General features: G+C 41.2%; 1 protein-coding gene and 2 long non-coding RNA genes across 4 annotated transcripts in view; 1 reads left to right on the forward strand and 2 right to left on the reverse strand.

The window, feature by feature from the left end:
* The first annotated feature begins 2,207 nt into the window (after positions 1 to 2,207).
* Positions 2,208 to 109,907, forward strand: NR5A2 (nuclear receptor subfamily 5 group A member 2). Of its 2 annotated transcripts, XM_080406797.1 has the most exons (8): positions 2,208 to 12,162; positions 21,780 to 21,917; positions 24,143 to 24,261; positions 25,545 to 25,686; positions 28,435 to 29,081; positions 64,091 to 64,210; positions 77,261 to 77,408; positions 104,718 to 109,907. In XM_080406797.1, exons 1-8 carry the CDS (start codon positions 12,099 to 12,101, stop codon positions 104,963 to 104,965), a joined length of 1,626 nt encoding a protein of 541 aa, XP_080262923.1. In that variant the 5' UTR covers positions 2,208 to 12,098; the 3' UTR covers positions 104,966 to 109,907. The 2 variants fall into 2 exon arrangements, with proteins under 2 accessions (XP_080262923.1, XP_080262922.1); XM_080406796.1 differs by lacking the exon at positions 2,208 to 12,162 and having other exon boundaries at positions 21,514 to 21,917.
* Positions 69,803 to 80,874, reverse strand: LOC308071417. The gene is made up of 3 exons (XR_013931190.1): positions 80,776 to 80,874; positions 75,736 to 75,825; positions 69,803 to 69,889 (listed from the first exon to the last, which is right to left on the reverse strand). It is a non-coding gene; the product is annotated as an uncharacterized lncRNA (long non-coding RNA).
* Positions 109,908 to 143,777: 33,870 nt separating the features above from the next.
* LOC308071416 overlaps positions 143,778 to 144,179 on the reverse strand; it is a 13,289-nt gene continuing 12,887 nt past the window's right edge. The window contains exon 2 of the long non-coding RNA XR_013931189.1: positions 143,778 to 144,179. This exon is cut by the window's right edge and continues 11,154 nt beyond it. This is a non-coding gene — a long non-coding RNA (uncharacterized lncRNA).

Raw genomic sequence — 144,179 nt, forward strand, 5'->3', positions numbered from 1 at the left:
AACAGCCAGGCCTGGAGACTGACCGAGCCTGCAAGGCATGTCGCTGGACACAATTATTAGTCCTCTTCACAATTATTTGTATCGTGATCGCATGTAGAAGCATCAATCAAGCCTGCAGTGTGAAGCGCATCCACCCTGGCAAAACCAAACATGATAAAGCTGGCTTTTCTGACCAAGCATTTTGAAAGTATGAATAGCATTTCAACCAGTTTCTCCCTTTTAAACTGAAATATATCTAAAAACCTTTTGTCTCAGCCTATTCACTAGAAAACTTTACTCATACCCAAGACCTAGCAACTGTAATTCCAAGAGGACCAGTTTGATTATTCTTAATCAGGATATTTTACTACATATAATAAAATACAGAACCAATACCAGAAGAACAGAAGTCATTACAGACTAAATTTATAATGTGCCTCAGATTTTCTTTCAGACTTCTGTGTTTTTTCATTGGTAAAAATTGAACACCATTTTCTTCCATTTATCTCACTGATACAATATTTTGCATTTCTGTGATACCTGTTATCTCTTATTTCAATAAGCTTTATGAACCTTCAACTAGACCTTCAGCAAGTGTGAATCACCATAGCTCAATGCTGACTAACAAACCTCTTTTGAATCACACTACTTGAAGAGTGATTACTGCTGTTGCACAGCCCTGTAGACAGAGAGGGGACACGTAACAATAACATGACATTAAAACACAGTAGATCTCAGGTGTAATGCTACTAGTATTTTATGAGATAAAAACACCTTGTGGAATCATGATTTTAAACGCTGCTTAAAGCTCACCGAAAGCATTCTAACCACTTTGTGAATGTTATACACTGCTACGCAAGCCTCATCTGGGGTGTTTTCCAGTAAAAACAGATCATGTCACAATTAAAAAAAAGCACTGTTGACACTTACTAAATTAACTCCAGTGCATGTTATATATACTACATAATAAAAACAGATCAACAGACTACTCTGCCTTCTCATTGTACTCATCCTGGTAGGGCAGCCCCTCGTGACAGTTTGAATTATAAAATAGTTTGCTTCAAGACAAATAGCAGCATGATAAAGGGATTTTTATGCATTCATCTGGACATTTTTTGTATTCCATATTACAGGTCATCTCTAATAGCTTCATATGTTGCACTTCCCGCACTAGAATGAGATGCACTCCACTTTAGCACAGATGTACAGGAAACTCTGCTACAAAATAGTTCCTCTCTGTTATCAGAGCTGAATCCTTTTTGTACAGAAACCGTTTATAATAATGAAAACAGCATTGCCTCACACTATTGTTTTTCTTGAACATCAGTAAAGATTTCATTTAATTTGTCTGATAATGACGAAGGAGAAATAAAGTAACACAAAGACAAAAAAAAACGTCCACAGAAGGTTATGAATAAGAAACGTAAGAGTTCAGAGAATATAATGTAACTGCCTGTAAAAACACATGTGACCTGTTGGGAGTGAGGCTGCTTCCTTAAGGTGCTGGAGGGGTCTCTCTGCTCAGTCATCTGGGAAGCACAAGGTGGAGTTGTGCCCTGCTGATATTCAGATTTCTAAGGGAAGAAGGAAAGGGCTATGTGTTCTCCCACCCACCACCACTGTTTCACCCTAAGAAGATACCTGCCGATTTCCAGCTAGCAACACTTCATCCCATTTAATATGGGGAAATAACAAGTCACTTTGAAATCCAGCAGAAACTGTAAGTCAGCCAACTCAGCAATATCAGCCTCTCCAAAATGCCGTTCTGATCCTGAAGACGTGCTGTATTTCAGTGAATTTCCCCTTCTATTATTATGACTGTCCTGTTTAAACACAGTTTTAGGATGGATACAACTAAAGCTGTTGATGTGGCTAAGGTGCTTGGTGAACACTGATAAATCAATACAATTCTGCACTCAGATGTACTTCCATTGGGTTAGCCGGGGTGACAATTCACCTGGTTTCTACCAAAATGTCAATAGAAACACATCTGCCAATAACGCAGCCCTGAGTTAACATCACACCATTGTAAAACTGGTGCAAGTTTCTGTGAAAACCATTAGGCCATAATAAAACCCTTACTATTTCATGAAACCTAGTTCCTTACTAGGGAATCTGTGTACCCACTTAAGAAGCAGATGGATGGCCCTAGAAATACGACACTTGCTGTGAAGAAATGTAGACTGTATTAGTGGTACCTTACCTAAAAGCATGTTCACACTGGGGGGGGGGGGGTGTACCAAGTAGGCTTCATCTCCAAGTTATGTACTTTATTAAGGCTTCTCCTCTTGTCTGGCATGCTTGAAACATGATAAACTGTTCAGAAAACTACAAGTAGCAAACTCTCCTTTACAACACTTGGGTAACCTGGTAGGACAATAGGGCCTTTGTGCCTTGTAGTGACTCTGGGACTGAATCATATCATCACAGTAATTCAAAATTCACTAAACAGCTTCTCAGAACAATGGTATAAAAGCAACAGAGGCTTAAGGAGAAGTACAAAGTACTATACATTTCAGACAGCTTTTGACATTGTGGGTAATGATATCAAATAAGATAAAGTGAGGATCACTTCATTCACTATCCAGAAACTTTGGTCTGTCTGCTTTAAAGATGGTTCTTTTTAACTTCCACAGGCAGAAAGCTGCAGGCTTACAGGTCCTGTCTGTGAAACTCTGCCAGGTCTCAGCGTTACCCTGTGCACAGAGACGTCTTGCATGGAAAGCTCAGGTTTCTTGGAGGTTTCATTTTAACATGTTTAACTTGTATTTTCTAGTCAGCTTATCTTAAAGATGGTTTGGCAAAATCAAAAACATAGCTGTGGAAATTCTGGGATGCTTAGATTTTGGGCAAGTTTATCAAAATAATATACTTAAGTGGGTTCATAGCTGGTTTTATAGCAATCAAGGCATAGAAACTGCTTCAGAGATAAAATATGATACCTTTTTGTAAAGATTGTATAGAACTCAGCCCAACAGACCACTTCCAGATACAATAAATGCGTATTCACTTTTGAAGTTATCAACAGTTACCTCCCACATGAGGCAGTTAAGACATATTGACATGGCTGTCTGAGATGAATCCTTTCTCAACAAATGAACTTTTGCAATAGGATCAGGATTAGCTTCAAATCCCATCAGAATCTATTATAAAGCCCCAGAGCTAAAGCTTTTTAGCATTTGCTGTAGTGTTTGGTGTTGGGTTTTTTGTTGGTTTTTTTTAAAAAGAACAGGGCTTTTTTATATGGCAAAATCACTGAGGCTGTAGCTTCACCAACAGTTCTGCTCTAATAAAGCTCCCTGCAAGAAAGGTTTTCCCTGCGCAGCTGCTTTCAGCATAGACCAGATCAGGAATGGGGTCCCAACAGCCCCCAGAGTCCAGTGTAGTCAGAGGGACTCAGAAACTGAAACAACATTGTTGATTGCAACTTTCCAGGTGAACAAAACCATGGGGATCCAAAGACCATGCTGCAATTGAGGCAAATGCTATCAAAGGACATAGAGAACACAGTGCAATATCAAGGGTTAAAAGCAATTCTTATTCATCGGGAGACTTCAGCACAAGAGTACATCCTTATGCTACTAGTGTTGCACATATAGACTATTTACTGTACCCCTTCTTTAAATAAAAGAACAATTTCTAGTAACAGCAGCAGTGCAACATCTTCAACATCTACATTTCAGAAAGTTTGCGGTGCAGGTGCCAAATTTCAGACATATATGGGAAGCATCAGCCAGAGGAAAGCTGTCCAAAACTGGAGACAGTGAAGGACCAGGCAAAAAGGGAAAAATGAGATCCAAAGTCAAAAGGGAGGGGAAATAAAACCAGTCAGCAACAGAATGAAGAAGCAAGAGATAAAAACATTTGTGTTTGAAGTAACAAAGCGTGCTTTCATTCACGTTGTGGAAACATTTTAAGCTACCACAATTTCACTTGAATTCTGCTAGTTTCTTGAGACTACTGATACTATAGGAGAAATGATATAGAAATCCTTGATGTCCTGCCAAAATCCTAGAGTCTGTTGCAAAATTACAGAACATTTTACAAACTTTTGAAACTTCAAACCAATAAAGTCTCAGCACTTGTTCCTTCCCAACATTTTATACAACTACTGTGTCAGAGACTTGACTAAAACAGTTCTCACCAGAATGTTAGGAAAATATTCTAGTTCATTATTTCTTTTTATTAAAAAAATGATAAATCTCGTTGGAATCTCCACCAACTGAAATCCGTGTCTCTATATTTGCCTGAACATGGATCTTGAGTCAGAAAAAAGTTCCACTCCATTCTATCCCTCTTCTGTCATTTGTCTCAGTGTGCTTTGAGTAAATAATTGATCCAGTACATTTATTTATTTTAAGCTCAATGGATGCTTGCTCCAAGGCTGAAAATCATCACAAAATGGTGTATATTTTATAGTGTGTGAAACTCTGATGCCTTAACAAGAGAATTCTATACAGCTTCCTGAGATAAAAGGTGAGGATCCAAGGCAGGCAAGATACTTCTCTTACAGCCAAATAGGAACACCTGGCATCCTACCCTCACTATCAGATTCAGAACTTGCCATGCTGTTAATATGAAATGAAAAATCAATAGTTATTGTTCTGTCATTACTTCCCATCAACTGATGCATGAGTGTCAAACATTACAGCGAGTTAATAGTAACACAAGGCAAAGGGATCATTTTCCAGAAACATGCTAGAGCCACACATTATGCATGTCCTGGCATTAACCTCTCACCTGGGCAAGCTCTCTGTCTCCTCTCAACACACTAGCAAGCAGCTGAGAAGGGCTGTGCATCCACACAGCAACCACCTAAGCTGGAGCTGGAGCGAGGCTTCTGCAAGCAAGATCTCGTGAAGGTCAGCAGTGCCCTGTCCAAGCACCACTAAAGGGTGCCCTTTGTTGTGAACTACAGAGCAAAATTGCTTCCCGCTTTATAAAAGAAAAAAGTCCAAAATTATATATCCATAGGGAGAATCCTAAAATTATCAGACTGCTATTTGAAAAGCCTTCACATCCTAACTGAGAAGCACACGCAAGTCCCCAGCAAGGCCCTGTGCTTCATTACAAAAGTAGTTATGGCCCATTCTTAGGAAGGGATGAGGAAAGCTCCTACAAAAGCTGTCAGGGAGCAGTGAGGGCCAGCTGCACCCTGAGGGGAAGAAAACTAAGAGCTAAGGGCAGCAACAACACAGACCAGGCAGGGAGCTCACCGGCACAGCACAGTCCCACGGCACGGCAGCCGATCAAGCAGAGTGGTGGCAAGTCCTACCAATGCTCCCATGGTCCTTGGGTGGAAGCAATAAAATCCGCCAGGTCTGAGGCCAAGCCAGGAAGCCCAAAGGATCGCTCTGGTGCAGGTTCCCATCCAGCACAGCTCAAGGAAGGGGCTGGGTCACACAGCTGGAGCTTAAATGAGCCGGTGGCCTGGTGGGCAGGCAGCCAGGGAGTGGCCCTGGTGAGGCCTATTAGTGCCCTGGCAAAAGTTTCTCTTTCTTTACCATCCTACTATTGCTCTATTCAGTACCTCTTGCTCTGTATACACATGTATATTTCTAATACAGAATTCTCCAGCAGTCGTGATCAGGTCCCTGTCTCGGCTGTACACGCTGTTGTCTGGGCCACTGAAAAGTGTTTCAGTCTGAAGGGAAGGCAGGCAGGAGTGACCAGGGGACAGCAAGAGCAACGGCTGTAGGAGGAGAATAACATCAGTTCACAGTTATAACAATACAGAAATAAGGGTATCTGAAATCTGTTTATATTTCCTGGTGTGGTAGAAGTACCCAAAAGCCCTAGTTCCAGGCAAAAAAATTTGTCTAGGCACTATACAAATGGAGTGGCTGGACAGGAGCTGGAGACTTGTGTGCCACCATTAGCAGCGGAATTTAAAGCTGTTCCCTGAAAGTCAGGATCCCTCAGAAATCCCAGGTGCTACTGCTCTCCCCAGAAATATAAGCACTCTAGTTCCAGGGTCATCTGCATTTTTCACTGTGGTCTAAGCATATAAAATAAAGTAAGTGTACTGTCTACAAACTGTAGACACATTGTATAAAAGGATATAAAAATATTAATTAATATGTTATACTGATCTATTATTCATGTAACTGCACTAGGGAGACTATGTTCTTGAAGGAATAAAGTATTTCTCAGATCTTGTTTACTTGTTCTATTTTTTAAGAACTGCAACATTTAGCAAGAGTGATTCCTAGATGACTTGGAAGACAATGAAAAAACTCTTTCTTCAGTGTTATATATGCTTATGAAATCTACGCATTGGACAGAATAGATATGGGGTTTTATTAGAAGCTTACATCTAAAGTAATTACTGCTATTCAGATTCCAGCATATGCCTCCAGAAAACAACCATCTTAAATTTTAAATTGCCAAGAGAAAGTCTAGTGTTCTGTTTAATTATTAGTGCCATAAACCAGAGCAATATTTACCTGCCTATAACAGAGCTTAGGAAAATCCATTTATCTCTCCTGCCAGGTGCTACGTTTCTCACAGTTATTAATAAAATGATCTGAAATCCTTATTTGTGAATGGCCTTTATTCCACTTTTCTCTCCTGTCCAGTGTCCTTCCCAATGAAAGTCGGCTTTGAAATTGGAACAGACTGTGCACTTGCTCAGTGGGAATACAGAAAGAAGTGGAAGCTCTTCCCTACACCAGCTCTGACCCCTCGCTTGAGCCCTAAGTTTTGACTCCTCCTCCCCCTGGCTGCAGGGTGGTCCATCCAGACATCCTGCCATTCCTGGTTCAATAAATGAGTTTCAGTGAGGAGACCTGCTTTCCTTACACACGAAATGCCACTCTGACCTGCTTTCTCTTGCCAGTCTTTCACCTTCCCTTAGCATTCAGCTCACTCTTATTCCATGGTCTCAAGCAAAACCAGTCCGTGTGCTTCCTCCAGGAGTAGAAATTAGTCAGGAACTCATCAGAGCACTCAGGGTCTTTCAGGATTTACCTTCCTGAAGTAAGTCTTGGTATTTCCATCCTGCCTTAAGCTAAGGTGTTGGGGGGGAGGGGGGTGGGGTGGGGAGGGCGGGGGTGGTAACAGTGTCATCCTTTGCACGTATATACATATCTTGAAAAAACAGATAATCTAGCTACCAAATTCAAAAGGTTTTTAGTTCCACTTAAGATCCACTTTAAGACTCTTTCTCCTCTCTTTCTCCTCCCTTCTGAAGTAATATATTTCTGACATTTTATTAATAGTGCTCTAAGAAGAAACTGTTTTCTGCTCCTGAGTGCTATGTGAGATGATGGATGAGTTCACAACACCTGTTACTGCTACATAGGTGGAAGTAATTTCCCCCTGCCTGTTTCACAGAAATCTGTTCTTTTCTCACAAAGTCAAACACTCTGCTCCTATTTCTAGTAAATATCTCCTGGATAAGCTTTGAAAAGGTTCAGTGAGTAACTAATCGATATAATTTCTCTTTGTACACCAATAAGTTAGATTATTGAAGAAAAGGATTTGTGCAAGAAATTAAAATTGAAGCTACTTACATAAATAGACAGGAAGATAAAACTTGCCTAGATAGCTCTTCACACACCAAGAAAAAGTTTTATTTCTCCAGTGCAGAGACCTAGCACTAAATCTGTATCCCACCAGAACTCATCCCACTCCTTCAGTTAAAGCCAAGAGAACTTCTGTGATCCACGACTGTATGCTTCATTCTGCACAGAACAGTTTTCCTCCTAAATAGTCCTGAAGGTTTCCTGATTGCTCATTTAACCTAAGAAAGTTCTTACAAATGTCTGCATTTACCTCCTTTTCTAGATATGGATTTATTAGCAGAAATATTCACTAAAATGTTTGTAATTATTAGGGAAAAGCCACAAGAAGTAATTTTGTAATTCCTACAATTCATTATTCATCTCCAAATACAGTTTCTATTAAATTGTGGTCATCCAAACAGAGAACAGAAACACATGAGAGGTTAAAATACACTGATTAACGTAGTCAGGGAAAACACTTCACATTTTGAACACCCACAAAGAACTTACCTTGTTTCTGCTCACCAGAGTTGCATTTGAATATGCTGAAAATCACAAGTAAGGAGTAGCATATGCTGAAATGTATTTTAATGCCATTATATTCTATTACTGAGGTGATAAAAATAACATGTAACATATGTATATGTAAGTAAACAAAAATAACAAGGCGTTTAATAGTGCAGTCATACCATAAGACCAAACAGGAACTGAGAATCAACTGATAGAATTAACTTAATAAATTAGAACTCTACATTTCAGTGCTGTAATTACTTCACTGAAAAACCCAAAAGGTGAAGATCACCAGATATATCAGATTTTCTTAATTTCTTTTACAGAACTACTACTGGGGAAAAGGCTTAAAACTGTATTTTTAATGTCTTGGTTTTGCACATGTAAAATAATATAAAATTCATGAAGGTGGAGAAAATGCACTGAAGCATCCAAAAGAATTTTAAATGTTTGTGATAGATCAGGAAGAATATTGGAATGACTGTAACGAAGGATAGTTTTAAAAGAGCGATTTCCAGATCAAAGAACAGATTTTGCAAATCTCTTTCCACCTAAGCAAACCTCCAGCTGAAACCAACTGGACTACTCTCAGGACGAGACAGCTCATGCCAAGGTCAATGCCACGTCTGCCCTGGACTTTCAGTAGAATGAGGATCGTGTCCCTCATTTGATGCATGCTGTGCTTGAACACTTACCCTTTCTGAGATGTATTGATAATAAAGATGACAATACCTTGAGAAGAGCAACATCCAAAATGTTAAAAGAAAATTACAAAATCCTGACTGACCTCACTAAATTTACACCAACGTATACAAGTCATGGATTAAAACTCTTTGAAAAGGTCACTGTTCATTCATCAGTCCATTTCCGAAGCTTATTTCTTTGCATCCTTTAAGTGCCCAAAAGAAACACAACTTGTGAAAATGGCCACGAGAGGAGAAACTCCTTCTGACTCCATTTTTGTGATAAATGGTTGCAAAATAATTTGATGTGCAACAGTCAAAAGAGGGATTGTTGCCAAGCTTTTGAAATCAGGTACACTTTCTTTGAGGGACATTTTTCTGGGGGACAAACAAGGGACAATTTCATCATACAAGTGGGAAAAAAAACACCTAAGTTTTTTTAGATTAATTATCTTCCTGAAAGACCTCTGACAGAAGGGCATGTGTGAAATAACAAAATTACCTTTCAAAACCCTTGTCTTACCCTCTTGGGATGAAAAGAGGAAAAGAAAGTGAGGGAGGGGGCCTGAAAAACACCGAGATACAAAATGAGTTTATGATGCTTCAGCCACGGTTAGGAAAAGCTGCTTGGAGTAAGGTCAGTGGCTACTTTACTGGGGACTTCCATGTGCAAAGCTACAGTTCAAAATTCCTGGCCAGGCAAAGTATTCAGCCATGAACTCAGGGACGTAGCTTCAGTGGTACAACTCATATACCTCTTTATGCACACCCTTATGTACTTTCTTCAGCTGGGGCCCAAACATATCTCTGCTAAACATATCAAGCAGCTGGATCACAGGCTGATACAGGTTGTCCTGGAGTTTCCCTATGAGTTTCTTTTCCCCCACTAGACTAGGTATAAAGAAAGGCAAAGAAAATCTGTCTGGTTATGCACCTGGCATACATTCCTCTATCCGTGGAGACAAAGTATCAGAAAGGAAAAGAACATTTTTCAGTCACCCTGACATTTGATACTGATGCAAAAAAAGGAAAGGAATGACAGTGGTTGAAGCCAAAAGCATGAAGTTTCTTTATATTTCCTATGATTTAATATCTCTCTCCCCCACATAAGGCAGATTCCTTTACAGAGAGACTTGCATATGGGCCAGCAGTGCTCCAGCAACATCTCTGATGACAAAGTGGAAAGTTTCTAAGCACAGTATCATTTGCAGTATTTCTCATTTATTTTATCCCCAGTCCCCAAAGACATGCTTTTACTGATGAAATAAATGATTTTCATTTTTTATGAATTGAATTGAAAATCTATTTGATGACCAAATGAATTAGAATAGACAGAGAATCAAATTGTTTAGGTTTGTATGAATTTTGTTGTAAAAGCTGACTTCCAGCTTTCACTCAGTCTAAACTGATAAAAAATACCAGTGACCCTGAAAAAACACTCATAGTATCTGTTTAATGAGACTTTTAAATTAGCTTTTTTCCTGTAATAAATAGGAAGATACACTCACATAGCATGTTTTGCTTTTAAAGCATTTCATACACGTTGCAAGCCAGTAATATTAATAGAATTGCTGTGAGGCACCTTGGTAGAGTTTGCTAACTTTACAAGTATAATTACAAGTATAAAAAAGCGGAAGAGAAACTTAACTTCTAGAAGATTTTGGTGCATAAATCTATATGATTTTACTCACTGTGTGTACCATAGATAGAGTATTTATGACTGTGACTTATTAATTGGGTGAACAATTGTCTGATTTATACTCTCCAGCATGGTAAATAAAGCAAACAAAAGGCACGTGCAGTTGTTTAATACGAATTTGGAAAATCAGGCCTTCCCTCTACAGCCTGCATCCTTGCTACGAGGGGCTCTAGAGGGGGGCAGTACTGCACAGACCAAGCGATAATTCAGGCCTCCTGGCTGTAAGGCCCAATTGCTGCATGGTTCACCACATCAACCCCATTTTCAGAGCAGCATTCTAGCTCTCATCTGGGCCAGGAGAAGCCTGAAAAGCAGTTCAGTTTGAGCAGGAACTAACCTGTCTGCCACTTTATCATCAAAGTCTAACCACCATGACAAAGTATATAAAAGAGCATATGCTGCTTTACAGCCCTCTGCAAATTTAAAGAGAAAAAAGCTCCCACTGACTTAAAGAGGCTTCAGATCTAGCCCACAGTGGAATAACTTCACTCTGTTTTTCAAGATACTTGAAATATCAAATATCATCTGATTATTCAAGCTCAGTGAGTCTGATCTCCCAAAGTGTATGCAGGCTTGATCTATCAGGCTACAGGTGCAGAGGCTGCCAGTGGCACCGCAGGGCACGGAGAAGCCACACTGCACTCAGGCTGCTGTACATGCAGCACTGCATCACCCAGGGAGCTGGCGTGCCCCTGCCTTCCCTCTGGTGGGTGTGAAAGCAGAGCCTCACCCACTCACAGCTGAGCTGAAAAATCACCCAGTCATCTACACACCCACCTTTACAATGATTATTTACAACAAAACAGTTGACAGCCATCTGACATGCTGTGGATGGGCATTATACCCCGCAGACTTAGAGGTGAGCGCAATACTGTCTATGTATCATAATCCTGGGTATCAGTGTTTAAATATGTTGTAAAGCTCTTTACTGAGAAAGTAGTGTACGCTTTCAACTAAATGGCTACAGCCTGGAGCTAGTCTCCAACCTGAAGACTGGGGCAATAAAAATGGTTTTGTCTGACAAACCATCGCCCAGGATTTGCTGGTGCTGTTACTCAGAGTGTAGAATCCCAAGAGCACTCAGAAGCCTCCTTTAAGGAATTAATGCTTGCTTGTTTTGCCATCCGAAGAGTGTTTACAGAAGCCAAAACAACCATGCTTGCTGTCCACTGTGCAAAGAGGTGATGACATCAAGAAGACAGGTCACAAGTCTGAGTTTATAGTCATTACACTTAACATTGGTATGGCTTTTCATCCACTCACTATGATCTTATGACCCCACAACTTTACAACCTTCCACTCTCTGGGCTTCATAGCACCTCTCCACTCTTAGGTTAATCATTTCTCTGCCATTATCTGCCAAGAGTTCTTATCTCTTTTGCTGTCACTTTATAACAGGGTCCTCTTATCAAGCTGTACAAAATCACGTGACAGTGCCAAACCTATCACAAGTTCCAATTCTTCTGATTAGAGACTATCATGAAATGGGATACATGGTTTACAGCAGGTCACTAATGCTGGAAAAAGTACAGAGTCCACTCAAAGACATGCTTGTTACTTTCTGAATTCTTGGATATTTTTTTTTGTTGTTCATCACGCCGACTTTCACTAAAGGTTATTATAGCCTGGGTCTCAAGGACAGAAAAGTTTACAGGCTACACCTCTTCTGTACTCAATGCGGTATACCTTGCACCCAAGGGTACTATATATTTATACCTAATAATGTCTTCTGGTTCCCACACAGCCATCATACAGGAATCTATAAAACATGGACTTACATCAGTTGGTAAGTAACAGTTTTCTAACTGTTTTGAAGACTCTGCATAAATATGTTAGACCTGGGGCTCTCCAAACTGAAAAAAATCATTCCAATCGGGCAAACCAACAAAACTGATTAATTTGCACGTGTATTTAGGCAAAAGAAGAACTTTACAATACAGCATAAAAATGTAAGAAAGCAGCTGACAATTCAGTGACTAACGATTTTCTCCAGAGATAATGTGATTATCAAATATGTAATCAGATAATTAATAGTATCTTTATCTATTACAACTGCTAATAACTTTGAAATTGTGCGTGTATAAACATTTGCAAAAATTAGATTTAAATTGCTTCTGGCCTGACTATTCTTGTTGAAGAAAACCTCAGGAATGTTTTTGGGTCTTTTCTGTAATACACATGTCGAATGCAGGTTATTTTCTATAGCTAAAAATGCAGATATATCATCAGATATATCATCATCAGCGAGGGTGGGCTGGATAACAAAAGTCTATTAAGACTCCAGAGCAGCAAAGCAGCGAATAGTTTCAGTAGCATATGGAAATAGCACCCTCTCCCCATCAGAAAGCCTGCAGGTGCGGGTCACTCTGGCTTGCAGGCACAAGGGGCATTGCACAGGCAGCTGCCCCAGGCTGCCAGGGCTGCGGTGTCGGTGGCTGAGCCATGCAGGGGAGGTGCTTCTCCCCACCACCTCCCCACCCTTCCCTCACACCTCCTACCTCGAGTCATTCTGTCTCTCCCCAGACACCGGGAGGGAGGTGCCTTTCCTTTGGCGGGCGATAGCATCCCCTGCCCTGTCATCCCGTGCCCAGGCTGGGGCAGGGGCTGAGTGGGACTGGAGAAGGTTTGCCAAGGGAAACCTTCATGGAGTGGAAGGCTCTTCACAAGCCAGCACAGCAGGTTCCATGACCCAGGGTTTTTCAAGGCTGCGTCTCAGCACAGCAGTTTATGGCAAGGATGAAAGAAGGGAGCTTTGGCCTGCATGTGGGAACCAGGGCTTGGTCTCCTCCTTTTGCCCCCAGTGTGCATCATCAGATGGCAGGTGAGGTGCTCACCCCGATGCTGGGTGGGATACGGGCACCTCACCACCAAGGGAGGCTTTGGGACAATGCCACCGCACCAGCTGCAGGAAACAGCCCCAAACACAGCTGAAACCTGGTCTTGATCTCCTGGGTGGAGCTGCTGCTTCTCGTAAGGGGAGGGTGCCAGTGGGAGGGGGTCCTGCCTCAGGCCTAGCTGTGTCCCAGGCAGATGGCCCCCAAGGGCTCCCTTCTCAGTCTCTTCACCTGCTCTACACCTCCTGCACAAGAACCATGCCCCATGCTGTAGCGAGGTTTGCTGGCTGCAAATGGGTGGCTGGAGGACTAATGTCCCATGGATCGCACCACCAGGCCCACAACCACCTGCCTGCTGGCCAGCTGTGCCTGATGGCAGCCCCACTCCAGGATGGGACTCTGGTGCTTCTCCTCAGAGGGAGCCATGTGGTCCCTCTGGCAGTGTTGTCAGGGTATCCCATCCACAACAACAGGAAGACACAGGGCCCTCCTGAGCTGTTGGGCATGGCTGTGACCAGGGTTAGACCATCAGGCCAGAAGGTCTGATCTCAGCAAAGCCACAGAGAAGTCAAAGCCAGAGACCCTCTGGTGTTTCTCTACAGGTGTGAGGTGCTGCTCTGCACAGCTGTGCCCCCAGAAACACATGGAAAATGGTGGGGGGCAAGTCCAGCTTCCCCTCAGGCCTTGCTCCAACTTTTGCTCTTTCTGCCTGCTAGGGAGGGAAAGGTGCTGGAATAGCCTCTGGGCCTCTCTCCTCAGCCTTCAGCATGGGATAGTAACCTAATGATACCTCACATGTATCTGAGGAGCTCAGATAAGGTTTTTCAGGGTGAAAGGGTACAGCCCAAGGGGAAAGGAAAATAAGACACTCTTATCTGTTATATTTAGACCAACTAAGTGCCATTTTCATAGTTCCCAAAAGACTAGCAGGCCTGAGCTCCCTAAATCATGTGGATCTGAGAAACAAATTGGTGGGAGATGTAAGTCAGCAGAGCGCTCTTGTCACCGTACCTCCGAAATGCACTTATACGTGTGCTGTATCATGGCTATACCAGGACAGATTCACAAAGCATGGCCCAGAAAAAAGCAGGTCTAAAACCTGTGAAATTCTCCAAAACCCTGTGCGCACTGGGTCGGGGGGAGGGTTCTGCCCTTGTGTGACACTGCACAGTCAGAGCCCATGGTGGCATCTCTGAAAATCCCATCTAACTTGGCACCGTAAACCGATCACCGCATACCTGTAAGGGTTAAATGAAACCAGCACCACCCAGTGGGCCTCTGCTTGGAGCTGGGGGAACCAGATAAGAAGGAGCTGGATTGTGTTCTTAGTTGCACTTGGAGAGTAGGTCTTTGGAAGAAAAAGCTGTCCTACCAGAGTGCGAGTGCAACCCGCAGCAGGGCCAAGAGCTCTTCAGAGTAAATCGCATCCGTGGTCTTTCACTTTTGCCCAGTCTCTCCCAGTGCCTCCTTTGCTTTTTCCTCTCTAAGCAGAGGCAGAGCGGGTGGGCTCATGAGGGCCTGCTACGCAGCCCTCACCCTCCAGACGCCCAGGCCAGAGGCACTTGCTGCTGCCCCTGTCGCAGGGGCTGAGACGGCCCTTGTCAGGGAGCACCTGCTTTGCAAAGGTGCACCCGGCGCAGTCACCCATCTGGGGATGGAGAAGTTAAGCTTTGGTCTAAATCAGTGACGTGTCACAGCAAGAATGGCCTAGCTTTCTGGCAGCAAGGAGGGCCTGGTCCAGCTCCCATGAACGCTGGGGACACTCCACGGAGTCACATAGCAGTGTCTGTCCCTTGCGGAGCAAACACAACCAGCCTGGAGCTGGGGTGTGAGCCGGCACTACCTGTTGTTGGCAATTGCTTTTAGGTTTACAGTCATATAGCCAAAGAGGCAGCTGGTATTCACAAAACCTTAATAGTACATCCTATCTCCTAGACGAAGAAAATTGTATGGATTTAGGAAAATTTTTATGGAAGTGCCATGATTTTTTTCTTCTGCCATGTTCCAGGGCAATACAAAGCTACTTGACTAGTTTCATGTTTACTCTAATCAGCCTTTTGTCTTAGCGTCATCAGGGACACCATGCAATTTTTATAAGCATTAGCTGTAATTATTTAACAGAAATAACTGTTTCACTAACTTGAAAAAATGGTTATATGAGAGGAAAAATAATCTACTTGCAGTCTCTTACTGTAAAATTTTTCAGCTCATATAATACTTACTGCCATCTTAATTTTAAAGCATGTCCTCAGGCATTTTACAGTATTATAATTAGTGCTATTGAGTTTGGCAAGGTTTGTTTTTCTGTATTATTATTATTATTATTAATAGAGTGGATATATAATGAAATTTCATACAATTAACACAGACAGAAAATATTATCTTTAGCAGTTTGGATTAGGATTTTGCCCAGCAATGATGCAGGCAAAGCTCCCACAGGAGTGAACAGTTTAGGCTGTGTGGGCACTGCAAGACCTGAGCTGTAGGTGATTTCTTTTTTTTTTTTTTTTTAACAGTGAAATTCTGGTGCCATTCTTTAATCAATTTTCTTCCCATTAAATACTTTTCCCATCACTATACTGCAAATGAGCTATTTACAAAAGGGGCAGTATTTACATTTGCACCCGATTTTTTCCAGTTAGTCTGATTTTATATGCCCAAATACATGAGGCAAAGTAACAATGATGATGCCTGTGGTCTCCAGAGGGAAATCACCATTGCTGGCAAAACTCCTCCAGCCACTCGTCCGTGTGGGTAATTTAGAGGTCAGCTCTCAAACTTGTCTTTATATAAGGTGAAAGGGAAGAATTATTTGCAGCAGGAGTTGTGTTTGGCTGCATTGTGGGGAAAACGGTTACAGAGTCTCATGCCAGATTACTATATAATGCCTAGTGTTTACTCATATATTACACAAGTACCTTATCTATATTACATAGATATGCAAACATATATGAATATATATTAATACACTCTTATATACAATGAACAGAAATGAATACATAAAAAATCCTTATTAAGATTTATCAGTTTAAACTATGCTAGTTTATCTTCTCGTGGTTTGTTTTATGCTTATGTGTGGAGAAGGAGAGAGAGATGAGCTTAAATTTTTTTCATTATAAAGATGAGCTATCAAATTATTTTTTAAATAAAGTTTTCCAAGCTTCAAAACATAATTGGGGGGGGGGGGGGGGGGGGGGAGGGGGGGGGAAGGATAAGCAGACCTAAAACATCGGGGTTTTTTTTCCACCAACAGATCAAGGTCAGTTGTCTCAGCAAAAAAAAAATTCATTTTTAAGCCTGTCTGTGCAAGATAGAAATCAATTATCTCTTACGATACCGCGGCCGGCGCTCAGCCCTGACAGGAGCTTTGCTTGATATACAAATACGTTTGGTGTTCTGTTTCCAGACCGGGCTCCGGCTTTTGAACCAGGCGCTGGCTCCGTCGGGGCAGCGCAGGCAGGACCCTCAGCAGGCCCGTCAGTGACCGACAGCGCGGGGAGGGCCGGGGTCGGGCGGGGGTCGGGTCCGCCCGCCGCCTCCCCGGGGCCCGGCCGCGGCCAGGCAGCGGCCCCGCTGCGGGGCGGGGGCGGGCGGGGCGGGGCCCTGCTTTCGGACCCCCCGCTCCGTTACCGAGGGAAGCCGCCGACCCCGCGGCAGGCAGGAGCGATCGGAGCGGGCACGTTTTGCCGTCGCACCGTTAGCGGCAACAGGTCGGCGCGGTGCGGGACTAGAAGGCGTTTCCCTGCGGGACTCGTGTAATTTACACTAAAACAAATATTAAATAAACCAAGGCAAATCCACCCAGCAGAGCTCCTGCTGGCAACACGCATCTGCCAGTGTCCCAACGGCGGCGGCTGCCGCCTGGGACGGCGCGGTCCGGGGCCGATGTTCCCGCCTTCCGCAGGGGGCCCCGCACCTACCGCGGCCCGGCCCCGCACGCCTCCGGCCGGCGCCGCCGAGCCCCCGGGAAGCCGCCCGGAGCGCCCCGGCCGCTGCCCGCTCCCCCGCCGCCGGCGGGCGGGACACGGGGCACGGCGGCCCCCCGCGGCCCGGGCCGGCCGGAGCCGCCAGCGGCGGGACGCGGCGAGGTGCTGCGGGTCCGGGTGACTCACTGGGCAGTGCCAGAGGCCAACCCAGCGGCACGGGGCCACCCCGCCCCGCTGGCTCCCGCTCCCCGGGCTGGCGCCGCTGCCCTGCGTGCGTGAGGCGGCGGCGCATCCCGGCGTGCGGCACCGGCCCGGCCGCGCTCGGGAAGCAGCTTCCTGATCAATACCCGGCTGTCGGGAAAGGCTGCCTGTGTTAGGCCGGGCAGGATCGACATCTCCGTAAGGCGGCAGCGAATGATTCGCGGCAGAAGAAAGGCGATAGGCTTTGGAAAGAGATCCTCTGTGGCGTGCGTTTTACTACAGAAAGTATTACAGCCTGAAGCACCTGCTGTTTCGCTGACAGTAGATTAAAAAAAAATCTATATATATCTAGAAAAAAGTATATTCTTGTGTTTGGGTTTTGAGGGATTCCCCCCCCCCCCCCCCCCCCCCCCCCCCCCCCCAGTTCTCTAGAGGGGACAGTTTGCTTTATAAACCTGAGTCGGAGGCACTGAGCCTCGGCTCACATGAATGCCTAGGAATTAAAAGCGGTATTTCCTTGGCAAAGTGATGAGTGGAGCCTGTTGGCTACGGGATTTGGAAGGTTTCGAGGTACTCTCCCCTTCGTACTGTAGGGGTGATCTGTTTATGACAAGGAGCGGAGGGGGAAAGACATGAGGTGAAAGGAAGGAGAGGAGAGGAGAGGAGAGGAGAGCAGAGCAGAGCAGAGCAGAGCAGAGCAGAGCCTGTATTGGACACAGTTTTCCTTGTGTGAACAGTCTCGTAAAGTGGGGCGTGAGAGGTGTGTGAGGTGCAGCAGCACGATCGCGTTAGAAACTCCCCCAGCCGCAAGCGGGGCCCTGCGCCTGCCGCACCGCCCGGCCGCGTCCGGGGCCGCCGCGCTCCGCGCCCGCTGCGCCCGGGGCGGGGTCGCTGCTTCGGGCACGGGCTGCGTGGCTGAAGCCACCGGCTTCAAGTGCGTGATCGCTCACAGCGGCTCCGGGCTGGCGGCACACGGGAATGCTCAGCGGGAGAGGGAGCGGGGACAGGGTGCAGATTTCTCTCCTGTTTAAATGCTTCCCTCTAAGTCTTTTTGATCGGCTTTGGATTTAGACGTCCCAGCAGAAAAGTTTCATTCCTCCCATTACACACTTCTTTCATTCGCTTCTGCGAAGTTCGCCATGAACGTTCCCCCCAAAAACTTCTCTTTCTCTAGTTTGCTAGGAAGGTAAATCCAACCTTCTCCGGGACACTTTCTGACACAAAGCTGGAAGGGAACGTGCTATTTGTTGCTCATCGAGCAGACCCTCCAAGCTGGAAATGTCTCTGCTTGGGGAAAAAGGCTTTGAAATTCGCCCAAGTTCTGTGGCCTCTTTGAAGCTTGCCTTGAAGTATCGTGGCACAGAACCCTCTTCCTTGAAAACAAAGAGGTGGAAGAAGCTCCAGACTATTTAAAATTAGAGAGTGGTGTTTTTTTAATGTAAATGTACATACATTTAAATAGGGAAGTATAAAATATTCCAGGTCTTGCTCCTTGTACTAATCAAGGCTGCTAGAGGCTCCCCGAGCCATCATCTTTTATAATTATAATTACACGCGTCAATCAAGACCTTCAGGCAAAGTCAGAACAAAGCAGGCAAACTCAGGAGAGAAATCACATTAAAAAAAAAAAAAGTTTGGAGAACTTAGTAAGGAATGGAGAAGAGATTAGAAGAAAGGGTAATTAAGGTTGCTCAAGGCAATCGTGAGAGCTAGAACTCCATGTTAAATTAAATGTAGCCACAAGGGACCAGGTATCATTTATAATATGTACTGCCCTAAACTGTTTCTTCGGAGAAATGGGGATGTGCAATAACCACTCCAAAGTATTATCATCCTTAGCGGTAGCTGGCGGAGTGGCTTCGCGATGTACAGGTTGAACTCGCTCCAAACCCTTCCCCGGCGCAACGACATAAGCCCGCGGGTAGGGGCCGAGGGCCAGGGGCCGTGCCCGTGCCCCAGGGGCAGCGCTGGCCGGGGGGAGCCGGCCCGGCCCGGGCGCGGGGTTTCCCTCGCCGGCTGCCGCCAAACACGCGGTGCCTCTCCCGGAGCAGCACCAACGGGAGCGGCGGCGCGGGGCGCCCCGCCTGCAGGCTCGCAAGGCCGGAGGGCCCCGTAGCACCGCACCGCCCCCCGGCCCCCCGGCCCGCAGCCCCGACCCCTCCCGGCGGGCGCCCGGGGCTACGGAGCGGAGCCGCCGCCGCGCTGCGGCCGCCGCTGGTGCCGGGCCGGCCGGGCTCAGCACAGGGCGATGCTGCACGGCGACGCCTGCGAGAGGGGCCGTTCGTTAATTAACGTGTCTGGGAGCAACTTCCCGAGGGCCGAGTCGGGGTCTCAGCCCGAGCCACCTCTGCCCAGAAACGAGGGCACTCCCTCGAGGCGGTTTGCCACCCGCCGTGGCCATCGAGCTGGTCGCTCCCGCAGCTCGCCACGTTGCCGTCCTAAAACTCACCGGCCGGCGAGCTGCTGTGAGACTGTGGCATGAGAAATAACGTGTTGATACGGATCAAGAGTTCGCCTGCTCGCCATCCCGCCCGAGGGGGAACGGGGGAAAGGTGAGAGCGGCGGGAGCCCGAGAGCTCCGAGCCTCACTGCGCCTTGGGTGCATCCCCAAAACATCAAACCCTGCATAGAGAGGGAAAGAAAAGAGACATTTTCTGCTCCAGTGGTGCTGGTGTTAAGGCGGCTCGGGATCTGCGCTAAGCAAAGGTGTCTTCTTGCAGTCACTGGACGCGAGAAGTTTAAACTGTCCAGGAAAGCACGCAGCCGGGCCGGCGCCCTGCACGTGGAGGGCTTGTCCCGCCGCCGGTCACCTCGCCATCCTTACCGGCGTTAGTCCCTTCCAGCCAGGGTCGGTTTCCACAAACCCTCTCCCAACCGATGGGAAATGCTGTACGCTGCGCTGCAGACGGTTCCGCACCTCACTTTCAGTCGGAGGCAGTTTTCACCGCCCGATAAGCGGTGCTCTCGCCGTGCACCGCGGCGATGGAGACGCCGCTCGGGCGGGGGGCGCGGGTGCGTGCCAAGGTGCAGGTTGCGCTCATCCCGCACCACCCGCGGACGCTGCCACAAGGGAGGGGCGGGAAGGGCGGCGGGGCAGGCGGACCCCCGGCCCCGGCCTGGCTCGCCGAGCGGCTTGGCCCCCCCGCCGCCCCCGGGCCCCCGTCAGCCACGGGACCGTCCGGCTCTCGCCGCCCAGGCACCCGCTCGCCAGCAACGAGTTGTTTGGGACGGCTCGGGAGCGAGTGCCGCCCGCTGCACCATGAGCCGCGGCAGGGAGATCCGCGCAAGCGACGGCTCTGCCGGGGCATTGGCTTTTGTGCAAACGGTGCAACTGGCACCGACAGATCCCGCAAGAAGTTGGAGGGAGGGGGAACCCAAAAGGCACGACAGGTACGGCGAGCGCCGGCGCGGCTCCCGCCCGCTGCTCGCAGGCTCCGGGGCTGCGTGGCGGCAACGTGGCCGCGGGGGCTGGGGCTCTCCCAGCGCAGGGGCTTCCGCTGCGCGCCCCGCCCGGCGGGGGGGAAGGCGAGGGCCGGGGTCCCGCCGCCGCCGCTGGCCGGGCCGGGGGCAGCACGCCGGCGGCCCCAGGGGAGCTGGAGCGGGGCTGCCGGCCGGCGAGGAGGCACACGGCGGGCGGGCGGGCGGGCGCAGCCCCTCTCGGCGGGGCCGGTGGCCCGTCGGCCTCCGCTGGGGCGGGGAGTGGTGGTGGCAGCCCAGGCCCCCACCCCCCAGCCCGGTTGAACGTCAGGGCAGGCGGCGGGCGCGCCGGGCGAGTGTGTGTGCTCGGTGCGTGTGTGCGCGGGGGTGTTGCTCATCCCGCCTCTGCCTTACTGGCTGCAAGGGCGCTGTCGGGCCCCCCTTCGCGGAGCCCCCCGCGCACCCCCAGGCTCCGGGAGCACCTCCCCGCTGGTCCGGGGCTAGAGGTCCCAACTCGGCACCTCCGCACTTGTGGCGGGGGAAAGAGGGGGAGGAGGAGGAGGAGGAGGAGGAGGAGGAGGAGGAAGGGAGGAGGAGGAGGGAGGAAGGGAGGAGGGGGACGACGACGGGGGTGGGAACCCTGTCCAGCAGCACCAGCGGCGGCAGAGCGCTCCTGTGCACTGTGCGACTCCGCATGGATAGGGGCGCCGGGCTGCCGCCGTGCTGAGCCCCGGGCGGAGCTGTCGCGGGCTCCCGGGGTTCCTCCTTCCTCCCCGACACCCCTCGGTCTTCCTCCTCCTCCTCTCCTCTCCGCCCCCGCCGTCTGCAGCCAGACTACAGCCCCGCGGCTCCCTCAGCCGCGGGCACCCGGCGGCGCTTCCCGGCGGCCGGGGCCGCTCGGTGCTCCCGCGGCGGCAGGGCAAGGGCTGGCGTGGAGGAGCGGGAGGGAAGAGGAGGAGGAGGAGGAAGAGGCAGCGGCCGCCGAGCGCCCCTCGCCCCAGCTAAATCTGTGCTGCCGTGTCCAGGTGCTGGTGTCGCGGACGGACACGGAGTCCCCAGCCCGGCCCGCAGCCGCCTTGTCATGCTGCCCAAAGTGGAGACCGAGACCCTGGGACTCGCCCGGTCGAATGGGGAACAGGGGCAGATGCCGGAAAACATGCAAGGTAAGGGAGCAAAGGCACAGAGCTCCCCCTCCGCGCGCTCTCGGGCCCCCCTCGGCAAAGCGCCCCTTCGTCCTGCCGAAAAAGTTTACGGCGGCTGCCTCCGAGCTGCCCCGCCGCCGCCCGCGCCGCCGAGCCCCTGCTGCAGCCGGCCCGCCTCCAGCGCGGCTCGGGCGGGCACCGGGGGCCGGAGCAGCAGCGCCGAGGCGACAGCAGAACCCCGGCCAGGAGGCGCACCCGCGGCCGGAGAGCCGCCGAGCACCTGGCCGGCAGGGGCCTTCCTTCCCCGGGTGCAGACGCCCCGCCGGTCACCGCCCGGGGACACCGGCCCCGCACAGGCCCGGGGGTGCTCGGGCTCGTCCCCGGTCCGCGCAAAACCGACTCGGAGTTTATGCCATGGAGAGTCAGGCGGGGAAGTCCTGCCGAGCACCCCGTGTGCCGCACACCGTCCCGCAACGCGGCCCCGAGGACTGCGTCCCGCGGGTACGGTGCCCGCAGGCACAGCACAGGCGGCACCGGCGGCGGCGGCGCCGCCACACTTCGCCGCAGAGAGCCCCGACGCCGCGGGGCATTAACGCCCTTGCGGGGTACCCGGGAAGGCGGCGGGATGCCCGAGCTGGAAGTGCCTCAGTGGGCCGGGCTGGGGCTGTGCCTGGTTCCCCGCTCCGCGCCGGAGCGCTGCGGGGAGGGATGCCGTGGAGACCCCGTCAGGGCCGCCGGGGGGGTCGGCTCCTTGCCTCGGAGCCGGCAGCCCGGTACGGGGGCGCTGCCTGCCCCGCCCCGCCCTCCTGTCCCGGGGCACGGGCTCCAGTCCCGGCTGCTCTTTTGGAATTATCCCCTCTGCTCCCGGGAGCCTGCCGGGAAGCAGGAGCGGGGTGGGCCGGGGGTCTCGGAAGTGCTGGGGGCGGCCCGGTCGCCCCTCTCGTCGACCGCGGAGCGGGCTCCGCGCCAGGGCACGGCGCTCGGAAAACCCCTGCTTTCCCGCTGGGCTGCTCCTGCGAGGAGGGAGGGCTTGGTCCCAGCGCTGGGCCTGGAGCCGCGGCCGCGGGAGCAGGGGGAGGGCCGGGCCCTCCTCCTCCTCCTCCTCCGCCTGCGGCCGCCCCGTGTCCGCCCCACGCCGCGGGCGGGCGGCGACCCTCGGCCGCGCCGAGGCGGCTCTGGCAGCTCTGCCCCGGCAGCGGGCGGGCGCCAGTGCTCCCGGTCCGCGGCAGCTGCGGGGTTACCGGCAAAGAAGCGACATCCCAGCGGTGCCGCGGCGGTGCCCGGCGCCTCTCGCCTTGCTCAGCATCTTGCCGAGCAGACCGCAGGTTCAGCGGCAGGGAAGGGGGAGGAAGCCGGCCCGCGGCGAGCGGCGGCGTTGCTTTTTGGGGGCCAACCCGAGCGGCTGTCTGGGCTCCGTGCGGGGGAGCCCGGCCCGAGTGGCCGCGATCGGTGCCGCCTTTCGGCTGGGTTTTACCTACCCTCCTCGTCCCCTCCTGACGGCCGGCTCCTCCCCGCCCGTTCCTCCCGCAGCCGAAACTTCAGGCGGCCCCGGCGCGCCGGTTTCTCGGTACCGGGAGCCGCCGGCTGGGCAGAGCCGCGCCGCACCCCCAGGACGGCGGTCCCGGGCCGCTGCCCCTCTGCCGGCGGGGGCTGGGAAGCGCCGGCCCGGGGCCGCGGGGCCGCAGCGCGGGGCGGGGGGGGGCTGCGGACGGCGCGGACGGCGCGGGGCGCTTTCAGCTGGTGTCGCAAGCCACTAACTTGCACTCAGCGCGGCACAAAAGTGCTGGGTCTGTGAGATCCCAGTTTGGGCTAAGTAAATATTTGCCGGCTGATGTTGAAAGAAAACTTTGAAGGAAATGAACAGAGTTACTTTAAATACACAAGCGCCACTCATCTTTTCGTTCTGCTTTTTTTTAAAGTTTGCCCCTGTTCGTTTTCGGATTTAAATGAATTCATTTAGTTTGTGGTTCCCTCAACTCAGGATTAGGTCGAGGGCCCACCGTAAATATAAATACTTAGAGCATAAAACTAGGAAGCTGATGATTTTTTCTACACTTGCAAAGTATCATACAGATTTGCTGTTGATGAAAAGTTGCAAGTCTCGATACAAACTGTGTTTTAAAAAATACCTCCCCCCCTCGTTTGCAGTGGTGCAAATGAGCTTTCTTTCCCGATGAGAACAGTTGCAGAAAATTTGAGTTATTAATGTAAATTCTAATTGAATGTGCTATTTCTCCTCTCCCCAGTGTCTCAGTTTAAAATGGTGAATTATTCTTATGATGAAGACCTTGAGGAGCTGTGTCCAGTCTGTGGAGATAAAGTGTCTGGGTACCATTATGGACTTCTCACCTGCGAAAGCTGCAAGGTTCTGTACTAATTACTTCATACAAACACAAGTACAGGAAAAAAATATATTTCAAATATAAGCAGAAAAAAGATGATTAAAGAAATCAGATGTGTAATAATTTGGCTTATATCTGATATGTTTCTTGTTACATTCATGTTAAAAATTAACCACCAAAAACCTTTAGAATTTAGAAGTCTCTTGGAGAGATCTCATCTGCACAAATGGAAACAACCTGGACTGTTTTGCATTGTAGTTTTATCGTTGCTTTTAAGTATTTTGCTCTTGTGAAGTGATGTAGTTCTAGAACAACTTTCATTCCTAACTGTCCTAAATACTGATTTTAGTTGATTTATATGCATTCAGAGTATTTCTGCTGCTGGAGGATAAAGTGGGAAAAGTATCCTCAATACAGATCTGCTTTGCAAAATCTAAAGCAGATATTTTATCCTTCAACATTACAATGGAAATTTCTGTAACTGTAATGACCATGCATTTTTTTCATACAAACTATAACTGTCAGCGTTCTCTTGACACACAAAGTCAAGTAACTAATGATTTCTTTTAGAGAATTCATTAATTTTGCAATAAAATATTTGTAAATGCAACTTATCATATTGAAAGATAAATATATCTGCATAGTTCTATGTATACTAAAGGGTTTAAATACTTATGAATTCATGACATTTGTCATGTAAAATTTTTTAGAAGTTCTTTATAGTTATTTAAGTAATGCACTGTAAAAAGAACTCCTTGGCCAGAACAATGCAATTTTAAATACTTAGTTGCACAGAAAAATTAACTTAGCATATCATATTTGCGTTAAAAAATAATCAGTGAGAAATGAACAACAAGCACTTACCGTGCCGCTAGCATGCACCACTGGGATGTACTCTAGCCAGAGACACTCTGTATTCCTGTTACCTTTGCAACAGCATCCCTGCTTGTTTCATGTAAAAGTACTTTAAAGGGAAGACTTTAATCATTTTGCGATGATTAAAGAATACAAAAGGAACTGGTCAGCCTCACTATTTCTGCTACCACTGTTGGGGGCACAGGAGACTATAGCCAGTCTTAGCAAGCTTTGACATAAATCTATAAAACATAGGACTAACACTAGAGAACCTCTTCTGGAGTCTGGTGGTTTTTTCCTGGGTACATCTCACTGTGATTTAAAATAAGCTATCTAACTTTGTAAGTGCTTGAGTGGTGTCTCAAAAACATGTTACAATGATTTCCATAAAATAAAATGCTGAAAGATGCTAGTCAAGCAAAATGGGCTAACTTTTATATCTATCATACAGGGATTCTTTAAGCGAACAGTCCAGAATAACAAAAGGTACACATGTATAGAAAATCAGAATTGCCAGATTGACAAAACACAGAGAAAACGATGCCCTTACTGTCGATTTCAAAAATGTCTAAGTGTTGGAATGAAATTGGAAGGTAAGAGCTATAGTCTTGCTGTTATTTTCAACTATACTATAGATTAATTCTGAAAATAATAGGAATGCATATCTTGTTACATGCTATTTTATGTAAAAAATGCTATACATTTATCATGATTTTGAAATTATAGTAGAAGGTAACTTTGTATGCTCAGTGAAATTGTTGCTTTATTAAAAAGACCTAATGAGTAAATGGTAAATCACTAACAACTAGTCAAAAACATAATCTATTTTTTTATATATGTATATAATTTGATATTTCAGTATTTTAGAGTTTGTGAATGAATGGGTCTAGATAGACTAGTTTTGCAGCTTTTAAAAAAGACGTAATATAGTTTAAACAAAATATGTAAGAAGTGCTCAAATTAAAAAAAAATCAGTCATTGCTGTGGAGACATTTTATATTTTATCTAGGGTTGGTTTTTTAATATGTATTTTTCTGACAATAAGGCAGAAAACAGAGAAACAGATAAAATCAGGGTTTTTCTCACACTGACTTGCCTTTGAGATTAAGGAACAAATAATCTCTAAAGCTGTGTCCTATATTTTTGTGAGGTTACACCTGAGATGCTATTACAAATGAAAGAGAATAAGGCATTTTGAAGTATACTTTTTGAAGCATACCTTTTGACTTAATTTCACTTTCTCATGTACAGAGAACAATGAAAAGTGTACAATACCCTTTGAGATAACCAGATGCAAAATTATCATCCACTCGAAGTTGAGAATCATACATAGTTCATTCTAACTTTAATATATTAAATACTAAAATTCAGGTTCCGCAGCAAATGACATTTCTGCTTGACCAAGGACAAGCTCTAAAATCCGTATTCTTACAATTGTACTGAAATGACATTCACCCTAGATGCTTAACCAGGAAAAATAAGGCCAAGGAGGGAAAGCATAAACCATTAAGGGAACCATAACGGGTAAGACCCAGTCACCTGAGTCTGGCAAAGGACAGCTGCTGATACAACTGAAGATAAACAGAAACATCAGCCTTCTGCAGTTCGATGGATTCAGTACTCTTCTATTTGCCCGCAAGACTGAGCTAGCACTAACTGCACTAAACATCCTGAATCACTGCATGTTCTTCCAAACTCAGATAGTACAATAACCAGACATTTGGAATCCTTTTCTCATTGTTGGTGCTAAGAATAAGGATACAATACATTTATCTACTCCTGCTTGCAACTCCTCTTAATTGCTGACAGTGATACAGGACCAGATTTTGTCTTCTGTGATTACGTGCAGTTTACCTTAATTTCTATAGGAGTTACACAAAACCATTTGCTAATCCAATCTGGCTCACAGGGTTTTGATTGTAGAATACCTGGGAGGATACTATGTATACAGATTTAAAGTTAATTACATTTACCAGCATGGGAATTGAATTATTTTAATTTCCTGCATTTTGTTTAAAGTCAACATTCAACAGCAATATTAGCAGCAGCATTTTTACTGCAAAATTAAGCAAAGTGCCTGTAGTAGTAAAGATGCTCTAGAAAATGTACTTTAACTTCGTTGTCCACACAGCCATGCAACTTCTTTTCCTTTGTTTAGAAAATTGGAAGAACATGTACTTCATAATTGTAAATAAATTGTGACATTTGTACGTGTATTTCCCTGATAGCAATATCAGGGAAATAACTAGCCTTAAAGTCTAGTTCATAAATTACCATGGACCAAAAAAATCATTAAACGTTAAAGTCCTTATGATAATGTATAGTATTATGTATTATCTAGCATTCATAATACATTTTTAATGTTCTACTAATCCCTAAGATAAAAAGCTCAAGAACTTAACCTCCAGCAATCTCAGCAGTCTCAACATGTCACCAGGCTGTCAAAGTTTCCTCTTTCAATCTAACTGCCGTTGGGCAAGGTGGGCTTGGTGAGAGCTCCTCGCTAGTCCATTACATATATACTACCGTGACAGACACTGCTGTGACAGAGACCACCAGTATGACTCCCAAGGCAGCTGTTGAGGTGGATCTGTTTTAATTATTTTTAATTCCAGGGATATTACAAGACAGAACAGTGTCAATAGTTTCTGTTTCACTTCCACCTTCTGTGTGGAAGACAGCAAGCTGACAGCTTTCTCTCTGCACATGCCAACTGCAGCTAAACATTTCTGTAGAGCTGTTCAGCTACCTAGAAATCGCATAAAGTTTTACACCAACCTGAACAGAATCATTGAAAGGAAATATTTCCTTTTTGCCAAGACAAACATCTTCCCCTTTGTGACTACTGAACATTTCGTAATTTACGTTTCAGATGTTTTGCTGTGGTGGAAGGCAGTAATGGAATGATTATAATGAGACAATGTGGTCCGCTGGATACGTCTCAGACAAATTCTGGACATCAGCCCTTGTTTCTTATTGACATAGTAGCTTGACATAAAAACAAACATACACTGAGATCTCCACATGATCCCATAGCAGGTGTGAAATTCCTGTAGCCAACCATTGTGTTTGTCCCTGTGTCCTAATCAATGTAAAGAGAAGTCCTTGTATGTTAGTAATATATGCATGTGATATTTAAATTACTAGGAAAAAGAAGACATTTGTTAAGTCAAAATAAATCTTTTTCTTTAGGAATAAAAGTGCAACTTTGAATTTGGAAAAAAAACAACTTAAAAAAGGAGTTACATTTTTACATTTCTGCCCTGTCCTAATGTATGTTTCATTAAAAAATGTCGATTCCAAGTTTTAATTATGATTTACTTCCTCCTCTCCCCTGACAGCTGTGCGAGCTGACCGAATGCGTGGTGGTCGAAACAAGTTTGGACCAATGTACAAGAGAGACAGGGCGCTGAAGCAGCAGAAGAAAGCTCTTATCCGAGCAAATGGACTTAAACTGGAAGCCATGACTCAGGTGATCCAAGCAATGCCGACTGACCTGACAATATCCTCTGCGATCCAGAACATCCATTCTGCCTCCAAAGGCCTACCTCTGAACCATACTGCCTTGCCTCCTACAGACTATGACAGAAGTCCCTTTGTCACCTCTCCAATTAGTATGACAATGCCACCCCATGGCAGTCTGCAAGGTTACCAAACCTATGGCCATTTTCCAAGCCGCGCTATCAAGTCTGAGTACCCTGACCCTTACACTAGTTCACCAGAGTCAATAATGGGCTACTCATACATGGATAACTATCAAACAAGCTCACCAGCAAGTATTCCGCATCTGATATTGGAACTCTTGAAATGTGAGTCAGATGAGCCGCAGGTCCAAGCCAAGATCATGGCGTACCTGCAGCAAGAGCAAGCCAACAGAGGCAAACATGAGAAGCTCAACACATTTGGACTTATGTGTAAAATGGCTGACCAAACCCTCTTCTCCATTGTTGAGTGGGCTAGGAGTAGCATCTTTTTTAGAGAACTTAAGGTAGGTAACAATCTTACATTATATTATCAATCAAGAAAAAAATACCATTTGTTACAATGTTGTTCCTCAAGCAAGAAAGTATGGTTTATCTTTTCTTTTTTTTCCCCCAAGCATCTCATTCTCAATTTATTTGCCTTGAAGTAGTCAGACTATTATGAGGAGAAACTTGTAGTTGTCTTCCACCTGAGCCTATAATTAGCTGTAGCAAAGAGATTCAAGTTTCAGGTCAGCTCTTCTGTACTTTACTATTTATCACAAATGTTACTAGCCTCCATAGGGCCTCACATAAATTTTACTGCTTCCCTCTCGGTATTGCTCACTATCTGGCTTGTAATCAGAGTTGTAAGCACGCCTGTTACACCATTCCACGTTAATTTATTTCATTACCTTATTTAACATGTGGGGGAATGCCATTTCTGTCCATCTCTGTGCAGTTGAAAGTCCACATTTGCAATATTCACTTTCTCAATGGGATACTATTTTGTGCATTCTCGTGTGTCTAGTTAACCATGAAGGCTGAATCCTAAGCAGGGTATACACAGAACAGAAAGCAAGGAGGAAGAAGATACCTTAACCACTCATTTTGGTTCTCATCACCACTGATACATGGTGGATTCCTTTAACCTAGGCTGACTACGATGATCTTTAGGCTCTTAATTTTGTTGGAGCACCCAGTAAATCCTCATGCACAGCTCTCTGGTGGCCAGAAATTCTCCCATTTATATTTTTCACACTTTTAAGACAGTTTTGGGGTCTGTTGGGGTCAGAGCTGAAATTTTAAGCCAGAAATTTGACATCAGAGAGTACAGTTTTTAACCATTCTCTTGACACAGAAATTAGCTCTGGAATGAATAAAAGATGTTCTGTCTCAAAACCCCCTCAAGATTAACTTAAATCACATCTGAATTTCCCTATTACATCACTAGTTCTGGATCTCTGCTACATGGAGATGTTCTTGCCACAAGTATTTGCTGCTGAAATCTGTAAAGTTTTGTGATCACCCATAATATCTTGCTGACTACTGTCAAGCTAAGGGAAAATAATACAGTACCCAAATACAACAATTACTGTAGAAGTTCACTGGTAATGGAATCTACACGAATTAAGAGCACAGAAGGGAGATCCCATTAAAAAGCTGCATTCAGAATGCTTGCCACAACAATATTTCTGTCGTAACTATAATGATGCCGACACATGAAATAAAGCCTCATCACAAGAAAGGCAAGCTGTATATGTTGCATATACAACTTCACCTTTTCTTCAGTTTTTTATGTGAATGGTTGCAGGAACCATTAAAAATTCAGCCTATATAAAGAGAAAGAAGGGAGGAAGTTTACTTAGAGGGGGAAAAGAAAATGGATTAGAGAGAAGACTCTCACATCTTAGTTTGCCAGGTTGTTTACAATTTTATAGTAAGTTATAAACCATGCAACCCATTTTAAATAATTTAAAAATGAAATCTGCAAACCTGTTACATTTCCAACAGACCGTGTTCTAAATATCAGAGACCAGGTCTTTCTACCCATGTACTGGGGAGCATTTTTAGTCTAGAGTAACCATGTTAAAAAACAGTAAGACTTGCAGAACAAGATACTCTTCAGTGTAAGAATTTCTAAGTTATGATCTTAAAATCCCATTTATGATTAAAGTGAGAATATGAAAAGACATGCAAGCAACATTTACTTTTTATGGTTCCATGGCTTAATCTATAGGCAGATTTTATAATCATTCAACATGCTATACTGGGAATAGTTTTAGAGATGGTTTTCTTCAACCAACATATGTTTACTAATATGGACACCAAAGATGCAGAAATGTGCTTCGTGAAAATGCTGACCTACTTTTCCTGGCTTTATATATATATATAGATATAGATATAGATATATATAGATATATATATATATATATACACTACCATGTACATACAGAATTCTGCAAATACATTCATGCTAGTAATTCACTGCATAAAGCCTTTGGCTAATGAACTGACTTTCACGCATTTTTAGGTGTTGGTTTCATCTTCGTATTTGTACCCTTTACATCTTAGAAACTTGGAGTTCAGCAGTTTCATGTCTTCTGGCATATCCAGATTTTATTATATTAAAAAAAAATATATTGGACAAGATCAACTAAACTGCACAGCATTCCAGAACAATAACAACACTTGGAAATCCATCCACATCTAATATATAGGGACCAGATTACAGACAATGCTAAGAACATTTAGCTTCTCAACTTCAAAAAGTGAGGTGCCCAAAACATGTTTAGATCAGATTCCACATTTTTTACAGCACTAGGCAGTACCCTCTCTCTTTGCAGCTGAGAGGATCAGAATTAAACAAAGGGTTTCCAAACTTTTCCTGAACTCAGCTCTCTTCTGTCCATCCATGGTTTCAGCTCCTGATCAAGTCAGTGAAAGCAGCTATTTCAGATTGCTCCACAGAGTGGGAATACCTGGGGGTGGGGTGGGGTGGTAGAAACATCCACCCCTGAGGATATGACAGAGATTTTAAATACAGAGGGAGGGAAAGAAGCAGTTGTGATAAAGGTACAACTGGATTTTCAGAACGGCTAACTTTGTTGCCTTCCTGTACACAGTTGACAAATATGTATTTGCTTGAGAACATATTTTCCTATTATTCCTTCTTGGCTAAACTTAACAGCTGAATCTTGAGATGCCTTTCAAATAAGACAGGTGTATTAGCACATCTCTGGGACTAAAATTTTAAATTACTCAAATAATTAAACAGTAAAAGAAGTACAAATGTGGTTTGTATGATATTGATCTTGATTTTGTCATGATAAGTGATGCCTTGCACAGCTGGCTGTGAGTTACTAAATTGCATGTTTGCAATCCTTTACTGTATCTTTTTACTTCATTTAAATTTAGTCTTACACATTGGTCTCTTCATTACAAAAGAGCAAACGTTTTCTTTTGTGCTACGCCTTGAGGTTTATAGTTAGCAGAGTTCAGGAGGGACTGAAAAGGAGGAGGATGTGACAAAAAATGTTGTCCCTGTCCAGTGGTTTAGGCCACATTTATCCTAGAGATAACAACAAAAAACCACCAGTGAACTACAGTTTTTAAGTTTTCTCTTTTTCTTTCCATTTTGCTGAAAATTTGATTTTTTAAAAAGAGATCTCAAGTGATAACAAACATGCTTCTATCAGCTTATGCTTATCACATTCTTCTCACTTGTGGCTCTACAAATTGTCAACACCTCTTTTAGAATGTGTTACACATGTAAGCATGTCAAAGGTAAAAATATTGACTGGGCAGAACTACCTACAGCATGCACTGCATTTTACAGATTTGACCTGTGTATGAATTTAAGTATGTAATTAAAGGCTAATGCTCCTACTTGCTAAGGAGCAGACGCTCCCATCTTCATGTTGGATATCAGAAATTAATGGAAATGTTGCTGAAGCAAACTAGTCAGGATTAATAATAGTGTCAGAGTAAGATCCAAAGCAGCCAATTGCAATCCAGCGACTTTGTATTTAACACCTACTAAAATCTCAAGCATACCTCTTTATCCTGTGAAGTCAGAATACTCTGTAATAAGTAATTACATCATAAATAGTAAAGAAGGCCTTTGTTTGCTATTCTGGAGTTGTTGAAAGCTCGGTAAATATAAAAGTAAGATATATCCATCTTATCCTCAGCTAAGAAAACTCAGGAATGCCCTGGGGATGCTAGATTTGTAGCCAGCTGTCTTAGTCAGGTGAAAGGTCTTTATACAAAGCTAAAAAGAAAATATTGCAAGCGTTTCTCAAGACCAAAGGTTACCTGGCCCCAAGAAAGGATGCAGATGGTTCCACTGGACTGGTCTTTCCTCATCGGCCTACATCAGGGAAAATTCAACAACTACTTCCAAAGCTAAGTATTCCTGAACCCATAAAAGAAAGCAGTCTGCTTGGGGCAGGAAGAAAACAGGACCTGCACTGTAGAACAGTCCTCAGGATACTTTCTTCTGGCTGAGGATCAGAAAATTAACTAAATGTTGATAGTTATAAAAAGGCACTAAAGGACTTGTGACTCACAAAAATATTACCTTGACTTATTTGGCTATTTTAGTGAGGTTGTCCTAGGTCAAAGTACTATGTGAGCACAAACCCATTTAGTGAATGATTGCAGGAAGAGCTGCTGTACTTCTTGTTAAAGAAGCTCATCCTAGAACCATTCACTGAGTTCACAAATTTAGGCCACTCATTGATGTCAGACTCTTATCAGTCCTGGGAAAGATTTCTTGCTAGAAGTATAAATTTGGCCACGCTTACATTAGCTGCAAATGTGGCCTTCAAAGAAACTGGTTTAAGCACATATCTCAAAAGGACCCTATCTACAGAACTTCTACTGTACATGGTAATAAAGATGTTTTGGCAGGCAAGAAGCTAAGAGGCCTAGTATTGCATTACATATTCCCCATAAGCACAGCTATATTAGCAGAGTTTTAAATTATTTCTTAAAGCGGTGCAAACAGTGCAAATAGAATTAACAGAACTCCTGGAGTCTCTGATTCTTTTTCTGTAAAATGTATTTAGATAGGTATAGTAATATAATGCTCTGTACATCAGGTTTATTTTCAAATTTCAGTCTGTATGTAATTAAGTATCAAGAAATAAGTAAAAAATAAAAATTACAGTACAGAAATCCAATTATTAACCTGAGTTAACACAGAATAGGAGAACAACAGGTTTGGGTTAGGGTTTTTTTGGGGGGTGGGGGGAGGGAGGGGGAAGAAGTATTAGCAGAGGAATACCTTAAAAGTTCTTCTTCAGGGTGGTGACAGGTTGATATATTATTTAGACTCAAGTAATCAAAGGCAATTACAGGCTGCACTCCCCCCCTCAGGCCCACCGGGGCCTCCCGAGGGTGCTGACCCTCCCCCCCCGCAGATGGGGGGGTGGGGGGGATGGGGAGGGTCAGCACCCCCCAGAAGGGGGGGGATGGGGGCGATGGGGGTCACCTGTGGGGGCAGGGTGGGGGTCACTGGGCGCCGGTTACAGGCTGCACCCCCCTCAAGAACCCCTGCCCCGCCGCCCCCCAGCATCAGCCCCCCTTGGGGGTAATAGGACAGGAAACCTAACTAACATAGCTGATGAAATAAAACTTCTGCAGTGTTCTTTCTTTCAGTCAGGGAAGCTGCCAGAAACTGAGGTCCAGGACTTCCCTTAATATCAGATTAGTTAATTAGTTAATATGTTGTCATGTGTAGCTGTTGATTTTTATGCTGGCTTAATTGTATCTGGATCTGAAAACAAATATTTCTCAAATATTTAAAAAATATTGGGGAAGGGGAGAAGTATTTCTTACACAGCCAAATAATTATTTGCTTTAGAATCATTAATTTAATTTCACAAATAGCAAAATCACTGATCTAGAAAGAAGTCTCAGCAGAGAAGCCATGGTTTATTGAAGCATGGGATTATACCTGTCATCTAGCTGAACCTTGCAGGGGAGCATGCTGCTGGAAGTTAACTTCATGATCTTCTGGCTCTCCTCTGAACAAAGGATGTGACCAAACACTGTATTTCAGCATGGGGACATGCCACTTTGCAGCCTTTCTGAATAGTTTGTTCAGTGCTAAGCCTCTAACACTTTTTCTAGGAGTAAGAAAGATGACCTTCTCTTATGCCCATTCATGTCAGAGTTGGATATTTTAGTTCGGCTCTGCCACGTGATCTTATCACCTCTGACAGCAGGAGGCTGCCTTCAGTCACCCTGGATTTAGTAATTTTTCCATCTAATAACCAGTGTTAAGCATCATGCTGAGACTAAGAACCATGCTTCTTGTAGGTGCTTTTCAAAAAACTGCCCACTTCTACACTCAAATAGGGCTGCAGTCAGCAGTTCACTGTAGCAAACTTACCTAGGATCCTGTGAATAGCCATGATGCAATAATAATGTTTTGTTATTTGTCTAAGAGAAAATTTAAATAAATAACAATTCCAAAGGCTGTGCAGCCCACCCTAATGCTGGTGGCAAGCAGAGATATAACAGGCTGTAGTATGGGCATGAGGAAGAACATCGCTACAGCCTTTCCTGCCGTGTGGCCTGAGGCAGACACTGCTGCCTCGGTGGGAGGGAAGAGCCACACTTGCATGTTCATCTGTGAGTTGGAGGCATTTGGTACGCAAAACAGAAGTGTAACATTAGATTTCAATTTTTCCCTTCAAAGTGTAGGTTTCCAATTTAAGTTTAACAATTGTCAGCAGTGACATTACCTGGGTGTATTACCAAACGTATATCATGTTGCTGCAGGGTAAGATGAAAAAACGGTGGTCTTTAGATCTTGCATGCTATGGCTAGTCCAAAGTGATATTCAAGTGATTTCTAATAATGGCTACTGTACTGGCTAAGGAAACTGAACAATGAATGCTCAGCCATGTTAATATAATCTGTTATATTTCCAGACTATTTAACTGTTATTTTCTGCTGTGAGGATTTGATCTTTTTGCCAAATGATGGAGAAAGCTTTGCACATTAAAAATCAAACAATTCCAGTCCCTTGGAAAATCACAGATATATTTCCTGGATTTGCTTAAGAAAGTCACTGTTTTATTGGTAGAATGACAGATCTTCATCTGCAAAGAACTCCCATTTTTTGGAAGTTTCTGCCACAAAAAAAGAGCCATTTTTCCTCCTGAAAATTATGACATTGCTTAAACTCAGGCAGTAAATCTTACTACAGGAAGAGAACTTGTTTATTCAAATCCAGAGTTTTTCTACGATACCTCTATCATTCAGATCCAACACTTGTGTATGATGCCTGTGTGATATTTCTGTCGTATGGGATGTTTCCCAGTGACAGTGAAAGTTTGCCTCTATAAATCTATCAAGGCTGTTTAGATTTAAGGCTGTTCTTCTGTTAACCTGTAGCCTTTAGGATCACCTACAGTAAGGATGAAATCCTAGCCATACTGTAGTCACTTACAGACTTCCTATAAGCCCTGATGAAGCCAAATAATATAAATGGATGTTCTATACTTTCATATGTAGAGGTAAGCTGTGCCAGGTGAAGCGATGGTCGTTGTACATACAGCACTGTGGAGTCAATAGCTCACATAATCCACTCAGCAGCAGGGCTGAAAAATGCTGAAAAATTACAAGAAAAGCAGAGGAAAGTGTGACTTACGAAGAAAGTTTAAGAAATCTGAATATTCATACCTTGATGAAGCAACAAATACAGCCATATGGCAGCCATGTAGAAGCACAACACCTGAACAAAACAAAGACCTTGGAGAGTGAGCAACTGTGTTCTACCTGTAGCAGCTCCAATAGTATGTTTTCTAGCACATTCAGTCATCAGACTCATTATTGGAGAAAAGGCCTAAGGCTGAAAGCTTTCAAATTCCGCTGTAGATTGTAAGATCACTCAGAACAGGTTGGGTTCACTATATAGGCACAGGAACATATTAGAAGACTTAAGTCTTTTCCATTTCCAATTTTAAAATTATTATAAAATGGAGTTTCAAATAAAGGCAGTAAGAGACAGGCTGCACTTAAACATCTGGTATCTCTCTACCCCCAAGCTTTGACCAGTATGCACTAACAAGTAGATTTTCAGACTTCTAAAACAGAATAACCCATCTATTGCCAGGGAAGTATGTAATTTTATGCTAGCCAAAAACGTACCTTTGATGCATGAGAAAAAAAAATACCCATGGCTATCATGGTTTGTTCTATTTCATAGCCTCAAGTTACAAGACTACTCAGAGAAAGCAGCAAAACATATTTCCATGTGCTGGAAATAAAATTCAGTGTCTTCACGTTCCTTCTCCCTGACCTGAGACTTGACTCCTGGCTGTGTGAAGGTGTCCGGGTGGCCAGCCTGAGGCTGGGCACTGTCCCCTGGGCAGCCACTCCGCTGCTGTGTTTCTGCACCCCTGTGACACTCACACCTTTGCTGCAAGGCAGGGCGAGGCGTGTGTCGGGGTCAATGCCCACTCTGGGCTTGAGAGATGCATGATCCATGTGGCAGTGGGGCTGAGGGGCTCTAGCAGCCCCCCCAGGAAAGGGCTGCCTCCCCCATGTCACCCTTAGGAGTGGGCTGCAACAGCCCTTCACTGGTCCCACTAGGCAGCACTGCTTGTGTGTAAGATGGAGGTACGGGCACAAGAACCGGGGCACCAGCGCACTGAGCAGCCCTTACTTCAGCCTGTGCGAGCGGGTGGCAGCTACCAGGGAAGAAGAAAGCATTTCTGCTGAAAGGTGAACTGCCAGTTAGCCTCACGCTTTGCTTTAACATTTCCCCAAATCCAGCTGCTCTCAGTAGAGTTGAAAGATGTGCACCAATTTTTCCCCTAAAATCTTCTTAATTTGCTCTTTCAAAATAGGGACTGAAAATTGTTGCTGTTGGCATCACTACAGGCACATTTGTAGAGCAACAGCCAAAGACACAAAAGGGCAAATTTAGGAAGGAATTAAGGAAAACTAAGAAAGAGATAAAATGTGGTGCTAGTGGGAAAGCGAAGCTGTAATTTTACATCGGCATTCTCAATGTCTTGTTTCCAATTCTGTGCCTGGTAGAAGATCAGTTATAGGTGGTTAGGTAGACATCGAGGCAGTCTGGGCAAACAAATATTTAACACTGTGTCTTGGAGACACCCCAGTCATTAAAGCAACCATTACAGACAAGAAAGATACAATAAGTTAGTAAAATAAGATACCAAATAATCATATAGAGGTGAAAAAGGAAATTTCATGTTGTCTAATTCTGGAATTGCCTGTCATACCCATCACTTGGAGAGGGAAAGAAACTAAAATCTGTTTTCAGAAATTCAGAAATAGAAAAATGCTTTTGACATCTAAATGCAGCTCTTGCATTTGTTGAAAGAAAAGTTACTTTGATATTTGTTGCTAAATAAAATCTTGGATCAAGTAAATTTAGTTTTAAAAATTAGTTAAGGCAACAATAAACACAGGAAATATACATGAATAAAGTGTTCTAAAAGTCAGGCAACTCTTTTAAGACTATAAATATCACCTAAGTAAGGCCACTATAATTAGCAAAGGGTGAACAAAAGAAGACATCCAGAAATAGATGGGGAGGGGGGAGGCTTGGAGGGTAAAATGTCTTGGTTAACCGTATTCAAGTGTTCTTTCCATAGCATAGGAAATGGTTCCAGCTAGCTCATGAGTTCTGTTGGTATTGACTGATTTTTAAAAGGACATTTCCATGTTGTCTCTATGCCAAGGAAATTCTTTTACTGGCATGTTTGCTGAATACAGGAAACATCACCCTGACTAAGTGACACTGGATGTGACGAAGAATTGTATCTTTGTTCTGGTGTTACAGCCAGCACTGTCTGTTTGTTTCATCTGGATATCTTTTGGTATTTATTGGGGAATAGTTACTGCAGTCTCACAATTTGTCCTGAGTAATGAGCAAACACAGTGACTGGAGGTGCTGAGTCATAATCCCTCACCACTGGAGAAGCAGCTTGCTGCAGCCCTTGTGCACCAGCTGGTTAGTCTGAGGGCTGATCCAGCACTTTAAGGGAGGTAGGGACAGGGCTGTCTAGTCGCCCCCTAATCTACTTCATCCCTCTTCAAGGTGTGGGGAGGAAAGACTAGCAGAGCGCTGGGAACCATCCTTGTCTCCATGCTATGGCCAGAATTCCCTGTGCAAGGAGAGAAATGTGTCCCTGCAACTGCTTACTCTCCTCAATAGGGAGCTGAACAAGTCAGTCTTGCATATAGTAATTTTCAGTGTAAGTCAGGTTGTGCTTATGGGCCCGATCTTGCACCACTTTTCAGAAGAAAACTTGTCTGAAACCAACGAGAATTTTGTCCAAATGAGAAATGCAAGTTAAGATCTTGAATACTGTATTTCCACTTTCACAACATCTGGCGGTTTCCTGTTTTCTTGTGTAAAGCTGCCTATGTCAAGTGCTTACGTTTAATTTGCTACATGTTATTTCTAAATGCTCTTTTTGTCCTTTATTTCCTCTTTTCTCTTTCTTGGGAATTGTGTTAGTACCACAGCCACTACACAGGAGGCAGTAACTAGTTATTTGTGCCTCTGGGCTCCACTGACCTATCCCACAGGGATCTTCAACAACACTCAGTGTGTTTTGGTGACAACCCCTTAAACTCTTTGTGCACCCTTTTAGGAAAAGGTGGAAATCTTTGAGAAAAAGGTTCGGGGGGAGCAGACAGGCCACCAGTGTCCTTTCCATCTTGCCACTCCTGGAACTCAGTAAAAATCACAATAAAACCACAAACGTGGTTAAACCAGACTATTAACTTTCCTTCAGGTAACAGCAAAAATGTGTAGAGAGGATAACAGGCAACAATTGCCCAAAGTCTCTGGTTCTACTTTTGTTTGTGCAGTAGTTTTAGGGCACAATAACCATACTGTTAGAAAGAATTGTGGGAGACAGTAGGAATGTAGTAGACAGGCTGCTAGGAGGAGTGAGACTAAATTAGGTGGTGGTGCAAATCATCTGGTGTGCAAGTGGAAGCCAAGACTAATGTGTAGCTCCTACTCAGGTCACCATGGCATAAAATAGTTTCAGCTTCTTTTGTAACTACTCCACAATCACCGATGTTCTTTCTGTCTACATATGGAGCGAAAGAGAGGGAGGTAGAAAGCAAGCTACTCACAAAGAAATACTGTTGGAGCATTGTTTGACTTAGTACTTACATAAATAATATTACACTCATGAAAAGCAAGATCTGGAAATTTGCTGAATTTGACACTGAGATGTAGAATCTAACAGTATTTTGAATATTGGCCATATTGCTAAGATTCTGCCCAGACTTCCTAGTCTTTGAGAAATCCAAAATTGCTATAAGGACTAGCACCAAAAAACTGTCTTTCTGATGCAGGATTTGCAAAACAATGCTCCTTGTTTATAATACAGTGAATAAACAACAAGATTATTAAACAACAGCAACAATAATAGTAATAACAACAACTTTAAGCAGAAATAAAGCACATGGTGATTACATTGGTTTGGACCTGTTATTGGCAAGATATGTTCTCATTCTGCAAGTGTGGTCAAGGACAATGCTCTGTCCTGACTAGGAATGAACTTTCTATGGGAGTATTCCCAGTAGGAAGGGTTAGACCTCAAAGTCAGTGTTTACATGACTAGCTCATTTGGTAATGTGGAACAGCATTTATTTTTAATTTGCATGCCTCTCCTTTAAGGCATACCCTTCTCCTATTGACTTCAGTGGGAGCTCCACATGTTTTGCCTTTGATTCTGCTACATGCTGGCAACTCTAATTAGTGTTAATCGGAGTTTCAGTAGAGTTTCTCCCTCTCCCTCTTTCTCTGTAAAAGTGGATAGTTTTCACTAGCTTGTCCCAGCACTGGCTGGTGTATTTACAGGTCAGGAGCTGAAGCTTTATCAAACTGGCACATGGTGCTTATCAAGAATGTATCTTCATTTCTTCTCTGTCCCTGCCAGAGTAGAACTTTACCTTTTTCTCCAGGCTAAACAACAAATGATGGCATAAGTATGAGAAAAATGACACTGATCATTCTAACAAACTCCCCTCGGTTTTGAAAAGACTGCTTAGTATTGTCTTTGGGATTTTCAACAGTAGTAATTTTAGCTAGTTAACACAGCCTTTCTCTGTAAGTTGCTATCATTGTAACGGTGCAATAAATACAAGTTAGAAAAGATCAGTTCTTTCTTTGAGACTAGAGCTAGGTCCTGCAACCCTTACTAAACCTCAGCCTGCTCTGAGCTATAGAAACTGCTTTGGATTTCAGGGGTATTTTGTATAGACACACAATAATTTATACTGAGCAAGACTGGGACAATCTGATCCTTTTTTTGCAATGCTAATGGTTTCATTAAAAATAAGCAACCCCCCACCCCCACTGCAAACCCTCACCATCAAACCTTGCATCTTGCAAACAGAAATACTGTTCCATTTTGAGATTTTCAACTCAGACTTGCATACCTGCATGTACTGGCAGGCCTAATGAAGAGGAGCCACTTTCTTCCCTCTTCATAAGAACTATCGCATGTGGCTTTCTGTGCTAACATAACCCGCTTTCCAATATTTCAAAAGACACGGAACTTCCCAGCATGATGATAAAGTTTTCCTGTGTTCCAATAATAAAAGTTGAACTTACCAGTAATTTCCAGTTCCTCCGTGGTCGGGCAGCCTGTGAAGACTAAATCAGAAGTACCCAACCTGCAATATCAGTGTGGGAGTCGGAAACAGATGTTCACCGGACAATGCAATTTGTTGTCACTGTCGATACTATATGGCACTTTTCCCAACAGAAATTGTCTGTAGCTGGAAAAGCATGTAAGAAATGATTCATGCCCCAAATTATTATTATTATTATTTTTAAATGTTAAATACCCCTTGTTTTCTTTTGTTTTAAATGACTGATTCAGGGAGGCATAAGCACTCAAAAATACAATTAACTGCATTTGCAGCATCTGTGTAGTATGTCAACCAATTAATTTAAGGCTTTTTCCTCAAGACAAGACATTATGTTATATTAAAACCAACAAGAGTCGAATTCTCTTCTTTAGACTCAGGGGGCTGTATGTAACCTTTCATTTTATAAAGTATTTGATGCTTAGTAGCTACTTACACAAAAAGCACATGGTGGGAGCTAAATGGGACAGATCATTTCATGTGCATCTGAGTGTGTATGTATAAAGATTATCATTTATTATATTAATATAATAGTATTTTTATACATATAATAACATTTTAAAATAGTTTCTTTCTTTATGTCTTAGAAATTCTAATAGGCCATTTGGGCATTCAAAACTGATCAAATACTCAAAATAGAAAAATCCTCTATTAGAGTAGCATATGATGCCTAGCCTTTATTTACAAATTTCATGAATATTACAAAAGCAGATGCACTAAATCTTACTTACTGTAAAAGGCAATGGATCAGGCCAGATGCTCTTTAGATATCATTTTTTTCAGGGATACATCAGATATATTTAAGAAAAAAAAAAGAGGGGGGGGGTATGCAAAAAGACTAAGTGAAATCAGGCCTAAATACAAATTAATATATTCAGTAGAAGCATCAAAGAGATCTAAAGATCTGACTGACTGAAGTCTTGGATATATCACCTGTATTTTACTTGAAAAAGTAACAGTCCGGCTATTTTCAAAAATGAAGACATCTGGGATCTGAATTGGAGTTCACTGAAACCAGTGACAAAACTCACATATAGTTGCTGGCTGTTGCATCTCTGGCAGGCTTTCTTCAGAGGTACCGAAGGTGTGTGTAATCACAGGGCCCAAACAAGAGCAAGAGAATTTAGCTCTGTAGACTCAAACTGTCTCATTTTTACAAATGCATGTGGTAACACTTCACAGTAATCTTTTTGTAACATTAATTTTGCGTTTACTGCGTTAACTGTTGCAGTGTTCCGCAACAGAGTCATTTGATGCTCTACGTCAGGCTTTCATCAGTGGGAAACTTGAAATGATTTTCAACTGTGCATTTCTTTATAAATACTGCATAATTTAGCTGCAAGTGCTATCCATAGTTCACCTTCTTTTTTACTTTTAGATTTAGTGAATTTAGACGTATTTCCATAGTGGGACATTACCCCCACAGATATTTTGGGTAAGAGTTTGAACTCTGCAAAATTTTCAAAGCCAGCATGTGGTAAGACGCAATGAAATAGCTGATGAGATAATGTTTAGCACACTTGTAAGCAATGTGCTTAAGTTTTGTGCGTGTGTGTCTGTATATGTGTATTTTTATATACATTCATGGGTTAAACTGAGTTTTTCATCAACTAGGTGTTGGCAAGTGCCAAAGTGATTTAGGATTAGAACAGGATTTAGGGTGATCTAGCTATTTCTCATCTCATCATCCTTCCGGGAATACCATGACAGTTGTGGGCTTTTTTTAATTTATGAAACAGACAAAATTAAATATCCATACCAGACATACCCTTAGGTTACGGGAAGTGAAAGAGAAACACTACATTAGGCCTTATTCTTTTGTCTGCACCCAGCAGAGATGTCCTGAATGTACAAAACAGCTGGAAAACTTCCTATGTAGCACACAGCTTGAAAAATGAGTTCAAGATTATTATTTTTTTTTAAATATCAATCTGATTAGACTTTTTTCCAAATGACTTACTCTGGTTCTGTAGTAGATCTCTTTGTAAAATATGAATCAGTATGGATGCATGTTATCTGGGTGCATTACATCATCTTTAATACTAATACTACTCTCATTTTAACCATCATGACAAATGAATCCAAATAAACGTTTTAGACGTGTAAGGCTTCTTATTGTGATATCAGAGACACCATGTGCTCGTACAGTTTTAGCATTACTTAGCATTTAAAAAACTAACTGGATTAAAACAGACCCACTTGCAAAAGCAACTCTTACACCATTTCCAAAGATCCTGCTTCTCACATGTCAGTTTTTCTCTGCTGAATGGCATTTTCCTGTCTCTCCTTCTCAATTTAATTATCTTTTTTGAAAAAGAGAGACTGCAGGAGGAGGCAGGTTTTGTTGTTCAGGTTACAAGAAAGATTTCCAAAGAGGTGAGAGAAAAAGAGGTTACTGGGATTAGCAGGAGCATGGCCTGCCTGCTAACGAGCAGGGTGAGTGGCGTTCGGAAGAGAGGGAGCCCGCGGCACCGCGTAGCATGGCCGTGCGCGCCAGAGTTAGTTAGAGTGCTCTGAATCTCATCTTTTGATCTCGGGCGATATTTTTCTCTGTTATGTCACAGAGGTCACCTGGCTCATGTGTGACAAACTGCCTGCATAAGTCACAGTGCCAGTGGCAGAGATTTGTAACCATGTCCCTGGTCCATTGCCTTTGAATTATTTCGCAGGCCCTCTGCTTTACATTTACACTCTGTCGGAAGATGAACAGGGGAAGGGAGTAAAATCAAGGGCAGGGTCTCATCCTGAAGGACAAGGGGAAACAGGTGGAAGGTTAATGGCCCTGGAGCGTATCCACAAGCCTCTCAGGCTTGATATATGGGCCTCAGGCCTAAAACGGGCATTGGCTTTCAAAGATATATTATTTCATTTGAGGAGAGACATTCTGGAGTTCCTGCATTTGTCTGCTGATAGATGATCCTCTGTCCACAATTGGTTATGGCGTGTGAGTTTTCCTTGGGCCTGCTCCCGTACATAAAAATTTTGCTGAGCTCTCCAACCTTTCGCATGCCTGTGAGAATGGGACGTGTGCGGGCCTTTGGCAGGCGGCTGGATTTTTGTCGCTGCTATTTTCGTAGTTCCTTTTGAAGCGCCAGGCAAGTGGGGGATGAAAGGCACTTCTGTTCATTCATACGCGGCCGGGCAGGGGCAGCCTCGTGAGGACAAAAATGGGGGAGAAGAAGATGTCAGGGGTTCGCTGTGCCTACACATGCCCACAGCCCAGATGGAAGCTGCTCCGTCTGATCCTGTATTTTATACTGGCACATGCCCGCAGAAAGATGAAAGCGGGGAAATCGGTCGTGTAATTTTTACGACCACTCTTCCTTTCTTGTCTTTCAGTTCTGTTAAAGTTTTTGTGTGCGCTCCTGGTGAAAAGCTACAACAGTAACTCCATATCTTAAGATTATGCTTATCAGGGCCCTGTCCTTAGGCACCTCATAAAACTGAGATGATGCTGCCCACATCTTAGCAAAGCGCCACAGGACCCAGAGACAAATCGTGCTTTTGCATGCATTAACGATCTCTGATGGGCCCAAATGAGCGGCATTAGACACAGGGGTGGGATTCCGCTCCATGCGGTGGGAGCGCCTGCGGCAGGGGCACCCAGTGCACACAGAGCAGCTGCTGGCAGAGCCCTGGAGCAGAGCAGGAGCAAGTCCTGGGTCCACGGCCACACTGGCACCCCCTGGCATCTCCTGCCATTGCACAGCTGTCAGAAATCACAGGAAAGTCCCTTTAAAAAACAAAGACTTCAAAAAACAGTTAAACCCCCTCAACATATATTATGGTTTAACATAGCCTATGTAACAGCTGGTTAAGTTGTTCTCTTGATTTTGAAAATAAACTTGTGACTCTTACAGGACTGCATTTTTAAGACCTATTACTCTATGACAGCATGATTTAAGGAAAGTGGGATATATTTTTACTACATATTCACGTAGATTTGTTTTAATAAGAAATAACTGTTCAGTGGATGGGTTCTGCTTGAAAGAATTCACATTAATGATACTGAAATATCTCCCAGTTTTACCTTTTTAATTTTTCCCATACTACTAAAAAAGCAAGTAAGCACAATATATATGTCATAAGTTTCTATGTGGTTTGTTCACTCTGCTTTTGTTACAGTAAAGTTTGTACTTACATAAATAAGTAGATTAGTAGGTTAAATTTAAGCCTAACATGGCTCAGTCTGAAACTGTAATTGAAGTGTTATATTGATACCCTGTTGTTTGAGTAATTGGAATCTGGTTTTGCTGTCACTGAATTTAAATGCTGAACACTCAGCACTTTAGTGTGAGCAGGATCAGGCTCATTCTGTATTTCAGTCAGTTCCTGTAGAACGAGTCCCGTTGTAATGCAATTATTCTCTCTTCCTTTAGTGTCCTGCAGAGTTTAAGTTATACAAGTGAGCTAAAGACTTGAGAGACATTTAGTGTCTCCTGCAGCAGTAGGAAGGAAATCTGACGATTTGTTAAAAGGAAAGATTTAGAAGCAGAAATTCTACAGAGAGAACTGAACAGAGTGTTAGTAGGCAGGAGGATCTACTTTTCCACTTGTTGCTTTGATAACAGATAAAAGGCTGTCATGAACTGCAGGCTACCAGCTGGGAGCAGATAGAGTAATCCTGGTAGAGCGCTGGCCCCACACTACACAGGCATTCCTTTAAATCTTCAAGACCATAGGAAAGTTGTTTTTCACCTACCATCGTCATCATTATTCATGATGATGTTTTCCACCCCAGTTTAACAAGCTGGTCTAGTAAATCTCCTTTGCAGTCTTTTTCCATTTGAAGTATAAGCAAATATCACATAGACAAAGATATTTCAGCTATTTCATTCAACTGCCTAAAGATTTCCAAAGTAAATTCTAGAGAACTGGATCAGGCATAAAATACTACTGCCATAAGAAATCTCTGCTGTTTAATTGTAAATGTATATTCTGCCCGACACGCAGACAAACATAGGAACAATTCATAACGTATGTCTTCCTTGTAATCAACACACTTGATAAATGAAATCTGGAGGATAAGTTACTTGTAAGAGAATAGCAACAGAATGTCATTTGTTAGACAATGAGCCGAAGGGACTCCTGCATGGTACAAACACATGCAAAAACAATGACAGACAGAGCCCAGCAAACCCACGCGTGCCGAGCCTTACTGGTGCGCATTGTGCCACCAAGGTCATGTTACCAACATGCTTAGACGTGTATGCAGGATTGGGCCAATAGCGTTTGTTAGCATGTGTACAGATGCTTGACGAGCTGTGTTGTTTCAACCTGCATTATTGCAGAGGAAGAAAAAAAAAGTACTTAAAGCTCTGATTGTCATTCTATACTGTTCATTTTAATGATATATTTAGGGGCCTAGCTTAGTTTGTATTCTTATGTGTAATTACCCATATAAAAAAACACCACTCATTAGTGTTCTGTTCCACTGCCTTAATTATGCCCCTTAATTAAATCTTGACTAACTGGGGGTCACTGCGGTGTCAGTGGGATTTGTGCCTGTTTGTCAGCAGGTGTTTGGTCACATCTATTTCAGGTTTCCCTGTTGCTGTATTCTGTTTAAGAGCATGGTCTTTTCTAAATGCAAAGGACGATTATGCTTTACCTTACTGTGTTTTGTGCCTCACAGATCACATGAAACACCAGTGAAACCACTCTGCAATACTAGCACTCTCCCAGTCTTCACATACAGGAGGTGGGGAATGAAGCAAATATTAAGCTTTTCAAAACACAGTTCATTACCTCACTTGTGCTCCTTTTCAAAGGCTTATACTTCCTGCACTTGAAAGCCAGGGTCTTGCTAATTTATTAGATAATCTCTTGTTCTACAGGCATAAAAATATATTGCAAATATCAATCCAGGATACTTCTCCTTTCTCCTATCTCCTAAACATGAAATGAATTTGAAACATGACCAGCAAGAACGGGCTAAATCAATATTACATGCATAACAAATACAATGGGGCATGTGCTGCTATTGCTGTGTTGCTCAGAGTCAGAAGACCAAGGCCCCCGATTCAGTGTTCCCTGAATAATTCAGTGAGAGTTCTGCATGTGCAATAAATGCGTAATAGTGCCATTTTTTTTCTATTTCAAATTTGCATGTTTGGGGTTTGTTATTTGAGAAAGTTACTTAGGGGAAATATAATTCCCATGTTTACACATATAATAGACACCTAATGTTCATCTGAATAATTGATTAGTCAACTCAGGCTTTCATAATTAGATATTGGCTTTCCAGTATAAGCCCACTAAACACTTGTCAATCTAAAGACATTTTTAATTTATTAATATATATGTTATCAAAAGGGCTGCACTAGTTACCTAGAAAGCATTTATTATTTATTCTGTTGAGGCTGAGGAAGCATTTAGATTCTAGACATGTATTTTCAATCTATTGTGACTTTCCCAGAAGATAATCTTTTTGTTCGGAAAGTTTTTATGAACATTTTCTGCCTGTAAGTGCTTGGTTACAGTGGAAATTGGAAAGAGTCTTTTTAAAAAAAAAAAAAATCAGCCATTTCTGTGTTACACAGAAGCTAGTGACATGTTTCATTGATTATAAAATCACGTGTATCACTTATCTGTATTCAGATACCTAACAACTATCTAAACAGATGCCACTAGCAAATATCCCTAATGCAGCCATAGATTCTGTGACCAGACAGATGCATCTGTTGATAGCATGCATGTGACAGTGATATTGTAGTTATGAGTTGTAGAGCTATGCAGTAAATTGCAGAATTATAAGATGAATTGTACTTACCACGAATGTCATGACCTCATTTGAACTCTACCACTAATCCATTTTTGCTTCCTCATATTCCTGACCAGTTTTCAAGTGCTTATTAAAGGGAAAAAACATCCTCCTTACTCAGAAATGATACATTTTGAGCGCACATGATATGAAGTTCGTAAAACAAAACATTTGATTGTGAAATCCAGAATGAAAATTGTTCAGTTCTTACTAGAAGTAAGTTAAACACCAAGTATCTGGTAAAGCAATGGGACTAGAAATTTTGTGGTGTATTTTATTGGGAAATGAACTTCACATTTCCATTGGGAGGCAGCATTTGCTTCTAGCACTTTTTGAGTGTGAGACACTGAATTTAAAAAAGATATTATTGTTATTATTATTATTATTAATGCAAAAGGTATTTTAGTTCTATATATGCTATAAATTTTATTTCCCTGACATACATATTTATTTCTGACAGGGACACCTGTTCAGAAAAATCACCTTCGTTTTAGTGAAAAGACATAACGGTCTGCTTCCCATCACTGAGATCAGGACAAATGCTTCAATAACTATGTAAAGTGCTTTCCTGAATAAAAGTCCTTCTGAGGCCTGTACTATGGGGTGTGTATTAAGTTCCTTGTTTTGCAAGTGGAAAGATACAAATAAAATAGAATTCTAGAACCCTTTAAAATCTAAAATGCTATTATGGAATAGCTTTTTAGTTTGTTTGGAAAGAACTCTATATAAAACCACATCATAGTAGTAGAAAAAAATGTATGCCCATTTAGTGGTGTGATTTATTTAATTGTGGTTCACCACTGTGAATTAATATGGTCTCACAAAGTTTACAAGTCCTTGAGCAATACTGCAGTGTCTTGTGTGTCATAACACGTGTATGTATTATGCATATACTCTCTCTCAGTTTCTACTTAAAGACAGAAGAAATATTAGAATCTTTCTCTTTAAAAGAACTTTGATAACATACTTCCTATTGAGAAAGGCAAAAATATTTCAAAACCATTTCTAAGGGTGTCACTATAAAGCCCCTTCTCCACAATACATATATTTTATACTAATATAAAATTTCATTATCTATTTTTATATCGATTACAAATAATAGAAAATGAAAAGTTACATTGTAAAGAACACACTACCTGTGCAGGGTTCAGAGCCAAGTTTGTAATTGCTTTTGATTTTTCTATATAAAATTTTGTGCAGCATTAAAATTTCAATGAGTGTTATACTAATATAAGGATTTTCTATTGGGAAATTTTCGAGCATACCAGTTTCTGCCTGGAAAGTATGTATAATTTAGGCTGGTGGGCTAATTAGGAATTTGAGCTTTGGGAGCATTGAGATGTCACTATTAGGGTACAAAGTTCTCACCAGTTCCCCTGTCTGTTAACCTAAGAGTTCAAAAACATTTTCCAGTGGCATTGTATGGATAGCTCAGTACTTCCATTTAGAGTTTCAAAGGGTGTTGCTTTCAAAACAAGTGTTTTACAACTGGAAATAGATGTCTCTACTAAACAGATCCATATTTTCATGATTAGACAGGTGAACTGATCACAAAAAGACAGGTCATATACATAAGCAAGGAAATAAAACCCTGATTAGGATTGCTAAGTCTGTTTTTCTAGGTTACAGCTAAATGAGAGCCATTATGTGGGCTTTCAGATAAACTCACAAAGCTCTTATCTGTATAAACCTGATAGATCTGCCATTACTCTTAGTGACTAACAGAAGTTATATCATTCAGTTTCATTAAAAATACATTAATCCTTTTTTAGTAACCTTCTTCTAATTCATTGATTCAATTATACAATGAACAATAAAAATGTTTGGTATAATAAAAATACAGTATTAAAATGTGTTATATACATAAATGTTTCATTGCAATAAGATTATTCAGGTTTTTAAAAATATTAACAATATTAATATCATGCCTTGAGATAACAAAGTATTAATTTCCCCAGTATCTCTGAAACTATATATCAAAAAGATTAGTCTTTAAAATGAGAGGCCTGAAATGGTTGCTTATAGTATTACTTGCGGTCCCGTCACGTACAGACTTCCTGTAAAGTTGGTGACACCAGCACAGGTCGATCAAGGGACAGGAGAGTGTTATAGGATGTCTACATGTGTTGCTGCTAACTATGTGAAGCCAGGCTCCTCTGATCAGATCCGTTCCCCCCAAAGTCACTGGCTTTTGGCCTAAATTAAAATAGACTGAGACTCCCAGGGCTGGACCTTGAGTTGGAGCAAGTGCTGGGAACGTTTCGGCTGGTGGGCAGGATGCTCAGTACGCACACGGCAGCACTGGGAGCAACTTTTGCAGCAGTGGCAGCTGCTGTGGTCCCACTTACACCAGCTAAATGATTCGGACTATCAGGAGTCCAGTACAGCTTTCGATCTGGCCGTTCACGTAGGCCAACTGGAGTAATTCACCTTAAACGTTAATTGACTTTGACACAGCTAGTACTTTAAATAATTTTGTATTTGGTTTCTTTTGTTAATTTTTGTGGCAGGAGAGCAAAATACCATTGGTTGTATTATACATGTTATTACCTCAAACGCTGATAGCCAGGCTCAGCTGAGCAGGTTTCTGTGTGAGACACTCGATGTTTCTGGTTGCTGTGAAAAGACGGCATGATTTCTGCAAGCGTTCCAAGACTAGAGGAGAAGAAAGCACTTCATATTTTCATTAGTCATCCCTTTACAGATTTGCTTTTAATACTTTCAGCAAAGCATATTATTAAAAGCAATGACCTGAGGTCTTCATTCGGATATCAGACTTGCAATCCTGGATAATGTGCGCCGCAGGGCAGAGGTCACACTGACGAGTCTGTTAATGTAGTCACTCTGGAATAAGATCAATCTCCATACTTTACCATATTGATCTAATAGCTCATTGGCACTTCCCTCTTTGAATTGATTAGCTCATGTGTGAAAAGAGATTGATGGATTTCTGACCCTGAAGAGTCTGTCGGGGGCACACCCATGGCAGGGAAGTGGATGTTTTCACCGCTTCATTTGGGTGGCTCATTATGTGGATGCCTCGTGGGGAATAAGGGTCATAACTTTGTTTTATGAATTATTTACAGCGAAATACCAGGTTTTTGCTTCATTTGATGCTCTACCTGTACTGAATCTATTTGAAACAGAGCATGAAGAAACACACATGAATGGCCAAATATACCAAATATTTGCGTAAAGGGAATCACCACATATAAGTGACCTTACAAAGCAATTTTACTAATATAAGGTAATCATAATAGATATGAGGGTAGGAATAGACTTCATGGGTCATCTAGTCCATTCCCCTTACACAATGACAGAATATTGATGATATCTAGAAATGAATTACATTTTAATTGCATATTCTGGGTAAGTACTCACAGTGAATCTAGTTCAGGCATCTCGGGGAACTTTATGTGCACATCGCATTGTAGAAAGGGGCAATCTGAATGCAACATGTGAGCTAAAAAATAAACTATGTACATTTCTCAGTTGTTAAAAGTAACCTAAAAAAAAGAGATTCAACTCCATTTATCAAATGGTCATATATTTGCAAAATGCATATATTTGACACAGTAGATTGGATTTGGGTGCTGTGTGTGCTCATGCAAGAGGAAATATAAAAGGAGCTGTCACCAGGAGCTGAATTTAAAAGTTGGCTTATGTTAGCTTGTACTTAAAAAATGTGTGCATTATCAGAGCCTTAACAGATATAAAGCAATAAAGCTAAGGACTCGCTCCTTGAAGTCTTCTGTTGAAGCGCAGGTATTTTTGTATTTCTGTCTGCCTATGAATTTTAGAATCAGTCTCAAAGGTATATATAATGAAATAATTTCTTTTATACCATCCAAGCTCAGGGTCCTCTATAACACCACACTTAGGATGGTGTTACATAGGATGTCAGGTTATATGGTTATGTCACAGTACACAAAATATTGAGGAAATAATTCTCATGGTGTTGTTAAACTGATGTTTATATTTATGTAAGGAAACTGTGCTTCACTAATAATATCTCATTGTATTATTTAACTGGACATTCTGGGTTTATTTTGGGAGCTGGCAGTTTAAATTGAAAGACAAATAATTTTATTTACAGAGAAGTGTCCATGTATGCTCCATGCATTCAGTCAACCCTCTTCTACTATCGGATTTACAGTAATATAAACAGATACTGCATAAAAACATAGTAATAGGCAGTCCCTTCCCTAAAGACCTTACATTCTAACAGAAACAGACCCTCAGGCAGATTATTTTTTAAAAAAAGAAGAGAGCCAAAGAGAGAATTCAATCCATTACCTGTCAGTGAAATGATGCTGAATATTTGTATAATCTTGCATTCATTTATACTTTGAAATCATTCAGGCTATTTTGTGTACCAGGAAAATTGCCCTGCTATAGACTTACGTAGCTGTATTAAAAAAAAAGTTATAATACATCTCAGAAAAACTTATTAGAGGCAGAGTCACAATGCACTTTCCTTTGATAAGTCTGGGATTAATCAATAAATCTTCTTATATTTGGCTATGAAAGTATTATTTTAGTCATGGTAAATCTTCAAAAATAAAACTCACATTAAACTTGATTATAAATCAAAGTAACATCCTCACGCCTAGATTGGTAGTGGATTGCTAGACACTTGAACATGAGCTATACAAAACATGATTTTTTTTTAAGAAAATGTTGCCATTTTATTACAAATGCTTGCCCATCGACCAAGTTTCTGGCAGTCTGATTAAAACCTAGCTCCCACAGCTGGGGTGCAGGGCACGCTCATGGGTGAATGAGCAGTAATCAGAGCAACCTTACTTTGTTGTTCATCACCCCTGCTGTCATTCAGAAATGAGCTAAGAAAAACCTACTAGATACTGACTGTCTCTCTTTTTCCTAAACTTGCAGCTGATCTTCTATTGCATGCAGCCATATAGGAACCCAATTTAGAAACTCAAAATTTTGATACCTGTGCCCAGCTGTAACAGCAAAGTCAGGCTGACTGAGCTGTGTCACAGTCCACAGTCATTTTTACCTGTAACACATTCTGTGTTTTATACCGCAAAAGATCCTCTTACCAATATAACAAGCAGCCCAAATAAAAACAGTTTATTCAAGGGTATTTTTAATCGTTAATATTAATTGTAACTGCAGTGCTAAGGTCTGTATGGGACCTGGGCAGAGTTGTGACAACCTTATTTTAATGATACTTGAGAGAATTCCAAATTAGAATCCAGGAAACAGGAAGTGGGAATAAATGAAGCAAAGCCAAATGAAAGGATAAATGGAAAAAACATTTTAATACACACTTGCCTATTCCTTAAACATTCATTCAGTCAACACTTCCTGTGTTTTTTAATAGCATGGCTCTGTCTGCTCTTCTACACTTGACTTTGTTGGGAAAGGAGCTAATTTTTTTAAAGATGATGTTCATAGGTGAGAGGATTTAGCTAGATGGTAGCAGCTGCATGCCGAGAGCCTCCTGCAGTGCTTTTAAGAATTAAAGAGAAGTACTAAGTATTTTGGATCATTCTCATGTACAGCAGCTCATTGGATCGTGCATCACTGGTTCTCACTACATCTCTACAACCTTCTTGTATGACTTCAGCTTCCTTTGGTGGTGTTTTTAAGTAACTTTTTCTATCAAGTCATATGGATACTCGTTTAATACATGACAACCCCCATTCATAAAGCTGAATTTTCTTTCACTTTCTCCCTTACCATTGGGTCTTCTTTCACATTTAATCTCTGCCCTAGTGACTTACTGTTACTGCTGCAGCCCTTGGGATGTAAGACACCCTTTCTGTATTTTTTCTTCATCAGTATACTATCTCCCTTCACATCTTGACTGAAGGTACTGTTTCTCATGATTTCTTACTCCTCTTGCTGTGGCTTTTTTTGGCCATTCTATTACAAAACAAGGGAAAACATAGTGGAATATATTTGTATGGTGAGTGCAGTGTTTTACAATAAGACCAGCCTCTATTGCCAAAGGTTTATTACAGGTGTATTACTTTCTGTCCTGTTTAGCACGCTATAGTTCCCAGTCTTGAGACTTCAGATCCGTATATTTCAGTGATTCAAATATGGTCAGAAGGAAATACCTGCCCTTACATAGTTGGATGTTTGTCAAAAGGACTAAGAGGACTACGAAAAGTAAAATACAAAACATATTCCTGAAAAAGTTTGCAATGCTGTGCAGTCAAAAGATAAAGAACATTTAAAATACAAAACTGATGATTTGATGATAACTAGAAATGTTATGGAACCTCCAATGTATTAGATTCTTTGTGTGGTTTATCGGTGCCCAACCCTGTATTTCACTAATAATACCTGGAGAAAGTGTTCTTCTCTCATTTACACTGCTGCAATGTTAAAGTAACTCCTGTTTAGTCATGATAATCAGAAGATTATTTGCATGTTCCCATTGGTATAACTATGAATACAGTCCCATGATGTGTACACAAACGAACCTTTGTAGGTGTCACCTGTTAAAAGAGTAAGGTTATACTTCTCTTATGGCTTGCCCCTTTCCCAAACTCCATACTGCCTTGAACAGCTGTACTAGAAATAAACAGAAACCCTATTAAATAGAAGAGTAACCGCATAGTTTAATTTAAACAAGAGCCGATTTAAGTAACCCTTGTATTAATGCATGCAAAACCCAGCATTCTGGGGCATACAGCACTTGAAAGAACAGGACCCTAAGTGCATTGAGAGATTACTCTGCCTGCCTGTTACCATATTAAAGAGTCTTTCTGAAATTAGCATGTCTCTTGTGTCACATGTTAAAAATATTTTCCATATTATACTTGGTTAATTGAGTTTCAATAGAATATTTATTTTGTGGAAAATAAATTTATTTCTTAGTAGGACTTCATCTTTAATACTAACAATCCACCCCTGTGTGTTGATGGCTGTCTATTGAAATTTGATCTTGATGTTTTCTGAGGAATTTTACAAATGAGAGCTAACGTAGGAGGTAAATCTTACCCATAGACTCTTAGAATAAGTGTCAGCTGGAAAAATGACGTAGTTGTAAGAAAAATGAAATCATAATTTATCCAATAAATCAACAAACAGGAAAGGAATATTACATATTAGAAATCCTTTCAGATAATACTAAAATATTTGTGACTTGGAGATGACCACAGAGACTTTAACCGAAGGCTGCTGTACAATAGAGTGAAACTGCTGATTCAATATATTGAGAATAAATTCACCAGCAGTACCATAAAATCTACTAGACTCAGTCTTGTCTTCTGATTCCCCAGAGGACATCATTGTGCATCCTAAAAAGTAGATCAGAACCACAAGGCTAATGATGACTTGAGTGGGCCTAATTCTGATTTTGTTTATGTGGAAGTCAAAGAACTTATGTCCATGCAAGTTAAGAGTTACAAACATGGTGCAGCAAATTTCCACAGTTAGTTTGCTGACATCAGAAAAAACAGGTGTACTTCTGGAGTAATGCAATGGGGAAAAACAGCTTTAGTACCAAAACTGCTACACAAACTATGCTGTTTTATATGATTTTTTTAAAAAATTCTAGACCAAACTTATGCTGTACTAACATCAGTAGAGATACTCACAGGAGTAGGATTTTGAAGGTCAGTTCTATGGGTCCAGGCCTGAAAAAGGCACCTCCTTCTTCACTCTGTGAAACAGATGCTGAGAAGAAGAAATAATTTTCCCATTTCCTCATCTTTGCATTCACTTTGTCAGGGAAGAAACGCTGCATTGTAAGCAGAATTTTCAGCTGGGACTAAAAAGAAATCCTTTTCTTATTTTCAGTTGAAAAAAAACCACCTAAAGAAGAACCTAAGAAAAACACATTTATAATTCATCAGAAATAATGCTGACTGCAAAATACTAAGTAATTTTCATGCAGTTTGCAGAGATAAATGTGAGGAAAAGGAGAAAAAATAAGTGTTATATGTCGCATTTGATGCAGTATATAATATAAATATATATATACACACACAAAAAAAGTTTATTGTAATAGCCCTTTCATCTGATCTTTGAAGAACTGAGATTTATCATTGACCTTCTTAATAGTGGGGAATACCCTCTAAATGGAGTCTAAATATCTGTAAAAGAAGAGGTCTTATTCTTTAGTAGGATTACTGTCTGCTGCTTACCCTTACTGCCTTCAACAATCTGAAGCCCCTAGATTCATGCACCTTGTGTTATACTCCTGCAAGAACACAGGATGAGTGTGAACTGATGCTCAAGGTAGCTTTTTATTGAAGTATTTTAATTCAATGGAAGATATGCACTGAAACTGTGAAACGGCTGGTCACTGCTCTTTTGATCCCTTCTTTCACAGTGATGTTACATATAGCTGTCCAGGGGCATGAGAGGGGAGAAGATGTTGCAAAGCCATCACTCTCCCTGTGTGCATTTGCTACACAGCAAATACATAGCAGGAAACACCACACACCATTCAGAGCACGGGCACCATGTATTCACCATTTCATGTTTTTGGAAGGGTAAAAGTGCAGGGGTTTTCAAAGGTATAATGTTGCTTTTTGCTATAAATTCTTTACCTATGTCCTTTAAAAACCTGAAAAATGGCTTGATATTCCAAATACATACAGTTCCATGAGCAGGGAGTTAATGAAGCATGTTAGTCCTTCCCTATTCCTCTCTTTCAGTTCTGGAAGAACTGGAACAATCGTAGTTAACATTAAGCTGGAACAATCATAGTTAATATTAAATATTTTTTTCTTGAATTGTGTAGCATTTTATTACTGAGTTTATAGGCAGTAATCACATTTTATTAGGGTATTCACTGATTCTGAAAGTTATGTGCATTTACTTCTAAAACCACATCAACTGTTACGTGCTGCTTTTTGACAGCAACCTTCCACAAGTTTCCCACTATTAGCAGCAACCCACTTGGAGACTCCAAATCCTTCTCTACCTATGTAATGATTTGTGCATTCACAAGTGAAACATAGCCTCTGGGGTGCACTTGTCTTATAAAACTTTGATTTGGGGTGATTTGCTTCACTATAGCATAAGAAAATGGAGTAACAACTCGAGCTATATGTCTGCAATGACTTGTGAGTGATTTCCTAACTACACTTGAAAGAAAGTTCAACCATCCCTTGAACCTGTATGCTTCAGGCTGAACAGTTCAGACAGATGTTTAATTACTTCATATTCGGTAGGAAATGGCTATTCAATGGCCGTAGAATTTAAAAGTGGCACTATGAGAAGAACGCTTCGTGTTATTTCTATATTGGCATTCCCTTTTAGAAGCATAAGTAAAAATAATTCAGCTGAATCCAACATGGTTTTATCACATAAATTTCAATTATTTTTTTTTTTTAATCATTAGATACCCTTTCAAATTTTTAGTAGCAGAAAAGCCCAAAGCTATAGTGCAAGTTGCTGCAAATGAAAAGAGATGAAAAAGGATCCTCCAACTTCTCAGAAAGGGAAGTGTAGACTGGGTAAAAGGTGAGTGCATCGTTTAACTGAATCTGCAGCAATAATTATAAGGAAAATATTTAACTTAGAGTGACACAAAAAAACCCATGACCCTGAAACATTTAACAGGTAATTCATCAAGTGTCAGGCTGAAAACACTTTTTCAGAAGAAAAATTGTCGTAAATCTGCAGTTGTTGGTTACAGTATGCTAAATATTGTGAAACACTTTCCTAAAAGAAAGACACAGTGTGGTTTTGATAAGATTAAGGTGCATTTCAGCAAAGCATACACATTATTCTTCATTTTACTGTTTGGCAATTTCAATGTTCTTCTTCAGAGAAAACAAAAGTTTATAATGATTAACATCCTGCGCTGTGGGAAGCACACACTCTACAACAATACTACTCTTGTGTTGCACTAGCCTTCCTCATCTATAACAGCAGCACAAATAGTTTTTCAGATGAGTAACCAGTATTTCTGAGATAAGTTCTTCCTTTAACTACAATTGATAATTGTGTATTGCCATGTCAACAGAGGCCTCAGTGAGCCTGACAAACTTCCACCAAGCCCTGTACCAAGAGCTGAAGGCCCAGCTGAACGGGAGGCTGGGGTTGAGCAGATGGTTGTGACATTCCCAGCCCCAGCCCCAGACCACCTTTTTGTCCTGCCAATGGGTAGTGTGTCACCAGCGTGCGCAGATTTAGACCTTTACACTTCAAATTGAGAGTCTGTTTCCTCCAGTCCTGGAAATAGCCTATGTGTTTGCCTTGTATTGGTAAGATAAATTACGCAAACTAACAGTCACATCTGAATGTATTCTCATGCATGCCTGGTTCCTAATTCTTGCTAGCAGACAACTCGGAAAAGTAATCTTACAATTCCAGCTGGCAGTGGACAAACTCAGGCATGCTGCCAGGGAATTCTGTGTTCAGACCTGTATTCGGGTATTTAACAGCGTGTTCGCCGTGCAGATGAGCAATACCATCTGAATCTTTCACAGTGGACACGAAGTGCCACGGTTCCACCAGACTCCGTGGTTCTATTAAATCCCGAGGAAAAAAGGTCAAAGGGCTTGGTGGAGGGGGCACGTCTCTGTCTCTCTCTTTTCACAGATCTGATTTTTTTTTAAATGTGGGGAGCAGTGCTTTGTAGTGAAATTGCACAGCAAGCGACTGTAAGGGGCACAGTGACCCTCCCACACCTGGAGCATAGACTCTCCTACTACACTGTGACCCACCTTTATCCATTCCTGTCCTGCCAACCCAGCCATAGAGCAGTTCTTCTCTGGTGCTTTACTGAGAGGAGCTGGGATGGCCAGTGGCTGGGACAAGAGGAGTGTGCAGGCTGCAGCCAGTCCTTCCCAAGCGCTGCAGCAAATAGGCTGCACAAGTAGTGTTCCCTCTCGGGGCAGGGGGGAAAGAGAGAGAGCACCAAAGGTTTCTTTCACAGAGGTTACAATACTGAAATACTGTCAATTAATACTGACCCTGTGCACATTTCTACCATGAAGTCACTGAAGACAGGTTTCCAGGTCAACACGGGAAGGACAAAATCTTAAAACCTTGTCAGAATATAGTGCATTGCATGCTGCCATCCACTGGTACACAAAACACCTGTCAGTGGATATTGCATGGGCAAACTGACTGCGCAATGTCTTGTTCACCATGTCTACCTGTTTACCTACCAGCATTCCAGGTGCTGGGACACCCTTTTTGCATCATGAGTTATGCTCGTACATTAGTTTATTCTGGCTAGCTTGGTAGTTAGTGGGCAGCACAGTGGGGTGGCACTGGGTGGTTGTGGCAATGACCATTTGTCTTGCAGCTTATGACTTGGGGAATATGCTACAAATAGTTCAAAGAGCATGAGATACAAGGTTACAGGTAACTCCACATTCTGACATGCTTCCTTGTCCTCACTGTAAGCATAGGTAAATAGCATTTTGGTATAGGCAATAGGATTTACCTATTGCCATGTATTAATGCTATCAGAAAGCTATCCCTTGCTCCACCTTTGTATCTCTACTGCTTGAGAGAGTGGACAGCACACATGCTCACTTTCACCGCTGGGATTTCTCCTGCCTGTTGCTTACAATTGCCATCCTCTGCTTCTCTATCACGAAGTACTTCTTCCTTCTCTGCCCCAGCAGCATCACTTACTGTCACACAAACCCTTTAGGTCTGCATCTCATCCAGTCTCAGCAGTCTCACCTTCAAGGTTTTACCTGATATCCAACTTCCCTTATGTCTTCTCTTACTACACTGCTTCCCCATTCCCCTCCTTTAAAGCCTCCTACTAAGCACTCTCTTTGCTTCCCTTGTCCCTTAGCAGCAGTGTTACAAGTGTGATGTTTTTACTCAATTCACTCGTAACATTATTACTCTTTCATGCCACCCTGCATGCTGGAAATAATCTCCTGTTTCTTTTTTCCTATCACATACCCTCCCTTAGCTACCTCTGCATCTTTCCTCAAAAGGCATTTCTTTAGCAACAATTCCCAGTTACACTGTCCCCCCCTGGTGTGTCTTCATCTGAATGCCACTGGCCAGAGAGAACCTAAATTTAACTATCTGGGCACAGTGTCCACTCATACTTTTGCTCAAGGCTCGATACCTGTCAAATGGGTATCTCGCCTGACAGCTTGCTTAGGTAAGACATGGGTTACATTTTCCTCGTGTCAATGTTCTGTTATGGCAGGGAGCAGCTGCAGATTTGGGGAGTGTTCTTGCAGCAGCCGTTTGTTGGCTGTATGATGTTCAATATTTATTTATAATCATTCCCAGTAGTTGGGACAACTTTTTTTCTTCTTGTTGTTAAAACATCAATAATACTTATAAAGGTCTCCACAAACTGAAAAACCTCAAAGTTTAGCCAGTAGTGCAAGTTTTTGAGCTTGTTTCTAGTCCAATGTATACCATGATTGAAAATGATGTTGATTATAGGGAAGTCCCAGACTGGAGCTAAGTCATCTTGGCAACAGAATCTTACCTTTTCTCCCACTTACCCCGTCAATGGTGGACTAGCATGCTTTGGAGTCAGAAGTCCACAAGATGTTTTTCTGCAGAGCACCTTCCTCTTCAAAACTCACTCTCCACTTTGGCCACTGAAACTGAAGCCTCTCTGCCATCAGGATTTGTTTAAGGCACATACTTGTTTTGGTGAAAGGTTGATTTTTTTTGTTTTGACAGATAATATGCTCCTGCAAGTCATTTACTGACATGCCACAAACACAAAGGTGTTTGTGTTCTGACTAAAGTTACACACGTCATAAAGTTTACCAGCTCATTCTAACATAAGAAGTGATGTGTTACCATTTTTGTTCAATGTGATCTATGTTGTTTTCTTTTTTTTTTGTTTGTTTGTTTTGTTTTGTATGCATTAGCAGAGATAAATTATGTAGTTTTCCTCATTTACGTGCCTTTCAGAAGTAGACTGGAATTGGTCACTTGACCTACATGTTAGTAATCCATGAACCTCCCTTAAAGTCGCCTCTGTTTCTTCCTAGTGCAAACTGGGAAGCATTCTGCTGCCCTGCCAACTTTCTTAAAATGGCAAAAGCAGCTGGATCTAATGAGAGTCTTCTGAAGGCAATACCGTGTTTGGGATGTGTGTTGTTCTTTTTATGCTATCCATTTTATAGGCATTCACTGGTTAAATTACAGTGAATATGTAGGAGCTGATTCTGTGAACCACTAGCAGATGTTCACTGTTGCCAGTTTTATGAGTCTTACAGAACAGCAGGAACAGACTATGTGCAAAACATTTTTTTGTGTGATTTTGCCATCTCATACTGTTCTCACAGCACTGGCTCGGTAATGATATGATAAAGCTTGGGAGGTAAGCTTTGATTGCAGCTAGCTGCTGTTGGGGCCTTCAGAAAGCCAGACCTGTAAAGTGTAGCTTGTTTTCAAAAGCCTGTGGCTGAGACAGATGGGTTAGCTGGAAATATGTCATTTATAATATAATCAAATTCTTGACCTCTTATTCAGTTATTAGTTGTTATGACATGGATGCTGAATGCTTAAACTGCCTCACAGTTTGTTTCGTTCAGATGTAAGCTGTGCTAGCTTTGTGTGAAATGCTAATTTTGGATGAAATTATCATGTTAGCATGATTTACTTGATTTCTGTAACACCTTGTTGTACGGAGGAGAAAATGGTCACAAAATGGTTTCATGTGAAAAGCAAGAGTACCAGAACCTGTAAATTTCAAGCATCTTCTTCAGATAGTGCCTTATTTTAAACCTGCCACAAGTTTTGGTGGGGAGTGTATCAATGTGGTAATTTACTGTCTTCTCTTAAGCTAACAAGTCACTTGGTTGAAAGGTTTTGTAGTCAAATACATGTTGTGGGCAGAGGAAGAGATCTTTAATACAGAATCAGCCTTGCCCTGTGATCTGAACAGAAATGAATTATCATGGGCACAGACAGCACAGGGATGGAGCAAGGCTGAGTTTGTGATAGCACTAGCTTTACTTTGACTTAGTAATATATCCATCTACAGAATCCACACCTCTTTCTTTCCTCCATCTCTATTGCCAATGGATATGTAGCTTCTAGGAGTCATCTGAGCATACATGTATTAACTGTGACTGTAGACAGAACAGCAACTGTGATAAAAAGTTATTCTTAATACTGGAAAGCCAATGAATACTGAATGCAAAATATTTGAAATATCAGAACTGAGAGCGTTTGCACAATCCTAATTCTGCCCTTTTGTGTCTATGCATTAAAATCTTTATAACACAAATGCATATCGAAGATAAAATAATAATAGGACAGCCAATCTTAATACAAGCATTAACTAATTCTGCAGTGCTTGGTTTTGCAACCTTAAGGTATTATTTTGGCACAGATATTTGGATATAGTTTTCCTTGACTTGTTGGGGGGTTTTGGTTTTTTTTTGTTGTTGTTTTTTTTTTTAAAGAGCAAAGGTGGATAGGTAAAAAAAACAAACCAAAACCCCATGAAAATCATCTATCTTCTAGGTAAAGCAGCAGTGGAGGGAATTGATTTGTGCAGTTTTCCAGCACAGATACCTGCTGCAGCCATGGAGCAGGCAAAAGGAAGAACCAAGGGTCCTAGTGCAGGCTGTGCAGGAGAGTGGGATCTGCTGCACAGGGGGGTTTCTGCCCTTTCCTCCCCACTGGCTTTGTGCTAATCTGCTCCCTTTCTCTCCTGATTTCACTTGCTTGCACAGTCCAGCAAGAGGGAATAATTTGAGACAGATACCTAAGGGGGAGAAACCGGGACAAGAACAGTTTGGAGAAGACTGTGAGTGGGGAGAAGGGAAGTTAAGATGAATGGAGGCTGCAAACAGAGACTTTGATGTTTAAGATGTTAAAGGCTGAGCTGTATGGCAAGTGACTGGAAAGAGGGAGACAATACTAGGCAACTTTCACAGGTGACACTACAAAAGTCTATTAGTAACAAATTCAGCTCGTGCAAGATTGCTCCTTATAGTGCAGTTTCCTGTGCACTATGAAATCTAGTTCTAAAGCAATTGAAATTAAAACATCTGAAAAACAACTTTAACAGTTCCATGTCTCAGAAATTCTAGGCATTTCTCCACTTTAAATATTCTCTTTGCTAATTTTTTTCTAATTTATAGCATTTTTAATCTGTTCAGCAATTGCTATCTAAAAGGACTCTAAGAACCTGCATAACTATATACATGGTATTACCATATCTGCACCAGACACTTAATTGTAGCAAGGCTAATATATGCATTCTTTAACTCTTCCATGTCTGAAGACAGACTTTGTTTGATTTTAGGAAGAAATTTGTAAATTCATGAAGGACAGGTCCAGAGGATACTAATGTTTACCATGACTTAAATTCACAGTCTGCCTTCCACTAATTTGTGATTTTTTTCCTCCCATTTCTATTAAAATCTTAATTATTTTTCAGTCTTTAAAGGGAGCAAAACTGAAAGCAATAGGAGTCAGTTTAGTGATATACTTTGTTGTCCTATAATATGTACATGCCAGATGACACTGGATAAAAACTTAATGCAGGTTGCTTGTGCTGAGTGCCCAGTATGTTCCTTCTATTACCAAATGCGGTCACTGATATGTCTCACTGCTCACTATTGCCCTGTGCACAGTCCTTTCCTTCCCTATCAGTGATATCTGAAGCTGCTCAGCTTCCATTTATGAAGAAGTTTTCTTTTTTCATAGTACCACAACCATTCTTAGAGGGAGTGTTTACCTCTCTCTTCACTTTTCCCTTTGCAAGGGACTGATCTCCAACTTGGGCTTGTTGCAGCAAAAATGCTTTGGAATCTGCAGATTCCTTACTATTTCTGGAAGCTGAGGTTCAAGGACAGGGAGTATGGGGAAGTTCACATTAGCATTATTTCTGTTATTCTTGTTTTGGGTAAAAATAATAGCCCATTTCCATAACCATCTCATAAATGTACTATTATTATTACCTTGCATAACAATGCTGTAGTTCTGCTTTCCTAGAATATAATCAGTAGTAAACATCGTGTGCATTTTATGGTTGAAAGTTTCAACAGTGCCCTATTTATTCAGCTGAGTGGAAATTTGTAGGTGAATAGGTTTTGATAGTATTTCTGCTCTCATGTTAACCAGATGCTTGAAGGAGGAGTGCCTCCACAGTATGATGTAAGACTTACTCCCAGAGTGATGCCACCAACGTTCATGTTTGCTTTACAGGTTGATGACCAAATGAAGTTGCTTCAGAACTGCTGGAGCGAACTCTTAATTCTAGATCACATTTACCGGCAAGTGGTGCACGGGAAAGAAGGCTCCATCCTCCTGGTTACTGGGCAACAAGTGAGTATGCGGGCTCAGAGAAGTATTGATGGCTTTTTAGTAATCATTTTCAAAACAGCAGGAGTTTAACTAGGTCAGAAGCACTCCTGTGTTCTCAGAGATTCTCCACAAATAATGTAGATAAAATGACATGTGCACTCTGTTCCTAGTCTGCTGATTACGGTTAAACTTATAAAAGCAGATATAATCATAAGCACTTTGCTTTTCAAATATACTCGTACACTTCAGTGATTGAAAAATATCAGATGAGAAGTGTTTCTCCAGAAGTTGTATTTCCTTTGGGCTAAAATGGTTTCTGACAGCAACAACACTCCCAAACCTGATGCCTTATGTCTGAACAATTATGGCTTATTTTCCCTTCAGAATTGTGGTCTACTCAAAAGAATCACTAGCTTGGTCAGAAACCTAGAGAACCTGCAGCTACGACCTCAGAAATATCTTGCTTTTAGAGAAGTATGCACATGTGAAAAATTGGGCAGCTGAGACATCTAATCCCAGGAAAATAATTCTGTCCATAGGCTTATAAATGCAAGCACTGTCTCAGGAGCTGTCTCAGGGTACACACCCTGCAGTTTCTGCACAGCTTTCCAAGGGTTAATTTTCTTCAGGTGTCAGGTGCATAGATGTCCCAAAATGCAAGAGCAAAAATGTGGCAAATATCAGGAAAACTGTGAGAAAACGCAAAGGAAATAGAAAGTTTTGTCTCCCTCACACTTCCCAAAGCACAAAGAATTTGACAGTAAAATAAGAACCTTATTCCTAAGATTCTTATTCTGGTTTTAACAGAAAGAAAGAAAGAAAAAAATAAGACAGTATCAAAGAGAAGAAAATGTGCCTGTACATGGTGTTCCTGATTCAAAGCGAAAGCAATGGCCCATTGCTATTTAAGTAGCTTCAAACTGAACTGCCTCAATTTATACACACATGGCAAAGGGTTCATTTTTCTAAGATACATCATTTATGTCTGCATGTTGTGGGATCTGCTTACAGCCTTAGTTATAGTTTTAAAATTGTAGCCATTTCTTAACACTAAGAACAAGTGTTTGTAAGAATCAGAAGGAGAAATAGCTGTTTGCATTTATGATTAAAGGGTGTACAGCTGAAGGGAGAAATGGTCAACTTGTCCAAGAAAAGGAGTGGGCAAATTCAAATTCTAGCTATGGAACTGACTCCTGCACCTTTGTGGAAATCACTAACCTATCTGAGATAAAGTTGTACTCCCTAATTATATGGGCAAGAATTAGTTTCATTACTCTTGATTTATATTGGTGCTATTGAGAAAATGAGTGATCCCCTTTCCATTTCATCTCCTCCAAAACATGGACAATTGTACAGGCAATTATTTTATCTATCACACAAGGTGCTTGCTTATTCCTTTGTTTATAAAACTATTAAGTATATTGACAGGTTTCTGTTCCTGAGAGAACTGGTAAATTAGTGTCTTGTTTGTGATGTGATTAGCTAGTTTTTAAAGGTACTGAGTGCCTAAGTCCCCCTGAAATCATTAGAGACAACTAAATACCCTTAAATTCTAGCCATTGTCCCCATTTTTCCACAGTAATAATTCTTACCTCGTTAGCCACTTTTATCCTTTCTTGCAAAAAAATCCCACCTGTACATGATCTCAAGGCAAAGGAGAACATTTCATCACTGTTGGACAACAGGTAGCAGGATTGTTATTAAAGGTACTGCTTGCAAATCATCAGCTAGTTTTGGAAGTTGTACATTTCCAGGCAGAATTATAGTCTCCAACCAAATTAAAACCGGACTAAACTGGACTGATTGCATCCGTTTTTGCCCCAGGTTTGCCAAATGGGTTTAATATGTTCTCCTTTCAACCCAATTTCACTTCTATATTCCAAAGTTTGTCTTTTTGAAGTCGATGAAAGCACCCCCAGTGTCCCCCATCATCTTCTGTACTTTCCTCTTCACACTTAGGCTGCTTGGAGAGCAAGGAGCCATAGTACGGGAAGAGCAAACAAGAACACTACAGTCAGTCCCGTTCCTTATGGATGGACTTCTTCCCATTGCATGCTTGCTAATGACTGGAGAACATACTCCCATGGATGCACCACAGATTCTCCTTGAGAAACAGGGAGTCACCAGACCTGCAGTAAACACGCAGTCTCCGACTGCTGTTTTTGAAACTGGAACGAGTCTGAAATCTGCACATAATGCCACTCTATTGTCCTGATCTCGTTCAGCTCTAGGCACAGCCATCCTACACTGAAAGCCAGACTGCTTACAGGAGCAGGCACAGCTGCGCTGGCGGCACCTGCTCTCGCTGGGCTGCGTGGCACGCGTGCTCACAGAAAGCCCGTTGGTTGTTCAGGTATCACAGACACGCAATTGCTATGCCAGTATGCTACTTGTATGCCATTTGTCCTTCAAAAGTATTTACTTTTAAACATATCTATTTAAATTATTTTCATGGGTGAAAATCATTCATTGAAGAACCTCTTTTATTTAGAGGGACAACACTGGGTGAGCTAAGCAGAAGGTTTAAAATCCTTAGAATTGCCAGAGCCACAAATCTTAAAATCACAGAATAATCCAGGCTGGAAGGGATTTTAAGGAGTACCTAGTTCAACTCCCTGCTCAAACCAGGTTTCTCAGGACTTAGAAAATCCCCAGGGATGGCAACTGCAAAACTTCCCTGTGCAGCCATCCCCACTGCCTAACCATCTTCAGGGGGAGAACATTTTTTCTTCACTCTGCTCTAAATCTCTCTTTTTTCCAACTTAGACCCGATGTTGGTCACTCTTCTTGAGCCCTACTGCAAAGCACAGACCCCGGAGACCTTGCTGGTAAAGGCTGAGGCCGAGGCGGCACTGAGTGCCTTGTCTGATCTGTTTGCTGCCACTAAATCACTCACTGATCACAGCAAGTCTCACGGGTTCCTTGTTCACCCCCTAAATACAATTTGACATCCCTTGCGAGTCTCAGCTTCAGCTGAACACTGGCTTTTTTAACACCATCCCGGCGTGCCTGGACAGTGCTTCTAAGTGACTTGTCCTGAGCCATTCCGGCTTCGGCTGCTGTCCCCTGCCTTTCAGCATTCCCGCTCAGCCGTGAGTTACTTGTTCAGTCAAGCTGATCCAGTACAACTCTTTCTTATCCCAAGTGTCAGGATGGACCACCCTGGCAGCATCCACTCCGTCTGTTGTCATTCTAAGACACAACACCAGTTCAAATGTATTTATGAAAGGACAGTTACGACCATGTCTGTCTCCTCCGTATTAAGCGTAAAATAATTCTGGAAAGCCACACTTCTAGACCCAGACATGATGAGGTTTTGCTATTGCACTAAGTGCTGCATACCTCCTGGCTGCTGCTCTGATCCTTTCAGTTCCTCCAGTAGAGACAGGAAAATAACTGCCACCATCTCATAATAATTAATTGATTAATTAATGTGGAAAGCCCTCTGACATTTCTGATGTTTTTATTTACTGCTACCACAAAGCACTATGAGCAAAATTACAGTCAGTTGTCTGGTTTTCAAAGATACTAACTTTAAACTGCGGACCTGAGTTAGACAGCCTACTTTATTACCTGAGAGATCATGATTATTGTCACAAGTTAGCAAATTTAAGACCTCAGAAGCCTCACTCCTTGCTTTCTTTAATATATCCCTTCACAAAGGCTACACACAAACAGTCCTTTTACGATCACAATCAAGGGGGAAACTGTTGGGGGGAAGTTATCACCACTTAATTAGAACACACCTGCTTCCTCCACTTAGGCTGCACAGCCTCTGTTCCTCAGATGCAAAAGTCAAACTTCATCCAGCTCCCCAGGGCCATACCACTGTCAGTTTCATACTAGGTATCTAAAATGGGCTAGTAGTTAGAAGCACACTCAATAATTTTCAAACGCATTGGCTCAAACCCCATTACCTTAGGGCATTCCTCTCACATTTCCATACATCTGCATTTCCCTCAAGCCATTGGCTTATGAGTTTTACCCAGTGTCAATCTACTGTTCCCACTTTGATGGGGAAAAGGTGCAGTCAGCAGCAAACTTGTAAGCATTGGCCCTTGCAGAAAAAAAAAGACTGTGTTTTATTTTATTTTGCTATTTATTTGGTTGGAATTTCATAAATGAACCTCTTTTGTGTGTATGTGTTTCAAGAAAGCACTTTTTTCAGATCATTACAATTCCTCAGCAGTTCCTCAGAAACAAGTTCCTCCCTATGCTGCGCACTTCATTTTCTGCACTAAGTACTGCCCCTCAGCAGTAGCAATTACCATTTCAAAAGGAAAAAAAGTAGCACAAATACATTTTACAACTCTCCAAATTTCATAATAGAAAATAGCTAAGGAGTGATTTGCAATGTGGTGGTTAATTGCAAATCATTGCCAATATGCTCTCCACATGCCAAGTTTCATAGGCTTGCCATGTGGCATGCAATTTTAACAGACCATTTCTAATTATAGAACTTCAATTCCTCGAACCGGAGCACTTCCCTTTTCTATCTTCTACACCAGCTATACATTGCCACCTTCCACGATCCAGCACACACACTAAAGCTCTATACAGAATATCATTGTTCATGCATTTTCATGCTGCAGTCAACACGCAACACATGAATTGTAGCCTCTGCTGCCCAGACATAAGCTGCTCATTTTGTTCGTACTTCCTTTCCAAATCCTCCCTCTGCTGAGTTTGGTCAAAGCCTTTCAGGCTAAAAAGGTGGTCCAAAAATGTGCCTAAATCTCAGATTCCTTTTTTTGAGGTTGTTGAAACTACTGATTTTGTTGAAGTCATCACACAAGTACATCTTTCCATCTGGATTTGTATTCTAAAGTATAGCACCAGAGAAGAGCATGAGACATAACCAAGATCTTAACAGTGTTGTGTTTTGAAGCAAATCAAAATTGAGCTACAATTTAGATCAGAATTTTGTGGGTCAAACCTCTCCCTAGATGGGATACTTTGTAGGTACCTTATTGAAAGGTGGTGATGTGTGGTGTGGGGAATTTTCTGTGGTAATGTTATCTCTGTTAGACTTACCCACTTGCAAAGAAGGCTTCTACTGTCCCAATGTAGCTGTATGTGCTGAGGCCTTTGGAGACTCTATTTGTCTAGGGAACAGACCTGCAAGTTCAAGGAAAAATCACCTTGCCACTGGAAAGATTCTCAAGATGCAGCTGAACTTCCGAACTATGGGCTACAGATGACTGTATCACAAAGAAAGATCACCGTTGCAGAAGATCACTGTTGTACAAAACGTTACAAGAGTGTTAGAGGAAGGAGTGTCTCTGAAGGACAAGATAAAAGAGCTGGCAGAAAAAAGCACATAACAAAACAGGCTTTTTTGTTCATCCTAAGAAATGGCTAAAAATACATACACTAGTCATAGATATAGAAAGTTAATGGATATCTAATGGAATGCTGTTACTTCTTATGTTCTTGGAAAACAGTCTTTATATATATACTTTTTTTTTCCCCCTTAGATTTGTGATTGCAGTCAGTGAGGCTTCATAGCTGTAGCTGGTAGAAAAAAGGTATTGGCATTTGAGGGCCAAATCTAGAAGTCCTTACAGAGGCAAACACACACAGAATTTGATTCGAGGTGGATACAAATGAGGTCAAGCATTCATTGTTTTGCTGTTCAGTGTAGTAGTTTGTTTCTCTTGTAGCCAGGCTTGCACAGTTCCTCACTCCAGTGGTTTCTGCCTAAAGGAAAAGAAAACAAGGTTGTGCTAGTTGTTAAAAGTGCCTCATGCCTTAAGCAGATACTCTGCTAGCTGCTTTTTCAGGCTGAACTAGATGTTCTCAGTTAACCTAGGTAAAACACATCAAAATTCAGTTATAATCATGAAATGCCCAGTTCAGGTTTCTCCAAATACTCATTAAGCAGTTTGAGCCTTCCAAGTAGCTATGGACACACCTGTGAACAAACTGATCCCAATTTACTTTTGCTTTGCTATATTGCCATGAAACCATCATAGCACTATGGTTTTAAGTCTAAAATACAAGTTTCAGTAAAAAGTCATGGAGACAGCACCCAACACTAATCCTTGCATGCCAGAAGTGTTCCGCTTCCCACATACTAACTCTGTTGTGTTCATAGGAAACACATTTCTTTGGTTTCTGTACACATTGCTCCTGTAAAGAGAACAGAAGCTATTTGCCTGGTGTCTGGCAGTGTTTCTTCAAGGCTGCTGATCCTCCATACAAGTCCCATACTAGCAAACCAATTTCTCTATATAAACTCATGTAAAGTCCCATATTTGATTTTAAGCCTGACCAACATGAGAGAAGTTGTTCAGAGACACAGCTCAAAGTCTGCCCAGCTGCCTGTTGGAGTAGTGATGCTGACAGTATTCAAAGTGAGCACATCCAGTCTTCCGTTGGGAAAGAATTTAAAATAGTAGAGTAGAGATTTGAGTAAGATAAGAGCGTAATAAGGGGAAATGAACTTAAATGGTTAAAAGCTCCTGAAGAAAGTCTGAGTTAGCACAGCCCTTGTGTTGTTACCTAAACTTTCACGAAAAATTTCCAGTGATGGTCTGTCTTCCAATGAAGTTTATAGATATTCAATCCAATAAATGGATCCTATTGTACTCTAGGTTAGCTACATTCTGCATATTACTTTAAAGTCTTCATACTCATAATTTGAAGAGCCTAATAGTCACCATTACTAGAGTGGAAAATTTAATGCTACTAATTAAAATAGCTATGTGCATGAAGCTTAAAAATACTTTTATTGTTATATGGTTTATAACCTAACTATATCCACTATAAATGAATCTATATATGATTAACTATAGGGCATAGACTTTTTCCATTCTTGATGTACTAATTTTTCTGAAACTAAGTTAAACAAAGTAAATGCAGTACTTTGGAGTGCTACTATTTACATATTATAGCTAATTAGCAAGCACAATAACATAATCCTAGGGGAAAGGTCCACTGGCAACTTAATTAATTATCTTCTATTATTGTGTATCCTGTTAAAACAACAAGCATCTTACGCTGTGTAAGTCATCACAATTTTAATTAGCATACCCAAACCCAATATAAGCATAACTGCTGGTTTTGTCTGTGCTGAGTCTTCCTCAATTTTTGTACATAGGCACCTCTTCAAATCGTTTTTCCACATTCATTTGCTTAGAAATGTAACACAGATGCTGCTTTAAATGTTTTTAATGGAAATACTAATTATATGAGAAGTTAAAAATTAGTTTTATAACTACTGTAGCTGCCACTGAAATATGTATGTCAGGAAACAGTGGAAGAGTAATTATGGTTGTGATACTAAGTTAACTTGTTTGCTATATACTGTGCTGAACGCATCCTTCTAAGAAAAAGACTCATCTACCCGCACACCCATATACTAGAGCCAACTCGCAGGCTCTCAGCGGGATCAGGACTCCCAGACCCCGGGCAGCCCATTGCGCGCCATCCCCAGGCTTTCAGTGCAGTTCGTGCCAGGGCGGGATGGGGGGGAGCAGCCCCCCCGGCAGTAGCAGCTGGCAGTGCTGGCCAGGGTCGCACCGAGGAGAGGGACGGTCCCTTTGCTGCACCGTGGCACCCACTGGGCCCCTTGCCTTTGTGCCCCAAACACAGTGATCTACTTTACTACATGAAATATGACATCAGTTTTTCACTAACTTGAACTACCTTAGTCTGCTAGAATACTTGTCCATTACACAGGTACCGTATACAGCCGCAGCAGGGGCTTCATTCACTATCTGCACAATTCCTGTTCTGGCTGAAAGGAATGGCATTCAGTGATGGCCAGTACCTGCTAACAGCCATCAACAAGGAAAATCACTCCAACCTTATATTCTGGAGACTGTTTCAAGCTTGCTGAAGCATTGAAAAGGGAGGATACACTTCCACACCACATTTCCACACGCCATATGACCCCACTATCATATCCTGGAAATCAAACAATTTAATTTCAGAAGGAAGGAACCTGATTCCACCATTAAATGTTAGGCTCCGTTTTGTGGGTATAGAGAGGAGTTTGATACCAGAGGCCACCACCTGACTCCACCAGAAAGTTTCTGTTTGAGCCCAGTTAAACCAGGGATTTGGCTTCAAGAGTCATTCATTACCATGATAAATCATTTGCAAAACAAAAAGGCACAAGTACTCCCTGAGTTTCTGGCCTTCAGCCTCAGCATTTGTTTAGCCCAGGGTATAGTTCCATGTTGTAAAAAACCTTTGTCTTTTGTTCTGCCTTGAATATCTCACTATGTTAAATGAGACCTTCATGTGAGAAAAAAATCTGCAGAATTAGTCACTTCCATCTCTCTTACCATTCTGTTTATCAGTTGAGAAACTACTTGATAGCTGAATATGTAAATGCTGCTGAACTCCAGGTACTTAGTTATGTTGTGTTGTTGTAAAGTAGTATTTTCGTAAAGAAGCAGTGCTGGCCTAGCTTGCTTTCACTGACAGTGAAGGGATTTGGACTTTTAAGTCATTCTCAACTGTATCAAGAAAAGGATTTAGAAACAATACACAGTATTGTTATGTCTTTCCGCAGCCCAATTTAAGTTACGACCCTGTTACTAATACTATCATCTTTTTTTATTTCTTCTCCTTTGCTGCTAGTGCCTCTGTGCTGCCCTGCCCGCTGGCAGAGCCTGCAGCATCACCTGCCCAGCCCTTACCTCTGCAACAAAGGGAGCAGGGAAGGCCAGCAGCAAGCTAGGTCGTAACTGTAAGAGTTTGCCTTGAGAAATGCTGAGCAGAGAGGTATGACACAAATGCTGCTTGTCCAAAGGACTTAGGCACATTCTTCTACTTGGGATTCCCAGCTGGAAGCTCCCTCCTAGAGCTAAGCACCAAGCAAATCCTTCTTCTCCAAACTAAGCCAGACATTCCCCTCTTTCTGCCCAATACTCATGATCAGAAGATATCCACAAAGATGTGCCAGGTTTACCTCAAGAAACTTGGTATTTCTTACTTTCAGAAAGATACTCCAGCTGCCTTATTTACTTCATGCACTCTTTAGGCCGGAGATCCGACCCTGGATTTCCCATGCCTGAAGTACACTTGCTGAAGAACTCCTGCCTTTGGCATTTTTGCTGCCTTAGGTAGATGAGAGCCATGTAGTACATAAATGCAAGAAGATCTATATCATGAGCTGGACACACAGTTATTTACCACTGACACGACTTGGGCAGTCCTGGCCATGCCCAGAGGCAGTTTGGCACCCAAAGGGCTGGTGGAAGGTGGTACTGTGAGGACCTGAGGCACTGAGTTAGGTGGCAGCAGAACAGAAGTTTTGAGTACCTAATTTTAGATTTAGGCACTTCAGTTAGCTAATAGTCTACCACAGCACAGCCTGAAGTATAGCATACATAGCAATGCCCACACTAACCTTAAACGTGCCCAGTTTAAGCACCAGAGTGGCAAGAGCAGGCAGCAGCGTAAGTTATAAGCCGTTCTGTCTGCATTGCTTTTGCATCGAGCTAATCCAATTAAGCCTCTGTCATTACTTCTTCATCACTACTGTATTCATGATGCAAGATGGCACTGTGTACAGGTACACGAGGAATTCACACTTCCATTTGTCTGCAGCCATAACTTCACACCTGTCATTTCACTTCCAAATGAGGTTATGTGAAAGCTTTACCAAAGCTTCTGTTTTCAACAATGCCAGTCAACATACCACCTTCAACATCAAAGTCAACTGTGGAATGATATACTATTAATTGGGAAGCAAGAATAATTTATTTCAGTCGTGGATTTGATTTTACCCAAGGAAATTAATGGTGCAATATAAAGTAAATGCTACGACTTCAGTATGCAATTAAACATTTTGCTCAAGATCCAGGCTGTTTTAAACTTCTCCTTTTAAACACATTTTTAATTATGAATTGGAAAGAAAAGAATCAATACATCTTTTAGTACGAATTTCTGCATACAGGACCAAGCAAGCAAGACAGCATACTCTTTAATGTGACCACGTTTTCAGAATAGACATTAACTGAGGCTTTTTCATGCACAGTTGATTTTGTATAAACTGATTGACACCTTTGGGGGTCGTCTTTCCACTGACTCATAATTTTGCTCACTCTTTAAAAAAGCCTTCTGCACGCCCAGTATTCTCTAGTTAAAGCTGAAAATTCAACTCATCATATTTACACAATAAAAAAAAAAATCCATTCTGTGTTGTTTTTAATTGCAAATCCTACTCAAGGGACTAATTCTCCTGCTTAAGAGGCAGCCCTGTGCCTTCTACTAGAGAACCAACTGCAGTCAATTATGGTAATGAAATGTCAATAAATATAAAAATTTAATACAGCCTGCTCTTGGTGAGTGGCAGATGAGGACTTGCCTCCCAGACAAATTTGCTGGTGCTGCAAATATTAAATGCACCTGAAAGAGTAGCAGGTTGCCTGAGAGCTCTCCAGTAGAGGGATGGTGGGAGATCCAGGCATCTACTGGGTTTTTCCATTATGGCATAATCACTGCGCTAAGGCCACTGCACTGATATTCTCGACATTCAGACATCTTAACTTCTTATCATGAAGTGAATAGCGTATTTCCCCCACAAACTGGAACCTCAGTGAGGGATTTTGAGCTCCCCCCCTTAACAATTACAAAAGGGAAATTAAGATGTGAAACTTGTTATTTATATGTGACCAGTTTCTCAATATGAAGTAGTTGAATCCTGTCACTATACTAAACTGCTCTTTAAGTAAAAAGTATTTGAGGTATGTTACTTATATTTTTTTCTTACTATTTGTATAAGTATATATACTTATATATAAAGAAATATGTATGAGTATGTATACAAAGAGAGAGCAATAACAGATGAACTAGAAAGTAGTTTATGAAAGATGGTTTGGCTGGGATTTCCAAAGACCAGATGCTAGTTTTGTCACCAATTTCTTTGGCCCTGAGTAAGCAATTTAAGGCTACTACTTCAGTTTTCCCAGGTGTAAAAGCAAGCAGTGAAACCTACCTCACAGGTTACTTAACCATAATCCATTTACTTAACTGAAACATAACCACAGCTTTAAATATTTTGCAGACTTGGAGCAGTGTTATTCTTAATATCCATACAAAAAGTGTAACTTCATTTTTCTTGTACAGTTTCCTTCAGTCAATGCCTTGGAACCACTAAGAGTATATATAAATAAAATGTTGTATTAAAAGTCAGTAACCTATTGATTATATTAAGATCATCACTGGGAGAAGTTATTTTTAGTTCCTTTCAATCATCTCTCTACCTTGCCTGGCGAAAATTTTGTCAGATTTAAAGTCTTTCAGGTTTTTTTCTTGCTTTACTGCTCTTCATACTCAAGCAAAATCAATTCAGTAGTTTTAAAATAAAAAAAAAAATTCTTCAAAATACATGCCTCAACATATTTTTTTTTTTTTAAAGAGATGTAAAGGGATCAGTGCCTAGAAAAACAATTTTTTGCAGTATTGGCCCGTTTCCTCTGGTGATACCTGGCCATTCTTTATTCACTACTTTATTACGGAGGACCTTAAAGATGGGATTAGAGCACCGATACCTTTAGACAAATCATTAACCCAAAGTGTGTACTTACCATTGTGCTTGGTCGTAGTTTAGAGCCAGACTTCGCTTACGTATGCCTACATGGTGTGGTCAGCAAATTTCCCTGCTGCTGTGGAGGCTCCTAAAAAAGAAAGCTGTTGGTAATATTAGAGCAGCCAGGCAGGAAAAGGCATTTTGGAAATGTATCAATAACCTGATGAGGTCTCGGCCAGTTGGCCAGGAGTGGTTCATGGCAGGAGCAAGCAACACACCTGGCCATTTCTGCGGGACGGTGGCACCGGAGGGGAATATCTAACCCTGGTGTAAACAGGGCTGAGCTGAAGGCATTTCAGTTGAAGCAGTTGCTCAGATCACCAGCTCCTGATACACCAGCTGGAGCTGCCTGGTCTGGGAGCTGCCAGCCTGTCTCAGAGTGGACTCGTCCTGGCCCCTCTGCTTTGCCTTCATGCGGCGGCATTCCCGCAGGCTGCGGTACCTGAGCACTTCTCCGCTGGTCACCATCCCGTGACAAAGCATGCACATCTTCAGAGTGGCAGGGGGTGGTACGGCCGCATGCATGGGAACATCCCCATGGTGGGACTGGGCTTAGCCAGAATGGTTGCAGAGTGCAAGCAGTAGGGGGGTTGCCCGAGATCCAAGGATCGCCCAGGGATGTGTCAGCTATAACAGGCTTTGGGTATACTTTACTTGTGAATATCACCTTTTATAACAGGGTGTATTAATATCAGCTGCCTGTCGGATCTCGATATACAAGTGTCACTTTGGAAATCTCATAAGACAGGTCAGCCTGCCCCGAGAATGGACGGGCAGCAAGACCAGGGCAGCAGCCCCCCGGCGCCGTCCCACTTCTCTCTGTGCCCCAGGGAAAGCAGCTTGGTGTGGCTCTGCTGGGGACAATGTGCAGCTGGCCCGTGTCACACACCTGCCCCTCCGCCTTTGCTAGCAGGGACAACTCGCCAGGACAAGTCTGTTGGAACCAGCTCCAACAAATACCAGGATTTTGTGTAGCTAAGGAGAACAGAAACCGCCCACACAATACCTCTGCTTCCTGTGGGAACACACTGACATTTCTGGGCTTGAATAGAGGTTTCTGGCCAAGTTACGGACACGGGACCATTTCCCATGAATAACGTTATGTCCTGCTGGACTAATATGCCCAGTGTAGGTGTGAAGCTCATTTCATCAGTCTTTCTTTGCAAGATCATACAATTACAATGAGAACAAGAGACACCAAATGAATCAAACGAACCAATATGGGGACAGCTACCATAAGCCTATAAGCTACCATAAGCTCTTCTCATATATAAAGCTTCTACAAAAAGCTAATACAGACAAACAAGCATTCACAGTGATGTGACATTTTTTAATAATATTTTCAATACATACCGTTGTACTAAATCTGATTTATATATAAAATTATCTTGACTTGATAACATCACTAAATTGAGAATGATTCTTTTATCCAGGAGTATCCCGGTTGTATGTAATTGCTTGAAACATCCTGAAGGGATTCCGTGGGTGTGACAACCAGACAGAAATGCAATTCTGTTTTACAGGTGGATTATTCTGTAATAGCATCCCAAGCTGGAGCCACCCTCAACAATCTTATGAGCCATGCACAAGAACTAGTAGCAAAGCTTCGTTCCCTGCAGTTTGATCTACGAGAATTTGTGTGTCTCAAATTCCTGGTGCTGTTTAGTTTAGGTAGGTACACTCTACTCTTCGTACTTAATAATGGACTGGTTTTTTTTCCTAAAAACATTGAAAATATTTTGCTTTTCTTGTTTTTTCCTGAAAAACATGATATTGAAATATATTTAATAAGATTCACGGTAAGATTATTTCTTAAATATCACTTGCAGGAAAATTATGTGTTAGGATTAGAAGTGAGTTTCTATGGAAATTACTCCTAAAACCTATGGAATTTAATAAGTATTACAAGCTTTTTGTGTTTCTGTATGTGATTTCTGAATATTCCAGAACAAGCATAAAATTCTATTAGAAATTCTAGAGAACAGTGGAAAGTACAGATTGCCATGTTTTTCTGTGATATTGAATACAGTTATGTAAAGCAGACGGAGTGGGGATATGGTTGAAATATCTCTCTTTTTCAAAGGCATCTGTGGTAAGTATAAACAATCTTCTTTGCATATGATAGCTGTCACATCACAACCCATAAATCAGGAATGTATCTCATAGTTTTTAAAAAGTGAAAGGAACTCTTAAAGTGCAAATTAATGATAACAGCTTTATGACAGATCTGGCCAGGAAATAACCTTTAAAGAGAAGATTGTTTTGTACTAGTGGAGAGGACATAGAATGGGAAAGATACCTATGCAAGACAAATTAGTTAAACCAGTGCCCTCCAATGAATCAGTCAAGAAAAATCACCAGTGCCAGGAATGAAAAAGGGCTTAGGGAGATGGATTCCTATTGACTCCAGAGGAACAGATTTTCTGCCTGTCCTCCGTTTCAGGTTTGCACTATGTTGACTTAATAAAGCTGGTCTAAATAAACTTTGGCCAAGTGAATTTCTGTTCAGACAGTTAAAAGGGGAGACTTAAAAATATAAATCAGGTCCAGAGCCAGCCATACCTCCATAGCCCAAACTCCTATTTTACTCAGAAGACATTTTGTCTACAAAGAGAGTGAACAGTTGAACCAAACACAACAACGAAAGAAATACCAGCAGCGGTGGCATTTAGTAATGCTTTTCTTTAATTTTCAGTTTTTTTAAAAAAACTTCATAAAGGAATTAAATTCTACAAATAAATTGTTATAATACAATTGCAACAACAGGTTTGGTTACACTGTAAAGCATCAATTACTGTCTTAAATATGTCCCTCCATGTGGTGTTTATAGTTTGAACCTGCTTTGGAAAATTTTCAGTGAAGCTTTCTTTAAATACAGGGACCATAAAAGATCAATACTTCAGAGGTATAGGACACAGAACATGTAGAAAAAAAAAGAATTATTTTAAAAATTAGAACTATGCTAATAGAATTGATTGTTATGATGTACGTACATTCTGAATCCTAGGAAGAGATGATGGATTTCCCTGGTAACTATTAACATTTTGTATTCAGAGCTTAGTTGCTTTCCATGTCCTAGATTTGGAGAAGGAAAAGCCAGCCATCTGTTACAGAAATTCTGTTTTATGAATTAATCTGATGAAAAACAAGAATTCAGTTTTCCTAACTACTAATAACTGAGTTTTTCAGTCATTAGGCAGTGGCACAGAAACGCCTAAAGAGCCTGTAGCTTCCCCCTGATAAAATATTTAGAGTTTTCATCTCAGTTCAGTGATATTTTAAATTAGCTGAATAAGTGAAGTGCATTTGGAAAATTCTCACATTTAGGTGGCCTTTTTGTTTGATGACTTTCACCAGCTCTTCTAGTACTTTTCATTGATTTAGGAATTGTTCTTACATCTTTACCTCTCATAATTCTGCCAGGTAGCGTGCCCAACTTCTGAAGCAGTTGGGCAGGAATACCTTACAAATTTTATCCAGTTAGGATAAAGCCAGGTTATCCAGTTTTTTTCTCATTTATGCTACTACAAAAAGAGTAATTCTACTGCTAATAGGAGCCTTGTAGTCACATCACTTGCATATAAAAGTGATGTAGCTAAGAAAGGTTCAACAACTTTGAAACCAATTAGTTCATTAGCTAGCATACTACATAATTCCATTTGCTAATAGTCAAAGCCTGACGTTATTCTGCAAAGAATAAAATGTAAAGGTGTTACCACTTGACCCACAGGACTGAAGCAAATATTTAATGAGAATGATGACAAAACTGAAATGAAAAACACAGATACCCTTTCCAGCTAAACACTTAAGTCTGTGCCCGAAAGTATGAATGAATCATCTGGCTGGAGTTAATAAGACACCTCACAACCTAAAAGTGAGTCAGGTTTTGAAGACATTGAAGTGCCTAAGAACGCTGGCAGGCATTCAGCAGGGCTGTCAAAACTATCTAAGCATCAAATCCTACATAAATAACTGGGAACAATTATTGTACCTAAGTATCTAGGTGCATTTGACACATACCTACATCTCTTAGGCGTCTAAACAGAAAATCGGTCTTAATGCCAAAAATATACCGCTTAATAAAAATAAAAAAAATTCAAAAACCTCAGCCGACTCTTGTTGAAAATCTGGCCCCATAATGTTTAATGGAATAAAAAGCGCCTCAAGACATACCAGCCTTTTTTCATTTCTGAGGATCTTCACCCACAGGGTTAACCAAACAACTAAAACCTTATGTTATTGTTCTTTAGTATAGTACTTGGTTGAAAAATATATGTCTAATATAAAGCCTCTCAAAGGCAACACAAAGTCAATAATTTATTAATTTATTAAGAAGAAGCTGTTTGTTTTTTATAACCGCCCAGGTAGGAGGCTGCCTTGTAAAGCTGTTTGGTATTCATGGCAGTAACGTATTGTCTGTCTCTTCACAAGATGGCAATCTCCTTCAGGGCAAAGAACTTTGTTCCTGCCTTTTTTCCTAACATTTCAGAAGTGATTATCTTAGTAAACTAACAATAAAATAATGTTCAAAACCCAAAGCACTTACAATAACTTTTCAAAACACAAGTAAGTCATATCAGTTTTGCTTGCTAGATTTTAAATGAGACAGGTAATTGTTTGTTATCTACTCATCAAAAGTTCCAAAGGGTTTATACAGGAAAATGCTTTTGATTGATGGTAGCATTAAAGAAGATGCTGTTGAAGCTTAGGCAGATGCATATTTATTGTAGCCTTTGTGGCTAGCAGTGCACAACTCTTTCTGCAGCCAGGAAGACTCCACTCCAGTAAGCCAGCCAGCTTTCTCCAGCGGGCCATCTGGTCCAGCTGGGCCCATCCGATCAACATTGCCAAGTATATAATGGTACAGTTGACTCAGCAATTATTTAATAAGCCAGAATAATTTGTTAACTAGTTTCTTAAGTGTGACATCTCTTTAGTTTAGTTCTACATAGTATTGATATGTGTAGAGTTATGTAACTTTTAAATTCCCTCCACCAGTTATAAAAAGCAAATATCTTTACAGCTAGGTAGTTCTTACCTCTCTGTACATAAAAGTCTTCCTTCATGTCCACGGATCTTCATACTTCAGTGACTGTCCGTCTACCCTTGGTGGTTCCTTATGCCATCCTTCAGCCCATCTGGAGAGGAGCAACTTCATCACACCTGAACTGTTGTTCTCAGCAGATAACCACTTCAGCTGAATCAGTCCTTCAGCTCTTGTGCTCTCACAGGTTAAAAAGTCAGAGAACAAATCAAAGAGAATCAGCAGAATCACCACTATCACTCTGGAGATTACCATATCGTGCACAGTACAGACTCAGCTGTGTTTTAGATCGACAAAAGCCTTGATTCATAAGGACATTAAAGCACCAGCAGAGACCCTTCCCTTCACAGCTTCACTGCACCATCAGTGGTCAGGCAATTACTCTCTTAAGACATAGGACGTTTGGACAAAATATAAATTCCATCACATTACTCTGATCCACTTTCTTAATCTACAGATCTACTACACTAGTCCATCAGGGTTCCCTTAAAGAATCACAACCTTCCCAGGAGTCAGTCCACCCCGGCAATTTATCACTGTGTACCTCCTCCCTACACATAAACAAACACGTTGCTTTCCTCTCTCGCTGCACACCAGAACAGCATTACACAAATCAACCAGTCTAATTGACACCTGAGATCACAGTAAAGCAAATAGAAACAGGTCTTGTGACCAAAACTGCCCTTCACAGTTTTGGTTGTGTAGCCTGGTATAACTGCTAAGCCATCTTCTAGTCCCTTCTTCCCCGACATGATCTCTGATGGAAAACTCTGAATTCTGTACCAACATCTGTCTTTGCTGCAAATGATACACCAGATGCTGATTGAATGTTTTATTTGAAGATGATCTGGACTGCTGAAGCCAAAGCATTTTATTGCAAAGGAGCAACCCATCTACCAGTATGATTTATTTGAAAGTAGTTTTCTATTTAGGTGGCCTAGAAATACCAATTTGTTATCAATGTCCATTCCAATTATCTTGAGCTACTAGCTTGCTTTGAAGTAAACCAGGACACCAGTTCTGATAGCAATTACCCTTGCCAACCTTTTTTGGGCTGAGGGTGACATCATATTTGTAAACTCCAAAACATACCTGGTTTTTGGTGCGTCGTTCCTGTGTTTTCACATACAGAGGTATTATTTCCTTAATTCCAACTAAGGGAGTGAAGGTAAGCAACATACCATGCCTGAGTCAAATTGTGCTTTATCAGCCCATTTTTTTTCACAGTCCGAAGATACATGGATTAAAAAAAATCAGCAGGTGAAGAGATATGGCAACCTGGATTTTCTTGGCTACTTAGTTGCATTTGACAGGTTTCTTTCAAGCAAAAAGAACTGACAGAGCCATGACAATTCAGCAACCGTAATCACACGGTGGAAAGTCAGTGGCCAGGCAATAATGGGAAAGAATAAAGAAATCTTTGACAGACCTGAGTGTTAAACCTACTTTTAACACTACTTTATGAACTCATGTCCAAAACATGGAAAGAACACATCTGAGAAAGATGCTGATCACTTCATTGTACAACTGTTTATCAAAATTACCACTAAATGAGAATAAAAGTATCTTGCTTTCCCAAGCTAACCAAATTGAGGATAATGCCACTTCTTTACCCTAATCCCAGAGTAATAATACACCTAATTTTTCTATAGCATATAACTAGTGCACGATCAAAAAATAGGCCAGGCCTAAAAACAAATACAAACCATTTCTTTGTCTTTAATAATTGCTGGTTTGAAAGAAGATACACTACAGATAGATGTGCTGGTTTTGGCTTAGTTGCTGATTGGGGTTAAACCACAGCAATAGAAAAAGCAAATGTGTCAGTTTATCAGCCTGTTTCAATTTTCATTACCAAATTTGACATTAGTTTGGAAACTCCCTTTTTTGTCATATAACATAATTAAAAATAAATAAAATAAAATAAATAATAATAATAAAAAGAAAATACAAACAGCAGCAAATTGCTGCCTGACATATGCTGTTGAATTCTCCAGTTCTGGGACTGACATAGATCAGCATGCTCCACTGGGGTGAAACCTTGGCCTCACTAAAGCCAACGAGAACATCACATTGCTGTTAGTGGAGCCAAAATTTGCCTCACTCTTTCTATTAGTTGCTTCCTACCATAAAGTTCAGATAATTTTTTCAGCAAATAAATTTGCTAAATGACTAAATTTAAACGATGTTCAAAGAACCAAATGAGTACCTTGCATGGGATATTCTCTATCATCTTCTGATGCAACAGATCTCTTCATTTTACCATCTGGTAGCTTTACAGAGTGGAGACTTAACCTGAAATCAGCCATCTTCTCTTCACCAAAACTTCCCATCTGTCCTACTAGTTTTTATTATCTGAATGCATCAAGGATGTCTCCCATCGGAGCAGTTTGTAAAGTGAAATGCCAATAGGAAGAAAGTTAGACATCCCTTGACCCATGTCCAGGCACTTGTCTGCCTGTGGAGCTAAATGCTAGATTGGGCAGTAGCTGATTGGTACTGCTGCCTTATCATCGTCAGGACACAGATAAATGTACTTCATTTAATAAATGAAGGCTTTATCAATGGGCAAATAATTGCAGAGCCGCTATTGATCTCACATCTCACTTAGCACGAGACAAGAGGGTCCTGTAGAAACGGTAAACATTTAATCGCTGTGGATGACAAACAGTGGGCTCTTGCTTGAACAACAAACCCAAGCAAAAAAACCCTGTTTTCAAACAAACCAGAACCTTACTTAAGGGTTCAGCAGAAACGCATCCAGAACTGCAAAACTCCACTCCTTTTTCTGTTAAATAAGAAGAATATTAGCAAATTAATATTTCCCTGCTTTTAGTCTCCTTGAAGTGTCAGAGCTGAGATGGGAGGAGGTATTAGAAGTACTAAGCTCCACCATTTGCACTTTTGGAAAAGAAACGTGCCTGTGAAGTTCTTCTCGCAGACAAATCAGGCTGAAATGAAGCAATTTTGAGGCAGACTTTAGCCTTGGAGGGCTGGAAGGAGTCTCCTGCAGACGTGCACCCAAGGAGCAGCAGCACAAAGCCTGCCTGTGCTGTGTTCCACCTGGCTCCAGTAGCTCACATCAATGCAGTTAAGCAACATTCTGGAGCCAAAAAAAACCCCAAACCAAACCTCTCGCATTTTTTAATATACTTTATGTAACATCATTGGTCTATTAGATGTACAGACTAGCCGAATCTCTGCTCCAGTAATCTTGCAATCTAAATATACAGAAAAGATAAGATAAAAAGCAGCATCAAACAATGATGGAAAATGGGGCTGCACATATTTTCACTTCCACAGTTTTTGCTGAGGATTAAATTTGGGGTATCATGTATGCAGATAGGAAAATAAGCGTATAAGCGTCAGCTGGAAGCAATATAACAAAGAATATTGATTAAATTTTTGTAGTACTTATGATGCTTAAATGCACACAAACTAAAAGAAGTATGAAGGGAAGGAATTAGTGAGGCAGGGGACTTTATCAGACCAAAAGGAAAACAGGACACAAGACCCAAGAATTATCCAAGAACCAATTCACGCAGGATTATAGACACCTAAGTGTAATACAGACCTAAAGGTATAACCTAGCAAATTTTGGCGTGCAGATCTTTATTGCAGCCTTCTTAATAATCGTATTATATTTTCAACAAATATGGATCTGCCTTTTACACTCTCTATTTAATAAGACTGCAGTAGCTTTTCAAAGCACAGTCCACAAATCATGGGAACTTACTAACAAACACGAATTAGCTAAAAAGCTGCTTCTTCCTCCCATTATTCTGATATTTTAGTATCAGAATGAAACTAATTAAACTAGCAGGTGACTGGCTCAAAACACAAGAATTCATTCTTCAACGCAGCATATTATCCAGCTCTGGCACTCCTTGCTCCAAGACGTAGAGGATGTTGAAAGTTTTTGTGGTTACTAAAGTCACATGGAGAACTTAACAGAAGGAAAATCCATCGAAAGCTATGAAATACAAACCCCACTGCTTCTGGCTGTTGCTAACCTCCAGCTGCTGGCGCCTGAGCGGCTGCTCCTGAGATGCATCGCTCCATGCTTTTCTTCTTCTTACACTATTCCCTAGGGCATCTGCTCCTGTCAAAGATGGGACAGTGGTCTAGCTGGTCCAGAGTGCCAGCACAGCCATTCTCATGCTCTTGTTGGGTAGGTGTGAGCATTTGTAGTTTTCAGGGACTCTGTTCTCCTTCCTGTGAAGTGGTCCTGGTGGTTCTCTGGCAGGATACCAAGAAGCCCACAGATAACACTACTTCATCTTCACAAAGCACCTTCAGTCCTGGGATCTGAAGTAGGTGCTATGAATTTGAAGCAAAGAGTATCACACGCCAGCCTCCCTTGGCAAGCCAGCACCGGCCGGTAATGGAGCACTTGTCCAGGGGCAGACTGGGCTTCACAAATGTGTCCACTTCTTACTCGAAGCGACAAACGGCACTTAGGGTTTAATGCAGTCTTCAGAGTGGTCACTCTAGCCACATTTACTTTTGATAGTTTGCAAATATACAACTACTTTTGCCCCTGGTTTTTGGTGTTATTTTTTTTAACAAATATGTTATTTATAATATACATGTATAACTGGGCTGTTATTGTGGGGTGGTTTTATTAAATCCATTGGCAGTTTTCTTATATTCTTGTCACTCTTTTACCAAGTGTACTTGTAAGATTGCACCCGGTGAACACCAGATAGCGAGCAGTTGAGGATTCTGTACAATTAGCACTGAGCCAGGGCTTTCAGGCTTCCCCACATTACATTTAAATTTAGAAAAATACTTCCTGCACACTTGTCAAATCCAGGCTTATATCTCAACCCTAATGTCTAACTACAGTAAGCATTGGAGGATAATACTGGCAAAGAAACATTTCCTAAACTTTATGTAACCATTTGGAATTCAGGAAGGATTAATTAGTATTCAGGAGATGTGACTGCTCAATATTTATGCCATAGAGATTTGGCAGAAGCAAATAATGGTACATAAAGCTGATGCTTGTCTTAATTAAATGCAATATAATAGGTGTTGAGGATTTTTTTTCTTAGTGAAGAGAGCAGTTTAGCAATGACCAGATATAACTCATTCTGAAGTTCAGAGTTTAAAACTAATCAATATGTATTTATAACAAGGGAGGGACTGAATATAATTTATTATTAGCTGACAGCTGACTAATAGATAAAACCAAGATTTATTTAAGTATGTTTTTCCACATACTAATTTCTGACAAAATATTTGCCCCCTTGGATTCTTTATTATTTTTTGCTGTACTAACAGTATTTCAAACAGACTTTTTGAAATGAACATCTCATCTTCAGATAGGCTGGGAATGAAACCAGAGAATTTAGAATAAGACATCTAGCTAGGACAATCCTTTCGCTGTGGCAAACTTAATTAATAGTAACATTTACTAATTTTATGATTAGGAATCCTTAACGGCAGATGATTTTTTAAAATGCTCCTTTACAGTATACAATCTACATAGGTGATGATGAACGGGTGCTGACTGGCAGACAACGCAAGGGTGACAGGCACAATTCCAGTACACCTACAGCCCAGGCTTGTCTCAAATGTCACAACAAAAAGGTTTGAGAGGAAATATGAAGAAGTTACATAAATAGGTCTGGCATATTAAACACGAGAGGCAGAGAAGAGAAAGCAGAAAAGTACTTGGTCTGCAAAGGTGGTGAGTGGAAAATGGACACGGCACTGCAGGCAAGTCAGAGGCAGGAGATGACCTCGTGGTGCTGAATGACTGATGATGGGTAAGGAAGGAACAGCTACAAGACCTTGAAAGTGAACACAATTTATGTCTGATGTAGCAGGGAAAAGGGAAGATGCAAAAAGATGGGGAAGCAATGAGCTCGGAGGGGTGTCTGGCAGCATGGTTTGCCAAGGCCAAAGGAGGAAATGCTGTGGTAATTGAGATGTAATAAGATGAGGCAACATGGTATTTGCTAAAAGTTTAATGTAGTAAACAAGAGCTCCTGTGCACATCCCATGGAAGTCAATGAGAATACATCTGCAGGATTAGCTATGTAGTATCAGTTTGGGATTAATTATATTAGAAATAGACACATTTAAAGGCGAAGGCCACTGTCTTTTGGAAGAACTCATCTCTGGTATAACGGAGGCTCTGTTTTTTGAAATCTGAAATCAAGATGACTGCTTCTTTAAATTATTATGATACTGCTCAGTCAAAAGTTATAGACTTGTTGTCCAACTGCTGGATGGAGATCTATGGCTTGCATTGAGCAGAAGGCTGAAGGAGGTAACTATGATGATTATACGGGTCCTTTCTTGTCCCCAAATCAGTGAAAGTAAATTTTATAGGCAAGAAGTTTAAATTTATCATGAGTCTCCTCATTTCACAGTTCTTAAAAACTTTTCCCCATCTGCCAAGTTCACATTTAATAACTTCTAATATGAGCAGCTGTCAGCAATCTTATGTAGTCCCTCGCTGCTGTGTGTCCCACATTGCCTTGGGAACTAGAGATAAATCTCTTATTAGCGATGATGAGGGCCAGGAGAACAGTTACGTAGGCAGTCTGCTCCTGGAACTTTTCACTCTTCTCTGGGTCTCAAGCAAAGCAGCCAGGCTCCTCCACCTCCTCCATTCTGCCACTAGAAGAGCTATTCCGCTTTTCTACTTTAATCCTCTGGGAAAGTAAAGCCAATGAATATGGACAAAACCTCATTTCAGAATCATCTCATGAGGGATGTTCTCCTTTCATGGAGCCAGCATTGCCCAACAGAGAAATCAACCCTCTTGTCGCTAATTCTGCTTCTGACTCCATTACTGACTATGGAGCTTTGAAGTTCTTAAATGATATCTCAACTACCCTATCTGGTAAATGGTAACAACAGTTATCTAGATTTGTAAATAGTGGTGAAATCCAGAGTATCAAAGATACTGCCTAAGGTACAACCAAATTGAAACAACATTGCTTGAAATGTCTACAGATACCATAACAAAGACCATTGTTAAAAGGTATCTGATTTAAAATATTTTTTAATAGATTTTGGAAAAATTGGATCCTTTCCTTTATAATTTACTTAACATGAAAGTCGCTCATTGCTGAATTTTCATATTAAGGTCAAAAGCAGTGCCAATATTTTGAAAATTCACCCTTTGAGAGGCTATTTTTAAAAGTGAATTTTAGCACATGCAAGACAAAGTGGATTTTCTTTTGCCTTATTCTTCTATTTCTCTGCTTTTTTCTGCTTTCTTTATAGAGAAACAAAAGCAAAGACATATTCATTTTACTTTATCTGCCAAACCCCATAGCAAAGTCAATTAAAAATCAGTCCTTAAATTTCTTATACATGATAAATGATGATGTATGGAGTGACGACTTTGATGAACAGCCATTTGCTCCTGAGAACACTTTTTCAGTGAGCTGACAGGTTTTAGTCCAGCCTCCCATGTAGGTTCCACACATCATCCAGGCAGTATGGAAGAAACTAGGACAGTGTCTAACAGGTACACTTTAAAATGAAATCTCCAATTAATTATTTTTGTGGAAAAAAAAACCCACATAATATAAAAGGAATAAAATACAAATGCTGGGGTTATAAGGTATAGTTAAGAATTCAATCAGTATTTTTAATAAATAATCATTCATTTCAGCCCTGGGTATAGGAGTCATGAGTGATATAATTCTTGCAAGAATTCCAGAGATAGCCTCCTGTTTCATAGCTGATTTTTTTTTTATAAACTACACTAAATTATAGAGGAAATTTAATAATCACTGTTGATTTGTCCTGAATTTCATAAAAGGCAATGAATGTTGCAAATTCATCTCTCACGTAACTGTTGAGTACAATGGCATTATTTGATACCTGTATATGATCCAGTCTGATCATTACTAGTTTACGTTGTCTGCTTGTCTGCAGCTGCAAGCAACGGCAAAAAAGATTAACCATCTTCAGCAAGTACTTTTTCTTTTCATGTTGTTTTTTTCTAAAATGCATATTTTACAAGGTTTTGAAATAACAATAGGATTAGATGCTTGAGAGAAAATTAGGTCATATATTTGTTAGATACAAATCTCGCAAGTAATTAGAAACATGGGTATCAAGCAATATTTGTATTCTGTACTGCTGCCTTTGTGTGGAGATAGTGGGGATTTCAGAATAACACAATCATTGTGCTCTGCAGTTTTTCCCTCTCTAATATGTTTATGGAATACTAGTAAGTATGGCTTTTCAACAGCTCCTGTAAGGGGGAAAAACTACTTGCACATAACCCACATTTGCATATGCATCTACCTTTGGAATACTTCTGTAATTTCTGACCCATTTTTAATATACGTTTTAGATGTTTAAGGTGCAAGTTTGAATGTGTTATATATGTAACAGAGGAAGTATGGGATTATATAGAATCTTTTTAGCTGCTGTTGGCAGAAGTGTTTCATCTCTGGCTACTTTTGTTAGCCAAGTTTTCCAGCATATCATGGGAATAAATGGCTATATATTAAGATACAGACAGATTAATGAATATCCTTAATCTTGGAGCCAGTGAGACCACCCGATAATCTTAATTGGAACATGTGCTCAAATGCTTCACTGAATGAGGAAAGTGTTAAAGGAATATAATGGCTAAATTTACTTTGCAGTGGTAACAGACAACTTACTAAATACTTTTTAAACCAGAAAATATAGACTAAAACCTGCTCCTCAGGTATTTCTAGCTAAACCCACACATTCCAGAAGCCTTTACCTGAAATTTCCTGTATGGGTGACAGTCAGCCATTTACTGGAGATGCACTGTAGACCATGCTAAATTCCCCTTTTTCTCTTATCCCTTTTCTACTTGGGCAAGGTTGGACACCGGAAGAGAACTGAAGTAATGGCTGTCTCCGAGGGAGTTAAAATAGAGAGGTGACATGCTATAAAGAAGCAATGAAAAGAAGTAGCAGGAGAATGACATGGGAGGCCAGGGGGTGGAGGGGAAGGATCTGGAAGAATGAGTGGAGGAGAGCGGCAGAGGAGAGAATATCTGGGCAGAGCAGGGGCCAGAAGCAGTCAGTGAAAATGAGGGACAGCGGTGATGTGGATCAGAGGAACAGAGAAAGACCGGAGGGCCTGAGGTAGGAAAGGAGTCAAGAAAACCAGGGGAAAAGGCCAGGAAGGAAAAAGAAACCATGGAACTGTGATCAAAGCCAAGCCAGAGGTGGAGAGGGAGGAAACAGAAGCAAACAGGAAAGAAACAATGAAGGAAAATTCAGCAAGAAGCTTTATGGCCCAGCCTTGAACGCAGCTGTGATCGTGAATTGGGAGGCAGAAAGGGACTGTGCAGAAACACTTCTTCCCAAGCTTGTGGCTTCGAGTGTGTCCCGATGACTTCTCCTGGCAGGAAAGGGGAGGGGGGTGAAAACCACTGTAGGCTCTGGCAAAGCTGCTACCAAGACTGGGTGAGCCTCTCAGAGCAGGGGTTCCGTGGATTACTCTGGTCCTGTGCAGAGTACAGGACAAACTGAAAGAGTAAGCTTCAAAAGAGTTCACAGTGCTTGCAGAAGTTTAATTTGCACATGGCCATTCCCGTAAGCACATTTTAAGAGTTCTTTATAAGATTATTCAAAGATTGATGAGGAAAATCCTACATTTAACATCATCTCCAGTACTGGAACAGTTTGATGTGTATTATAACCATAGTGCACACCACCTTTGCTTGCCAGGTGAAGAAAAGTCTTATATCAAGAAAGAGAAAGACTTCAACATCAGAGGTGGGAACAACACTACAACAGCATCTTTCCACTCTCCTAACACCAACAATTGTAATAGAGATCAGTGAAGCGCTCAGGACAAGATAGATGATGCTATCCAGTCTTTCACTAGGGGAAAACCCATAGCCTAAGCAGAACAAATGATACCGACTGTTCTTCAAGCTCAGTCCAAGGCAGGCTGGATGGGTGGTAGCTTGGGAAGGTCCTTCCCTCTTGTCTAAGTCCATCTCATCTGGGAGACACTTGGCTTTAGAGAACGGAGTCACCAGCAAGGTCAAAAAGGACTGGTATCAGATTCACATCCCCTACAGTGCTGGAAAACACATGGCCCACTGAAAACATTCTTTCAGAGGGGAACATTGCTAAGAGGTTACTGTGAGAGTGGTGTCGTCCAGACTGCACACTGTGCTCCACCTGGCCAGGTCTTACCTGCTGCATTTCTTCCTCCCTTTCTGTTTGGATACAGAGGAAAAAAGACCCTCAAAATTAATTAAAACCATAGCTAAAACTACCAGAGGTGAGCCAGGGAGTAAAGAGAGAACAAAGCAATTAAGAGCATTCCTGCTAAAAATTCACTACGCGTGCTGTAAAATTCAGAGATCATTGTGCCCCTCAAACACGCAGCAGAGAGAAGGAGGCACTTTAAAAAGCTTTCAATTACTTACGTGCCTTTGGCTCCCTTTCAGGATGCTGTGGAACTGGAAACAGCAGTGGTAAATGTATTTTCTCTGCATTTGCCTTTCTTGACAAAACAGCTCCAATATTTTGATCTCAAGAATAATCAGCTCTTTTGCATTTCCTTTTCAACTAACCGCAGACTTTTGTAAGTTAAAAATTAATGACAACTCTCTTTTTATTTATTTTTTTTAAAGAAAACCCAAACAAACCTTCTGTGCTTATTTCTGGGGAAAAAAAATTCTTTTTCCTACAACCTTTAAGTATTATTTTCTTTCTCCCTCCTTCTCCAGTAACACACAAAACGAATTCCACCACAACAAAACAACCTGGCTTGTGGAAACCATTATTTTGAAGATGAAACATTGTGTGGTGTCCTTTACCACTATTAAGGGCAGTCAGTCTGTTAGAACATATTGGGCGATTATAGGCTAGTCTTTTCAGAGAAAGCCATGGGTTTCAAGTTAGCACTAACCATCTATCAATTCTTGAGATTATGCCATGATTTACTGTCACAGCATCATGTATTCTCTGATTTTCTGCCTCCTGTGAAACATTGTGCTTTCCTTTTCTATTGATGTATCAACTATAATAGTTACAAGCAGCTACAGAAAAATCAATAGTGAACTTTCATTACTGTGCACATAAAGAGTACCATGCTGTGAGAGCACCTAGCTGTTAAATAGTCACCAGCAGTAAGGTACACTATAAATGTCTGTTATTTTGGTCAAAATGAAGAATGTCTGAATTTGAAACAACAAATAGCTAGGATTTTTGACACCACTGGATTCTATGTCAAGTTTTTCCAGTACGTGATTTCTTTTCCAGGTGTCAGGTTTGATTTTTATTTTCTGTGCTGGGATCTGTGTGATTTTTTTAAACCTGAAGCTGACCCAGGAAATTAATACCAAAATAAATAAAGTATTGCTGGGCTGGGCTTAACTGTAAACTCATTAGGGTTGGTTGGACAAAAGTGGTAAGAATTGTGTTCATCTTTGTTGAACTAGTCTATATGTTACAAGTCAAAGTAAGCTGACTTTGATTAAGGTGAACAGACTGATAATCTCTATGTTAAACACGCCAGCAGAATAGAGGTGAAAGTTACTGCAGGTGCAGAGGTGCTCCTAGGGCTATGCACTGGGAGAAGCACCGCGCTGCTTTTCAACACAGTTTGGAAACAATAGTATAATTTTTGGTTTAAATGTACTTATTTGCCTCTGGGAACACATTAACTTCCAATCAGTGAATGTAAATGAATAAAGGCAAGAACAACAGTACACACGTGAGCGTATTGCCTTGAACATGTCCAGGACATTGGGCATTTCAGGCTGTTCCTCCAGCAAGTGGGTGGGCAGTCCTGCTGCAGGAGTTAGCTGCTACTTTGGCATTTTGAGACTATGGTGATCACAGCGATAAAGGCACTGTTTGTTGCTGCATACCTTAGATTTGAAAGCCTGTGTGTCTCCATGAAACTAAAGCACAAGGATGTACATGTGTACTTACACGAATTATATCCTGCCAAATGCATATCCCACTGTCTGCCATGGCCGCAACGTTACAGGAAAGCACTGTTTCTTGCCTGGACATAACTTTCAGGAAAATTAACTTTTAAAGTAAGAAATCCAAATTGCTTTTCCAATTTTCATAGTACTAACTCATATAACTTTTACCATAGAATGAAAAAAGAGCAGAAATTCCATTCCAAATGGCAATTTATGGTCCAGTCTGGAAAAAATACCTACAGGTGGGGAATGACCCCTGCTTTGAAGAGTGCAGTGAAATCTAGCCAGAACCAACCTTAACCCAATGAGTGTTGATTTAGGTGGAGGTGGATCTAGAATTAAAAATCCTTCCAGATCCTAAGCAATAAAGGCAAAAGCCACAGTCTGTATGATATCTCAATAAAGCACCACCGGGACCCTGAGGATGTCACTGGTGGGGCGAGCCCAGCCAGGGCAGGAAAAGTGCACACCTGTTTCCAGGAGGCCAAGCTCTGGCACGTCCCCGAGCCTCTCCAGCAGACCCTCACACAGACACTGCGCAGTGCCAAAAGCACACTCGCTCCCTCCATCTGCCATGTGGCATCAGGGGACAAAAAACTACCTATGCCCTCATGCAGGGAACATGAGGTTTTTATGTTAGGGGCACCGTGTTAGGGGCAGCTCCAGTCAGGAGTTAAAGGGGATCTGCAGCCTTAGTTCATGCTCGTCATGTTAAACCTCTGCCTGTGTTGCCTATGGAAACATCTCTTCCACATCTGACCAAACATTTGAGTCTGAGCTGAGCAGCGAGCACAAATCTGGAGCTTACATGACTTATTTCTGCTGCTCCTTACTGAGCAATTGAAACGTTAAATATGTGCTGAGACACTACCTTACCTGAGAGCATCCAGTCCTTTCTGATGAGGGTTTCTTGTCAAGGAAGCCGAGGTAGCTGAGAAATAAAGCTCTCTTCTAAGAGCCTCATACTTGAACTGTGGGTGTAACAGTATTTCCTCTATTCCACGCTTCTCTACCCTGTCTAACTGATGAGTAACCATGTTGCCAGAGGGACTTTCAGGTGGGCTTTTCTTCAGCTTTCTTCTGTGTATGTTTAAAAGTGTAAGCAATGAGGCTGAAGAACGGTGGTGTACACATCAAGGCCTTTGGAAAGAGTCCAAAGGCTGACACACATCTGGGTGCGTCTGCGGTGTCCCCTGTGTCCCAGCCCTGACACTTGCAGAGTGCCAGTGTAGTTGCAGATGTCCGGCTTTGGGTTTCTGTCACTCTTGTTTGCCAAAGCACTTCCACAGCTAAGTGCAGGCGTACATCATAGTGAAAAATGAAATTTGCAGCTTCCATTCAGACCCATAGATGGTGTCAGAAGCAATATGCTTTGAAATTCTGCAGCAGACAATTACTTACCTTAGTTGTATTTACTGTCCATGAAAACAAGACCCAGGCTACAGGAGAACTAAGCATTTTCTTTTCCCACCACCTAGCAGGAGGCCTGGGGGCCTGGGCCAGCCAGGGGGACAGGGCCACCAGCTCTGCTGTCATTCAGTGAGGAGCACCGCTGCATGGTGCGTTGCATTTAAGCATATTCATGAGCCGTTGCAGTCAGGCATGGCAATGATCTAATGACTGATACACGCACTTATATGATGGGACCAAATTCATCAGTGTTTTCCATCTAAGACAGCAAATTTAGTCAATGCTAATTTGATAGGGAACTGAAACAGCATCTGAAAGACAATGGCTTCAATGTACCATTAATGGTCTCATGAGCTGTCTGCAGGTACATTTACATAGGAAATAATTGTAACTGCCCAGAGTAGAGTCTAACTCTTCTATATAATAATAGTAAAATTCAAATATTTGGCTAACAGGCGTCATATATTTGTTGCTGCTGCAGTGCTTTCAGCACCAAGCAATTCAATGAATGCATTTTACTTTATATTATTTCAATACAATTATATAAGAAAATAGTTCTTTTACTAATTTCCACCCCCATATCTTAGACAGGCAGAGGTGACTATCTTTTTCACGCTCATTCTAAACTAAAGTCAGCTTCCACTGATACAGCTTAGTTCAGTGAAAGAAACCCTGTTAGTGCAAATATTGGCACATAAACCTATTAAGATCATGCCTTTAAGTCTCAAACAAGAGGAAAAACATGTTTTTGAAATCAGTATGTCTGAAAGATGACTGGTTGATTGTCTCACACTAAGCCTTGTCTGAAAATAGTGCAAGACTTAAAACTGAATTATTTGTCAATTACGTTGACAGAAAGTTATAGTACTGTACCTCTCAGCATATCAACAAAACACCTTCGCTTAACTATATTTCCTTCTTTTAAAAAGAATACATTGTAATAATTTTTGCTTCTGTGGGACTTTGGATCTAAACAAAAGAATAAAGGCAAACAAAATTCACCAAGTAATGAAAAAGCAGTATGAAGTTCTACCCTTATCTGGAAACCACTATAATGATGTAACTGGCTAGTCTAATATTTTTAACCAAGTTCAAAAAAGTTTGAAATGTAATAATTAAATGCAAATACAGTCCTGATCCCAAAGACCAGAAGAATGCCTTTAAGCTAGTATTTATAACAAGAGCTATTCGACTGAGCTCTCTTGTAAATTTTATCATACCTGAGGCAGTTTTACTCAGCCGATTAGCTGGAAAGCTGAATATATCCTGAGGCAAACCAGACATCTAGTACAGGCTAAATTCAACTACTGGAGCTTAAATTTGGCTTAATATATCCCCACTTGGATCTGCCTGTTTAATTCTCTTTCATATGATAACGTTGGTTTATTCATAGTCTGGACTTGCCACCTGAACAAACTGTACCTCATATCTTATTCTAATGGAATAAGAAAACTTTGCAAAAACCACAAAAGTTCCTGACTGAAAATCAAATGCAAATTTGGGATTAAAAACTGTTTTGTAAAGTGACTACAAGATTAGTACAGAGAGATTTTTCCCCTAAGGAGTACTGCTTTTTATGATCATGCATTTTTTATACTCTGCAGAGACAGATGGGCTTTATAAAAGGATACAGCCTGCTACTCAAAAGGGTTTCAGTGGCAGCTACACTTCTGTGTTTTAACCTCAGTAGAAATTTATATTCAGTATTTTTCCAGAAAATATTTATATTTCTTCTTTTAGGACTGTATCACCCCTTGGTGTAGTTCCAGTGGTGGCAGTAGAAATACCTCTGAGATTAATCTGCTCTATTATTCCTATTTTAAACAGCTCTTGAGTAGTAGGAGAGGGACAGAAAGGGAAAGGATTGATAATGTGCAAGCTTCTCAAGAATGCAATAAATGCCATCACTCAAAAAAGTTGCAAATGTCCAAAAAAAAGCAGAGCAAATATTTTCTAGATAAAATCAAATCTTTCTAAATTTTTCACTTGTTTTTTCCTACTCATTCAACTTCTCAGCTAAATAACAGATTGTTCTTGCTCCTCTCTACATTATACTGTACTGTCTACTATTACAAGTTGCATATAACACTCCTTCTGCCTCAGTTCCTAACTTCGAGGATTTCGTATGATGTCCCTATCACCATTCCCAGGAACTTCATAAATATTTATGACATCTTAAACTATTCAATCTCTACAAATTGTAGGCACTGACAGCCGGTTGCCTCAAAACACCAACAATCCTATATTGTTCATGTGCTATTGAAGATTAAAATGATGTTTCAGAAATTAACTGCAGAAACCATTTGGTTCAATAAATTTACTATTTATTCTTATTTTTTAACTCTTATCAGAAGTGTAGGTTCTGCTTTTATCAAATGTGGTACTTTTTTCAGCTAACTGTAAGTGTGATATAAACTAGTGCTGTGGCTGTAGATTTTTCTGCATTTAAGCATATATATATATATATATATAAAATCCTGTTGCTAAAGTAACAAACTGATTTTCTTATCTATGTTTATTCCAAGTGAATATTCAGAAGAAAAACATTTCTAGCCCAGACATATAACGTGAACCTAGGATTACGTGAGGAGTTAGGAAAAATGAGTTTTGACTCATATTCTTTTTCAGTTTATCTGTAAGACCTTCGCTAAATCACTTCTGCCCCAGTTTATCAGTGTATGCTGGCATACAGATATGACCATGGCTCCACAGGATAGCACTTACATAATTTTCCCCTGGGAAACAGAGACTTAGATTGAGACATTTTTTCTAGGATTGATCTGTCATTTACCTTAAGTGGTCACTGGGTCAATATACAAACAAACCTGGAGGGAGGAACCAGAAACCCACACCAGCCCAGGCAGATTCCCCTACCACCAGCCTACAAAGGCAGGCTATAAATTTGAGCTTAAATCACCTAGGGTTATTTTTTTCAGTGCAGCAGCAGAGGTGCAACCCAAGGACTGGAGAGCAGGCCTTCACTGAGCACAGCCTGTAGCGAGCGGTAGCTCAGGCCACCCACCGGCATGGCCGGAGACTCCAGTCGTTTGGGGAATTTCCTTGAGGATGCAACAGAGCAAGTGCTGTTCAAATTCCTGTGCTACTCTCATGTCTTCAAAGAAAGCGGCAGCCACTCTCTTATGTGGAATTTAATCCTATCAGTGAACACTTAAACATGGATTAAAATACCTACAGAACAAGCCTTCAGGTGATAGGCAGCCTGCCCTCGTCCCAGATGAGCAAGAGACCAGCAACGTGTTGCATTGCTCACCCAAAGCAGGAGCAAGTCTGGGACATCAGCAGGGGTGTACCCCAGGCATGGAGGAAGCTTTAGAAAGTGAAAGTAAGTGCGGTGGTACTGGAGTTTAGGCATGGCTAAGATGAAGTGCAAGCAGCAGAACCACTGCTGGGGACTTGATGCCTGTGGTCTGTCCCAGCATCTTCTGGGCTGGACCATAGTTTCACCAACCAACTGGCTCTCCAGTTGTGGCCCTGGCTGCACCTGGCCACACTTCTCCCTCATGAGTCCTGGTGAGAAACACTGGACTTTGTATTTAAGGGTGTAGCTGGCTGTGGACTTTGGGCCAGGACTTGTGAGCAGCTCTTCCTCCCAGAAGGCCCAGCAGGATCTGGTTTTATTGTGTTTCAATGGCCACCATATCATGCGTGCCTCATTTACAAGTAATAAGGACGTTGGTTCCTGGGGTGCCAGGACGAGAAGCGGGTGGAGATTTTGTTTGTTTAACTTTCAAGTCAGTAAATTCAGCCTGAGCTGTTGAAAGTCAAGCTGTTTTATTTTCCTGAGTGATGACTCAGTAATTACACCAGCCATAAAGATTCAAGAAATCAAATTAGGCTTTGACCTTTGTCTTTACGGGGACTGCAAGAAAAGAAACAACTGAAACACTGAAGAAAAAACTGAAAAACTGAAATTTAGTAATTTCAGTCACGCAAGGAGAGGAACCTAGCTGATTTCCCCACGTCTCCCTTTCCATCGCAGAGCTAACAGCAGCAAAAGCAATTATAAAATTCTTCACAAAAGTCAATAAGCACGGTTCTTAATAGACATCGGGAGCTGATATTCTCAGTAAGAATCTATCATTACAAACTTTTTTTAATAGAAAAATGCACTTTAATATTTTAAATAGCACTAGAAAAAAGCCTACCATTATAAAACAACACCAAGTTATGCTTTAGTTGAGTGAGTTGTTCTGAAACAAACCAAAAGTCCACCAAGACTGAATACTGAGGGGATGAAATAGGATTCAGGCTAAGAATTACAGCTTGTTTTCTCATAAGCATCTTATTCAAACATATATAATTTTGCCCAATACTTAGGTGCAAATGAAATATATTGCTATAGAAGAATTTAATCAAGATTTTCAAAACAATATACCCATTATCTGATGGTATGTTCAACTGAAAACGAGAATCACTTTATGACCCTAATAAACAGATTGGTCATTGCACTGTTACATGCAGCTTAACAACGGCCAAAAAAGAATCCTTCTAAAGACAGGAAGAGTTTTCTGCACATTTAGTTTGGACTTGGGAGTGTTAAGAAAATAAAAGTGGTTTGTGTTGTTATAATGTAAAGGTTTTTCAGGCTTTGGAAAGTGCTAAATATAGCACCTTACCACTGATTAACAAACACATCCATCAAGAGTGGTTTCCCATGACTTCTAAGTGAATAATATTCAGCACAACCCTGCTGTAATAAAATTGAGGGGAATTTTGCAGTAAGGAGTTTATCTTTACCATAAATCTTCCTTCATTATAGCATTTTGTCTGTCAAGAAGGCTTAGCTATAGAATGGCATACATCTGCCTTCATGACAGATGTGCTATATGGAACTGCTGTTGTTGCCATTAGTTTCAATGAAGGAGAATTGTGGGTAATTTTCAGAGATTGGCACTTTATCAACCATTACTACTTTTACCCTCAAAAATTTTTTATCACGTCAAAAATCTACCTGGGTTTCCAGCCCTGTAACCCACAGGGTTTGCAGGGCTAGCAGAAATCTGGGGAAAAAGTTAGGAAAAAGTTGGTTTTAAACAGAGGAAGTTTGGTAACGTCACCTCAGCCCTGGGCAATCCCCCTGCTTGGAACCACTCTGGGAGAAAAACCGCCACCAGAATTAACACAGTCTGTCTCCAAGGTCAAACAGGAATGAGCCTGGCAGCAAGGCCCCTGGCAGGATCCCCGGCGCTGGGCTGAGAGGCCCGTGGGGCCTCTGCCTGACAGAACTGCGTGCTTCTAACCAAGGGCAATGCTGCTGCTTGGGCCACCCAGTCTGCGTGGGGAGGACTGACAGACCTCCCGGAGGGCGAGCCTGAAGGCCATCCTGGCCAAAATACTAGCCCTAGAGTTTGGAAGACATCATATCTTTGGAAGACATCAGTTGGGTTTTAATAAAGTCCTTAAATGATGGGGCTCGGCAGCCCGTTCAGGGTGAGGAAGCTCAGCCCTGGGCTGGTATCAAATCCTACTGCCCAGAGTATCTGCAAGGCTGTTTCCAGCCCTGTGAAAGTGAGAAATTTCTCCCCATGGAGAAGCCTAAACACAACCTTATTTCATCCTTGCAATACCAGGACTCGGAATGGTGCGAAGCGCAGAGAGGCTGCCAAGCTGCCTGCATCCGCACCTCCGCACTGCTTCATGTAGAAGGTGCCTGATAAAAGGCACGAGCAATAAAATTTAGCCAGCTTTCTTTGGGAAATATTTACACTGCTCCTAAGGAGTTACTATCTTTCAGATTTAAATCTCTCATTCTGTTTCATTTTTCTTTTCAAAATTCCCAGACCAAGAGAAGCTATCTACAGATTAGTACACCACCAAATTTTCAGTATTTCATGTTTGGAATATGAGAGGGAGAAAATCTCTCTGAAACCTAAATATTTTTCCCCTCTAAAGACCAGACCCATTTTAGGGAAAAATATGCAAAAGTGTTCTCCTCAGGCTGAATGTTGTATACAGTTTCGGCTTAATGCACAGCTTTATATTAGATGTAGAAAGTAATCAAAATGGGGGGATTTCTGGGAATACGGACAGCAGAGCAGATCCTGACACACTATAATACAGTTATTGTCTTAATCGTCAAAAGTAAGCTATAGAGAACAAAAATTCTTTGTTTGACAGAAAAGCAATTGCTATTTCTTGTAAAACATATAATATATTCCAGAAGACCTAAGGGTTTACTTTCCAATAACGATAGAAAAAGATGCGCTCCCCACTGTGAGCTCACAGTAAGGCTGTTTCATGTAAAAAGTTGGTAATTAGTCCCTGAGTGAATAAAGTAGAAGAGATAAGAGACTGATACTTACTGTAGCAACACAAAACACTTTTTCTAGCTGCTAGGATTTAAAGGGTGTGTGGGTGGGAGGAGGGGGAACCTATTTCTACTCATTTAATTTACAAGCCTCTAAACCTCAGAAAATGATTTCTTGCATTAAGCTTAAACATGTGTACTTTAAATTGTTACTAACTGATGTAAAGATTGATAAGAGACATTTCAGTTTGAAAAAGCAAACAGGAATGAAAAATTATACGAAAGCATAAAAGACTTTTGTGCTGTACACACTAGTAGCAGATTTCACACTCATTGTACAACCACTGCCTTCAGCAGACTTACACCAGCACGGCTTGATGTTTCACCAAATTAACTCATTAGCATTCAAAGGATCTTTCTTGAAAAGGAAATACTTGGAAAACTAAGTCAAGTACCTTTAGCCAGAATTATATAATGGATACCAAGACCAAAACCAAACCCAAACCACAGGAAAACCATCTACTTACAAACCAAAGTTATTATTTAATAACATTTGTATCACTTTCAGCTAAATGCTAAGTACCAGAAGTTAAAATCGTACAGAACAATTTTTGTTCTACCTGCAGAACTTGGAGCAACTGGAAATAACTTAATGTTCACATTTTCCTTTGTTGTTATTCATCTTTATTAGAGCTAGAGTTTGTGATTCTCACTTCAAAAATAACTATGTAATTTATATCACAACTATGTGTTGGACAAACCTCTTTTTTACCAATATACAGAACATCATACAAGAGCTTGACACAGTGCTCTCAGCACACATCCTTTACTTCTCTCTGTTCAGTTTGTCTCGTTTGCTTTAATGCAGCATTTACTGCTAATGTACATGAGATGAGAGCACTCATCAAAAGTCGTATCAGAAAATCTTTGTTACTTCATGAAGACTCACTCCAAAATACATAACTGGTCATCAGGTTGTCTCTATATCCCCACTATTATAATTGCAGTCCTGGAGATTCATCTACACACAGGTGAAATGTGTAGTGATGTCCTCAACTGTAATCATTTGGACTATGAGTATCTGATTCAGTATATAAACAGTCAGGAAGTCTATGTATTTTTACTGGTTAACTAATAACATCTTGTTTACAAGCACTGAACCACACCACAAATATCAAGAATTTGTGTAGAGGAAATACTTTTAATGTATTTCATTAAAATGTATTATATTATATATATATTTCATTAAAATCCATTAAAAGTATTTCATTAAAATATATTATATTTTATATATATATTTCTTTAAAATACATTAAAAATATTTCCTCAGGCTGGATGTACACATAAATCCCAGAACTAGTTTTTATTTACTGCTAGTGATAATTTGACTTGTTTTTACATCCGATTTCAGTGTTTCTGTTGCCACATACAAGTATTTAAAGAACTGTCCACTGAGATGAGAAAAAAACCGAACACAGACCTCCTTCCCCCGTAGTCCTGCAACTTCCATGCAATTCAGCCAGGCCACATTAGCTGAGCAGCCTGTAGGAGCACCTGTACGATGCACAGGCACACACCTACTGCCAGAAACCACCGGTCCTGTACGCGGGGGTAACGGAGATAAAATATTACACCTCCTTTTGAGTTGGAGTATGACACCAATATAGCTGGAATTGAGTATGATACCAATGCAGCTGAAGACAGAGTGCATGCCTATAAAATATACGTTGAATCCACCACTTCTGCAGGAACATAGAGAAAATTTACGGCTCCTAGATTTTGTTTGGTCTTGATCTTTGTAAAAATTGATTTTTTGATCTTGCCAGTAAATGTATATTCCATGCAGTAACATTTAGACAGAGAGTAAAAATGTGAATAAACCTGGTTTTCCAAGAAGTCAGCACATTTTAATCTCACAGTGTGATTCGAAACAGACAGACAGCAAGAGAGATGCCCTTTGAATTTAAAGGGGGTTGAATCAGCTAACAGTTTCTAAAACTTCCTGATCTTTAAAGATATTTTTTAACAGGCGGGGGGAAGTTGGAAATACTGATTCTGAAATCATTACACTTTTTCTCTTGCGGTTTAACAGAGTTTAATCTCCAGCATAGTCCCTGCTTTCTGTAGGAATTCCTTACATTCTAATGATTCATTCATGATTGCATGTTGCATCTGAAAGCAACCTATTTAAAATAATTGAGATAGTCGATACTGTTCCTTCCTTAAATTTATAAAAATATGCTTAGAACACCCAGTTTTTAAACCAGGTTACACTCACTACAAAATTCCTTGGGACTTTTATGTAGGCACATACAATAATAAACGGCTGTATTTCGTGTGAGAAAATGTCCAGCGTAACACATGAAAACATGATTATCCAAAGACCTCCAGAGACTCTGGCAAAAAGACTTTGGATAAATGAGTTTGAATAGCTAAGGGGAAGGCATAGCAGCTTTGAAGGTTCCAGTTCTCCTCACTCTGGATAACACAAAGTTCAGACGATTCTTGTTGGGCAACCCCCACAATTTAAGTATGGCTAGCGACTTCCTTAGGCCAGCTAGCAAAATTTGGACAGAGGTCATGTCCCCCATTCCCAAACAAGCAGCACAAATCCGAGAGCCACTTGCTTCATTTCCATAGTGAAACTGTGACAGGAAAGAGGCAGCCAGTAAGGACCAGCAGGACACACTCACACCAGCTCAGGCACGAGTGAACCTGGGTTGCGGCCGGCAGCCCGCACACTGCATGTGGGCTCCTGCACCAGGCCTGTGACTTGGAGCCGGGAGGCTGTGCCTGCTGCCCTGGGCTGCCATCAGGATCCTTGGTACCCCTCCTATCTTCTTGTCCTGAAGAAAATGTTTGCCTCCCCCAACCATTTCCCTCGTGTTCCAGCACACAGTTATGTGAGAGAACCAATATTTGCTCTGTTTAAAGCACTTCTAGGAAAAGGTGCAGTGAGACCCAATTTACACAGCCTCCCGTGCTGCTGATGGATTGGGGGACCAACATGTATTCCTGTTTTGCAAAGGAAATCACGCATTTCCCCTCCAGTCAAAGGCTGGCATTTACAATGAACCACATTCTGCCAAATTCCCCATCTCTTGTGCTCCAAGAACATCCATAGAAGAGCAGATCTGTCTTTACTCAAAGTGAATTAGCCACACAGTTATGCTCAGTATCACTGTGCCTTAGCATTACAAGAGACCGTGTTACTTGTGCTCTGCTGATGGTATAAGTGTTCAAACACCAGCCAAAACAAGTTCTGCCAGCAAGAGCACTTTGATCACTTCGCTCTTTCTGCATTATAGCAGCACTGTAATCTGCAAGCTGTAGAATAACTTCAGTGTTCTGCAGACATGTCAAAAGACGATGCCATCAGAGTAGTTTTTACACAGGGAAGCAAATAATGAGGAGTTAATATACTGGCATTTATCTCTGGCCGGCATTTCCAGAGCTTGAACTTGCTGTATAGGTACAGAAGATAGTCAAACAGAGGCAGAGTGTACAAACTGTACCTGCCTTTAATGATGTAAATGCCCCTGTTGTCCAATACAAAAAAAAAAAAAAAAAAAAAAAAACCCAAACCAAAAAAACCAACACCAAAAAAAAAAAGGCAGTGTTGAATTTCAGAAACCATATTCAGGTTAAAGGGCGCCTTTTCTTATCTGGTATTCCACCCAAAGGACAATGATTTCGTTTAATAAAGATCATTAGTCAGTGAAATATATATTTTAGAGAGTGTCTAGTAGGGAAGATTATTTTGGCAGTCACTGGAGTGTACCAGATGGTTCATTAACATAGGCTAGACAAGTCAAAGGCTTTCAGAATAATTTTGAAAATGTCAAACAGAAACAAGAACCCTGTCACTTTTTATTAGAATTAACTACATCATACCCTGGACACAGATTTCACCTTGGGTCAGAAAAATTAATACAGAATTATATGAATTGTGTAACATACTGGGTTAAAGATAGGGCTTCCTCTTGGGACTCATTTGCTAGCAATATATTATGGTCTTCTACTTTAGGAATCCTCAACCTTTCTTTTTGCAAGCTATGAAAAGAGCTGACCTTGCTCAGACTCCATTGGTGTCTAATTGATTTGAGGTATATGCAGAATTTCAACAAGACACTCCGCTAAAGCTCTTTTGTGATCATTTTCCCAGGAAAGTTGGCAAAAGGGTTCATTGAATATTCAGCAGCTTGTAAAGTATGCTTTTGTCAGGAGGAAAAAAAAAAAACCAAAACAAAACAGAAAACCACATCCATTTAGTGAAACATTGCCTTCATAAACAGGAATTAAAATGCAACTGAATTGTTGTTATTTTTTTTTGTTATCATTCAGATGTCAAAAATCTTGAGAACTTCCAGCTTGTGGAAGGTGTTCAGGAACAAGTGAACGCTGCTCTGCTGGACTACACTATGTGTAATTACCCACAGCAAACAGACAAATTTGGGCAGCTTCTCCTGCGACTACCAGAGATCCGGGCCATAAGCATGCAGGCCGAAGAATACCTCTATTACAAACACCTGAACGGGGATGTGCCGTGTAATAACCTTCTCATTGAAATGCTGCATGCAAAGAGAGCATAAATTACACCCATTAGAGCTTCTGCTTTCAAGGAAAAAAAAAATATTCCGAACTGCTCGAAGCAACACTAATTAAAATGTGGTTTTAAGACTTTGCAAAATGGTATAATAATCAAATACTAATAGTAAATAAGTGATGTATCAGGGTATTTGTATTGCAAACTGTGAATCATATGCTACACATCCCCAAAGGAACCTATATAGGACTTTGTACTGGAGTGAACTGAACTTACCAAGTGGATACTATCACCAGTGACAACAAGAGAAAGGACAGAATAATCCTTGTATATTTAACTCTGCTGATTGCCAATATGAAGAAACCTAGGAGAAAAAACCCGATCCGTATTATTGAGCTAAGGTAGTGGGGAATTCCAGCGCACTAAATTCCTTCATGGTATAGCAGGACTTCTAAAACAGTTGTAATAGGTGCAAAACTGCACCTAGAGCATCTTCTGCCATCCTTCCAAGGACCCAACACTTACTTCTGCTGTGATAAACGATGTGGCATCCATTCAACAATCCGTAAGAGAGCGCTGGCATAGGCCACGCGCTGTGTACTGTCGCCACCAGATCCTGGGGGGCTGGGGCTGGCTGTCGGTCCCTCAGGCCTGCAGACCGCTGGTGTGAAGAGTCTGTTATCCAGTTAGCTTGGCACCCTTACTATGTTCTGAAGTTTGTTTTGTCACGTGTTCATGTTGTTCTGTCAGGCAGTATCCCTCTTCTACTACTGTTACTGGATCGCTATTAAATAGCTAAGATAAATACTCCAAACCAAATCAGCCAATTCAACTATACACTTAACTAGGGCAGTGGCTAAAAGATGGCCCTGCTATATATTCATGGCCATTTCCAAATAAAGGAAATGGAGATATTTTAGCCATCACAAACAATAGCATCTTTGACACACACACAAAAATAATAATAAAAAAATATCAGGACACCAAATACTGATGTTAAAAACCTGAAAATTAAATATTAAAAAAATCATTTGCAATGCAAGAATATACAAATGAATTATTTGACCTGATGAATGCCATGGAGCTTATTAAGAAATGATCTTTAAAATTTCCAGTAATTAAGAAACTAAATTTCAACTGAAACATCCAACATCTAATGCAATGCTTTCTTTTTAAAGTTGGGAAATACACATCTTTTACGCAAAGAAAGAAGAGTGATACTGCTATGTCTGTGTAGGCCAAAGTCTCCTGCAGAACAAATATTAGAGAAGAACAAACAATTCTCTCTGTCCAAATAAAGATATCAGTATTAACATGTAGTGCCACAGTTATAAGTCTTGCCTTATTTCATTACCCTTAAAGGTAACCATGCAGGTGTGGATCAACATATGTTTAAAATAAAGTATTAATCTCTAACATTAACAAAAACATAGTGTTTACATTCTTTAGGTCCTGTGGGGAAAAAAACTGTGATAAAATTGCAAAGCAGTGATTTCCTTATTATTTCTTTTAGATTGGTAATTATTTTACCAGTACTTAATTACTGTATGTCGTGAGACACTAAAATCAATAGGGGTATTTCATTTTGACTTTAATTTTGAGATTATCGGCTGCACAATCACTTGTAGAAACTGTATGAAATCCTAATCCTTTAATTGTTTTCATGAAGATTGCTGGCTTTTGAATAGTTTATTTATATTGTATATGATAGTTTACACTGTATACAATTATGATGCTAATTTATTGTTCTTCGGTTTCATCTTTATATAAGATATAGTCAGAATGAAGAAGCCAAATATATGTGTTTACTGTAGCATGTCTTCAAGTTAGGGAAACATAGTTCAGGGACACACAAGGGTCTTTACAAATTAAAATCATTCACTTGATTAAACATCTGTAAATCTTCATAATCCTAAATGTAGTTTATTTAAATCTATTGTAAATTATGTTAGTTAGATCTTTTTCTGTTTCATGTGAACTTGAAAAGGTGCATTTCTCTTATTTTTTTCTATCCATTCATATGTTGTATACCAAAGACATCAGTTATTACATCTGCATTAGTACAAAGCACGCATATTTTAATTGCTTGTATTAATCAGTTCTAATATTTTGTCCACGCACAGGGCACAAACACAGCAAAGCCTAGTGTCTGCAACTCCTGGATGCCTCACCTATATCATGGAACACACATACTGTAGTACAGACCACAAGCAAACCAAGCACATCTCCCTTATCCCACACAGCAGACATGCAAGCATTATTTAAATAACAGTGTTCTCCCTCAAACAAACTAAATTAAGAGAAATTAAGACACGGGTGGCAATTGACAGTGGCTGTGTAATACGTTTACCCACGTGTACAAGATAACCTTGGTCATTCTTTCCTCTTTGAAAGAAAAATCAAGCATATTTCAAGTGTTTGCATTCTGTATTTTCTCTTTTTTTCTCATTGAAATGCTACAGTGAATCTCCCTGAATATTAAGAAAAAAAAAATAAAAATGTTACTAACTGTATTCACAGCACCATTATCTATATACAGGCCAAAGAATTAAAATAAGGACATAGAAGAACAATTTTTCATACAGTATAATGGAAACAATTTCAGATAAGCTAACATATATTTGCCCACATCTGTGGTTCCAAGAATCCTACCGATTGCCCAAAGTATTAAAAAAAAAACCCAAAAACCAACAACAACAACAAAAAAGTCACCACCACCACCCCCATGTTAATTGTTAACTACTTTGTAACCAGACTTTTACTTCTGACTGCCTTATTGATTACAGGATATATTAGTAAAAGCAGACTAAAATTCAAAGGGTTTGGCTTTGGCTGGTTTATTATAGTTGTTCTGTGTTTGTAAACAGACAATCTGTAAAGTCTGATTATTTGTATTACAGATGTTCTGCAGCTGCCTTGGATTTAAATCCATGCAACTCTTAGAATGTGCAGTGAGTTACTTGTTGAAGTTGAAGTCCTCTTACTGTATCGGTGAAATACATATTGTCATGTCAGTTCTTGCCAGGAGTTTCTCATCGCCAATGGAATTATTATTTTTTTCAGTATTTCAATAAATATTGATATGCCTATGCTGATTACTTTGTAATTGTCTTTATAATAGCATCATTCCACTGAAATGAAGCACCAGTCAAAAATCAGCTACTCAGAAGAGTAAAATGCAGGAGAAATAAGAACACCAAAGAGAATCTGATGCAGAGCAGAAGACAAAAATGCGGAGAGCTGCACCTTCAAAAGCTTGGGCAGCTATGGTGAAATTGCCTAGGCTGAAGCAAAATAAATACAGCTAAACAGATGAGAAAAGCTGAATCTCGTAATCAAAAAGGAATTTGCCAGTCACTACTTTCAAATGAATACCTTTCCTCTCAGACTGCACACTTAATTTTTGCTTTACATGTTACTCATAAAGGGTTAAGCAGCCAAAGCACCAGAGAGGGAAAATGACAGAACAAAAGAAAATCAGGTAACAGGATCCAGGGAGCTCAGGATAACCTCTCAGCAATGTAAATATGTGGCAGGGCCAGGGGCAAACCCACAGCTTCCAACACAACTGCTAGCAGAGGCTGCCAAGGAGGCAGATGTTACTGCTACTAGAGAAAAATATTTTCCTAAAGTTGCCCTCTGGCTCATCTGGTTGCCGTTTGGAGAGCAGGAGGTAAGGTGGTCCAAGAGAGCTTGTCAGCAGTACCCTACTGTTCAGAGAGGAGCCCACCGCTTCCCACCGGTCTGGTAGCTGAGAAGGGGCTGAGCTCTGAGGTGCCAAATGTGAATGCTTCAAGGGGAAAAAACAGGGCTATAATTAGTTATTTACAAATCCGCGCTTGAATGAAACAAAGCTGGTTCAGTGTTGCAATAAAAACAGAGTAAAACAAACAAGATTAAGTGACTTACAAGTGAGGAAGGGTTATTTTAACTTTTAGGAATTGTAACTGAAAGCCGTGATTGTGCGTAAGACCCAGGGTTGATGTATTTTAGATAGTTTTCCTTACAAGAGATATATTTTTGGGTGATATATTTAGTATATACACTACACACTCAAATTATGAGGGGATTTATTTTTAACTGAGTTTGGTTCTGGAACAATCTGCTCCATGTTTTTATTGGAAACATGGAAAGAGCAAGTTCCATGTAACACAGGTCAAGTCAGTACAATAGGGATCTTGACAATTTCCTGGAATACTGAGTAACATATTTTATTAACCCCTAATTTAAAGCCCACAATCTAGATCCATCACAAAAGTTCTAACAATATTTCTACCTCCTCCAATATAGTTCCTGCTGTTTTCCAGGGAAATTCTAGATAGGGGCATCTGCTGGAATTTGGAATGGCAGACAAAGAGCATTAAACTAACAGCAAGACGAGAAAATTACAGATAAACCTTTAAGGGCATCAGATCCTAGAGCTATATAACCCTGCAATGGTGGCATGAGCCCAAATACTTCTGTGCCAGTCCAGCAATTTCAATTGCACGTGTGCCTATAGAGAAAAGATTCATTTTCTAAGGGCAATTTGCAGACAATTTGAAAAAACTTTGCTAAACAATAGACGTCCGTGGACCCAAGCTGAAGAAAGCAACACCAAAAGTTACTTGATAGATACAGTCTGGTCCAGCACACATCAGCGGGACAAGACAAATTTTCCCTTCACCAAACATACTTTCCAAACCTCTTCCTTTCGCTTCTCTGCAGAACAAAGCCCTCTGCAATTTATTGACAGTCTTGAAGTCTGGCATGCAAGCTTGGAGTTGCAATACTAGCTGAGTTTTCACCATTACCCCAAGAGGGTCCTGACCCCTATTTCCTATTCACTGTAACTTCCTTTAGTCCTAGATTAACTATCAGGCTTATGGCGGTTTCTGCTATGTACGTCCTGCGCACACCTGAGTGGATAATTCAGACGCAAGGTAAAGCAAGGTAGTGGAATGCAGACTCCCGATGCCGTCTGCGTTCATGGTGGCTCGGTTGCGGTGCCCTGCCTCGGTAAGGACTACAGGTTTTAACATTAATTATAACAAAACACAGGATGAAACAAAGAACAGAAAAGCCTAGCACTGGAGTCACCATTTTGTCCATTCGCATCTTGCCTTTCTTATGCTTCAGGATCAGTAAATTCCCTGTAACAGGGTGACATGACTCTCAGTTTGAGAAGCAGGGCGTTAGGATGCTTCCAGTAACACCAGTTGCTTGTTGTGCTGCTGCAAATCAAAACCTTCACAGAGCAAGAGCCTCCCTGTGTGGCATTTGTGTCAATCACCCTGCAACTGCTGCTGCTGAATGTTTGCAGGATGCTACCAATCCAGGCTGTCAGCTGTGATTATGTAGTAAAACAGGGATGCTGTACCAGAGGGAATAAAGTGTGTTTGCGGGAAAGACCCCAAACAAGCCACTGTTTGTACAACAGAAACTGCTGAGGGCCATTCCGTAGCTGCTGGCATGCCTACAGACATGTGCATACACACCCGCGTACCATCCATGGGAATTCCTAAAGCACATTTGAACATCCAGTGCTTCTGTTTCTCTGCAGAACGTTTCAGGAGGCACTGCTCCCAGGGGCACAGCGAGCTGCAGTCACCGCACGGCTCAGCTCCTGGCCGCAGCGCTGTCCTCCTGCTCCCCACGCAGAAGGGAGCTGGTGCAGAACAGAGGAGCGAGGCAGGCGCTTGGAACCCTGCTGTGGGGGCTACACCGCACCGCAGCTCTCCTGCTCCTCACAACTTGAACCTAACCTCCATGTGCCAAAGAAGGGAAGTTCTTCAAAGTGCTCTGCTGCCCAGAGCCCAGCAGCATGTCACAGCTGTATGGTAGGAGGTCTGTGGGGCTGCCTGCCTTTGAATTCCGTAGTAAGAAACTGGTGTAAATGTCTATTGTGACCAGTCCACAAATACAGCAGAAGGTGAAAGAGATAACAGGGGAGGAATAGCTCCAAAAGAAAAATAAAATAAAAAGGAAGTGCATGGACATGGAGCAGACACAAGAATATTTATGTTTAATAAATATTTCATCTTGATTCAATTTTAATCTGAAGGGGAAAAATAAATAAAATATGCTGGATTATTATCGTTGCTTTAATATTGTATTAATAAGGCCTGAATAAGTTATCATTTATGTATTTCAGGGACCTGCCACGGTAAGTGATATCAGTTTTAATTTCCATTTAATAAACATAGTTTGGTTTTACAATGTGTATAAATTTCAGATAAAAAACACAGCATGGAATAATTGATTGAATGTGTTTAATCAATTCATTCAACTCATGCTGTGAAACGGAAGCTTATTATTGGAGTATGTTTTTACTTAAAATTAAACACTATAGCTGCCTCACAAACTAAGTCAAATTGTTTTTTCACCTAGCAAATTCAGTTGAAATATTCTATCGCAATACCCCACTCTGCCTAAGACGACCTTCCCACGAGTCCCCCAGCAGCTGGATTTGCAGCGGCGACCTCCCCGCAGGTCCCGCACACCTCCACGTGCAAAACCTCAGGCGCTGGCCTGAGGAGGGGGTGCTGGGGTGCGTCTCCCTGCTTTGGTTTCCTTCTTTATGCCCATCTTCCCCCTCTGCTCACTTACACTGCTGAAAACCCAGCCGGCCCTCCCCACTCCCTCCTAGTGACAGCCCTCGTTCTTCACATGAGCCTCTTGCTGCCTTTCTACTCCTTCCCCTCCACCCGAGTCCGTGCCACGCCGTCCTGCTTTAATTGCCCTTTTCACTGTATCACAAACAAAACTCGCAAGCCAACTTTACCCAACGCATCAAGGTTTTCAGGAGAGTTACCTATATGGTGGGGAGGGGGAAAGGTCAAGGACACTATACTGTCTACACGTTTGGAAGCAGCAAAGCGACCACAGATGTCAAAACAGGAAAGTGGCTGTGGGACACAGCCAGACCCGGCTGAAGAAACCCCAGCCAAAAGCCAGGTAAGGTCACCAGTCAGTCCACTGTGTCTTGGCTTACAATGACCAGCTCTACAGGCCCAAATAATCAACAATTCTTACCAAACATTGTTTTCAGAGGGAAAATAGGAAACATCCAAGAATTTTAGTTCAAGAATGACATATAAATATTAATAGTAAAATCTAAACAGAGGAGCGCATCAGGGCTAGGATGAAATTATTTTGAGACAGACCTTTTGGCTCCAAGAACATGCTTAACAATATTTAACACAACCAAGAAAACAGCCTTTGCCAAAAAAATAAAGGCAACTATCCCCTCCCCACCCCCCTTTGGTTTTTTATATATCAAACTTTGACACAACTTTACCCTCTGGGCATCCTGCAGGGAAAAAAACGAAAACTAAACAGAAACCCCACAGTTCTTCCCGGGGTGACAGATTTAAGACACCTTTCCTTGTTGTGAGAAAAACTGGCTGGTACCTCACCTGGTGCGCCAAGGCCCTGAGGATGTCTTGTGTAGCAGCATCAACAGCATCCTGGTTAAGCATCAACAGCGTCCCAGCGATGTTTGGTTCTGGATGGAGCAACAGGTCCAAGGAAGCGACAGGGGCATTCACTGCAAGTGAGCGCGGCACAGCCTGCCCGCCCTGTATGCAACGGTACAGCACCATCAGGCACCAGGTGTGCCAGCCTGTGAACAGACAGAGGAGGTACATTTAGTGACGTTACCTGATGCTCTAGAACTAAATTCCCCCTTTTATATACTTGGAAGTAATTAATAATGAAGAATTGTTGTCCATCTATTGCGTGTGGGAGCTGTGAAGAAATAGCAGCATTTTAATAAAAGATATTTTCAAATATTTAGACTATAATTGATTTATTAAAGGATCACTGTACTGATGTTATAAGCTTCACCCCAATTTACCCCTCACCTAATTTGTTAAATTTGCACTTTGGCACTGTTTGGAGGTTGATTTCATGTGAACAGCTACACGCAGAAATAATATACATAGCACAAGGGGGGAAAAAAAGCTCCAGAAAGGAAGCGATCACTTTAGGGTGATCAAATTCAGGCCAAGGACACTAGAAAAACCCTTTTTTCTTCCTGGTAGTTACTTTGCAATTGTTCTGCTTTGTTTTAATGCCTTCTCATGGAAGCCCTAACTAATACAATACAAACTAACATAGTCAGGAGGAAAATAATTTGTTTGCAGCTTAAACAATTATTTTAGAAAAACGTGCATGTAGAGACATACTCAATGTGTTCCAGAAGGTAGATAGAAAAGCAAAATTTCTTGCCACACTTTTTCCTTTTTAAGAAAAAGAAAAGAAAAAAAAAATCTGCTGTTTCAATAGGTCTGTTAGTTCAGAGGTATTTGAGGCTCAAGTCTGTAGTACTGCTTGTATGAGAGCTGGTTCCTAAAGATCCACAGCAGACAACACAGGAATCTTGAATTCTTTTCAGGCACAAACTCCTCTGTAATCCCGGAAAATCCCCAGGATGCGCTGCCTTGATCTTCCCACCTGTAGCACACAGCCAAGGCTGATCTACATCCTGTGCTGTTCCAGAAACATGATTGTTTGTCACAGTGACATTTAAAACTTTTAACAAACACAAGAAATAGTTGATAACTGCCACCAGGACATGAGGTGTTCCTGGTGTATCCACCCTGGAGGCAGACTGGCTGCCTGGAGATCCCCCAGGCTGCTGCAGAGGGGCAGCACCGAGGGGTTGGATGTACCAGGCAGAAGGCAGCTTTCCCGTACATCTCCTGGCATTCACAAGCAGAACTTGGCTTTGGGGGTGGTGTTTTATTGACAGACTCCCTCTGTCCCAGGGTGCTACAGAAGGAAAGAGAAAGAACCAAAGAATGTGGCGAGCTATCCCAGGAGGAAACACAAATGAGGACAAATTCCCTTCTCTCGTTTCAAATGATTTTTCTTCAAGTTATTCGATGTCGTTTCAATCAAATGTAAGCAGAGATTTCAACATGTTTCTTCTGAGAGTATTAGCCTCTTTAACAACTCCTTTGGTCTCTCCCTCCCCTCTGATTTCCCCAAATGCCAAGTGGTCCTCCCTTAGGTAATTAGTTCCACTCTTTAATTGTTCTTTCAGCCTTTTGTAGTATTATTGTTACCCCGATTGTGTTGGTGCTGCTTTCCAAACACAGATGAGTAACAGTTCCTGCCCTTAAGAGTGTATTTTTGAAATAAACCTTCCAAATTCTCCACCCAAGACAAAACACACCAATTACAGCTGCAACAGTCTTCAAAGGTTTTTCAAACTCTCTGAATTCTTATTTCTGATGTGAAGCCAAACACACACCTTTTACTAACGTAAAACCAAGTGACGCCTTTCCCAAAAAACTAACCTTGCATTACTAAACTGTTCTTAAGGATCTGAACTTCCCCAGAAACAAAAATCTTGAGTTTTAGACCTTTGCCATGCCTCATCCCCATAGGTACCATATACCTCGGAAAGTACAAAAGGATCCCTGCGCCCCAGCCTGGGCTGGTTTACCAGCAGCATTTATTACATGGCACGTGTATGATGGGCACAACCAACCAGGCATTGCTGATGGAAAGCTGAGCTGTGAAAAGGTAGTTAGCAGTTTAGCAGTTAGAATGGAAAGTTAAAAGGCAAGGCTTAATGAGAAGTCATGCAAAACCACAACAGAAATGCGAAGTAATTCATTCCAATTAGAGCAAAGAAAGAAGCTGAAAATTACTCAGGGCAGTCAATTCACTTTATTATACAGAAGTTTATTTCCATAGCACATTCACACAACATAGTTTATTTGGTTCTGTGTCACTCTAATGCACTGCAAAATGTAAACTCCACAAGCTAATCTATCTACGAGTGCATTTTTCTGCAAGACCTAGGAGGGAGAATGATTGCATGGAGTCATTAAAAAAAAAAAAAAAAAAAAAAAAAAAAAACAAAACAAAAAAAAACCCGAAACAACCCCCCCCTCACACATAAAAAACCACACACCCCACCCCAAAAAAAAAAGACATTAAAAAAAACCCTCCAACAAAATAAAAGCAGCTCAGGTAGAACTGCATTTAAGAGAACAATCACCTTTGAATATAAAATTTAGCAGTTAGTTTAGGAATGGGTCTTGTTCTGTATTTGCTTTTGAAGTTCTGAGCATAGAGATGTGCTTGGTGATATCAACACACTGTAAAACATACCTCTTGAGCACACTGATCGTTGATTATTATCAGTAGGTTGGTGGGCACAGATTCTCCTGACTTGTTTTGCTACTGTGTAATTTCTTCCAAGCTACACTGAAAAAAAACACTTACTTGAGTCATGGGAGAACATTTTCACAGCCCTTGGTGCACAGAAAGTTTTACTGCTGAGCTTTCAGAGGCACTTAGCTCACCAGGCGGATACTCAGTCTATTGGGTCGCTGAACTGTAATAAAAGACATCATTAAGTGAAATATTTGATAGAGGTACTTGGCTCATTGGGTCAGTGGTTATAGTTATAAGGAACTCTTTGTGAAGCTAATAGAGAAAAAAATGCTCTTTTGATTTCCAAGACCAGCCTCTCTTTTTGAAGGGGGATACACAGCAGTTTCTAGTAATACACATAATAACTTAAGACATTTTCAGGAAGACCACACACTGCCACTGTCAGAGCTGCAACAATGCTTAGGTCGCTGGCATGTACAACCAGACCGATGTCAATAAATTTATGTTACAAAACTTGCCAGGATCCCACATTGTACTGTTATGATGAAATTGCTGAGAGTATCACCGATATTTAAGAATTCACCCTCCAAATCCACTGCAGCCAGACAAATCCATTGAAACAGCCCAGTTACACAATTTCTTTCCAAAAGCATGACAATATCCCCCCCTATAAATTACCAGAAGCTTCTGTTTCTCACTCTTCCTCTAACCTCTAACAAGCAGAGCATGGCACAGCAAAGGTTTCAGAAACATTAAGCCTGTGAAGCCAGAGTGAAAGGTAATGGATTGTTTAACAATATTCGGGCAAATGTGTTGTCAATGTAGTAGCTAAATCCAGCTGCAGGAGAAGAGACAGGGTCCTGCAACACAACTTCTACCTTTCCATGGAGAAAGGAGACTGATCTGGAAATAAATCCCTAAGAAAATTCAGCTTTGGGCCTCCTAGTTCAAGGACAGGTAAGAATGAGTCTCCTTTCTTCTCTGCTGCTGCCAAGGATTTCCTGATGAACTACGTTGTAGATGGTGGAGTAAACTCCAGAACTGTGGGGAGGGTCCCCACGTGCTTCACATCCATGGCTCCTCGGAGAGGAATCTCAGTTTCAGAGGGACACTTGACAGTTCAGATACAGCCAGGTGGACTGGATCAGCTTGTGACTGGTGGCATATAATTTAGTAAAAGGTAAAACACCAGAGCAGAGCTCTTACAGCTCAATTATTTTTATTATTTTTTCTTCAAAATCATGAATTTCAAACATTGAGAAGAGTGTGCTCACACTTCAGCTCTAGCTAATGCAGCACGTAGTAAGTACGTTAAAGGTGAAGAAGCAACATGCAATGCCAAACTATTTCCATGCGTTTTTCTATCACCTCCCCTTAGCAGTGAATATTTTTGTGTTTGGAGAAGTTGAAATACAGCACATCTACAACTGGGAGGTACTGCTGTCTAATAATATCACTGGTAAAATCTCTATGATAGTTTTTAAAAAATAAATCCAATTTCATCCACTGTGCGGGAAGCTGTATGTTTATTGCTAGCATGACAAAGCCCTGACCTGGCTAAGTGCCTAGTTTAATGCTTGATAAAGGAATAGCAAGCAAGAGACAGCACTGCTCTCGTACTTCCCTACCACTGCCCATGCGAAACAGTTCAGTTGCTTCACTGCCTCTCAGTTTTCCAGGCTCTGCTACTTTCATTCTTATGCCACCTCCTGCCTTAATTTCAACCATTAAAACACAAATAATAACCACAAAAAAAATATCCCACAGTTTTCTGAGAATCCATTTACCCATCTGCTCCAAGTCTGGTGGCATGTCACTAAACCATCATTAAAATAATTGCTTCTAACAGCAGGTTATAAATGACTCTCAATCGAAGAATACAGCTACTTGTATATTGGAGGAATACAAGCATTGTTTCTTAAACAATTCATTTGCTACTTATGATATGTAAATTCTGTAAATAACGCAAATTTAAGGGGATGAATCCACCTAGGATATTTTAATCAGCACATTTCTGCAAGAAGGGGATTGTGGTTCTACTGCTGATCTCATCCTGCTCTATCACCAAGCACAAATGGGTTTCACAGCCCTTTCTTACACAGCCATCCCAAAAGAAACAGGATCAGATGGTAGAATCAAACTTCTATTATCATAGAATGGTTTGGGTCAGAAGGGACCTTTAAAGCAGGTCTAAGGCATCACTGATGAGATGTCAAGTTCCCACGTCTCACAGGCAGCCCTCTTGGTCCCAGAGGTAGTCACTTGATACCAGCCAACCTCAAGCTCTGAAAGAGCAATGACAGACATGCAGCAGCAGCAGCAGGTCCTCCCAAGCACAGGGAGACCAGCAAGGCAACATCTGTTAGGTCTAGGGACTGCTTCTTGTGACAAAATATGCCAAACTGTTGAATTACCTGTGAACTTATCACAGCCACCCACCGCTGCTACACTACTCGAGTTGTCATCTGTCCTGGTTTCAGCTGGGATAGAGTTAATTTTTGTTTTAGTAGCTGGCACAATGCTGTGTTTTGAATTTAGTGTGAGAATAATGTTGATGTCACACTGATGTAGTTGCTGCTGAGTAGTCCTTACTCTAAACCAAGGACTTTCCACGTTTTCCATGCTCTGCCAGTGAGCAGACACATACGAAGCTGGGCGGAAGAATGGTCAGGACAGATGACCCAAACTAGCCGAAGGGATATCCCATGCCATAGAATATCATGCTCAGTATATAAACCGGGGGCAGTTGGCCAGGGGCTCTGGTCACTGCTGGGGAACGGGCTGGGCATCGGTCAGTGAGTGGTGAGCAGCTGTGTTGTGCACCACTTGGGGCTCCCCCCAGCCCCTTTGGGTTTTAGTCGTCTCTGTCTCCATTTCCTTACAATTATTGTATTGTTATTGTATTTTATTTCCATTATTAAATTGTTTTTATCTCAGCCCATGAGCTGTACCTTTTTCCCTGATTCTCCTCCCCATCCTGCTGTGGGGGTGGTGGGGAACAAGCAAGCAGCTGTGTGGTACTCAGTTGTAGGCTGAGGTTAAACCATGACACCATCAAAGCCAACAAGACACACAGAAGCCATTGTGACTGAAGAAACCATTGGAAAAAGTTTGAGGCTTGCTTGTTTGGTGTGGTTTTTCTCTCACTTCTGTATCAGTAACAGTGTGACAAACCTAGCCGCAAAAACCTCTCCCAGGACAGTCACCCAATGAAACACTCCCCCAGTATTGCAGAGGTTAGCAGAAAACACCTATTATTTCCCAGACTAAATACGAACAAGCCTGTGTTTCTGCTACTAAGAAACGTAACTGTAAATTCCCTTTCTGCCTGAGGGAGGAGGGCGTGAGGCCCGTGTACCGGCCAGAGCTCAGCCCTAGTCCTGATGCTGGAGCACATCACTGGCATCCCAATTTCAAAATATCAGAGGAGCGGTGGATGAAAAAAGTATATCTTAATATAACTTTCCTCATCATATTTGTTTCCAGAAGAATTACCTCTCACAACCAGCTTCCCAAGATTTTCTTCAAGCTCTCCATCTAGGCTTTCACAAATAAGACAAAAATGTTACATAAAGCCAAGGTCATACCAGCACTGCTAAAGGACACCAACATGACTCCAGATATCAGCTTTCATGCTGGAAAACACTGTTCCATTGGCATGAAAAGGATGTAAACCTATACACACAGATCTGTTTTAATATCCCGGGTTGGTAATGCCAACTATAACTGCTTCTTATTATGAGAGATGCCTGGAATACCCACTGACATCATAATTTTCAGTAATTATAAGCAACAGTAGTGACAGAATCAGCAGAACTTAACCATGGCAATAACTATTACAAAGATTATAAAACATAATTAATTAATTGAAAAAAAAAAAAAAAAGGCCAAACCAAAAAGTAGTCTGTTAAGCACTGCAAATGCATCACAGCACAGGTTCTGCCAAGTCCAGTTCATGCACCAGTGTCTTCCACAGGTTGTGGCTGGGGCTGCTGCAGGTGCCATCTCAGCTGTGCACAGCCAGGGGAACTCTCCTGTAGTAGGAATCTTCCACATAGGTTGGGTCAACATTTCTGCAGTGACTGTGCAGTAAATAGTGAACACTTTCTGAAAATTAAGCACTCGGTATGGTCTTAAGTCTGGGTGCTCGAGGATTTTCTTGTCTGGTTGGGCTTCTTGAACGGCAAGAAGGAGGATGGGGACCATTGGAGGGAGGAAGTTTGAGCATTCTCCACCTCCTCCCCACTTACACTAACAATGCCAATGCCATCTAGTGGTCAAGGTACTGTGATGGGGAAAAGGTGAGTAAAGTTATGCAGATACTGTTTGGAGTGAAAGCTGAGAAATGCAACTTTTTATACTGGCTACTTTATGCCTCTCCTCATAAAGAACAAAAGAGCAATTTATACTGGCAAGGTTGTTTTTCAGTACCTGGAAATATTCCTGAACTTCCTTCTCAATGGGTTCAGCCAAGAACGGTACTTACGTCTGCCTCTGCATCCTCCTGTTTCTAAACATGGTAGGGGAGAAAAAAAAATCCATAATGAGCAAACCTTACTCCCAGCTCTATAAATTACAAAAAAGAGATTCATTATATTAAACACAAATGTTTAAATTTAGTAAATATGTGCCATTGCAAGACCAGTGCATTTGTGATCTGGATTTCAACAAAATTAGGCAATAAATTAGTCCGTTCAAGGGCATACACGCAGTCAACAGCATCCATAACATCTACTACATTACAGTGTATTTAAAGAAGTCAAGAAATAGGAAGTTTATAAGGATAAACACACACTTAATATCTAAAGTCTTTTTGTTAAAAAACAAGGAGATGGGTATTTAACATCATCATCATGCATATTTAACGTTTTGTAATACCTTTTGTTGAAGTTTCATATCCAGTTCAGAGTGAGGGGGATTTTTCAGTTTCCTTCAGAATGCTTCTCCAAAGGGTGTCCAAAACCGGATATGTCCAGAAATGTCATAAAAACTAACTTGATGAAAGACAGTCACTGCTTACCAGAATACATACTACTTGCTTTTCTGAAACTACAAATGGTTGACATACACAACAAAAAAAATAACAAATAAAAGGCAAGGCAAAAGAACTTTTCTGTCTGCATAAAACGTGTTCAATTTAGTTTTTCCAGAAAATGTGATAGCAAATTGCAAGGTGTAAGGCAAATTGCAAAAAGTACCTGGAAAAAAAATTCATGTCAAGACATTTTAGAATAATGCTGAAGTTTTTAATGTATTATATAGCTCATATTGTGTTACTTTTTGAAAGGGAATGAAAAAACTTGCCATTGGTTCCAATAAAGACAGTTTCTTCTCCCCTCCCCATATTGTCTGTACAATCAGACAGAGATTCTGCAAGCACACAGCTCTGACCTCGGTTTTGGTCCCACCCAGCTCAAGTCTCTCTTCAGAAGCCCCTACTTCTAAGATCTTCCTAACTTGTTCTCGCATATAGAGGATTTTTTTAAGTTTCACTGTAGTTTTATGTATGGAAACATTACTTCATACACACAGATGCTTGTGTGCAAACCCAACCAATTGGTAATGTTTTGGGTAATGCATCATAAGAGCAATGGCACCTTAACGATGTATTACATTAATACATCATCAAAGCTATGACACTCTTATGATATATTAGTTTAATGCATCATAGCAGTGCCGTATCTTGGACAATGTATTACTCCAAAACACAGCAACAGCCAGAAAACTCTCAATATAAGTTTTGTGGTTTTTTCAACTTATTTACATCATATGAGTTTACAGTTTGTTTGGTTGGTTGTGGGGTTTTTTAATTTCTCAGAAATTACAGTGTTCACTAGGGACAGAAGACTGTAGTTATCTACTGATAAGTGTCAATATTCCTAAGAAGCTATTTCACAGTCCACTATCTAATACACCCTCGTCCACAGAGTGGATTACCGTACCGGGTACACGTAGCTGGGGAGGAGGGGAGCACTGGTGCATGCCTGCCTTCTGCCCTGAGCCCCCATGCACGGTGTGAGGAGATGGGGAACCAACCACCCACTCTGCAGTCACACCAAAATGCTGCACACAACCAGCTCCTCCTTAAAAAGGCCAGCAAAGGCTCCATAAAATTAAGAGTTTCTTAAAGACAAACTTCCTCAAAAAGAGTTGCAGGAGAAAAGGTGAAATTTATTTCAAAAAAATTCCCTACTTTTAAACACTCTGCTCACATTTGCAGTGACGTATCAAAACCCCCACCAAAACAGTGAGATACGTACTCATCAGATTACTCACGCACCCTGCACTACCCACCCAACTCTCTCCTCTGCTCGTAATTTACGGAGAAACTTAACGAAATAAAAATTTAATCTTTTAGTTATTCATTTCATGACAGCAACATAGAGCATGGACCATTCTAGTGAGCTATACATTAAGTTGCTAACAGAGATTATTTGTGGGAACATAGGAGGAAAAAACTGTCTCAAAAAGAGAGGTCTTCCACCCTGTTTCAGTTCCTTTAAGAAAAACTTTAACTGATCATCTGCATCACATGTCTTTCCATTATATTATAAGACTTTAGTCAGTGCAGAAGGCAGTAACACCAATCACCTGGCTATACAGGCAACGTTTGTACAGATAAATCCCTCTTTAATATCTCTGATGTAAAAGAACTGCAATCCACTGGTCACACACACTATGTAGGTCTCCTCTAGATGTTTTCTTGCATGATTGGCAAAACCACACCAAAACCAGTCTGACCAATGAGTCTATATGTCTACAAATTAAATCAGGTTATGTAGGCATGCGTGGTTTGGGAAGGGGGGTGTTACAGAAGTTCAGAGGTCAAAACCAGAATACATGCTGGCACATAACAGAAGAAAAAGTACAAAAGTTAAAACAAAGGACTTGCAGCAAAATAAAGACAGAAAGTAGAAAACAAAATTATCATCTGCAAACAAACAGGTAAGGAAAAAAAAGCCAGAAAGAAAAGAAAACCAGAATCTTCACAAATAAAAATAAATGGAAGGAAAATGAGAAGTGTCTTCCTCAAAAATCTTTCAGAAAAACTAAACCCAAACAACAACAACGGCAAATTTCGGAACCGTGGCTCTCTGCCGCTGTCACTCCTCTAGCACAAGCAAAAGCAGAAACCAGAGCATGGATAGGGAGCTCTTTGAAGCATTACTAATGGTGCTCGTTGCATCTGAAGCTCCCTCTTTCAGACAAGGTCTTAGAAGCTTTCAGGTATTTCGATATTTGCTTGCCTCTAATTTTAAGGGACAAACAAATCCTTTTTTTATTCCCTCTCTCCTGACGGGCCTTGCAAGGCATCGGGACTGTCACAGGACAGCGCAGCAGGAGCTCAAGAGCACTTGGCTCCCAGTGGTGGCAGAAGGGAATTCCACATGGGCTGCATGAGGAGAGGTGCCCATCACTCCACGGACTAGTGCCCCACACCCTGACAAAAAACTGACCATTCAAATTACATGATAAAAGGGAAATAAAAATGAATGAAAGCCACTTGGTTGTTCTTTGGGACTGCAGATCCTGACATACAAGGATGAAAATTTAAAAGCTTATTTTGTGGCTACAATGTAAATCTTTCCTCCTATTATTTATTCATAAATCATTCATTAATTTCTCTTCAAGCACAATCATTGCAGAAAACAATAGTAATGCATACGAAGCCTTCAGCTGCATCCCCTTTCCTCAGCCGCACACTCGCTGGGCTCCTCCTTCTCTGGCACCAGAGGGGTTTGCTTGGATACAAGCCCCCTGCCTTCACAGAGCTGCCCATCTCCTAAGGGCACAGCTCTTCCCAGACAGACAACAAGAACACGTTTCATTTTAAAGCACTTGGCTGAAGTTCCCATGAGCATCCCCAGGGCTGAGCCAAGCCCCCTCCTCAGAAGCCTTCCCCACACCCACTCAACACTGCGGCATGTCCAAGGCAACACGTTTCTCCCACCAGAGAAGGCATGGCCGATTTCTACATACATACTGCTCCCCAGAAACTCCAGGCTCTTTTTGCATTCCTCCATGCTCCTGCAGCTTCTGCTGCTGAGAGGTGGCTGCGTTTGGTGCACAGGTCACTGCCACCTGGAAGCTCCCTCTGGACCTTCCCACTACCTGTGTGGTGGGTGCTGGTGGTGCGGCATCGCTCGCAGCCTCTTGGGGTGACTCTGTCCCTGCTTAGGGCAGTGGAAGTTACACTGGGCCATGAAGCTGCTGTGAAAATGTAAGAGCCCAACACTGCCAGCGTTGGAAGTCCTCAGCACGGCGGCTCCTGGAGTGCCTCCACCTTCCGACAGTCTTGTGGAAGTCAGCAGCATGTGCTGGCATCAGGGGCCACCTCCGTGGGCAGGTGAGCAGACCTGAGACAACACTAGGGGAACAAGAAGTGCCGAGGAGGGAGGGGGAAAGCGAGACGGACAAGGCATGGAGGGCAGAGAAGACAAACACAAGACAGGGAGATAGCGCAGAGGCCTCTGCCAGAAATCAGTGCTTAGACTTCCCTGGGGGTTTGGAGGTAACTGCATCCCCAGTTCAGAGCTCATCCCTATAAAAAAGTCCATTTATACTTAAATAAGCCAATTTTATGAATGTCAACTTGTTTTTTTCTGGTCTTATCTCTCAAGATTCCCTACATTGATATTTTCCACTGGTCTAACATAAGCTCTGAAAGACGCTGGTTTTCCCTGCCTAACGCATCAACTATTTCTGAAGAAAAAACACATTTCTTATTGTTCACATGCAGGATAAAGTATGTCATTACTAAGCTGCAGTTAAGTTACTCTCTATTAAATTACACTTGTACACATTGTAATAATTTACAGGCAATGCAAGTCTGGATTCAATTTTTATTTCCCTTCATTTGAATACATTAATATTCTTCTATTTCTTTGGTACGCAGCATTCTGTTTTCCCACAGTGCTGAATCCTTCAGAAGCATAAAACATAAGTAGTCACATTACTGGAGGGGGGATAAATGCTACTCATACACATTCAAAAATCACAAGCCTTTGCAGAGAAAGAAAAAAATAACAGTTTAGCAGAGTAAGAGATTCATAAGAAAATGTAGCCAAGAAAACAAAAAGAGGTGCTCAACTTTCAAAGGGTGGGAAAGACCTCATAAAAATAACTTTGCTTATGTATAAAATCAACTGCCATATAGCAGACCTGAAAAAAAAAATGGTTCTTTGCATGTAGAGAGTCCCTTTCCTCGTAGGTCCCAACAGTATTTCACCTAGGTGAATCCCCCCTTCACGGACACGGGGAGAGGGGAAACAAAACCTATCCAGCCCGAGTGGCTTTGGTGAAAGCTACTGAGTAGTTCTGGGAGTGCAGAACAAGAATGGAAAATAAACTGGTTTCATCTCCTACCTTGTGCAGTATCCAACATGCACCGCAGGGCCAGGTCATCCATAGGACCCTGCCCTTCCAGCTGCAGCTGAAGGCAGAGCTGGAGTGAAGGCAGGAGGCAGCAGCCGAGACCTGCCCTGGCCACCCCGCAGTGGGCAACAGAGCCGTCCTCTGTGCCCCTCCCTGGGGTCCAGCCCTAGCTCAGAAGATGCCTTTTGCCTGGTGAGCCACACTGGCGTGCTGCCACAGCTAAAGCATCACTCTCTCCAAGGTGATGACTTTTGAGACCTGCTAACCAGCTCCAGGTCCTAATCTTTACACAAATACACTTGATCAGAATAAACACTAATGGAAACACCAACAAGACACATGTGTGAAGGAAATGTAGAACGCATCAGACGCTGAAGTACTAACAAAGTACAGTGTCTGGGTAGTAATTTACACTGTGCAAAGATCTAGAGCTTGGTGTACATACCGGATAAATTAAAATCATATGAAAACATATTTTAATTATAAGATACTAATTACAAAATATGAGCCCCTAAACCGCTGCTGGACTGCCTTTCTGAAAGTACAGACAGGAAAGGTTATAGAGCAAATAAACACTTCACTTGAAGAACTATAACTCAAAACAGAATTCTCCCACTTAAAAATGTTGTACAATCTACAGAACCCACAAATCTAATAAGTGAACAGGAGGATTTCAATTTAGTTTTTAGAATAAAAGATGATTTACAAAGAAAACCTAAACATTAACCCAAGCACAGAAATAAGTTGTGCACACCAAGGGTGAGTGCAGAAATAACCTTTGGAGAAGAGGGAATTTATAGCTCCTGCAGAATCCTCTCTCCAGTTTTGGGTTTGTACTTGACATTTTGAGTGCATCACTTTGGGACATAGCCATTGCACTGAGGCAGCGCATAAAGCAAATAGACAATTGCCTGTTTTTTTATCTATAGGACAGCAATGAAGATGGTAATAGAGAGGAACCTTTAAAAACTGTGCACCACACCAGAAAATGTGCAATTCTTACTGGTGACCCTCTGGGACATTTCAGTACATTAAGGAATATTCAGGTGTCTTCGGTGTCAACAGCAAACACTGAAGTAGCTAGGGGACTTTATTGGAGCTATAAAGAATGTTTTCCAGAGGGGTTTAGATTTATGCACTGAATTCTCCCCTCTCATACCGCTCAACTATCAAGGGAGCACAAAGCTCATTTTTCAGTGTGTTAGATCCATAGGAAAGTTGGCATTCTTGGTTATCTTTAATAGGATACTGCTCCATGCCACAAAACCTGTGGCAAAAAACTTCTTAGTGTTCTCAACAAACTGTATTTTGTGATTTTGAATTCAAAAGAAAATTCCACACCTTTTCATGAAGTGATCTACGTAGTACATGTGACACAAAAACATCAGCTAATGACAAGGAGACTTTTACCACATCCTGTATCTGAAACCTGAGGATGAGATTAAATGGCACCTTACTTGCATGAAAACCTATTCACAGTGCGTTTGGGAGGAACATAGCACGCACTTCCCTGAAAAACTGTATGGAACCCCCATCTCGCTCAAGGCAAAACTGGAGTTTAATGGAATCCTTATGTTAACTCGTGGCATTCCTAGCCCTAAGCCCACCGAAAGCAGTATAAGCTTTTTAAGGTGGGAGTGATGTTTTGGGTGGGGGTTTTTTTGCAAAGAAAATGGTCAAGCTAAAGAGAGGAAAAGGGAATGAAACAGCCCTGGGGTGTTTCAGTGGCAGGGACAAAACCCAGGTTTTGAATCCTTGTGCTGTTCCCTCCATCTGAGCAGAGCTGCACTAAGTTCTGGAGTTCAGTGTAGAGAGCAAAAACCAGCAACGCACCTGCCAGCGCTGGGGAGAGGAGGTACTAGCACGGGAAGAAAGAAGTGCATGCCTCCTGCTGCTGGAAAGGGCAATAAGGACAGCCAGGCACAGACTTCCCAGGCGCAGCCCCCATTCCCACTGGAGGTCCTCGGGACCCATGACACCATTGCAAGTACGGCGGCACAGCTGAGGAGGGAACCGTGCCTGCCCTAAAGGCAGCCCCTCTTCAGTGGCAACGGCTGCTGTACGTACAGTAAACATCCTGCTCCTCTGCAGCCTGCAAGCTCAGGGAATAAAGTTAAGCCATAAAAAGGGTTTGTTGCTCATGAAAAATTCATGTCATGAGGGACAACTCCTCAGACCAACCTGGCCAGTCTTCAGCCTGCAACTCTGGCCTGCAGCCACGAGCGTGGCAGCAGTGATGTGCTGCACCAGGCTTCCCCCACTGGTGGCCAGGGCTCCCAGGCCACCACAGAGGAGGCAACGGGGCCTGGGGACAACCTCTAAGCTCTTGGATGAGCTACCAAGGCTTCCTGGAGAGGTGTTTTCTGTATTGTAACCCCAGAGGACATCTGATTCTGCGTTTTGCCCAGCCAATTTTTAAATGGCATCTAACTCATACTGCAACCAGCTCAGGGAACTTATTAGACAGCTGTGCCCTGGACTTGGTTGAAAATTGTAGCACAGCTGGAGCCTCACCTGATTTGAATGCATTCATGCAATGTTAGTCAACTATCTCAGGGAAAATGGCAAAACGCAAAACTACTTACTCACACGTAAATCTGAGGCTTTTTTTTTCCTTTTTTTTTTGTGGGGGAGTGAATTTTTCTGAGATCTGTTGCCTACTAAAGCAGTTATGTGCAAGTAACCTCTACACAAAAAGAAAGCATACACAAGGAAAGGTACACAATGTTATATATCTCATAATCTGAAGTCCAATGTTCAAAATGATTAATCAAAAAGTTTCAAGTCCTTGCTACCCTCCATATAATTCAACGTGTATTTAAATTCTTCTGGTGTCATCTCTCCCCACTAAGTCTTGTTCGGATTGCCACAGGAATTTATTGCAAATTTTGCAGAGCTTTTGACCTGTATCATCTTATTAAACTTTTATGAAAAATCAATGGAGTTCAATCATGTTATGAGCTGTTCTTCACACACGTCAGTGGCAAATGGAGAAGTCTATTTATCCCAAAGCCTAGAGTGAAGATGCTGAATTGGATACAAGTCTTTGATCATATGTCCATGGTGCTGATGAACCTAAAGATTTAAGAAAATAAAAGATATGCAAATTTGGAGAAAAATATGAGACTGAGAATTTGGAATCAACATTTTTGAAGGAGGGTGGGTTACAATTACGTAAATGTAAATTAAGTAATTGCATCAAAAAATATTTCAAATAGACGCCCTAGGGAGCTATATTTTGATTCAAGGGGGAATAGGCAGCTTGATCACATAATGATGTCAATAGTATTAATTGGAGAAAGAGAAAAGAAGATAGAAGCGTACTTCCTCCTTTTCTTTCTTACTACAGTCATTTTTTTACAGCATGAGCAGGGTAATGAGTTGCTGGTGCCCTTGTCTGGGCCAGTGAACTCCAAGGAATGTGTCTCCCCCGGCACACACTGCAGTTCTAGTTGGGAGCAGGAGTGCTGGATAGTCCAGGTACCTCAGGAAAGACCTAACAGGAGGAGTGAGAGACCTGATACGCTGAGGATACGATGAACACACACACCCAGACCACCTGACATCACCTGTGCCTGCCTGGCAAGGGCTGTAAACACCAGCATCTGCAGGGGTATGAGAAAAATAAATGAATAAATGGATTGCCTCTTAGTATGGACTGTCACACCTTGAATATGGACTGTGGGCTGCAAGGCTGCTGTTGCTGGCTTACTGCTTTTTTACCCATTTTATGAGCACACAAACAGGACGAGCAGTTCAACACCACACTGCAGCTGCAGACACTGAAATAACTAGGAATACAATTCTGCAGACAGAAACTCTCCTGAGGAAGTTTCATTACCCTAAACTCCAGTATATTGAATAACCAATGCACAACACATCAAGCTTTAAGAGAAAAGATAGTGTCTCATTTGTTCTGTTTCTCTATTTTTCTTATTGTTTTTTTATTTATTTTTCTTTATTGTTTTGTTTTTAATTTCTGTGAGTAAGCAGTATTGGTATCCTGCTGGCTTCCTGCTAGCCACAAGAGAAGGAAGGGGAATTTTTACAGTAATTTAAAAATACACTGGAAGTATGGAAAAGTTAAGAATTCGGGGGGGTGGGGAAGAAAAAAAAAGAAACTAAACCAAGGCAAAGCAAACCAACAAAATTAGCCTTTATCTAATAATCAAAGTAGATGAGAATTCTACAAAGAAGAGGCTGTTAAAACTGGGTCCTTAGTAACAATATGCCTGTGATATTTCAAAGCAAAACTGTGAACATAGCTTGCTTTGTTTGCCTTGGTTTTGTTTTCTTGGATTTTAAAGCAAATTTTTGAGTGGTCTCCAGAAAGCCATCACAAGGTGTACAAAAGTGAGATTACTATTCATATTTCTCAACTAGAGGCATAATTCAATAGTCCATTGCAAATAGAAGAGAAATGTTTTGAAACTGATGACATTCTTTCTGTTTATCATCTTACCAAATCCACAGGCTATTTGTTTTTATGCCAGCCATTTTTTTCCAGGAAAAGGCAGCCAATATGCTTCTTGTAGGCATCTTGCTATAAATAAAAGAAAAAAAAAATTAGTGAAAACCATAATAGAAAAACAGACACTATGTTTTAAAATTTTCAGAGACACAAATATATTTCACACAAACTCTTTCACCTCCTAAATAAAGGAAGGCATTAGGCTCAGACTGGTATTAGTTACATTAACTATAACAACTGGAAAAGCTTTTTACATGTGTTATGCATTTAATTAGAGCCTGAGCCCTTTCATGCTACAAGCATACCTTAGCAGAGACTTGCAGGTTTACCCAGCTAGAATGGATGAGGGTCAATAGGCCAGCTTCGACCAGTAACAAGTCTGAACTTAAGGAGCTTCATGCACAGCAATGCATTTTTGCTAAATTAATCTGCAGTCTTGTACTTTTTACCTTGGCTGCCTTTGCTGTAGGAAACCGAAGTCACACTACAATATATTGCAAAAAGGAACTAGGACCAGGGCTTAATCTTAACAAATGTTGAGTTCATTTTGTTGCTGTGTCCTCTGAAGGGAATGCTGTTTTGCTGTCTTCAGCCTTGATTACTGTGGGGAAAAGCCCTAAATGGGATATTCTTTTGGCCTGATAGACAAAACATGTGTGTTGATGCATCTCACAATGTGAACATGGTCATCAAGGGAATTGCTGCTTAACCATTCTAAAGTTAACTTGGGTACTGCAGAATGTTTCCATGATCTTACGTGTACTGAAAAGACAATTGAGGAAAAAAAGGTTTAAAATGCTATTTTCTGCAATTTACATCAAGTACTTCTATAATGTAAGAAGCACACAATAAATGACGACAAAAATAGAAAATTATGGTCAAACAATACTCACTTTACTCAAGATATAAATACCTTCATCAGCTGTTATCTAACAAAATTTATCAAGACAACAGGGAATGTCTGGAAAGAGACTCTGACCACCCTTTTGACTTCAAATAACATAGAAAATAAACTTGATTGCATTTAATGGTTAGTTTAACATCCATTAAAACCAAATTTCCAAGCCTCAGCTCTGCTCTGTCATTAAATATAATCATCCCTTGGGAGAAAAGGAATTCATTCAGTTGTGTATATGAATGATATTTTCTGTAATGACTTTTCCAAAGCTGACTTGTGGCTTGGGATGGTTTGTTTGGGTTTTTGGTTTGCATTGAGTTTTCTTTTTGTTGGGGAGGGAGTGAGGGAGTTTTGAATGGAGACAAAGTTCAGAACACAGGTATCAGGTGTGAACCTTTGGTATTTAAGTTTGTATGATGAGTGGCTGAGTCCACCTCAGAGTTGGGACTGGAAAAAACAGGGGCTTCAGACATGTCTCAGTCTTACACAAAATTACAGAAATCATCAAAGTTGCTCAGTTTCAGTCTGTAAAATGAGGGCAACAAGATTTTCCTGCCTTATAGTGGTATCACTATATTATAATCCATTAATCCTTGGCAAGTATTTTAATACCATACAGATAAAAACCATATTCATAAGCAAAGATAGCGCTACCAAGTTTAACAGAGTTATTCACAGGCTAGGAATAAGTGAGCAAAGGAAGAACTTCTTAATTTTCATTATAGATGTTTAGATATTTTTGTCAGTCTTTATCAGTATGTCACAGGTTACATTCTTTTATAGTGTAAAGGGCAAAAGGGACATTAATTTCAAAACTAGGCCAAGTGACCCCAGCTGAAGACCCTGTCCAATCCTGCTCCTACTGAGTATGAGGAAAATATGGCTCCTCCTAATTCTGTCAAATTTGCAGAAAAGCTGCAAAATACTCTTTCTTTTTCCCCTTGCAATTATGCTGGTTCAACTTTTTTTTTTTTTTTTTAATACACTTATTCTGCTCATGCCATATATGTTATTTTATGGGAAAGTCTACTATTAGATTAATAAAATCCCTTCCAGCTTCAGTGTGGTGCTTCTTTATGAATCAGTGTAGCATGTGTTAAAGATCTAAGTTCTAATTACTGTAAAGCAACAAGAGATGGAGGGAGGAATATGTAGTTCATTGTCAGTCATTTTATCAAATAGCATCCACATTTAGCTGGAAGTAAGGCCTAATTAGCAATCTCCTTCCTCAGTAACTACTCTTCTTTAGCTTTTAAGCCAGGCATGTAGGTAATTAACAGAAACTCTTTGCTACCTATAAGACAGACCATTACATTTAGTAAAACCTTAGCTTTAAAGAAGGGCACGACTTAGCCAATGCCGAAGAACTCTGACAGGGCTAACCTGGATATAATCAAAATTATTTCTCATTGTGCTCCAATTTAAGGGGAAAGGACAAAGCACGGTGAACTGTCAGGTTTGCTTAGTTTTCAGTTCACTTCATTGGATGGGGGGATTAAAAAAAAAAAAAAAAAAAAAGACGACTACTTAAGAGCTACACTGCTGAACAACAAAAAAATCATAACAGTCTCTGTCTGTGGAGGAATTTCATAAACATACCAAGCAAACGACTCTGCTAAAAATGTCCCTTTAAGTGAAATCATGTTTAATTAATCTTATGACAGATGGAAAAATGTACATGTGTAATATACAAAAAGCTTATTTTTAAATGACTAGACCAGGTTTTAATTGCTGATAACCTCAGGTCAGATATACAATAGGCCAGGCCTCTGTGAAGCCGTAAACTTGGCATCAGTTCTCTACATTCAGGCATGGTCTGATCAGATTTTGTTTTGCAGAGGTCATTTAATTAGTAGTATCAGTAACTCTTACTACCTTAACATTATCTTCCTTTAGCTAATTATACCATTTTGCATGTGCGAAGTAAAACAGGAATTAACAAAATTCCAATGGCTTACTTAAATGACAAATAACAAGCCATTTTAAGAAGAAATCTCCTAGGGAGTGCGGAAAAACCTGCAGCTGAAGGCGAGCGAGTCAGGATGTGTAACTCTGCACAGGCATAAACAGGAAACGGAGCAGCTTGCGTTTGGATTGACAATCTGGCTCCAAATGGCTCATCTACAGCGGGCACAATGCTTGACCCCTGTCAAACATGAGAACCATGGTTTTGCAAGAGTTCTCTGTTCCCAGTACCTCTCGGGGCTCCCTTACGTAAAGTAAAATCTTTCTCTCTCATTCTGCATGGTCAAGAAAAGTCTTGCTTTGCAAAATACTTAAAGTTAATGAAGTCACCTTTATTGTAAAACATTTCCTTTATGCATCTACTTCCCATAGTTTTGGCAATAAACCCCCTGGAATGGTAACATCAGAGATTAATCATGTTTTAATGCAGAAAAATATTCAGTTCTTTTATTGTCATGTTCCAGCATAACATAGGAACTAGCTCAACCTTCTAGAAAAGACGTCTCAAGTGCTACGCCCACCTGTGTCACCAGGGGTTTCACCCTACTTCTTCTATATATTTCATATGTTTCTGATGCACGGACCTCGTAAGAACTAAATATTGTGCAAGCTGGTTATGCAAAAGCTTACCTTGGTGTTTCTAGAGCGTGTGTCCTGCAATCAAAGTGCACCATAATGCCAGGAGACTACCTCCGTGCAGAGCAGTGCCGTATACTTGCTGGGTTCAAGGATTCAGGAGACAGGGAAATGACAGAAAAGCTCAGGACAATAAGGTGAATTATAGATCTTCCATGACAGAGATGTATCAGACCCTTTCCATTACGTTCCACAGATAAAGTTGCCTGTAAGGAGCCATTTCATCTGTGAAAACGATGTGGGCGTTGCAGAACTCAAAGGAAATTACCAGCAGTAACTTTATGCCTAAGGTTATTTGCCAAGCCAAGGGTTTGGTCTTTGTACAGCAGACACAGCACTAAGGAAAGGAGACTTAGCCTTGCAACAAAAAAATAATAGTGAGAAAAGCTTGAAAAACTTGAGCTTGCTCTGGTTCTCTGCAGCATTGGGGGCTGCGGGGGGGGGGCATGGTGCGGAACCCCACAAACGGGATTTTCACATCAATAGCCTAAAGTTAAATATTTTATTAAAGCTTAGAATGAAATGGCACTGACTTGAAAAAGTTATGCATACCAAAACTGGACCTGGGAACCTCACGCTCAAAGCTTCTGAAAACAGAAATTGGTCTTGTATGCAATGTAACAATTATCAGCTAGAACACACCAGAAAAATGCACTATTTGCCACATCACCTTCACAACTAATAGAGAAACCAGATATTAAAGTTTAATATTTATATCTTACACTATGGTCACGTATTGTTGTCTGAAAGGAAAATGGTTTTGTAAAGCATTTCATTTTATTACACGTACCACTGGTTTTTAAGCTTTTAAAAATACCAGAGAAGATTGGAACAGCTTCAGTTGCTCATTCATACATTTACAGAGGCAGTTAAAATCATACTTACAAAAGTAACAGATCACATCATATTTCTCAATACTAAAATAAGTCTTGTAATATTCAAATTCTTGTATTCAACATTGTAATTAACATGCTTGCAGAGAAACAACTATTTGTAAACAAGCAAAAACATGTGTTTATTAGGTATTACAAAATAACCATCCTTTTAAAATATTAATAGCTTATTAAATAAACCTGAATTCAGAATTATAATTTCCCTATCCACTTTGTAAATGCACTAACTTTGAGAATTACAAATCTTCTCCGCGGTATAAAGATCTTAAAAAGAATATCACTAGCATACTCCAAAAAGACCTTCAGAACATGTCCCCAGCAGCCCTGTTTCGATGCTGCAGAGCCCAGTTTATTCAAAACCTCTAAAGTGTGACAGGAGTTCTCTCTCAGAGGACATACGCACATTTTTGTCCATTTTGTGAGAGTTAGTGCTATCACTAACAAGAAGCTAAATGACATATGCTGGGATAAATACAATTGGTATAAACAAATCATGAACATCAGTATTAGATTCTTGTGGTTTAAAAATGTTTTTCAAGCACCTTTTTTTTAATATTGTATTATTTGTACCATGGTGACCAGCAACAGCTAGGTCTACAGGGCACAAACCAAAGAAAAAAGTCCTTACCTGAAAAGGCTAATGACCAATTCAATCTTCTCTAAGATCTTAACAACATGATGTTTGCGGGGAGGAGGGAGGGCAGGTTAAGTTTCATCTTAAAATGAATTGAAATAACAGTTCATTTGTGTTTTGGAAACAAATATTCTGCAGATGGATAACAGCTTGCACGTGAACTTTCACTCACATATTTGAAATAATATCTCTCAGTTCTTTAAATCAGTACAATTAAGGGGTTTTTTAGTGCTTCAAGCACTTTTGGGTGTTCTTGCAAGAATGATATACTATTAACCAGAAGCCATGGTTGCAAAACACAGCATTCTTTTGGAAAGGTTTTCTCACTCACAGTCTTCCTAAGAAATTCATTGCAGCTTCAGGAAGAACAATAGACTGAACTAAGCTTGTGTCCCACAAATTAATTTATTTTAACAAGCAGAAGGCAGGGATCTAGACTTTCAGTAAAGCAGACACCAAGAACAAAGGTCAGAAGAAGGAGATGCAAAATGTCCATTTGTCACTTACACTTCTTAATCACTAATAAGACAGCAGTAGATATCTCAGTGTCTTTCAGGGAAGAAAGCAAACTATGGCACCCACAAACATACCCACGGGACAGCCAGCAGGCACTGGTGGCACTCTGCTACCACAGTGAGACAGTCCAGTGCAGCAGCAATCGGCTCAGTGCCCGTGCAGTGCACGCCTAGCGCGTGGGGCGGTGGGAGGTGTTGGAAGGAGGCTACACTGGGGGAAAAGCAAAGGGAAATTAGATGGGACAATCAATTGCAGTATTTGAAAGCATGTGATTAGCATACAATGACCTATTTCCTATTTTTTTTTAAAAAAGGGTTCAGTGGCATGTATTTCAGGCATATTCAGAATGTTATTTTAACACATAAGCAACAATAGTTCAGAAATCTCTGATATGAACTGAGGATGGAGCTAAGCACCCCAGCAGTGACACAATATAAACTTCAGCACATGAAATACTGGAAGTTGATGTAAACAGCTTTTAATAGCAGTGAACATTTGTTCGCTTTGTTTAGACCATCTGGATGTTCCATTGTGTTCAGTTCAACACCGACCGCCGTCGGGTGACAGTTGATATATGTTAAGTACAAGCAAAGTGCCTCAGCCCACTCCAGGGACCCCGAGAAGAACTTTTCAGCGTTTTGTGGAATATGCTGTCAGACCACAGCACAGCTGCCTGCATCCTTAATGGCGCTGGGCCAAGTCCTCTAGCTTTTTTTAAAAAAAAAAAAAAAAAAAAATCAAAGCAGAGTTTTGCTTTTACTGTTTGAAAGGTTAGGAAAACTATGCCAAAGTTCTTCCAGGCAGCTTGGAGAGCATCAGCTGACAGGAATGATTTTCAATACAGAGCAAAGAATAAAGAGAAACACTAGTCCTGAGAGATTCCAGGTTTCACTCATTTTACATGCAATGTGGCTAAGAGCCATTTGAAAGCAAAAAAGAAAAAGGTTACTAACAAACACAATGATGTAATTGTTCTGAAGAAAAGATAGGAAATCAACAGTTAGAAGTACAGAGATTTTTCCATGCCCAACCAATATTATAATACTTTATATGCTGTCTACATTTTGGCTAGTTGGTGATGCATCCTCTGCAGGCAATTAAAGCTGTCTTTCAGGCACATTGGCCATTTCGTGTTTAATCACTGACTGTGAAATGATTTGACTCCTGAAATTAAAAGAACTATGTAAAAGAAAATTATTGTTATTATCGCTACTATTCTGCAGAAAAAGCAGGAATCTGAAAGCTTATTTGGATGCATTCAGGTACCAAAAAAAAAAAAGTATTTTTAATTTTAGGGTACAAAGCTGAAATAGTTTCCTCAGCCTTCCTTTAGGATGTTGATCATGTAGCACAAAACTGTTTCTTTACCTCCCAAAGTATTACAATTTTAAATACCATATGATACATCTGGAATGTCAGCAAAAATCTTAATGTCTTTTTTTTTTTTTAATTTCAAATCAACTGGAACAAGTATTGAATAACGTGGGAAAATACACCCTAGGTGCTCACAACATATGAACATCCCTTCCTTTGCTTTCAGTTATACCTGTTAGATTATTTAATCTCTTTTGTCACTGGCTTTTTCCTGCAAAGTTTAGCTCTTATAAGTTTGACTCTTAGAAGCTGTTGCAGTAACCTATCCAAGAAGGTAGCACACAAGCAGCAACACTCCAGGGTTTCTCACATTATACCTCAGCTGTGACAGGGGCTGAGCCCATGTATTAGTTTCCATTCCACTCTGTTTAACAGGCTCACACGAAGGCTATTCCAAAGAGTACTGGGTGATACTAGCTGTTACAGTCGTATCCACATTAAACCATCCTGGGAGAATCAATCTTTCTTCATCCACTTTGAAGCTACCAAGCAAACATTATGTACATGGCAATTTCAGTCACTGTTTGGAAATAACCACCTCTTCCTTTTTTTCAGTCTAACTCAAGAGAAATTACAGTCCAGGAATAGAAATACCTTCCTCCTCCTAAAAAGATTACAAAGAGTGCCTCCAAATTATTTTTGAAGTTTATGGAAAATTGTCCTGCAAATGATATGCATTTGAATGAAAGTCACCCCTTTCAAATGCAATGAAAAGAAGCAATGTCTCCGAGTGAAGTCAGCAAGTAGTAAATTCATTAATATAAAGAATGTTTTACGTAATGTCAAAAATATCCACATCTTACAGAATCAGGTCAAAAAATAAAGATGATCAACACGTTCTGCATTCAAGCTCAAAAAACACGATCAAATTACAAGATTCAAACATAGTCCACTATTACTGTAAAGGAATCACTGCTCCAGCTGGAGTTAATACCCAGCTCATTTATATTGCTCACCTAAATCAATGGGACAACTCAAGTTATTCCGCTGGATTTCTGCTGCTGGAAGACAATAATGTATCTACATGTCCAATGTGTAGGTAAATTCTAAACCTCTTCCATTGTTGTAATGTGCTAGCTTTTATAATTCTGCGGTCAGGAACAGTAAACACAGGATTGCCTCTTTTCAATATTATTACCATTTTGGAGAGTTTTTGAAAAGCATAATGCACCATCAATGAAGCATTAAGAAATGTATATCAGGTTTGCAATTTGAATTTACATTTATGCTAGGATTTCTAACAATTTTATAAAGACTAAAGAAATACTGCAATGCTGTTGTACTGCAAGTACTATACAATAAGTTTTACCTCATTTCCAGAAAGATAAACAGGCACAGAGAAGACAACTTCGTCAAAGGGCATATGATGTCTATCTAGCTCTGGCTCTGTTCAAGGGAGCCTATCCCAAATGCTGCTGATGCTCAGGCACCCTTTTTTCCATTTATTACTTGAAGTATTTTGATTTTTTTTTAAATATCCCCCTTTTTTTAATTTAAAACTGTTAAGTCCCAAACCACCAGTTCAGTAAGACTTGGGCTGAGTTGCAAACACATCACACAAGTTTTCAGTTAGCTGATGACTAGGACTCACCTGTGATGTTAATGGAAATAGAAGCTATTTATTTACAGGCCAAGCAGTTTGTGATCAAATGTTTTGCACATTTCTCTCTGCTGTTCCAAACACATGTCCCATCGTCAATTACATTACATCCTTAATCTTCTTAGTTGTTTTAACTTGCTTTTTTTCCCCTTACACTGCCTAGTCAACAGAGCTGCTCATCACAGCAGGCTACATAACCACCAGCATACTCTGTCCTTGTACTGCACTACACAAATACAACAAATGCAATACATTGTCATTGTCTTACCATAATATTAAGGTGTGAAAAAATTATCAACTGATTAATATTGCATCAGACAAAAAATCTATTATAAGTTAATAAATCATGGAATAATTTGCTCTTTCAAAAACAATATAATCAATAGATTGCATGCTATTTTATACCATCATGTAGTTAAGCAAAAGAAAAATGCAGACATTAAAATGTCTCAGTTAGGAAAAAGTCTAAAGTTTCTGCTTTGTTTTTGAAAGAATGCATTGGGTATCATGAGTTCATGGCACTCACACAAACCAGGCAAGTACTTAAATTTTTGCATTTGTGTAGCACTGTAATATTTCAAAAGAAATTGAATTTAATCAGATTCAGTAGAAGTTATTCAATAGCTGATAAATGGATGCACTGTAAAAACGTAATGTCACTTAGTTAAAAAAGAAAAGAGAGAGAAGATGCTAATTCTGCTGATGAAGATATTGTTTTTCCCCTCTTGTGCCCTATTCATTATGCAAGGCTGCAGAATATGAAGTGTAGTGTGTGATCCGGGCGATCTAATGATCTCCCACACCTGCTCATCTGGTACAATTTTAATTAACACTCCAAGGAGGTTTGTCAAGAGTAATCAAAAACATTGTCGCTTATAAAGCTGTGGCAAGAAATCAATAGTTTTCATCAGAAAAGGTAAGGTCTGGCATAACTGAACCATTTAATTGCTTCATTCCAATAAACAAAAACTGCACATTTTAATGACTTGATTTTGGAGATCAATATCTAACCACATATTGCATTAAACAGCAACATGTGGTGGGATATTCACAGTCATTTCAATTCAGAATGAAGCATCCCTCTTTTTTTTTTTTTATTTCATCTCAAATGGCAATAGGTTGCTGAGCCTATGCAGTGCTATGATTTATATCAAATGAGTGACCTCTAGGGCCGTAAGACTAGAACGGGTGACTAGTTCTCAATGGTAAGCTACTGGCACTTGACAAAGTGCCTGAAGCAGAATGAATTTACTTCTCTTTTCCTCAATCATCAACAGGCTCTGCCCTGACCCCCATACTGACTCCTATAACAAGATCTCCTGTCTCTGACTGAAAAATTTACTGTCATGTCTACTTTTCATTGAGCTCAAGTGAGTACTTCTGTCACCTTCAGTGAACTGAGTCTGTAAAAGATTTAACTAAACACCAGTCACAGTTTAAAAACTAAGCAAGAACAACTCATATAAAAAATACCGCTTTTAAGCACTTCTGTATTTTTGGAGTCCAAGAGCTATGCCCTTTTATTATGGTTTTGCTTCTTTAAGTGTTTGTCATTAAACTGTTAAAGCTACTGCTCCACAAAGAAATGAATGAAAAACTCATAGTATAATACAGGTATCATAACATTAGAAAAATCTAGTTGTACTCTAACATTCCTCCTGGACACAAATGCAGCCACAGTTTAAATGCTCATGAACTACGAAAGACTCAACAACATGAAATTTTACATATGAAGAGGCATCAACTATAAATCACACAGCCATTTGCATTCATGATCTGATTTGTGTACTATGTGCAGTATCACCGTGCTCAAAATATGTCTATATACAGTAATAATATTAACAAGTTTTTCTGCTATTCAAAGATTTTTAACTCCAAAGCAATACTTTTAAAACATTTTTTCCACACACTTCCAATTACAACAGTTATCACAGAATATATGATACCTAGCTACACATAAAAGCATGCATGGTACATCATTTTAACTAGTATCTTACTAATGTTTTAACTTTATGAAGTAATAAAAACTAATATTGCAAGAACTCGGTCTATCAACAATAAGGCAATTAAAAGGCTGACACTTGATGGTTTATTCCAACATCTCACTAAAGCCTTACACAAAATTTTCACTCCCTCTTTAATTTTCAATTCTTCTACCCTCCCTGCTTCACAGCTTCTGGCTATTGGCTTTTACAATCTGTCCCCAGAGAGCCAGGAGTTATTACCCCTGTCGATGGAAGAGAAAGGGATGTTATTCCCCTGTCACCCTCTCCGGCTCCAGCAGATTCCTAGCTCTGATCTATAGCCTTCATTGGAGAAAAGCGCCTGACATGCTGTTAGTTCTCAGCCCTGTCAGATCCATCTACCCATGCTACTGGCATTACTTACTGGACTCAGAGTCACAAGAGTCAGACCAAAAATTTGAGAAGAAAACACTATATCCACTTCTATTTCCGTAAATATAAGAGAGAAATGTCTACTGCAAAACGTGCAGGTTTTCAGGAGGCACTACTTGTCACGTACGCTCTGAATCTGAGCTTAGAAGCAGTTGAAGGAGTATCTGAAATTATTTGTGTTTACAATAGAAATACTGCATAGCCCAGGCAGCATCAGGTAAACCCAAAGGATGCAGAACAGTTAACGAAAGGGACTTAACTAAATTCAACAATTCCTTCAATACTTTTTTAACAAACTAGTGCTGAATTTTTTTACTGCTTCCCTTTAATTGACATTCACGTGGCTGCTACATGAAATGGGTACCTTTGCCGGCAAGTGAGAGGCAGCACAAGACGGTTATGACTCACTCTGCATGTATGCTGCCTGTCACCCCGCGACACAAACCTCTACATCAGCATTTCGTGTGGGCTATTTTACAGGTCTTCAACAGTAAATTCACCTTTAATTGCAAAGGTTAGTACCAGTGTAAAGGTATCAATAAGGCACCCGTGTAGATGGCTGGTTTAGTTCGCCTTATATGCCACACAACTAGCTGAATGCACTGCTGTCCCTGCCTGATACTCTGGCCTCTGCTGCCGCCTCCGCTCAGCGAGCTCGGGCCAAAACCACTGTGTGTGGTGTGACTGTCAGGTAAGGGGTGATGCTTCACCCCAATACATGCGGCTTTTGGTCACAGTCGGTATCAGCAATACAGGCAAAGCTGGGAAGAAGCAGCCCTACCACAGCAGGGCCCAGCCCCTTTTTGGGCGATCCAAATGGTGACGGGTGCCAGCCCTCTCCTCTCCTGCAGGCAGAGCTTCTCATGTACCTGCTTGCTGTCTCCTTGCCTTTTTTCTTCCCCCTCCCACTCTTCTCTCTTTCTTTCAACAAGGCCACAGGAAGAACAGATTTGCTTTCCCTTCACAATTTTTACAGAGCAAGATCTCCCTTCCCATATTTCATCATAAGTAAGGAGGCTGAACACAGAACATTTGGCTTTTTCCATGTCCATTCTCTCCTTGTACTCAACAAGAAGTAGGAGCAAGTGAGCTATTGCTGGAGGAGATAAGGGATCAGAGTCAAAGCAGCAACATTAGACAGTGCAGGATGACAGCTACTGGACATTGCCCAGGTGGCCCAGACAGCCAACAGCACCCTGGCTTGTATCCAAAACAGCGTGGCCAGCAGGGCTGGGGCAGTGATGGTCCCCCTGTGCTCAGCACTGGTGAGGCTGCACCTCGATTACCATGTTCTGTTGTGGGCCCCTCACTGCAGGAGGGACACTGAGGGGCTGGAGCGTGTCCAGGGAAGGGCAACGAGGCTGGGGAAGGGGCTGGAGCACAAGTTCCGTGAGGAGCAGCCCAGGGAACTGGGGGTGTTCAGCCTGGAGAGGAGGAGGCTCAAGGGGCAGCTGACTGCTCTCTGCGGCCACCTGGCAGGAGGCTGTAGGCAGCGGGGGGGTTGGTCTCTTCTCCCAGCTAACAAGTGATGGGACAGGAGGAAACGGCCTCCAGTTGTGCCAGGGAAGGTTTAGATTGGATATTAGGAAAAATTTCTTCACCAAAATGATTATCAAGCATTGGAACAGGCTGCCCAGGGAAGTGATGGAGTCACCCTCCCTGGAGGTCTTTAAAAGACGTGTAATGTGGCACTTGGGGACACGGTTTAGTGGTGGACTTGGCAGTGTTAGGTTAGTGGTTGGACTTGATGACCTGAAAGGTCTTTTCCAACTTAAATGATTCTGTGATTCTATGATTTACTTTTCCAGGTCAGAATTGTTTTTGACCAGAGAAATCACCACATGATCCTTTGGAAATCAGGAAGTTCAGCAGATACTCTATAAATTTACAGGTAACAGCTAAAACACAGACAGACTTCAAGATTCACAGTAGGTGAGGGAGTGTTCCTTCAGAGGGGAACAGTAAGTAGCAGAATAGGATCTTGATCTTGAATGAGCTTCTGTTGGAATAAAAATAATAAAAAGTCTTCACCTTCAGTATCCCTCAAAACCCAAAAACGTGCTGCCTACAAGTTCTTACTCGGTATCAAGAAATCAGCTCTTTATCCAGCTGAATCAGCTCTTGCTTGTTTTTTAAGTTTCCCTATGCGTTCCAGCCTCCACCCTCCAGCAGAAACAGCAGCACTCATAGCTACACAGGATGGGTTTCTCCTCTGACAAGCAACAAGAACAGCCTGAAATCTCACAAGACAGATCAGTAAAGTTTTCCAGATGACTGATGTTTGAGACATTCTTATACAATAAATATGTGTTTCTTTCACTTTCTTGAGGTACAGAGCTATAACCATAATCGGTTTTATCTGCTAAAGCCAGCAAACAACATCTTAAAATGATTTAAATAGGCACAGCAGAAGTTTCAAAAGACAAGCAAATGGGATATTACTGAGAAGGAAAGAAGGGGGTGCAACAACAGTATTACTTAAGATATTCTGTGTGAGGAAATACTACGATATCCTTTTTAGCATGAGGAGAAACAAGAAATTATTTAGTGCATCTAACCCAGGAAAGTAATAGAAATTAGAAATTAGAAATTATGGAGGTAAAAACGCAAACTACCTGCTTATGCACAACAGTAGCTGCTCTTTTTCCTCAGAGGCACTGAGGCCTATCAGAAAGGATACAGACTGCTTTCTAATGGCAATTTCACTCCAATTAATGTATTTTATCCTCCTGGATGTGAATAAGTTTTTTCTCATTGTAAGAGATTATAACTGCAAATGACTATCATTAAATGTGTGCCTCAGATGGTGTGAAGACATTTAACACAGGCACTCTCTGGGCCATCATGACCATACATGTCTAGGTTTGCACATGCAAACGTATCCTTGGCAGATTTTTACACTCCTTATCTGGAAAACTTTCTGTATAGAAAACTGTATGACATGAACACATGAAAAATGTAATATACAAACGTGAAAAGCAACCAGCTTAATTGTCCACAAGCATCCTAAGACAGCATTTTTGGTTAGAGTTACTTTTAATATAAAGTTCTACTGTTCAGACCTTCACGAGCCCATAAAATTTAAGAGAAATGCAAAACAATAGGCAGATTTAAAAATTAAATTAAGAACAGGGTAGCCGGGCAATACAAATGCTAAAAGGTAGCACAGCATTTCAACAGTCGCACTAGTATAAACTTAAATTATTTGCTGTATTTGTTACTTCCTGAACATATAAAAACACATATGGTCTGAGACGGACGCTATCACATGCTGCCCAATTTAATGATTTCATTTTCAATTCATAGCTTTGTCTATCTTCTTAAAGGCCCAGCTCTTCAAGCAAAGCAATTTAAGAAATGCTTTGATATTTCTTAAGTGAAAGCCGATACACTATGTTTCTACCCTTCATAGGGGTATGCCCACATTAGAAGAAGGAGGAGTAGAGGGTGTATATCTTAACTGTGATTCAAAAATAATTAACATATGGCAAAACTCTCCTGTGAACAAGAGTCCACATAGCTTTCACATCCTTTAGCAGTCAACGCAAACTGTAGCAGGAACTCCACTCACTAAAGGATGATACTAGCAGCTGTTAGAGAGGAAAATGTTCTACCATAAATACCAAACACAAAACTCATCCTAATTTGAATTCTACACAAGCAACTACATACTGCTAGTATGCCACTGAGACATTTAGAACAAAAATATGAGTTTTTCTTTAGTTTTGGTTTTATTTTTTAGTTTTTATTCAGTTCAAATAGATGGCATTAGAACAGCAGTAAGGATATGCCAAGTATAAGGAATAAACACTGAAAAGGCTCTTGGTTTCATGTATAAATCCCCCTAAACCTTGGAAAATCAAAATGAAATGCATGTTAAATCATTGGGAAGAGGTCTCAGCACTGCAGGACCTCCAGTAAGCTTATTCAACATTTTCTGCTCTATTAATTGATTCCTTATCAATTCAAAATAATCTTTAAAAAAAAAAAAAAAAAAAAGTTTGCGCTTATATTATTCCTAAATATGAGTTGTTATTCATAAGAACCCCTGAGTGTGACCTCATCACTTGCCAATAACAAGTTACAAAGGTGGAAAATGTCATGTTAAAGTTCCCAAATTGCACAAATAACCCACTACTTAGAACAGTAAACCAGATTCTCCTCTTTTGAACTAAAAATCTTTTATGTTTTTCAAAATACCATATAGACCTTTTGCTCTAACCTGCATGGGGCATGCAACAGCAGAAGAGAAGATGCTCCCAAGGGGACAGAGGAAATAACACAACAAGGAAATAAATACAGCAGGAAGATGAAGAAAGAACAGGGGACTTAGGTACAGCAGTAGGCAAGGCAAAGGACAACAGCCATGTCACTGAGAAGGAAGCCGGT

This window comes from Falco punctatus, assembly GCF_963210335.1.
Source record: "Falco punctatus genome assembly, chromosome: 11".
Classification (NCBI taxonomy): domain Eukaryota; kingdom Metazoa; phylum Chordata; class Aves; order Falconiformes; family Falconidae; genus Falco; species Falco punctatus.

Coding starts and splice junctions, on each gene's coding strand:
- NR5A2 (XM_080406797.1), top strand. CDS start 12,099: ATGTCTTCTGGTTCCCACACAGCCATCATACAGGAATCTATAAAACAT. Junction 12,163..21,779: donor ACATGGACTTACATCAGTTG/GTAAGTAACAGT, acceptor TGCCGTGTCCAG/GTGCTGGTGTCGCGGACGGA. Junction 29,082..64,090: donor TCTTTTTTAGAGAACTTAAG/GTAGGTAACAAT, acceptor TTTGCTTTACAG/GTTGATGACCAAATGAAGTT.